Source organism: Pongo pygmaeus, chromosome 8 (assembly GCF_028885625.2).
Source record: "Pongo pygmaeus isolate AG05252 chromosome 8, NHGRI_mPonPyg2-v2.0_pri, whole genome shotgun sequence".
Lineage (NCBI taxonomy): Eukaryota > Metazoa > Chordata > Mammalia > Primates > Hominidae > Pongo > Pongo pygmaeus.
In genome coordinates, this window is record NC_072381.2 from 74,758,494 (window position 1) to 74,902,672 (window position 144,179).

At 39.8% G+C, this 144,179-nt stretch overlaps 2 protein-coding genes, 2 non-coding genes and 2 pseudogenes across 5 annotated transcripts; 1 reads left to right on the top strand and 5 right to left on the bottom strand.

Annotated features, from left to right (window-relative positions):
• The first annotated feature begins 4,759 nt into the window (after positions 1-4,759).
• Positions 4,760-48,410, top strand: DNAJC12 (DnaJ heat shock protein family (Hsp40) member C12). 2 transcript variants are annotated; one of them, XM_063670569.1, is made up of 6 exons: positions 4,774-5,015; positions 13,188-13,250; positions 19,347-19,425; positions 30,807-30,946; positions 39,311-39,515; positions 47,865-48,397. In XM_063670569.1, the coding sequence occupies exons 1-6, from the start codon at positions 4,938-4,940 to the stop codon at positions 47,957-47,959; spliced, it is 660 nt and encodes a 219-aa protein (XP_063526639.1). In that variant the 5' UTR covers positions 4,774-4,937; the 3' UTR covers positions 47,960-48,397. The 2 variants fall into 2 exon arrangements, with proteins under 2 accessions (XP_054291665.1, XP_063526639.1); XM_054435690.2 differs by lacking the exon at positions 13,188-13,250 and having other exon boundaries at positions 4,760-5,015; positions 47,865-48,410.
• Positions 8,855-9,179, bottom strand: LOC129006225 (mitochondrial import inner membrane translocase subunit TIM14-like; annotated as a pseudogene).
• LOC129006972 (U6 spliceosomal RNA) lies at positions 36,471-36,577 on the bottom strand. The gene has a single exon (XR_008492158.1). It is a non-coding gene; the product is annotated as a U6 spliceosomal RNA (small nuclear RNA).
• Positions 48,411-67,221: 18,811 nt separating the features above from the next.
• On the bottom strand, positions 67,222-68,900 carry LOC129006149 (keratin, type II cytoskeletal 8-like). The gene is given in 3 exon segments (XM_054435523.1): positions 67,222-68,241; positions 68,243-68,414; positions 68,416-68,900. Coding segments are annotated over 3 exon segments (1,452 nt in total). The 5' UTR covers positions 68,874-68,900; the 3' UTR covers positions 67,222-67,419.
• Positions 68,901-80,468: 11,568 nt separating this feature from the next.
• Positions 80,469-80,550, bottom strand: TRNAS-UGA (transfer RNA serine (anticodon UGA)). The gene has a single exon. It is a non-coding gene; the product is annotated as a tRNA-Ser (tRNA).
• Positions 80,551-96,241: 15,691 nt separating this feature from the next.
• LOC129006043 (aldo-keto reductase family 1 member B10-like) lies at positions 96,242-97,214 on the bottom strand (annotated as a pseudogene).
• Positions 97,215-144,179: the final 46,965 nt, after the last annotated feature.

A 144,179-nucleotide genomic window follows, 5' to 3' on the forward strand; every position in this document is an offset into this window, starting at 1 on the left:
CAAGACCAGCCTGGCCAAGATGGTGAAATCCCATCTCTACTAAAAAATACAAAAAATTAGCCAGGTGTGGTGGCAGGCGCCTGTAATCCCAGCTACTCAGGAGGCTGAGGCAGAGAATTGCTTGAACCCAGGAGGCAGAGGTTGCAGTGAGCTGACATTGTGCCATTGCACTCCAGCATGGGCGACAGAGTGAGACTCCATCTCAAAAAAGAAAAGAAAAGAAAAGAAAAGAAATACCTGGGACTGGGTAATTTATAAAGAAAAGAGATTTAATTGGCTTATGGTTCTGCGGGCTGCACAGGGAACATAACACAGGCATCTGCTTCTGGGGATACCTCAGGAAGCTTCCAATCACAGCAGAAGGTGAAGGGGGAGCAGGCATCTCCTATGGTGGGAGCAGGAGCAAGAGAGAGAGAGAGCGAAGTGATACACACTTTTAAATAGCCAGATCTCAGAGAAGTCACTCACTTTTGTGAGGAAAGCATCAAGAGGATGATGCTCAACCATTCATGAGAAATCCAATACCATGATCTGATCACTTCCCACCAGGCCTTACCTCCAATACTGAGGATTACAATTCAACATGAGATTCAGGCAGGGACACTTTCCAAACTGTATTAAAGTTCCAACCTCCCATTTCCCCTCTGCACTGCCCTAGTAGAGGCTTTTGGTGAGGGCTCTGTCCCTGTGGTAGGCTTCTGCTAGGGTACCCAGGCTTTCTTATATATTCTCTGAAATCTAGGAGGAAGCTGCCAAACCTCCTTCACTCTTGCATTCTGAACACCTGCAGGCTTAACACCACATGGAAGCCACCAAGGCTTACAGCTTGCACCCTTCAGAGCTGTGGGCTGAGCTGTACCTGGGCCCCTTTGAGCTGAGGCTGGGGCTGAAGTGGCTGGATGCAGGAAGCAGCCTCCCATGGTGGTACGGGGAAGCAGGACCCTGAGCCTGGCCACCTAAATCATTCTTTTCTCCTGGGCCTCTAGGCCTGTGATGAGAAGGGCTGCCTCTTAGATCTCTGAAATGCCTTTGAGGTTTTTTTCTCATTGTCTTGGCTATCAGCACCTGGCTCCCTTTCATTTATGCAAATCTCTTTAGAAAGTGGTTGCTCTGCTGCAGTCTGCTTAGATTCTGGCCCTGAAAATGGGTTTTTGTTTTCTACCACATGGCTAGGTTGCAAATTTTCCAAACTTTTACATTCTGCTTTCCCTTTACATATAAGTTCCAACTTTAAGTCATTTCTTTGCTTCTGCATCTGAGGATAGGCTGTTAGAAGCAGCCAGGTCACTTCTTGAACACTTTGCTGCCTAGAAATTTCTTCTGCCAGATACCCTAAGTCATCAAAGTTCAAACTTCCACAGATTCCTAGGGCATGAATACCATATAGCTATGTTCCTTAGTAAGGCATAACAAGGGTGACCTTTATTCCGGTTCTCAATAAGTTCCTCATTTCCATCTGAGACCTCATTAGCCTGGACTTCACTGTCCATATCACCGTCAGCATTTTGGTCACAACCATTTAACCAGTCTCACAGGAGTTCCAAACTTTCCCTCATCTTCCTGTCTTCTTGTGAGCCCTCCAAAGTCTTCCAGCCTCTGCCCATTACCCAGTTTCAAAGCTGCTCCCACTTTGTCAGGTGTCTTTATACCAAGGCCCCACTCTTTGGTACCAATTTTTTGTGTTAGGCCATTCTTGCATTGCTACGAAGGAATACCTGAGACTTGGCAATTTATACTGAAAAGAGGTTTAATTGGCTCACAGTTCTGCAGAATGTGGAAGCACGGAGCCAGCATCTGTTCAGCTTCTGGGGAGGCTTCAGGGAGCTTTTACTTATGGCAGAAGGTGAAGTGGGAGCAGGCACGTTACATGGTGAGAACAGGAGTAACAGAGCCAGGGGGAAGATACCACACACTTTAAAAACTTTTAAGCCAGGTGCAGTGGCTCACCCCTGTAATCCCAGCACTTTGGGAGGCCATGGCAGGTGGATCACCTGAGGTCTGGAGTTCGAGACCAGCCTGACCAACATGGAGAAACCCCATCTCTACTAAAAATACAAAATTAGTCGGGCATGGTGGCACATGCCTGTAATCCCAGCTACTCGGGAGGCTGAGGCAGGAGAATAACTTGAACCCCGGAGGCGGAGGTTGCGATGAGCCAAGATCACACCATTGCACTTCAGCGTGGGCAACAAGAGTGAAACTCTGTCTCAAAAAAAACAAATTATATTATTAATATAAAAATAGGGACAGAGTCTCACTATGTTGCCGAGGCTGGTTTTGAACTCCTGGGCTCAAACAATCCTCCTGCCTTGGTCTCTCAAAGTGCTGTGATTACAGGCGTGAGCGACTGCACCTGGCCAATACCACACTTTTTTGTTTGTTTGTTTTAGACAAGGTCTTGCTCTGTCACCCAGGCTGGAGTGCAGAGGCGCGATCTCAGCTCATTGCAGCCTTGACCTCCTGGGTTCAAGCAATTCTTGTGCCTCAGCCTCCCAAGTAGCTGAAATTACAGGCATGTGCCACCACACCCGGCTAACTTTTTTGTATTTTCAGTAGAGATGAAGTTTTGCCATGTTGGCCAGCCTGGTCTTAAACTCCTGGTCTCAAGTGATCTGCCTGCTTCGGCCTCCCAAAGTTCTGGGATTACAGGTGTGAGCCACCATGCCCAGCCCTAACATTCCATTTGTTTAGTCATCCGTTGATGGACACTTGCATTGCCTCCACTTTTTGGCTATTATGACTAACGCCTTGATGAACATGAGTATATAAATATCTTTTCAAATTCCTGCTTTCAATTCTTTTGTGTATTTACCCAGAAGTGGAATTGTGGGGTCACATGGTAGTTCTATGTTTAATTTTTTGAGGAACCACCATACTGCTTTCCACCATGGCAACTTCACATCATTAAAAGGCCATTTATCAGTGTTTTAGATCAAGATATTGTGATATGCAAATATAACTTTAAATACCTTAAAGGATGTAGTGAAACTTCTAAAACAAAATTAATTGTACTTTAAAATTCTTTTTTTTTTTTTTTTTTTTTGAGATGGAGCCTCGCTCTGTCACCCAGGCTGGAGTCCAGTGGCACGATCTCGGCTCACTGCAACCTCCGCCTCCCAGATTCAAGCAATCCTCCTGCCTCAGCCTCCTGAGTAGCTGGGACTACAGGTGTGTGCCACCACGCCCGGCTAATTTTTGTATTTTTAGTAGAGACAGGATTTCATCATGTTGGTCAGGCTGGTCTCGAACCCCCGACCTCGTGATCCGCCCTCCTCAGTCTCCCAAAGTGCTGGGATTATGGCATGAGCCACTGTGCCTGGCCTTAAAATTCTATATAGAACTTTTAGCAAGACAGTATGTACAATGAAGGATTGGTAAAAATGGTGCTTCAGTGCTTTTTCTTGCTTCTCTTCAGATATAAACCTTTAAAAAGATATAGGTGGGCTAAAAGAAAAACTATTTTTTCCCCTCAGGTGGGGGAATTTAAAGTGTTAAGGGCCAGGCATGTTGGCTCACATCTGTAATCTCAGCACTTTGGGAGGCCAAAGTGGGAGGATCACTTGAGTCCAGGGGTTTAAGACCAATCTGGGCAATATGGCAAGACCCTGACTCTCTGAAAAATGAAACAAAAAAAGTGTTAAGGCAGTCAAAGTGTTGTGTCCCTGACCATTCACCTTGTTCTCTAAATCCCAGAACTGAACTGTGTTTCTTAGGGCCAAAATGAACTGAAACATAAATTGCCTGGACCCACCTCAGACCAGAGACACTCCTGAGTCTGGAGAAGCAACCCAGGAGAAATAGCACAGCCATCTGACTCGAGTTATCATCGGTTCTTCTCATTGTCCTATTTTATTTTCTCTAAAGCACAAATCACTGTTTTTTTTTTTATTTTTTGAGATGGAGTCTTGCTCTGTAGCCCAGTCTGGAGTGCAGTGGCACCATCTCGGCTCACTGCAGCCTCTGCCTCCCAGGTCCAAGTGATTCTTCTGCCTCAGCCTCCCAAGTAGCTGGACTACAGGTGTGGGCCACCATGCCCGGCCTACAAATCACTATTTTAAATGATTGTGGTTTTTTTTTGCATGTTTTTCAGCTGTCTTCCTCCATCAGAACGTAAGCTCCATAAAAATCAAGACTGTGTTATTGGCTGGGCGCCGTGGCTTATGCCTGTAATCCCAGCACGTTGGGAGGCCGAAGCAGGCAGATCGCTTTGAGCTCACAGGTTTGAGACCAGGCTGGGCAACATGGGAAAACCCTCTTCTCTTAAAACATAACAAAACAAAAACCAAAAATTAGCCGGACATGGTGCTATGTGCCTGTGGTCCCAGCTACTCGGGAGGCTGAGGTGGGAGGATCGTTTGAGCCAGGGAGATGGAGGTTGCAGTGAGCTGAGACTGCACCACTGCACTCCAGCCTGGGTGACAGAGTGAGACCTTGTCTGAAAATAAACAAATAAATAAAATTAAGTATTTTAAACACTCAGAAAAGCTCCCATTATCCTTATTAACACATCCTAAGATTTTACCACATTGCTTCAAATTTTTTTTCTTTTTTTTTTTTAAAGGATAAAGACAAAAATATATAGGAGATGGAGAGGTGGCTAATGTGGCAAGTTTCTGAAAATAGACAGTCTTTATTAACTCATAAGACAAATGGTTCACATGCATCTCTTATATAAACTCAAACTACAGATCCCAGGCAGCACTGCAATAATAGACACGTGGACTGTTCTTTTCTTCTCTGTAAACAGCCAATGAGAGGCAGAGTTTACAAAGGTCTAGGATGACATCTGGTGTATTGACTGTGGCCAGTCTTAAAGCTAGTTTTTGCTGTTTGGAACGTGCTGCTCTAATTCAGATTTAAAGAGTTTTTTCCTGTTAATTTGAAGCTCACTGTTCCTCTTGTTTCCGAGGGAAGAAGGACTGATTTAAGTCATCTAAATGGATGCAATACTGAATTACAGGTCAGAAGATACTGAAGATTACTACACATTACTGGGATGTGATGAACTATCTTCGGTAAGACAGTGGATAATGTTTTTATCACAACAGTATTCTTTTTCACAATAGTATTTCAAGTTTTTATTTAAGGTTTTAACTTTGAATTTTTAGTCACATTGCCTACAAACCTAACCTTGTGTTGTTTTAAAGCACTTTTGGCTCAGAGAAAGTTAAGAATTTAAATGTATGTTGGGTTTTTACTTGAATAGTGTCCTATGGGAATTTTGTGGAAGCTTCTGATTAAATATGTATATTCCGGCACATGGCCATATGCTCTGTTTCACAATATAGTATATTAAAAATAAATATTTGAAATTTTATTGTAATTTCTGATGGCAGTGTTTCACAGTATATATAAGCTATACCTTTATTATGGTGACTCATAATTGAGTTGAAATGAAATTTCTTATAAAATTAGGGATTTTAATATATTTTATTAAAATGTGTACTCCTATGTGAGCAGTCAAAATATAAACAAAGAAGCATCCTTTTATGTTAATATTTCAAATTGTGTGACAGAAATTACTTCTTGAAAGGGTGGCTTCTGAAACAAAACATGTGAAAACTCTGTAGCTGTTCACTGGATCTGTAAGAAAACAAAAATTTTAAAGTGCCCAATAAACAATTATAAAGGTTGTAGAGGTTTTTTAAATTATGGAAAAATCATTTATAATTCTCTCTCCCAAGGATAACACTATTAATATTTTGGCATATTAATCTCCAGTATTCTTTCTATGTATATTCTTTAAAGACATGTTTGGGAGGATATTATATGTACTTGTTGATTCCTGCTTTTTACCCATTCGTGTTATAACAAGGAATTTTCCATGCTATTAAACTTTCCTTGTACACTTTTTAGTGGTTGCAAAATATTTTATTTTACTGTGTTACCACAGTTGAATTATTCTTATTGTTAAATATTTTATTTCCAGTTTTTCAATATTTCAAATAATGTTGAGATTAATATAAAATATATTCATTATTAAATTATATATTATTAAATCATGTTATTAGGATATATTTATGTTTTATAATTAATATATTTTGTTTTATTTATTTTTATTAAAATCTAAGTAGTAAAATTAACATTTTAAAGCAAAATGTTTTTATATTTATTGTTGTTTCATAAAGGCAGTAGTTCATTAATAAAATATACTTAGTTTTGTTTTAAGAATAGAATGCATTATTGGACACAAAGGATTAAAATCTCTATTTTTGCCATGCTGAGGAAGTTATCTTAGACGCGTTGAAATTAAAAAAACTGCCCCACCCCCGGAATAGCTTATAATGGTCTTTTAGTTGCATATTTCTTCTCAAGAATGTGTTACTCTTGTTTATGTTGGTGGTGATTTGCTTACAGCAATTGAGAAAGCTTATTACCATCTTTACCATGTGTTATTCACAGTTGAAATTATACTATCATCAAACAATTTTTGAAGGAATAATTTAAAATCAAAGGAATATAATTTAACTTGATAAGGCTGACAATTTGGATTTAAAAAAATACATGGCAGCTTATACAGTTAGGGTTATTATATCTCCATAATCTTGTGACCTATTTAGTCAGTTCTTTTTTTTTTTTTTTAAATTTTACTTTAAGTTCTGGGATCCATGTGCAGAATGTGCAGGTTTGTTACATAGGTACACATGTGCCAGGGTGGTTTGCTGCACCTATCAACCCGTCATCTAGGTTTTAAGCCCCGCATACATTAGGTATTTGTCCTAATGCTGTCCCTCCCCTTCTCCCCCACCCCCTGACAGACCCCAGTGTGTGATGTTCCCCTCCCTGTGTCCATGTGTTCTCATTGTTCATCTCCCAATGAGATGAGTGAGAACATGCGGTGTTTGGTTTTCTGTTCCTGTGTTAGTTTGCTGAGAATGCTGGTTTCCAGCTTCATCCATGTCCCTGCAAAGGACATGAACTCATTCTTTTTCATGGCTGCATAGTCAGTCTTTTGAAGTTATGCTGTTGTCTTTTCAGTCTACATAGAAGGAGGATTCATTTTGGACAGCCTCACAGAAAATAATCTCACTGTTAATGTGTAATGTTCAAAATATGGTTACCAGGTAGAGTCATACTTCCTTGTCTCAACATTCCTTTTACTGGATGTATTTTACTGGTCTGTCAATGGCATATCATATCTAGATAACAATTATTTATTTTTAATGAAATGTTTGTCATAATATTGTCACTTCTTTATATATATATATATATATATATATGTCATTTTTTCTCTGTTTTTTGTTTTTTTGAGATGGAGTCTTGCTCTGTTGCCAGGCTGGAGTGCAGTGGCGCAATCTCGGGTCACTGCAACCTCCGCCTCCCGGGTTCAAGTGATTCTCCTGCCTCAGCTTCCTGAGTAGCTGGGACTACAGGCACGTGCCACCATGCCTAGCTAATTTTTGTATTTTTAGTAGAGACAGGGTTTCACCGTGTTGGCCAAGATGGTCTTCATCTCTTGACCTCGTGATCTGCCCGCCTCAGCCTCCTAAAATGCTGGGATTACAGGTGTGAGCCACCGCACCCGGCTTTTCTCTTCTTTTTATAGGTATGCTTCTCATTTAAAAAATATTTTTATGACATTTTTGACTAATATGACATTTCCTTTACTTGATTTGTATTGGATAGATTGCCTTTACTTCAGGTATTCCTTCATTTGATGCTCTAAAATTAACCAGAACTCATCATGCCCGAAAGCATTTTAGCTGTTATAATTTCAAAACAATTTGATATTCTAATTTTACTTATCACAATTGAATTGAGACACCCACATAATACTTTTGCTTTGGTATATAGTTCTTACAATTTAAAGTTTGTGCTAGAAACTGATTAAAGTAAAATTATATGTTTTCTAATGGTTCTAGAGCAGTAATCCTGAAGCTTTTCCTTCTCAGAGAGTTTTTAAAATTATCTTTCAGAAATTGAAAATACAACCATGACAACAAGCAATGAGACTAATTTTCTAGTTTACATAATGACATATATAAATTATGGGAGGATTTCCATGTTATATAGAAAACAATATATTCCCCATTTCAAAACAATTTAACAAAGATTGATTCCAAGACAGTTAGCCTTTCTCCCTATATTGGATTTTTTAAAAAAATTTTTATTTCTTTGAGATGAAGTCTTACTGTGTCGCCCAGGCTGGAGTGCAGTGGCAGGATCTCAGCTCACTGCAGCCTCTGCCTCCTGGGTTCAAGTGATTCTCCTGCTTCAGCCTCCTGAGTAGCAGTGATTATAGGTGCATGCCACCATGCCCAGCTAATTTTTGTATTTTTGTACAGACGAGCTTTCACCATGTTGTCCAGGCTGGCCTTGAACTCCTGACCTCAAGTGATCCGCTGCCTTGGCCTCCCAAAGTGTTGGAATTACAGGCGTGAGCCACCGCGCCCAGCCTCTATGCCTCAGTTTTCTAACCTGTAAATGGGAGTAAATAGTACCCACCTCACAGAGTTGTGGGGATTAAATAATACATGATATATAAAGCACTTTGAACAGTGCCTGGTGCAGAGCGCTAAGTTGTTGTGGTTGTGGTTGTGGCTGTTGTTTTGGCCCCCACAGTGTTATGTTGCACTTGGAACTTAGTACACTTATCCTATCCTTGAGTTTGCATTATTTTTAAGATGTTTTATTTTGCTATAATTTTTGACTTACAGAAAAGTTGTAAAAATAGTACAACAGAGTTCCTATATACCCTTAACCCAGCTTCCCTTTATGTTAACATCATACCTAATGAAAGTATAATGATCAAAATCAGAAATTAAAAAATTGTAGCTCTGAGACATTTTATTATAAAAACTTGGTACTCATATACATAAACTAAAATGAACTTAAAATTCATCATACATTTACTTCATTTTTTAGCTTGACCTTCTAGTAAATCTCTAGCTTCACTGATTTTGGCTGCTATGATTTAAGAGTATAATTTATCAATGAGCATCTCTTATTTTCCCTTTATTGGCAGTAGGGCTTACCCCTAGCATTAATGCTGCTTCTTGTTTTGTCATTTTGGGTTCCAACTCACCTCAGTAACAGCCACCACTGAAGGCAGATTTTGATAGACTTTGAAAAACTTGCTTTACTTGAGGCTCCATGTGCTCCCTGGCTTGCAAAACATAATGCCCTGCAAATCCTGCAGCAGCAATGGTCAGTCCAACTGCTACCATTGTACTGGCCATGGCTCTATCTGGGCTCCCCTGCCTCTACCGAGAGCATGGATCATCCCAGCCCAGAGGTCACGGCTAACAACTGCACACTTTTACCAGAGAGTGACGCAGCCACCGACTGCAAGCACAAACCACCAAAAAATCAGAAAATTAACATTGCTACAGTTAACCCTACCATGGTCCAGCAAACATTTTTTTTGTAAAGGACCAGATAGAGTCAGGACTAGAATGAGGCAAGTGTAGGATGTGTAGGATGCAAAATTTAAGGAGGCACTAACATTTAGGGTTGTGCACATACAGAAATTTGAGAGAGACAGAGAGAGAGAGAAAGAGAGAGAGAGAGGGAGAGAGAGAGAGGATATTTCCTTAAACCTAGGTGTCCTGCTTGCCTCACCTAGTGCTGATCCTGAGATAGCAAATATTTTAGGCTTTGCAGGCCTTACAGTCTCTGTCCTAACTACTCAGCTCTGCCATTGGAGAAAACAGCCATAGACAATACGTAAGTGAATGATCTTGGCTGTCTTCCGATAAAACTTTAATTAAAAAACAGGCAGCAGCAGGCCAGAGTCAGTCAATCCCTGATCTAAATTATGTCTTATCTAATTTCATCAGTTTTCCTACTAATGCCCTTTTTCTGTTCTAGGATCCAAGCCAGGATCCTTTATTACGCTTTGTCGTCATGTTCCCTTAGTGACCTCCAATCTGATGCTTTCTGCTACCTTCTTTGTCTTTCAGGACCTGGACACTTTGAAGAGTACTTGTTAGTTATTTTGTAGAATGTCCCTCAGTTTGACTTTGTTTGATATTTTCTCATGATTAGATTGAGGTTATGCATTTTTGGAAAGAACTCCTCAGAAGTGACGTTGTGCCTTTCTTAGTATTTCATGTGGGGGTGCATGATATGGATGTGCTTTCTTGACCTTGAGCACTTCGTTAAGGTGATGTCTGTCAGGTATCTTCTGCTGGGTTTTTCCATGGTAGGGTTGTTATTTTTCCTTTTGTAATTAACAAATATCTTGGGGAAGATACTTTGAGACTGTACTGTTTCTTCTCAAACTTTTACTCACTAAGTTTAGCATCCTTCGGTGGATCTTGCCTGTAACAGTTACTACTATGGTGTTTGCCTAATGGTGACTTTCTTTTTCTCATTAATTTTACATTTATTAGTATTCTACAGTAAGGAAATTCTTCGGTAAGGAAAAACTATCCCTTCTCACATTTATTTGTTTATTTGGCTTAGTTTTATCACTGTCAATTAATAGTTATTGTATTTTAAGTGTTATAACCCACATATTACCATTATTTATTTTGTGTCTCAAATTGTTTCTATGCCTCATGTCTTAATTAATTGTCATTTGATTAGAGTGATGTAGGAGGATCTCTCATTTATTTCAGGGATATTGCTAATATCTGGAATTTTGTGGGAAAAATCTAGTTTTAAACCGAGTGAATTAAAATAATAGATATCAATTAAATCAGTATTAAAATGAATCTTCTTTTCTTTCTTTTCTTTTTTTTTTTTTTTTTGAGATGGAATTTCACTCTTGTTGCCCAGGCTGGAGTGCAATGACGCAATCTGGGCTCACTGCAACCTTCGCCTCCTGGGTTCAAGCAATTCTCCTGCCTCAGCCTCCCGAGTAGCTGGGATTACAGGCATGCACCACCACACCCAGCTAATTTTTTGTATTTAGTAGAGATGGGGTTTCACCATGTTGGTCAGGCCAGTCTCAGACTCCTGACCTCAGGTGATCTGCCCATCTCGGCCTCTCAAAGTGTTGGGATTACAGGCGTAAGCCACTGCGCCCAGCCAAATTTCTTTTCTGCAGCACATTTTGCATCATATGAATTTCCATCACTGGAATCAATTCACTCTTAATGAATTAGCCATAATTTTCAGAAAGCTCCTATTACACTATAGTTATGTTACTTGAAGAACATCTGTCAGTCTATGATCAAATATTTATTGAACATTTCTTGTTGGGCCAGTACTAGAAGTAATATAGGGTGGGGAAAAACACAAAACAAAACAAAAAGGTGAGACGTGATGCTAGTGTTTAAAGAACCTGGTGTCCAATTGAGGAGCCAAAGCTAATACACAGGAAACAATTTGAGAACAATTAAGTATTGTGCTCTGTACTTTCTTTAAGTGCAGCAGAAATTAAAGAAAGAATATCTGAATAGACTTCAGAAAGAGATGGGGCTTGAAATGGCCTTACTAGATGGCCATAATTTTAATGCACTGTGGGAGAGACAGGGCATTTGTATGGCTAGGAAATCTTGGAGAAGATTCATCCAAGTGGGAATTGGATTAGTCTCCATGGCACACTGGAGTATTTCCTTGCTTAGACAAAAATATTTTGCTAGCAGAATATGGAAAAGATAAGTTTCTAAGTTTAAAATTTAAGTTCTAAAATTAATATGTGTTCAATAAGGAAATGTGGAATACAAAGAAAGCACAAATAAAAATGTTAACCTACATGTTTAACATTTTGGAGTATGACTTATACATGTTAATTATCTGTGCATATATGCTATATCTGTATATGTATATAAATAAGTAAATGCGTATGTGTATATGTATGTACGTATGTGTGTATTTTTGAGACGGATTCTCGCCCCGTGGCCCAGGCTGGAGTGCAATGGTGCGATCTCAGCTCACTGCAACCTCTGCCTCCCAGGTTCAAGTGATTCTCCTGCCTCAGCCTCCCAAGTAGCTGGGGCTACAGGCACGTGCTACCACGCCCGGCTAATTTTTTGTATCTTTAGTAGAGATGAGGTTTCACCATGTTGGTCAGCCTGGTCTCAAATTCCTGACCTCGTGATCCGCCCACCTTGGCCTCCCAAAGTGCTGGGATTACAGGCATGAGCCAACACACCTGGCCTATGTGTATGTATTTATATGTGTATTTTTGTATGTATTTGGAGTCAGACTGCATGGGTTCAGTTCCTAGATGTGTTACTTATTAGCTGTGTGACCTTGGGAGAATTCCTTAATTTTTCTATGTCTTGATTTCCTAATCTGCAAAATGAGAATAATGATAGTATTAACCTCATACTGTTGTGGGAATTAAATGAAACACTCTATGTAAAGTGCTTAGAAAAGTGCCTGGCACATATTAAGTATCAAAAAATTTATTTATTTATTTATTTTTTGAGACGGAGTCTTGCTCTGTCGCCCAGGCTGGAGTGCAGTGGCGGGATCTCGGCTCACTGCAAGCTCTGCCTCCCAGGTTCACGCCATTCTCCTGCCTCAGCCTCCTGAGTAGCTGGGACTACAGGCTCCCGCCACCACGCCCAGCTAATTTTTTATATTTTTAGTAGAGACGGGGTTTCACTGTGTTAGCCAGGATGGTCTCGATCTTCTGACCTCGTGATCCGCCCGCCTCAGCCTCCCAAAGTGCTGGGATTACAGGCGTGAGCCACTGCGCCCGGCCTATTTATTTATTTTTTCAGACGGAGTCTTGCTCTGTCACTCAGGCTGGAGTGCAATGGCGCGATCTCAGCTCACTGCAACCTCCTCCTCCCAGGATCAAGTGATTCTTGTGTCTCAGCCTCCCAAGTAGCTGGGATTACAGGCCATGCCAGGCTAATTTTTTTATTTTTAGTAGAGACAGGATTTTGCCATTTGGCAATTGGCCAGGCTGGTCTTGAACTCCTGACCTTAGTTGATCTGCCTGCCTCAGCATCCCAAAGTGCTGGGATTACAGGTGTGAGCCACTGCACCCAGGTCAATAAATTTAAAATGATAATAATTATCTTATTATATACATATATATGTTACATAATCCCTTTTGAGATAAGACATGGATTTAAATTGCACATAATACTTACATATTATTATATGCAGTATAACATAATATATTGCACATAATATCTTACCTTTTCTCATAGAAATATTTAAATTTTCTCAGATTGTTAAAAATCTTTTATGACAAGATAACTTTTTAAATGACTAAAGTATTCTAACCTACAGTTACATTATAATCAACTGTAACAAACATCCTATTATTGGACATATAGGTTGTAAGAATTAAAGAAAGAGGAGAGAAACACGAAGGGCGGCTCGACAGTCAACAGGGACAGGTTTGTTTATTTATTTATTTTTTTATTTTTTATTTTTTTGAGATGGAGTCTCACTCTGTCGCCCAGGCTGGAGTGCAGTGGCGCAATCTCGGCTCACTGCAAGCTCCGCCTCCCAGATTCACCCCATTCTCCTTCCTCAGCCTTCGCAGTAGCTGGGACTACAGGCGCCCGCCACCACGCCCGGCTAATTTTTTTGTATTTTTAGTGGAGACAGGGTTTCACTGTTTTAGCCAGGATGGTCTCGATCTCCTGACCTCGTGATCCAGCCGCCTTGGTCTCCCCAAGTGCTGGGATTACAGGCGTGAGCCACCGCGCCCAGCCTGACAGGTTTATTTTGAATAAACCTGAGAGGGGCGGCTGGCTGAGTTAGGTTAGAGACACACTCTTGTACAGACTAACAGTTTTTAAGGCTTCAGGGTGGGAGAGTTTATCAGAGGCTTGGACTGCTTCTCTGTCTCTTTGTTGTGCTTATCTGGGAGGGAGAGTTGTGTGTCTGTTCCCATCCATCTTTCTGCAGCTGCAGGCATACCCCGCCCCACCCCCCACCGAGTCTGCTTTTTGCTTCCCTATCTTGGTACACCTGAAGGGAAAGGAATGTGCTTATTAAGGCTCACTGTTTTACTGGGGCCCATTGTATGAGGGTGAAGTTTGGCAGTTACTCCAGACACTTTCCCCCCACCTCCCTCTGCTACCGAGCTGTCTTATTTGTGTTTTACTTCTGCTCTTTCTGGCTGCTTGTAATTGGAAGAGTAGTGATTTCCTTGAAATGCATGAGGCTAGAAAGGGAGCTGGAATTTAAAGTGGCGGTGTCTGTCCGAGTTGATGGTGCTCTTACTCTATCATAGGTTTTTGTTTAAAATTTATATTTTATTCTTGGACCTTCTTACAGCTATTCTTTTCTTACCTCTGATTATCTCCTTAGACAAATTCCTAGAATTGGAATTGTTGAATCAAAGGCTAGGAAATAAATTAAAGGCTCTTCATATATATGTGTGTATATATATAGAGAGAGATAGAAAACAGAACATTTAACACTTTAAAATTTAAAAACAAGTCTAGTTCTCAGTTTTATTTGTTATATAAGCAGGTTATGGTGACTGATGGTTAAAGACAGCACCCAGGAAGAGGAAACACATAGTTAATTACAGTTCCTAACAGGATGTCATCTTTTCCTATTATTCGAAGGTGTTCTCAGAAGTTTAACAAATAATAGTTATTAGTCTGGGTTTTATACATATGCCTATCTAATACAGCCTGATTTTGACTGTAAAAGTGAAGACATTCCTTATGAGAGTTGACTAAGGATGACATGGAGCTGATCTACATATGGAGAGATATCGATACACACATATATCTGTATATATAGAGATAGATACACACACATATATATACACACACATACAAACATAAATGTCTCAATTTTTTTCAAGAAAGTCTATACTTATTTACATCCTCACCAGCAGAGCATGAATGTTCATTTCTTCGCACTCTCAGTAACACTGGTCATTACCATCCTTTGGATATTTTGATTTATTTGATTACGAGTAGAGTTGAACATTTTTTGTGTGTTTACAGGACAACAGGGTAGGTAGTTTTGCAGACTACTGGACTTGGGTCAGGAAGGCAGGATTTAGTGGACCTTGACATGGAGGGTGTCAGCTCCAATGGACTGCACTTGGCAGTGGGCACATGGAGTAGGGAGGCCAGAAGATAAATACAATGCGTTCAAGATAAACTAACCCACTTTACCAGTTTACATAGAGCCAGCTCTATGGAAGCTTTGTAATAAACTTTATGATAGTAAAGCTAAAGATACAGACTTTCTTAATTTTTAAAATGTGAAATTGGTAAAACCTAGAAAATATAAAGAAGAAAATAACAATCACGCATGTAAACAAACTGAGAATCAACCATTTTGACACATTTGCTTCTGTGTACTAAATACCAGTACATTTTTTTTTTTTTTTAGATGGAATTTCACTCTTGTTGCCCAGTCTGGAGTGCAATGGTGTGATCTCGGCTCACTGCAACCTCTGCCTCCTGGGTTCAAGCAATTCTCCAGCCTCAGCCTCCTGAGTAGCTGAGATTACAGGCGCCTATCACTACACCTGGCTAATTTTTGTATTATAGTAGAGACGGGGTTTCACCATGTTGGTCAGGCTGGTCTCTTAACTCCTGACCTCAGATGATCCACCTACCTTGGCCTCCCAAAGTGCTGGGATTACAGGCTTGAGCCACTGTGCCCAGCCCAGATTTTTTTTTTTTTTTTTTTGAGACAGAGCCCTGCTCTGTCACCCAGGCTAGAGTGCAGTGTCAAAATCTTGGCCCACTGCAACCTCCACCTCCTGGGCTCAAGGGATTCTCCTGCCTCAGCCTCCTGAGTAACTGGGATTACAGGCTCGTGCCACCATGCACAGCTAATTTTTGTATTTTTAGTAGAGACAGGGTTTCACCATGTTGGCCAGGCTGGTCTTGAACTCCTGACCTCAAGTGATCCACCCACCTCAGCCTCCCAAAGTTCAGGGATTACAGGCATGAGCCACCGTGCCCAGCCCAGAATGTTTTCTAGTGGGATAGGAATTAAAAATAAAACAACAGCAACGATAAAACCCCAAAACTTTCTACCTTTGATATATAGGTATAATTTTATCTATTTATTTAAAAGCCCTAAGATATATATATCATTATATATTACATATTATAATGATATATATAATGATATATAAGATATATATATCATTATATATTACATATTATAATGATATATATAAGATATATATATCATTATATATTACATATTATATGATATATATAATGATATATATAAGATATATATGAGATATATAAGATATATATGAGATATATATGATATATATGCATATATATAAGCATCTTATATATATATACGCATATATATATATGCATTAAAAGTGCATCTTTAGGCCAGGCATGGTGACTCATGCCCATAATCTCAGCACTTTGGGAGGCCAAGGCAGGCGGATTCCTTGGGCCCAGGAGTTCAAGACCAGCCTGGACAAGATAGCAAAACCTCATCTCTACAAAACATACAAAATTAGCTGGGTGTGGTTGCCTGTGTCTGTCGTCCTAGCTTTTTGGGAGGCTGACATGGGAGGATTGCTTGAGCCCAGGAGGTGCAGGTTGCAGTGAACCGAGGTGGCACCACTGCACTCCAGCCTGGGTGACAGAGCAAGAAGCTGACTCAAAAAAAAAAAAAAGGTATGTCTTCAAGGATATAACCTGTTCTCTTGGGTATATTCCTTGGATGAGGAATAAAAGGATTTTCACTTTTTTACTTTTTTTCTGTAGTGATAGAACGTTTTTCAAAGAGAGTTTGTAAGTATTTATAAATGACTTACTAATTTAAAAATGCTTACTACTACACTGTATAGAATATTTAATACTTTAAAATTTAAAAACAAGTCTAATTCTCAGTTTTATTTGTTGTATCAGTAGGTTATGGTGACTGATGGTTAAAGACAGCACCCAGGAAGAGGAAACACATAGTTAATTACAGTTCCTAACAGGAAGTCATCTTTTCCTATTATTCGAAGGTGTTCTCAGAAGTTTAACAAAGAAAATAATAGAGTTATTAGTCTGAGTTTTATACAAATGCGTATCTAATACAGTCTGACTTTGATTGTAAAAGTGAAGACATTCCTTATGAGAGTTGACTAAGGATGACACGGAACTGATAAAAATATGTTTCTACCATGAATCTTATGACAGAATTCACCTGAGTTGCTTGAGATTTAATTTCTCAAACAAGAGCTAATTTATTTTCATTAATTAGTAGTTAGTAAATATGGAACCCCATGAGAATTTCCTAAGCCTGATGAATTTGGCCATAGGGCATGGTGACACATGCCTGTAATCTCAGCTCCTTGGGAGGCTGAAGCAAGGGGATTGCTTGAGCCCAGGAATTCTGGGCTGTAGTGCTGTGCCGACGGGGTGTCCACACTAAGTTCAGCATCAATATGGTGACCTCCGGGGGGTGGGAGACCACCAGGTTGCCTAAGGAGGGGTGAACCTGCCCAGGTTGGAAATGGAGCAGGTCAAAACACCTGTGTTGATCAGTAGTGGGATCGTGCCTGTGGCTAGCCACTGCACTCCAGCCTGGGCAACATAGCAAGACTGTCTCTGAAAGAAAAAAAAAAAAAAAGAAAGAAAGAAAAACAAAGTTTGACTGCTAAGTTAACAAAAAACTCAGCTCTTTTTAGTAAATAGCTGAATGACTTTGGACAGGTTACTTAACCACTTATATTTAATAATAGCCACTATTATTGAGTTCTTATTATGATCAGGTTTTGTGTTAGGTGCTCTACTTATATTATTCATCTGATGTAAAGATGAGTAAACCTAGACACATGGATGTTATGTAATTTGCCTAAAGCCTTGTGGCAGAACTGGGATTTCAAACCAAGCCGTCTTCCCAGGTGCAGTGGCTCACACCTATAATTCCAGCACTTTGGGAGGCGGGTGGATCACCTGAGGTCAGGAGTTCGAGACCAGCCTGGCCAACATGGTGAAACCCCCATCTCTACTAAAAATACAAAAATTAGCCAGGTGTGGTGATGGGCACCTGTAATCCCAGCTACTTGGGAGGCTGAGGCAGGAGAATCACTTGAAGCCAGGAGATGGAGGTTGCAGTGAGCCGAGATCACGCCACTGCACTCCAGACTGGGTGACAGAGTAAGACTCTGTCTCAAAAATAAAAATAAATAAATAAATAAAATAAATAAAATAAAACCAAGCAGTCAGATTCTAGAGCCACATAACCACTATTGTTTCCCGCTGCTGTCATCGCAATTACAATTAATAAAGCCAAGTCTTAATAATTCATGATAATAGGGATTAGATGGGTAAGTGAAATCAAATCAAATCATTGATGCTTCTCACATCTCATTTTAGTTTGGGCTAGAGTTTCTGTTTTCCCAATCAAAATCTCTAATGAAGCTCCTACTTGGTAACACAATTATCACGTTTGAATTATGTTCTTTTTCATTTAATTTTGAAATTCTTAATATAAAAGAAAAAGACCAAAAGACAGGAAGAAGGAGCTTTATAATAGATAATTTATAAATTATAACTTATAATTCAGAGACAGTTATCCTTGAGTAATGGTGGCTAAGCATCTTTGAAGAATTTGGATATTTTATATATTCCTAGGGGAAACCTACCTGATCATTTTGGGTATTTAAATTTTTTTTTTTTAAGACAGACTCTGCTTTGTCACCCAGGCTGGAGTGCAGTGGTGTGATCTTGGCTCACTGCAACCTCTGCCTCCCAGGTTCAAGTGATTCTCCTGCCTCAGCCTCAAGAGTAGCTGGGATTACAGGCGCCTGCCACCATGTCTGGCTAATTTTTGTATTTTTGGTAGAGACGGGGTTTCACCATGTTGGCTAGGCTGGCCTCGAACTCCTGACCTTGTGATCTGCCCGCCTCAACCTCCCAAAGTGCTAGGATTACAGGCGTAAGCCACCATGTCTGGACTGGATATTTAAATATTTTGAGCTCATAGGTATCTTGGGCCATCATTTAAATTAAGTAGTTAAATTGTCATCACAATGACTATTTCAATAGGAGCGTTTATTGGATGCTTTCTGAATTTTATTATTGAGGAAATTATTTCTTAGAGGAAAAAGTCAAAATAGAAATATAAGGATCAAAAAAAGTTGGGTTGATCATGGCTGTTTTGGGGGGGGGATTGATGCCCCAACTTCTTCCTTCCTTCATGCCATTTAAGTTTGACTTTTTTTTTTTTTTTTTTTGAGATAGGGTCTTGCTGTGTTACCCAGGCAGGAGTGCAGTGGTGCCATCATAGCTCACTGTAGCCTTGAACTCCTGGGCTTAAGGGGTCCTCCTGCCTCAGCCTTCCAAGTAACTGGGACTACTGACATGTGTCACCATGCCCAGCTAATTATTTTATATTTTGTAGAGACTGGGTCTCGCGTTGTTGTCCAGGCTGGTCTTATTCCTGGCGATCCGCTTGCCTCAGCCTCCCAAAGTGTTGAGATTATAGGCGTGAGCCACTGCGCCTGGCATACTCTTTATTTTAAACACTGATTTTTGTTTCAGGTTGAACAAATCCTGGCAGAATTTAAAGTCAGAGCTCTGGAATGTCACCCAGACAAGCATCCTGAAAACCCCAAAGCTGGTAAGAATTTAATAAAGGCTATTTCTCAAGAAAATGAGTAGTATATAGAACCAAAAGCCAGTGAATAGTAACTTAATTTTCTCAATTTTCTCTTGTCTATTATGCTCAACCGTATTCTTTCTTTGCACTATTGGATGATAGAAAGGGAGAGGGCTGTGCAGGATCTTTTCTAATAGTCATTTAAGATCTATTTTTCTTTCTGCTATACTGTGTTGCTTTGTGGTTTAAAATTCTTCTAGTTCATGCTTTATTTCACCAAGCTATTGAGTGTTAACATAACTTAAGTATATTTGTAACCAGGTAGTTGTCTTTTTTTTTTTTGAGACAGCGTCTCTGTCGCCCAGGCTGGAGTGCAGTGGTGCGATCATGTCTCACTGCAACCTCTGGCTCCTGGGCTCAAGCGATTCTCCTGCCTCAGCCTCCCGAGTAGCTGGGACTACAGGCGTGCACCACCATGCCCAGCTAATTTTTTTTTTTTTTTTGTATTTTTTTAGTAGACAGGGTTTCACTATGTTGGGCAGGCTGGTTTCGAACTCCTGACCTCCAAGTGATCCGCCCGCCTTGGCCTCCCAGTGCTGGGATTATAGGCGTGTGCCCGGCTAGGCGGTTGTCTTCATGAGAAACTTGTGATTTCTTCATTATCGGGGACCTGAATATATCCATATATTCATACTTTTGTTTCTTTCCTTCACTATCACTTAAGTATGCTTATGCCTATCCAAGCTTGGGAAAAATATGAACAAACCAATAATCCTTCTGCAACCTGTCTCTCTTCTCTACTTTGCTGCCTCTCTTCTTCTCCTCAGACCCAGACTTCCTGAAAAGGAAGTCCACAGTTGATGTCTCTATTTCCCTTCTCGCTATTTTTCCATTTGTTCCACTCTGACTTCCCTAGTTTCTCAGAAATAGACCAAGGACTACCTGAGTATCAAATCTAGTGGTTACCTTTTGGTGCTTATCTCCCCTGAACTTGCATCAAAATCTGGCCCTGTTGACCATACCTTCCTCCTTGAAACAAAGTATTTTTCTCTTAGCTGTCAGGATACTGTGCACTCATGGTTCTCCTCCAGCCTCTTTGGGCTGCTTTCTCTCAGTCTCCTTTGTGACTCCTCTGTTGCCCCAAGGTTCCCTCCTAAGCTCTCTTCTGAGCCCACTCCGTATTTTCTCCTGAAGCCTTGTCCAGGTCTGTAGCTTAAATCACCAGCTCTTTTGATGGCTCCCAAATCTATCCTTAACCTAGTTCTCACTCCCCATCTTAAGACTGTAGTTTTGACTGCTTCTGGGAAATTTCCATTTGGAAACATTTCAAAGTCACCCTGTCAAAAATTAGACTCATTATTTTCCTATCACTCCCTCTGAAATCTTGCTTATTTTTCTGTGTTCTTCCATCTCTATGAAGGACACCACCATCCATTCAGTTGGTGTCATAGAAGCCTTGTCTCCTTCCTCTCCCTCATGTCCATATCTGGGAAATTGCCAAACACTGTTGATTTACCTTTCCCGTCTCTCTCCACTCTGTCCTCCTCGCTTCATGCTGGGTGCCATTGCGGTAAGTAAGCCCCCATCATTTCATGCCTGGATTGCTACAGCATTCTTTAAGTGCTTCTCATTGCAGATTTTTCTTTTTAATTGTGGAAAAAAATATACAAAAAGGAATAAAGAATACTCTAACAGATGCCCACGTATGTTCCACCCAGCTTAAAACTTTACCAGTGCAGTTGAAATCTCTTGTGTTTTCCTGCTCTGATTTTATCCTCAGGGTAGATAATATTATATCTTAATTTTTTTTTTTTTTGAGATGGAGTTTTGCTCTTATTGCCCAGGCTGGAGTGCAATGGCACGATATTGGCTCACTGCAACCTCTGCCTCCTGGGTTCAAGCCATTCTCCTGCCTCAGCCTCCCAAGTAGCTGGGATTATAGGCGTGTGCCACCACGCCCAGTTAATTTCGTATTTTTCATAGAGACAGGGTTTCTCCATGTTGGCCAGTCTGGTCTCAAACTCCCGTCCTCAGGTGATCTGCCCGCCTTGGCCTCCCAAAGTGCTGGGATTACAGGTGTGAGTCACTGTGCCTGGCCTTATATCTTAAATTTGATGGTTATGTTTACTATATGTGTATAGCATGTGTGTATAAGTGCTTTTTCTATAAGGATAATATCATACTAAGACCTATCTATAATTCCACATTGCACAAATCCAAACTCTTCTTTATTTAGAAAATGTTTTCCTTGGCCGGGTGCGGTGGCTCATGCCTGTAATTCCAGCACTTTGGGAGGCCTAGGTGGGTGGATCACCTGAGGTCGGGAGTTCGAGACCAGCCTGACCAACATGGAGAAACCTGTCTCTACTAAAAATACAAAGTGAGCCAGGCCTAGTGGTGCATGCCTGTAATCCCAGCTACTCGGGAGGCTGAGGCAGGAGAATTGCTTGAACCTAGGAGGCGGAGGTTGTGGTGAGCAGAGGTTGCGCCATTGCACTCTAGCCTGGGCAACAAGAGCAAAACTCCATCTCAAAAAAAAAAAAAAAAAAGAAAAAAGAAAATGTTTTCCTTGTCTTAAGGTTCTTTGTTAATTTTCTCTAGAAATCATTGATTCCTTTGATTTGCAAAAACAGATCATTTTTCTATATGTGGGATCATCTTTTGTTAGATATTTAACTATTGCTTCTGCTCATTTGATTTTTTTTCCCTTTTTATTAACTTGTTTAAGGTATCATGAGCAAATAATAAGTGTCAGCTTGATAAATTTCTGCATATGTATAACCAGGTCAACCACTGCCCAGACAGATGTGGAACGTCTTCAGCACCCTAGAAATCCCTTTTCCCTTCCTGTTCAAAGTCAGCACCCTCTCTCATGTTTTGATTTCTATCACCATTGACTAGTTTTGCAGTTTTGGATTTCATATAGATGGAATCACACAGTATGTACTCTTTTGTGTGTAGCTTCTTTCGCTTTGCATTATGTCTGTGATGTACTGTGCAGTAGTTCATCCTTTGTCATTGTTGAGCCTTTAGGCACAAATCCCTTCATGCTGTGTACCTTAATTCTCCATCCCCTTTTGCTCTCCTTCACCATGCCTAGAATTTCGTGTTTCAGCCACTCAGAACTACATTAGTTCCTTCATGTGCCCTGCTCTTTCTACACTCCAGCCCTCTATGCTTGATGTTCTCTGCCTGGAACACTCCGTGGCTCACACATGTCCCTGACTACTTGGTCAGGTTGTGCTTCTGTGTCAGGTCTCAGCTGACCATCAGTTGGGAAGTCCCATGTGTCCCACCTAACAAGAGCACCCTGTACGTCAGGCAGCAGAATGTGTGTCACACTGTCTCCTTATTGCATGTTTGCTTATTGGTCATTCTGGAAGCTCAGTAAGGCAGACGCCCTGCTTGTCTTGTTCACAGTCATATGCCCCTAGCATGGCACTTACTGAAGAGGACGCCTATTCTGCACAATTTCTTGAATAAGTGAATGCATAAACATTTCTTTCTGTTTCTTTTGTGTGTGTGTGTGTGACAGTCTCACTCTGTTGCCCAGGCTGGAGGGCCGTGGCACGATCTCAGCTCACTACAACCTCTGCTTCCCAGGTTCAAACAATTCTCGTGCCTCAGCCTCCTGAGAAGCTGGGATTACAGGCATGCGCCATCACACTTGGCTAATTTTTGTATTTTTGGTGCAAAAGGGGTCTCACCATGTTTGCCAGGCTGGTCTTGATCTCCTGACCTCAGGTGATTCGCCTGCCTCGGCCTCCCAAAGGGCTGGGATTACAGGCATGAGCCACCGAGCCTGGCCCGAACATTTCTTTTTCTTTTCTTTTTTTTTTTTTTGAGACGGCTTCTCGCTCTGTCACCCAGTCTGGAGTACAGTGGCGCTATCTTGGCTCACTGCAAGCTCCGTCTCCCAGGTTCACGCCATTCTCCTGCCTCAGCCTCCCGAGTAGCTGGGACTACAGGTGCCCACCACCGCGCCCAGCTAATTTTTTGTATTTTTAGTAGAGACGGGGTTTCACCCTGTTAGCTGGGATGGTCTCAATCTCCTGACCTCGTGATCTGCCCGCCTCGGTCTCCCAAAGTCCTGGGATTACAGGCGTGAGCCACCATGCCTGGCCCCTGGCCCAAACATTTCTTTAGGGTTCATATTAACTACCTGTCTGAACTGGAGTTAATATTAAGATAGGTGTCCTAGCATAAAATTATAAAAATTTAGGTCAGGCTCGGTGGCTCACGCCTGTAATCCCAGCACTTTGGGAGGCCGAGGTGGGTGGTTCACCTGAGGTCAGGAATTTGAGACCAGCCTGACCAACATGGTGAAACTCCGTCTTTACTAAAAATACAAAATTAGCCGGGCGTGGTGGCACATGCCTGTAATCCCAGCTACTTGGGAGGCTGAGGCAGGAGAATTGCTTGAACCTGGGAGCAGATGTTGCAGTGAGCCGAGATCGCGCCACTTCACTCCAGCCTGGACAACAAGAGTGAAATTGTGTCTCAAAAAAAAAAAAAATTATAAAATTTGATAAACACTTAAAAACCACCACCACCCCAGGTTATTCTTTAACTGGGTTCTTTTCAGTGAAGCATGACTGTGAGTTGTTTCTCTGTCCCTGACAAACAATTTTTATTCAGGATACATGATGAATCACTGTGTAATTATTGCCATTTCTAGTTGCCATAGTGATGGGGGTTTTCATGTATGGGCTGCCTCAAGGCGTCTTGTTCAGAGAAACACTGGACTGTGTAAATATTGTTTAAAATGAAAACGTACACAGACATCAATATCTAGTCAGGCATGCATTTGATATATGATTCAACCTTTGGGTAGAGGTTGTTTTTTAATCTATTTAAGCATCTGTTTACTCAGTTTTCATTAATACAACTTTCTGAACGTTTACATGGATCTTTACATACTTGGATGATTAAGGTTACTGATGAAAATATTTCAAATATATGTATGAGACAGGATCTCGCTCTGTCTTCCAGGCTGGAGTGCAGTGGTGCGATCTTGGTTCACTGCAGGCCTCAACCTCCCAGGCTCAAGCAGTTCTCCCACCTCAGCCTCCCAAGTAGCTGGGACCACACATGTGCACCACCACACCTGAGTAATTTTTTTGTATTTTTAGTACAGACGGGGTTTTGCCATGTTGCCCAGGCTGGTCTCAAACTCCTGGACTCAAGTAGTCTGCCTTCCTTGGCCTCCCAAAGTGCTGGGATTACAGGAATAAGCTGCTGTGCCTGGCCAGACTATTTCAAAATCTCTTTTTTTATTTTTTATTTTTTTGGGGGGATGGAGTCTTGCTTTATCGCCCAAACTGGAGTGCAGTGGCACAATCTCAGCTCACTGCAACTTCTGTCTCCTGGGTTTAAGTGATTCTCTTGCCTCAGTCTCCTGAGTAGCCGGAACTATAAGCGTGTGCCACCACGCCCAGCTGATTTTTTTATTTTTAGTGGAAATGGGGTTTTACCATGTTGGCCAGGATGATCTCAAACCCCTGACCTCCAGTGATCCACCTGCCTCGGCCTCCCAAAGTGCTGGGATTACAGGAGTGAGCTACTGCACCCAACCTCAAAATATGTTTAAAAATTCACTTGGATACTGAAGTTTAGCTTGACAGAAATCCAGAATATAATGGACAGATTTTGAAATGTATCTAATTAAGGTGAAAAGCTAGACAGTAGAGAAACTTTGGGTAGGATAAATTAAACTCATATCTATACCTTTTTCATCCACTAAATATAGTCTCAACTGTTGCCATTGAAATTACTGATGTGATAGCATGATGGAGTAGTGGATATAAACACAGGCTTGTTTGTCTGGATTGCTCCCATTCCACTTACAGTCTAGTTGATCTTGGGCAATCTCTCCGAGCCTCAGCATTCTTGTAGGTAAAACAGGTAGACTAGTAGTATATTACTTCATGCATCTGCTGTGAAGATTAAATGAGGAGTCCTGCATGTGGAAAGTGCTTAATGGATGCTGGCAATTTTAATTCAGTGGATTGTCTTTCCTTGTTTTTATGTAGCAGCCCAAGGTAAACATTTAACATGATGGGATAGTTTTCTCTTTTTATAAGAAATGATTAGATCATTCTTTTATTCCCTGAAAAAAAAAAAAAAGTAAATCTAAGACTACCAGAAATCCCTTCCCCTCTCCAGATGTGGGTGCTGCAGACAGAACTGACTCTGCTATAGAAATAGTGTCACTGAGCCCCAGAGCTCCTGGCTGGTGCTCATGCCAGTGCTTTGTGTGGGTGACAGTAACTGTTTCAGATTAACGCTTTATTAACTTCTCCATGGCCATGAAGAAAGTAGACTTAAGGCTGGTGTGATGGCTCACACCTGTAATTCCAGCACTTTGGGAGGCCGAGGTGGGCAGATCACATGAGGTCAGGAGTTTGAGACAAGCCTGGCCAACGTGGTGAAACCTCGTCTCTACTAAAAGTACAAAAAATTAGCTGAGTGTGGTGGCGGGTGCCTGTAATCCCAGCTACTGTGGAGGCTGAGGCAGGAGAATCACTTGAACCCAGGAGGCGGTGGTTGCAGTGAGCTGAGATCGTGTCACGGTGCTCCAGCCTGGGCTATAGAGAGAGACTCTGTCTCAAAAAAAAAAAAAAAGAAAGTAAACTTCAGACTAAATTAAGAACCTGTGGAACGGTATTTTTGTTACTGATGTGCAAACTTCAAGGACATTTGGATATTAGAAGAAGGGGAGCAATTTGTCCTTTGTTAACTAACATCTTTTAATGTCTCAATTTTTTTTTACTTTACAGTCTTTACTGTTTTTCCCCATATAATAAAAATAACATAATTAATAAATAATGTTGGAAGAAAAAGTCTGCTTTCATCTTTCCCTGAGAACCACTATTAACAGTTGGTATATTTTCTTCCAGATTTTTTCAAAGCATATTTTGACATCATATTATTATTTCTTAAGTAATTGTAAATGGCATACATTTAAAATGTGACTGTTGTAGTACAAATTCTATTGTGAAATATGAATTTAAAATAACCTCTATATTTTGAAGATAGACCCAGGAGTTAAATCAGAATGTCTTGCAAGACTTCCAGCATCATTTGCTCCTATAAGCTTACAAAATGAGATCTCTCTTCCCAGAACTGGCAAGTGTTTACCTTGTGTGACTCATTTGATTAGTTGCTACATTAATGGAAAAATATAAACCCAAACTCACTTTTGTTAAATGTGGTGAAGTGGATGGAACAAGAGAAAGGTCGCATTATAGGAAAGTTAAGGTTTCTTTTTTCTTTCTGCTTATCAACTGTTGTTGAGGGACTTACATCAGAATAATTCTAAGCAGCTTCTTTCATTCTGGGAATTCTAGAAAGTGAAGCCAACAATGATGTGAAAAGAGAAGGTGACTCACAGATAAATACATAAATCTTTACGAGCAGCACACGAGTAGCAATTGGCATGTGCATCCTTGGTGGTAATTTAATAAACTTTTTATCCCCGTTGGAAAAAGTGACGTCTCATTTATACAATGGGACATTTACATTGTCCTCAGCAGCAGGAAGGATTGCTCTCACTGGACCAAGCTGCTATGGCAAGATACTTTTATTTGTTCATTTGTTTTCCTGTAGCTTTCAATAGCCCTATCTTTTTTTTTTTTTTTTTTTTTTTTTTGAGACGAAGTATTGTTCTTGTTGCCCAGGCTGGAGTGCAATGGCGTGATCACGGCTCACCGAAACCTCCACCTCCTGGGTTCAAGCGATTCTCCTGCCTCAGCCTCCCAAGTAGCTGGGATTACAGGCATGCACCACCACGCCCAGCTAATTTTGTATTTGTAATAGAGATGGAGTTTCTCCATGTTGGTCGGGCTGGTCTCAAACTCCTGACCTCAGGTGATCCGCCCGCCTTGGCCTCCCAAAGTGCTGGAATTACAGGCTGAGCCACCATGCCCGGCCTCATTTAGCATATTTTCAAGACTCATTCATATTGTAGCACATATCAACATTTCATTCCTTTTTATGGCTGGATGATAATTCTTTTATGTGGATATACCACATTTTGTTTATCAATTCACAGTTGATGGACATTTGTGTTATTTTCACTTTTGACTACTATGAATAATGCTGCTATCATATACACGTTTTTGTGTGGACATATGTTTTCAATTCTCATGGATATATACCTAGGATTATAATAGTTGGGTCATATGGTAACTCTGCTTAATATTTTTGAAGAACAGCCAAACTACTTTTCAAAGTGGCTGTATACCACTTTACATTCCCACCTGTCATGTGTGACAGCTCCAATTTTTTCACATTCTAGACAATTATTATCCTTTAATTTTAGCCATCCTAGTAGGTATAAAGTGGTATCTCACTATGGTTTTGATTTGTATTTCCTTGAGGACTAATACTGTTCAGAATCTTTTCAGGTGCTTATTGGCTATTTGTATATCTTCTCTGGAGAAATGTTCATTCAAGCCCTTTGTCCATTTTGCATTTGGGTTATTTGTCTTATTATTGAGTTGTAAATGTTCTCTATAAATTCTAGATATAAGTACCTTATCAGATATATTATTTGCAAATATTTTTTCCCACTTCATGGCTTGTCATTTCACTTTCTTCATGGTATTCTTTGAGGCACAAAAGTTTTAATTTTGATGTAGTCCAATTTATCTATTTCTTCTTTTGTTGCTTGTGCTTTTGGTGTCATATCTAAGGAGCTCTTGCCTAAGCTGAGGTCACAAAGATTTATTCCTATGTTTTTTTTTCTCAGTTTTTTATGGTTTTAACTCTTACATTTGGATCTGTGATCCATTTGAGTCAATATTTGTTTATAGCTTAAGGTAGAAATCTAAATTCATGCTTTTTATATATTGATATTCAGTTGTCCTAGCACCATTTGTTGGAAAGACTATTTTTTTCTTCATTAAATTGTCTTGGCACTCTTGTTGAAATCAATTGACTGTAAATGTAAGGGTTTGTTTCTGGATTCTCAATTCTATTCCATTTATAAGTATGTCTATCCTTATATTAGTACCACACTGTTTTCACTACTGTAGCTTCATAGTATAAGTTTTGAAATTCAGAAGTGTGAATTCTCCAACTTTGCTCTTATTTTTTTCAAGATTTTTTTTTTTTTTTTTTTTTTTTTTGTGTGTGTGTGACAATTCTGGGTCCCTTGTACTTGCAAACAGATTTTAGGACTAGATCATCAATTTCTGCAAAAAAGGCAACTGGGATTTTGATAGAGATTATGTTGAATCTGCAGATCAGTTTGGGGGGTATTATCATTTTAGCAATAGTAAATCTTTATGAACATGGGATGTCTTTTCATTTATTTAGATCTTCTTTAGCTTCTTTTGACAATATTGTGTAGTTCCTTCTTTTGTTCAGTTTTTAAAAAATGTTATATTCTTCTTGAAGCTTTTTTTTTTTTTTCTTTTGAGACAGAGTCTCGCTCTGTTACCCAGGCAGGAGTGTAATGGCATGGTCTCAGCTCACTGCAACCTCTGCCTCCCAGGTTCAAGTGATTCTCCTGCCTCAGCCTCCTGAGTAGCTGGGATTACAGGCGCCTGCCACCACGCCCAACTAATTTTTTTTTTTTTTTTTTTTTTTTTGTATTTTTAGTAGAGACAGGGTTTCACCATGTTGGCCAGACTGGTCTCGAACTTCTGACCTCGTGATCCACCCGCTTCAGACTCCCAAAGTGCTGGGATTACAGACATGAGCCACCGGGTCCGTCTCTTGATGCTCTTATAAATGGAATTTTCTTAATTTCACTTTCAGATTGTTCATTGCTAATGTGTAGAGACACTACTGATATTTGTATATTGATTTTTTATTTTTTGGAGTCGCTCTGTCATCTAGGCTGGAGTGCAGTGGTGTGATCTCGGCTCACTGCAACCTCCACCTCCCGAATTAATGCGATTCTCCTGCCTCAGCCTCCCGAATAGCTGGGATTACAGGCGCCCGCCGCCATGCCCAGCTAATTGTCTTCTTGCTGTGTTTTCACATGGGGGAAACAGTGAGCAAGTTGTCTGGGTTTCTTTTATTAGGGCACTGATTCCATTCGTGAGGGTTCCACCCTCATGACCTAATCATATCTCAAAAGCCCCATCTCCTAATACTATCATTTTGGGAGTTAGGAATTCAACATATGAATTTTTGTTTGTTTTGAGACGGAGTCTTGCTCTGTCGGACAGGCTGGAGTGCAGCGGTGCCAACTCGGCTCACTATAATCTCTGCCTCACGGGTTCCAACAATTCTCCTGCCTCAGGCTCCTGAGTAGCTGGGATTACAGGCGTGCACCACTGTGCCTGGCTTTTTTGTTTGTTTGTTTGTTTTTAGGATGGAGTCTCGCTCTGTCGCCCAGGCTGGAGTCCAGTGGCACAATCTCGGCTCACTGCAACCTCCGCCTCCCAGGTTCAAGCAGTTCTCTGCCTCAGCCTCCTGAGTAGCTGGGAATACAGGCGCCTGCCACCACCCCCAGCTATTTTTTTTTTTTTTTTTGTATTTTTAGCAGAGATGGGGTTTCACCATCTTGGCCAGGCTGGGTCTTGAATTCCTGACCTCGTGATCCACCCACCTCGGCCTCCCGAAGTGCTGGGATTACAGGCGGGAGCCACTGCACCCGGCCTGTATATAAATCTTGTATTCTGCTCTGCAGAAAGTTTTTACTTCACTGAGGAGCAGAAGAGATTTTGGAGGTGTTTATAACAGAGCCATAAAAGGTTTCTATTATATGCCATCTGGTCAAGTAGATTAGTGACAAGCTACCATTTGTCCCAGCATCTACCATGTTATTTATTATACTTAAAGCCTCTCGTTTCTCTTACGACAAGAAGCAGACCAGCATCCTTAACATGACATCTCAGGCCCTGGTTTATTGAGCTATTGTCTGTCTACTCTACAGCCCCATCCCTCATCGTTCTTCCTCTAGCCTTGTGTCCTCCAGCCACACTGGCAATTCCTACTTCCTCTAAGTCACCGTGCTCCTTCCTGCTTTATATTCTTCAGTTTTACCGTCCCTCTTGCCTAATTACTGCCCTGTCTCACACCCAGCACTAAAAAAGGTAGTTTTCTTCCTATAAGGTGGAATAGCATTTTTTCAATGTTTACAAATGTTTCTTTCCCCTGCTAATAATGTCTATTATTCACATCTGTGTCATCAGCACCGGGAGTAGCCTCTGGCACATGACTGAGGCACAATACAGAGAGTGGATAAACTGTGCCAAGCACTTTACATCCATGATCTTGCTTGTCCTTATGATACCCTTTACAAAAGCTTAATGAGGTAAATTGGCCCAAGGTCACATAGCTATTAAGTGGCAGAGTCATGGTTCTAGTAAGATCAGTTGGATAGTTTTGGAGTTTAAAATATCCCCTCCAAGAGAGAAGTGCTCATTTCTTGATTTGTTTTCCAGTGGAGACTTTTCAGAAACTGCAGAAGGCAAAGGAGATTCTGACCAATGAAGAGAGTCGAGCCCGCTATGACCACTGGCGAAGGAGCCAGATGTCGATGCCATTCCAGCAGTGGGAAGCTTTGAATGATTCAGTGAAGACGGTGGGTTTCTCGCTGGGGATGACGTGAATTTGTGAAGCTCAGGATGCCCATGGATTAGACTCATGTAGTAGCTTAAAGAATCATTAGGCGATAGGAGGGAGAAAACCAAGAAGTTAGCAGAGTCTGGATATAATTCAGTGTCCATAAATCCCATGAAGAGAAGCTCACCAGAATAGAGGCAATGAATTTGTGCCAGAAGAGCCTGTGACTACATTTTTTTCAATCTCTTTGGCTGTTTGTTTCAGTATACAGACTCCCTGTTATTGCTTACTATTTTATGAGCTCTAATAAATGTGCTTTTCAAGTTGCTCATGAATTGCTGAGTTTTAACCATTGTAAATTCACATGCTCCATCTTTTTAGTTTATGTCAGCTTGCTCTCTTTTCAAGGCTTAGAATTTTCATTAAAAAGGCAGGATCTGATTAGTCAAAGAAAGCCATGAATTATTCCTATTAAACATTCTGGTGAAAGAATTGTTAGACTTTAAAAACATTGTGTTATCTTTCTTCATGTCATTAAAAGGCATAAATATCAAAATATTCACTATAATTACTGTCATATTTTTATTTTGTTCAACATTGACCTTTATGTATTATAGACAAAATGTAATTTTAAAGATTTAGGCATTATTTATTACCTAGATTCTCTCCATTAGAACACTTTTCTATGACATGGGACTTATAATACAGAAATTACCTCATAGGTAAGTTTTCAGGGACAGTTGTTAGAACTAGTGTATAAAATGATTCACATCTCTTAAATTGTAGCCCTTCAGGGTTACATTTAGATTTCTTTCTTCATAGTTTTTATTTTAGAAGACTTGAGCAAATTGTTGATAAAAGACCCATAATATTGAAGGGCGCTTTTGAAATAATAGGGAAGAGAAAGGAAAAACTTCCAAAGTATATGATTAAAGCCACTCTACATAAAGTGTAAGCTGTTTTCTTCATTGCATTTTGGAAAGAAGTGTGCATTCATGTGGATTTGTTTAAGATGGGCTAATTATTTATGAGAGACTAACCATATAATTATTGTATAAATGCATAAAATTACTAGAGGGAATCTTTAAAAAAATTGTGACTTTATGTATTGAAAAATAAGATTTTTGTCATTTTCATTGTGTAAATTCAAAATTCCTTTTTGACACTAGCTAAATACTGTTCTACCAATTCTGCATAAGCATATTTCCCAGTCTCCTAAGTGTGACACACTGTAACTGCAACTGGATTAGTGACTCTTGCTATTCTAACACTTTCTGATTTATAGTTCATTTTTCTGGGCGATCCACTCAACTGTGTCACTTATGTTTTAATAGCTAATATCCAGTTAGCTGTGAAGTTTCCAAAAACTCTTCTCCAAATCCTCACTTGGATTTATATTGCCAACGTCTTTCCATTAAATGCTAATTTCCTGTCTCCAAACACATCATTTCTGCTTTGGATGTAGCTTAACTGTGAACTGTTCAAGGTTTTACAATAATTACATTTTAGATCTTACTGGCAGCATCATTTGTCTTGTCAGCAAAGTTGAAATAGTATGCTGGGCTATATTTAGCTTCGAATTTATTTTTATTAGTGGTACAAAAATGATGAGAGGCATATCTCTCTGCTTCAAATCAGCAGTGATTTTTTTTCTCATATAGTCTTCTTCGTTGGGGCTAAACCTTATTGTTTCTGATATCCTTCTATTTCTCTTCCACAGTGGACTTTGAATCCTATATACCAAGTATTACCTGTTCTATACCTCATTTGATAGACGTTCTGTAACTTTCCTTTCATTCCTTTTTGTTCTTTTATTTATTTATTTATGTATTTATTTTTGAGATGGAGTCTCACTCTGTCGCCAGGCTGGAGTGCAGTGGCACGATATCGACTCACTGTAACCTCCGCCTCCTGGGTTCAGGCGATTCTCCTGCCTCAGACTCCTGGGTAGCTGGGACTACAGGCACATACCACCCGCCCAGCCAATTTTTTTGTATTTGTAGTAGAGACGGGGTTTCACCATGTTGGCCAGGATAGTCTCCTTCTGCTGACCTCATGATCTACCTGCCTCAGCCTCTCAAAATGCTGGGATTACAGATGTGAGCCACCGCGCCCAGCCTCCTTTCTGTTCTATGCCTTACAGTAACTTTTGCATATGACAGCCTCACTTCTCTCTATAACATTTTAATTGTCGCCTTGTCTTTTTGCGTATTTCATCTGTTCATCATTTTGCATTCGCTACTCTAGAGAAATTAATAACAATTATCATGCCTAGTATTGTTCACCTAAGAGATCATTGTCTATCGTTTTGTAGATAAATGTCGACATTAGGGTGTTTGCGTCAGATATTCAGTAGTGTCTCCCCTTATCCCCAGTTTTGTTTTCCTCGGTTTTAGTTACCTACAATCAACCCCAGTGCAAAAATAGGTGAGTACAGTACAATAAAATATTTTGAGAGAGGGTGTGAGGGCACATTCACATAACTTTTATTACATCTATTGTTATAATTATCCTAGCTTATTATTGGTTATTGTTATTAATCTTTTACTGTGCCTAATATGTAGCTGTGGCCATGCGGGCATAGTAGGAAGCTTTCCTGATAGGTAGTCTGTGGCCAATTGAACCCACCCCAAAGACACCTTGCCCAGCTGGGAACCCAGAAACAATCAGCAGACAAATAGGCCAACACAGGGCTGACCCAACAAGCCCTCCCAGAGGCAATCAATTTGTCAAATGATCAATTCACCAAAAATATGTTTCTATTAACTCTTTATAAAATTTGTAGCAATTGAAGTGGCATGAGATAATTTTAACAGCTTATGAGAACTATGTCTGCATGGCCACAGTTATAAATTAGGCGCAGTAAGAGATTAATAACAATAACTAATAATGAACTAGAACAATTATAACAACATGTGTAATGAAAGTTATGTGAATGTGCTCTTACACTCTCCCAAAATATTGTACTATACTCACCTAGTTTTGGACTGGGATTGAACTATAAACTTTATCATAGGTGTGTATATATCAGAAAAAGCATAGTATATGTAGGGTTTGGTACTACCCAAGTTTCAGGCATCCACAGGGGGTCATGGAATACCCCTTGAGGATAAGGGCAGACTATCATATTATATGTGCCATTCTGACAATAAAATGATTATAGCTTTATGATTTCAATTTCAGTAACGTGTATCTAAAACGCATGCCCAGCACATTGATAGTTTTTTTTTTTTTTTTTTTTTTTTGAGATGGAGTTTTGCTCTTGTTGCCCAGGCTGGAGTGCAATGGCGCGATCTCAGCTCACTGCAACCTCCGCCTCCCGGGTTCAAGCAATTCTCCTGCCTCAGCCTCCCAAGTAGCTGGGACTACAGGCATGCGCCACCATGCCTGGCTAATTTTGTATTTTTAGTAGAGACGGGGTTTCTCCATGTTGGTCAGCCTGGTCTTGAACTCCCGACTTCAGGTGATCTGCCCCCCTCGGCCTCCCAAAGTGCTGGGATTACAGGCATGAGCCATTGCGCCTGGCTAGATTGTTAAATCTCATAAATTCCCTTTCCTTCACACCATCAACCCTGTGTTTCTGCTTTTTATTTAAACAGTATAATCCCTCTGGAATGGAAAAGCATTGTTTGGGAGCATTATTAGTCCCTATACCCACAAGGCAGGACAAATCACAGTGTACTTTTGTGGCATCACACACAGGATCATATCTTGGGAGTTTCCTTTAGGAGAATTCCTCAAATGAGCCACAGCCTCAGGGGTGCCATATTTTTTTAAATTAAAAACTTTAAAAAATTTTCAATAGCTTTTGGGGTACAAATGGTGATATGGTTTGGATTTGTGTCCTGCCCAAATCTCATGTTGAATTGGATGAGGGTCCTGATGGGAGGTGATTGGTTCATGGGGGCGGATTTCCCCCTTGCTTTTCTCATAATAGTGAGTTCTCATGAGATCTGATGGTTTAAAAGTGTGTGGCAGTTCTCCCTTCTCTCTCTTTCCTGCCACCATGCGAAGAAGGCCCTTTCTTCCCCTTCACCTTCTGCCATGATTGTAAGTTTCCTGAGGCCCCCCAGTCATGCTTTCTGTTAAGCCTGAGGAACTGTGAGTCAATTAAACCTCTTTTCGTCATAAATTATGCAGTCTCTGGTAGTTCTTTACAGCAGTGTGAAACGGACTAATACAAGTGGTTTTTAGTCAAATGGATGAATTGTATGGTGGTGAAGTCTGAAATTTTAGTGCACCCATCACCTGAGTAGTATACATTGTACCCATTATGTAGTTTTTTATCCTTCACTCTCCCTCCCAGCCTCCCACTTTCTGAGTCTCCAAAGTCCATTATATTATACCACTCTGTATGCTTTTGTGTACCCATAGCTTAGCTCCCATTTATAATGGAGAACATACAATATTTGGTTTTCCATTCCTAAGTTACTTCACTTAGAACAATGGCCTCCAGCTCCATCTAAGTTGCTGCAAAAGATATTATTTTGCTCTTTTTTAGGGCTGAGTAATATTCCATGGTGTATATATACACCACATTTCTATCATCCAGGAGTGATGCAACTGAACTGGTATTTTTTCCCCACACTAAGTCTGTCACTTTACTACCTACATATTTATTTCTCTTTTTGTTTTCTAGAAGTTCCTCCTGATAGTTTAATTGGTAAAAATATTTTAAGACCTCACCCAGGTCAATGAATATGTTGGCAATTTAAATTTAGACATGTAGTATTGGTTTGAAAAAAAAGGTCTGGAGTGAGGATTCAGTAATCCAGGCCTTTGGGATCCTGGGATAACCTGAAGAGTTATCCCAGGATTCCAAAGAATCTCAGGGAAATGTATCTTTGTCATGCTAAATGGTTTTACCCAAAGAGACCCAGGGTATGGATGGCTCTCCCTCTAGCACCAAAATATATGGCAGCATGGATGTAGGATGCCTATGGGAAAAAGAAGCCACAGCAAAGGCACAGTCAAAATGAATGGCTAAAAAAAATTCTCATAAGCCATTAAAACTATCTCATGCCACTTCAATTGCTATAAATTTTATAAAGAGTTAATAGAAACACATTTTTGGTGAATTGATCATCTGACAAATTGATTGCCTCTGGGAGGGCTTTTTGGGTCAGCACAGTGTAGGCCTATTTGTCTGCTGATTGTTTCTGGGTTCCCAGCTGCACAAGGTGTCTTTGGGGTGAGTTCAATTGGCCATAGACTACCTATCAGGAACGCTTCCTACACTATGCCCACATGGCCACAGTTTCACCAGCCAGATGGGAAACAGTGTGCAATTCAACACCTTCTGCTGGTTCAAAAGGCAATCTGTCTTAATTGGATGTTATCCAAAATCAGGTCAGAAATCACCCTGGAAAGTAAAGAATTCACTCATGGTGATCGCTGATCCAGGATAATAATAACCAGTCAATTTTGTATAGCTTCAGCTGATCTATGGCTCATCTGAGTCCATGGATTTAAAAAAATGTTGTGCCAATGTTTACTGGAAAGTAAACAAAATTTTTTATTTCCCTGTGTGTGTGTGTGTGTGTGTTTTAATGGAATGCTTCATGAACGTGCCTTTTATCTTTGCACAGGGACCATGATAATCTTCTTTGTATCATTCCAATTTTGGTGTATGTGCTGCTGAGGCGAGCACTATTTCCTTGTATTGACCAAGGTCTAGAATGTAAGAAAACAACTTCCTAGAGAAAAAAAACCAACTCATTCAAGAAAGCTGGTAAATAAGTTAATTGTGAAGGCAGAATAACAACATAGCAATTTCACGAACTGTTAAGATTAGTGGCCTTTGCACCTAGGCTTGCTGTCTGTTTAGCGTTAGTTCCTTCCATGCATATATAGATTTTCTGTCTTCTGCGTTTTATTATCTTGCTGTACAGACTCTCCCCTTTCTAGTCTCTCTCTTAGTCTGTATCAGTTGCTGTCATTTGATATCTTTTATTGATACTGATTCTACTGAAATGAGTAGCTGCATAATAGACTAGTTCGCTTGATGTTAAATGTTGTTCTGTGCAACTAATACCCTTGTGGAGTTGAGAAATATGCTTGTGAACACAGAAATGAGTGATTTGCAGACTATCTAACTGTGTCCCACCAAACCAGGCTGCTTAGCATCACTCTGATGTTAGTCCTTTGATTGAACTACAAAGCATGAGAAGCACTTGTATCTAAGGTTAGATACAGTTTGGGTATTTCTTCTGTATATTTCTTTAATGAGAATCAGCAGATGTGGGAGTCTGATAACATATTTTATTCCGATTGATTCACAAAGGAGATGGATAAGACTACTATTTCAGAACATCTTTTCACTGAGGACCTTTAAAGCATTTACTGTGGATTAGACATTAATCCTAACCTATCTAAGACAGACCACAGGTACTTTGATTTCAAGAGAGAAGTACTGAGGCACGGAGATCAATACATCATGTACAGGCCACCTTGCTGGCTTGTGAAGCTCACAGTTTACATTTTCAGCTCTCTGGGCCCTGAATTCTTGAATGTCTTATTCCTTGTTTTTCACAAACCTTCCTAATATCCTTTTCCCTCTGCAGAGGAAGTCACTGGCAGCCTCTTTTATTTTGTGCATATGCAAAAAACAAACCAAAACAACAAACCTAAACCAACCAAACAAAAGTCAATTTTTTTTTAATACCAGCTAAGGCATTGCCTCTTTTAAAAATTAACATTTTTATTTTGAAATAAAATCTACAGAGAAATCGGTAATACTTGTATTTATAATTTAGCAAATGGTTTTGAAGTGTTTAACTCTGCAACTATTCCCTTCCCACACATATTGTTGGCACCAGAAATCTCCCTCCTTATATGTTTTTGCATCGAAACTTCATCTAATTTTTAAAGTAGAATATTTTCTTTTTTTTTTGAGACAGAGTCTCGCTCTGTCACCCAGGCTGGAGTGCAGTGGTGCGATACCAGCTCACTGCAACCTCTGCCTCCCGGATTCAAGTGATTCTCGTGCCTCAGCCTCCTGGGTAGCTGGGATTACAGGCACACACTGCCTTGCCCAACTAATTTTTGTTTTTTTAAGTAGAGATGAGGTTTCACCATGTTGGCCAGGCTGGTTTGGAACTCCTGACTTTGTGATCCATCCACCTCGGCCTCCCAAAGTGCTGGGATTACAGGTGTGAGCCACTGCGCCCAGCCTAAAATACAATGTTTTCTAATTGTATATATATATATAATCTTCTCATAGAAAATTTGGGAAATACAAAAACAAAAGATGTAATTCTGTTACACAGGCATAACTACAGTTACATTTTGGTGCCTTTCCTTCCCATTTCTTTTTCTTTTTCTTTCTTTCTTTTTTTTTTTTTTTTGAGACCGAGTCTTGCTCTCTGTTGCCCAGGCTGGAGTGCAATGGTGCGATCTCGGCTCACTGCAACCTCCGCCTCCTGGGTTCAAGCAATTTTCCTGCCTCAGCCTCCTGAGTAGCTGGGATTACAGGTGTGCACCACCACGCCCAGCTAATTTTTGTATTTTTAGTAGAGGCGTGGTTTCACCATTTTGGCCAAGGATGGTCTCGAACTCCTTGCCTCAAGTGATCCACCCACTTTGGCTTCCCAAAGTGCTGGGATTACAAGCACGAGCCACTGTGTCCAGCCTCTTTTCTTTTTCTTGTTAGGGTGAGAGCTGATTACATTTATTGGTGGCAATGACTGCTTTATGGGGTGGTTCTTGGATTTTGGGGTTGATTAGCCTGTGGACTGGTTATATTTGGAGAAGAGGATTCAGGATGACACTTCTTTGTAGTTGGGAAGAGATAGGTTGAAGGTGGGAATAAATGACTTCTTTGATTTGATTAGGGCAGAGAGCTAGAATATTTATAATTTTAGGGTGTTAAAGGCTATGTTTCCCTCTAGTCTTGAGTTGTGGTAATAGAGGTAGTGTGTCACTGTTTCTTAGTACTTCAGGAATAGCTTCCTACAATATCCCGATGAGGTTTTAAGAAATAGTTATGTATTATTTTGGTTGATGATAGGGCTAATGATTCCACTTGAAATATTCTTGATACAGCAAACTCAAAAGCGCTCTTTTTCACTGTATTCATTTGTTAGTTCGTCCATCCATCCCTCCATTCATTCATCCATCTGTCCAATTTTTAGATCTAATAGGAAATACATATACAGAACAGAAAATGAAAAAGGTACAAAAGGGTATATGGTGAAAAGTAACTATTAATAGTTGGATTAATTAATATCTGGATTAACTTATGAGTATCTTGTTAATAGTCAAGTCTAACATGCTGTTAATTAGCACTACAGTAGTAGGTCAGGCGTTACCACATATCAGACTTTAAATATAGAAAATCATATAATATCAATTTAATTTTTATCTCTGCTTTACATTAATTTAGTCAATGCACTGGGCTGTCAGAGGTAAAAAAGACCTGATGCTGGAAGAATCTGACAAGACTCATACCACCAAGATTGAAAATGAGGAATGGAATGAGCAAAGAGAAAGAAAGAAAGAGGAGCTGGCTTCAACCACAGAGAAAATGGAGACGAAAGAACCCAAGCCCCTAGAGAAGTCAGTCTCCCCGCAAAATTCAGATTCTTCAAGTAAGTCATGTTATATAACTGCAGAATGGAGAAGGTCTGAAATTAAAGAGCTTTGTTTATATTGCATTTATTCTTAACTTTTTCAATCTGCACAGCAGTGCCAAGTTTAAAGATTGGTTTAGCATCTTAAAAGACACTTAGCATTGACACCGAAACTAGAAGGTATTCCTCAGAAGGGAAACCTTGAGACAATTCTCAGTGTCTTTGGCTTTACTGAAATAATGCTAGTTAACATTGATTGAATGTTTACTATGTGCAGGAACACTCTTTATATATATTAGTTTACATTTATTATCTCATTTAATATTAATTTTATATGTATTAACTTATTCTCACTACAAGCTCGTGAGGCTGATATCAACATTATTCTCATTTTATAGATGAGAAAACCAAAGGCCAGGAGGTTGAGTAATTTGCTTAAAGCCATACAGCTTGTATGGGAAGGGAAAGGGGTCTGAACCAAGGCAGGTTGGCTTCAGAGTCAGTGTTCCAAGGCATTGCCCTATCCTATGATAATGCCTTATTGAATTTAATTAATTAATTTTTTTTTTTTGAGATGGAGTCTCACTCTGTTGTCTAGGCTGGAGTGCCGTGGCATAATCTCAGCTCATTGCAACCTCTGCCTCCGGGGTTCAAGCGATTCTTGTGCCTCAGACTCCCCAGTAGCTGGGACTACAGGCACCGGCCACGATGCCTGGCTAAGTTTTGTATTTTTAGTAGAGATGGGGTTTCATCATGTTGGCCAGGCTGGTCTCGAACTCCTGACCTCAGGTGATCCTCCTGCCTGGGCCTCCCAAAGTGCTGGGATTACAGGTGTGAGCCACCACGCCCGGCCCAATAATGCCTTATCTGTAAATCGCTCTGTAGACATTCTGAATCATTTATAAATCCACTGAAGCAGAGTATTATAGTTTACCTCCTGGCTACCAAGCTACACTACCTGAGTTCACATCCTAGCTCTACTACTTATTATCTGTATTACTTGGCAAAGTTACTTAACTTCTCTAGACCTCAGTTTCTGCATCTATAAAATAGGGATTATAATAGTACTTGCTCATCTAGGTGCATTGCTGTGCACCTGTAGTCCTAGCTACTCAAGAGGCTGAGGCAGGAGGCTGGCTTAAGCCCAGGAATTCAAAGCTGCTGTGTGCGATGATCACTCCTGTGATTAGGTGCTTGCATTCCATCCTGGGTGACATAATGAGACTCCATCTCTTAAATAAAAAATAGTACCTTCTTATAGGGTTACCATGAGGATTAAATGGGGAGATACATACAAAATGCTTAGCACAGCGGTTCACATCTAGGAAGCCCTAGGTAAATGTTAGCTGTTTGTATAATTTGTCTATCTGACTATCTATCTAGCCATCCAACTAGTTTGGATGTGTTATATATACACACATTGTATACACACATTGTAACTGTCCTTCAAATTATTACGTGTTGATTCTCAGGGTTGTGATGTAGCACCCTATTAGAATTTAGCCTTTAAGCAGAACGTTCCTGAACACCCTAGAACACTTGTATTCAAAAGAAGATAGTTAGATGGCTTGTGGTGGATTATAGTCTTTTGAGAAATAGTCACTTCAAATCTGTCTTTGGGGAGAACTTTTACCTGTTCTCTTCTTGCTGGGAATGAAGATTCATAGAGTTTGATTCAGATGTCTCTGTTGGTTACCCAAGAGATGGCTGTGGAGTCTGCACATTGATTGCATCACCCAGTAACTGGAAATGGTTATAATTTAACAAACTGATCAAAGGAGAAGCCCGAAATGTAGAAAAACAGTGTTTTAAGCAAACACAGGAGTACAATCACTCCCCTACATGTAAAGACGATGAATGTTCAGTTTTGTGTGTCTTGAACCCCTGGGGGTTCCCCGAGTCTTTCTGTTTCTGTCAGATTCAGACCAAGTCTGTGCACACCAGAATTAGGTGTAGTGTGGGTGGGAGATACTTCAGAGACTCAGGCATGATGCTGAGGCCTCTTGAACCCCTCTCATAGGATTCTATGAAATTTTCCTTCTTTTTTAAAAAACAGTCATTTAGATACTGAATAAAAACAAAAGTAGTATAGACTTGCTGTTAAAAAATTCAAAGAATCATATATAGCCAGGTTGCCAACCTTCTCTGCTGCTATTTCTTGAAGTAACCAAGGCTGACACTCAGGTGTGTTTCCTTCCACTATTCTCTATGCTAACACAGGTGTGTATATGTGCACTTGTGAGAGCTTTAAAAGTAAAGAATGGGGTTATACTGTACACATTTCTCTGTGTTACCCAGTGGTTAAGAATGTGGGCTCAGCTTTTCACTGATGAGTTATATGACCTTGGGCAAGCTAGTTAACCCCTCTGCATCTATGTCTTCTTAGTTATATAATGGTCAAAATATTAGTGTCTACCTCATAAGATTTTTTTTTTTTTTTGAGGAGTAAATAACATAATTGTCTGGCTGCAGTGGCTCACACCTGTAATCCTAGCAATTAGGGTGGGTGAGGTGGGCGGACTGCTTGAGGCCGGGAGTTTGAGACCAGCCTGGGCAACATGGTGAAACCATCTCTAAAAAAAATATGAAAATTAGCCAGGAGTGGTGGTGTGTGCCTGTAATCCCAGTTACTTGAGTCCGGGTGTGTGTGGGGGGATGTTGAGGCAGCAGTGAGCTGCGATTGCACCACTGTACTCCAGCCTGGGTGACAGAATGAGATCCTGTCACAGACACACGCACACATACACACACACAATAACTTAATATATGTAAAATATTTAGACCAGTACCAGGCACATCGTAAACACTTTTTTATTGTTAACTTTTATTATTAGGGGACTTCTCTCTAAATCCTTACATTCAGAATGAATTCCTGCTTTTTAACAGCTGATAACATTCCATAGTGTAGCTATATATTATGTCAAAGTCAAACAAAAATATAGATTCGAATCTCTATGTAAAACATTTTACTTGGGAAAATATATAAAAACTACATTGCAATTCAAGGCATACACACAGATGGGATGGTCTTTGGTGTGTCTGAAGAACAAATAAAATGTTGGGGGTTTTATTAGAAAGAGAAATGTTACATATTGTTATGAAAGAAAACTCTGGCACTAGCAAAGTTTTTGGGAGCTAGTAAACTCTAATTGGTGAGTGACGGCAATAGGAAAAACTAGCCTTAGAGGCAAGGCAGGTCATTTCGGCAGCTGGCTTGTGATAGAATTCTTGGGCAGGCATTTGTGTCCTGAGTGCTTTTCTTTTCCTCTCCCTGGTTCTCGGCTCTAATTTACTTGGGTAATAACAGATAATGCCAATTCATATAATCAATTTTCACATATAATTTACTCAGAACAAATTGTGATGCCAGTTTTGATGTCTTCATATTGTGATATGTATGCTATTGTTTAAGAATGAAGTGGAGCCAGCTGCAGTGGCTTGGGCCTGTACTTCTAGAACTTTGGGAGGCTGAGGTGGGAGGATTGCTTGAGTCCAGGAGTTCGAGACCAGCTTGAGCAACATAGCAAGAGCCCTGTCTCTACCAAATTAAAAAACCATTAGCTAGGTATGGTGGTGTGTGCCTGTAGTCCCAGCTACTTGGGAGGCTGAGGCAGGAGGATTGCTTGAGCCCGGGAGTTTGAAGCTGCAGTGAGCTATGATCCTGCCACTGCATTCCAGCCTGGGTGACAGAGAAAGACCCTGTGTCTCCCTGTGTCAAAGAAAAAAAAAAAAAAAAAAGGAATGAAGTGGAGGGGATGGGAATCATTGTTCTTTTTTTTTTTTTTTTTTTTGAAACAGAGTTTCACTCTTGCTGCCCAGGCTGGAGTGCAGTGGCACTGTCTCAGCTCACTGCAACCTCCACCTCCTGGGTTCAAGCGATTCTCCTGCCTCAGCCTCCCAAGTAGCTGGGATTACAGGCACCCACCACCACACCTGGCTAATTTTCATGTTTTTAGTAGAGATGGGATTTCACCATGTTGCCCAGGCTGGTTTAGAACTCCTGACCTCAGGCGATCTGCCCACTTTGGCCTCCCAAAGTGCTAAGATTACAGGCATGAGCCACTGCACCCAACTGGGAATCATTGTTCTAAAAAGCTGTTGTTGGAGAATTATGAAATTCTGCCACAGGTTGCATTTACAAGTATTTTCTTTATGATGTTTAAAAGATTATTGGCTTTTCTGACTAGTGCCTTAAAGCTAGAGTTGGATATATCAAAGTGCTGTTGCATGATTATTTATGATTTCATTTTACTGCAATGTAAATTTTTATAATGTCAGCATTTAAGGAATATTATTCCCGTCAACTTTACCAAGCCCTGAGTGGCTTCTTACATATTACTTTTCAGTATATTTGCTAATTTCCTCAAGCAGTAGTAGATATTCACTTTGGAATTTGCCTTTTTGATGTCTCTTCTGTGATGAGCAGCCACCAAATAGCCCCCATCACATTCTAATTCTTTATTGCAAACAGTAAAATATGAAGCACCGCATCTGAAAACCACTGGGCGAGAAAATCTCATTTTTACTTTCTTTCTGCTTAAATATGCAATAAATATGCATTCTGATAAATACAGTTCTAGAATAAAATAGTTTTGTGTAACATCTTGGAGTAAAAAAGAGAAAGACATTTTTTCTTTTTTTTTTTTGAGATGGAGTCTTGCTTTGTTGCCCAGGCTGGAGTGCAGTGGCACCATCTCGGCTCACTGCAACCTCTGCCTCCCGGATCAAGCTATTGTCCTGCCTCAGCCTCCCGAGTAGCTGGGATTACAGGCATCTGCCACCATGCCCGGCTAATTTTTTGTGTTTTTAGTAGAGATGGAGTTTCACCATGTTGGCCAGGCTGGTCTGGAACTCCTGACCTCGTGATCTGCCTACCTTGGCCCCCCAAAGCACTGGGATTACAGGCATGAGCCGCCGCTTCCCACCAAGAAAAATTTAAATATATGCAGTGATTTTGGTGTGCTGCCATGTCCCTGGGCACTACCTTCCTAGGCATTGCCAACCCTGTGGCTCCAGCCACAAATACTGTGACTCTGCCAGAGGGCTTGCTCTGGCAATGGAGCCTACTTGGCAGCAAATCAGCAGTCAGTAAGTGTCAGGGAGTAAATGCCCTTTGGATGACAATAATGAGTGGGAGTGGGAAGCTAAATTCCCCAGGTCCTTCACCCCTCACATGAGATAACTCTAAGAAGTTTTATATTGTCTCCCAGGGTTCCCCAGTGGGATCATTTGCGGTTACCCATGGCGATAACTTGTTTGATAATGTACCTTTTATAGCTTTGGTTCTCATTCTGCTGAGGTGCCACCTGGGATCACCTCCTAAATTAGCCACTTTGTTTCAAATTCTTTTTTTTTTTTTTGAAACAGAGTCTCACTCTGTCACCCAGGCTGGAGTGCAGTGGTCCAATCACGACTCACTGCAGCCTCGACCTCCTAGGCTCAGATGATCCTCCCACCTCTGCCCCCAAATAGCTGGGACTACAGGCGTGCATTATAGAGATGGGGTTTCGCCATGTTGCCCAGGCTGGTCTCAAACTCCTGTGGTCAAGTGATCCATTGGCCTCAGCCTCCCAAAGTGCTGGGATTATAGGTGTGGGCCACTGTGCTCAACCTGTTTCAAGTTCCTGTCTGCATGTCTATTTCTACGGGAACCCAAACTAGAAACCACATTTTTTTTTTTTTTTTTTTTTTTTGACAGTCTGGCTCTGTTGCCCAGGCTGGAGTGCAGTGGCGTGATCCTGGCTCACTACAACCTCCGCCCCCTGGGTTCAAGCGATTCTTCTGCCTCAGCCTCCTGAGTAGCTGGGATTACAGGCGCGTGCTACCACGCCCAGCTAATTTTTGTATTTTTAGTAGAGATGGGGTTTCACCATGTTTGTCAGGCTGGTCTCAAATTCCCAACCTCGTGATCCGCCCGCCTCAGCCTCCCAACGTGCTGGGATCACAGGCGTGAGCCACTGCACCCGGCCAGAAACTACATCTTTTTAAACAAAAATGACACTTACTTACTACATAAAATGTGAGAAAATATGATCAAGCAAAAGGAAGAACATATAACTCACAATTTTATCATTTAGAGAAATATGTATTATCGATATTTTGGTATATTTTCATTTGTGTTAGTATATCTAAAAGGATCACACCATACATATTTTGTGAGTAAGTTTTAATTATATGAACAATTATAGCAATCAGAAACAATTTCCTTTTTGCTTTTTCCCCAAATGAAAATTCTTCAGATTTGTCTTCTCCAATAATTCTTTAAAAAGTGTCAGTGTAATCTGTTTTTCTGAGACAACCATTGTTAACTATTCTGTATATGCTTTTTCTGACTACATATTTATATACTATATTAAAATATCAATGGAAGTGTATTTTATATATTATTCTGTAACCTGCTTTTTCATTAGCAATATTATTAACATAAAAAGACAAAAAGCATAGATGTTTATTGCAGAAAAATAAGAAAGTACAGATAAACAAAAAGCGTATAAAAAATGTAAATTGGCCGGGCACGGTGGCTGACACCTGTAATCCCAGCACTTTGGGAGGCTGAGGCGGGCGGATCACCTGAGGTCAGGAATTTGAGACCAGCCTGACCAACACGGAGAAACCCCGACTCTACTAAAAATACAAAAATTAGCCGGCTGTGGTGGCTCATGCCTGTAATCCCAGCACTCGGGAGGCTGAGGCAGGAGAATCACCTGAATCCGGGAGGCGGAGGCTGTGGTGAGCTGAGATCGCGCCATTGCACTCCAGCCTGGGCAACAAGAGCGAAACTCCGTTTCAGAAAAGAAGAAGAAGAAAAGAAAAAAGGAAAATCACATCTATTGTAACAATCCAGGGATAAATACTATTAATTTTGGTGTACCTTTTCTTTTCTGTTTGTTTTTTGAGAGAGTCTCACTCTATTACCCAGGCTTGAGTGCAGTGTCACCCTCTCGGCACACTGCAACCTCTGCCTCTGGGGCTCAAGTAATCCTCTTGTCTTAGTCTCCTGAGTAGCTGGGACCACGGGCACATGCCACCACGCCCCCCTAATTTTTTGTATTTTTTTGTAGAGACGGGGTTTTGCCATGTTGCCCATGCTGGTCTCGAACTCCTGAGCTCAAGAGAGGCACCTGCCTCGGCCTCCCAAAGTGCTAGGATTACAGGCGTGAGCCACCATGCCTGGCCTTCTTTTTTTAGACTTAAAAAAATTTCACATAAATATTCATGTAAATAATGAGCTTAGGAATGAGATCATACTACATAAACAGTTTTGTTAACTGTCACTTAGCAATATGCTGTGAGCATTTTTCTATGATGGTAAATATTAAAATATTGTTAATGACGATATCAAAACCTTTTAACCAGCTTTCATTAGCTAAAGTTTAGAATGTTTCTTGGTTTGCAAAAAAAATTTATAAATGGTATCATTATAAACATCCTTACAGTTAAATTGTTGGGTGCATCCATTATTATTTCCTTAGGATACATTTCAAGAAGTAAAATTATTGGGTCAAAGGTTTATACTTTTTTTTTTTTTTTTTTTTTTTTGAGACAGAATCTCGTTCTGTCGCCCAGGCCTGAGTGCAGTGGCGCTATCTCGGCTCACTGCAACCTCCGCATGCCGGGTTTACGCCATTCTGCTGCCTCAGCCTCCCGAGTAGCTGGGACTACAGGTGCCCGCCACCACGCCTAGCTAATTTTTTGTATTTTTAGTAGAGACGGGGTTTCACCATGTTAGCCAGGATGGTCTTGATCTCCTGACCTCGTGATTTGCCCGCCTTGGCCTCCTAAAGTGCTGGGATTACAGGTGTGAGTCACCGCACCTGGCAAAGGTTTATACATTTTAACGAGTTTGATAAATATTGCCAAATTGCCGGCCAGAGGAGTTTTGCCAATTTATACTTCTAGTAGGGAAGGGAAATTACCTTCTTTTCCTCTGGTTTTCAACAATGTTGTTTATTATAACTAAAAAAAATCTTATTACCATGGAATTCAATTATAGTACTTGTATTTCAAGTGATCCTTTTGCCATTGACTTTTAACTTTTGAAAGGTTTTTGAAAACTGTGAAATTTGTTTCGAATTTCTTTGCATATGAATTGTCAAAATCCCCACCACCGGAGGCATCTATGTATTTCCTCTTATTAAGTATTTAAGCATGTGAGGTCTTACCATCCATATAAATTGTAATTCCTGTTCATAAGAATTCCAGTCTGTTTAAGTTAATCCATTTCTCTAAGATGTTAATAATTCATACCAAAGTCTTACCCTTACATTGTACCTGTTGCAGTGAAATATTACCCCCAAGCTGTTTTACTATAACAAGATTGACTTTTCCTACTTCTGATTTTAAATATTTACTTTCTTTTCTTTAAAGGTTTTTCAGATGTGAATCATTGGCACCTTCGTTTCCGCTGGTCCAAGGATGCTCCCTCAGAACTCCTGAGGAAGTTCAGAAACTATGAAATATGAAATATCTGCTTCAAAAATGAGGAAGAGCAAGACTGTCCCCTATGCTGCCAAAATGCAGTCTTTGTTTATGTCTTAAAAATGTCATGTTTATGTCATGTCTGTGAATTGCTGAGTACTAATTGATTCCTCCATCCTTGAATCAGTTCTCATAATGCTTTTTAAATGAGAAAAATTCAGAAGACGAATTTCTTCCAATATTTGAATAAATTAAAGCTTTTAGATACAGAGTAGATTGTATTATATGCTTTTTCCTATTAATACTACTTATAGAAATCCATTAAAAAATCAATCTCTGTACAGCGTATTTAAATATTTCATTGACATACTGTGATCTCTATTAGTGATGGATGTATAAAAAATGTTTTCTTACCCTTGACTTACAATGAAATGTGAAATTACTTGTCTGAACCCTGTGGAGAGAAATAAATAATTTTCCCAAAGTTCATAAATGAATTTATAATTCAATTTTTTTCAAGGTCTTGCTCTGTCACCCAGGCTATACAGTGGCATAATCATAGCTCAATACAACCTCAAACTCCTGTGCTCAAATTATCCTCCTACCTCAGCCTACCTAGTAGCTGGGACTAGAGGCACATGCCACCATGTTTGGCCAATTTTTTATTTTCTGTAGAGTTGAGGTCTTGCTATGTTGCCCAGGCTAGTCTTGTACTCCTGGCCTCAAGTGATCCTCCCATCTTGGCCTCCCAAAGTGCTCAGAATACAGGCATGAGACACCATGCCCGGCCTTGATGGTATTTTAAAAATAATTTGAATAGATATTTCTAACCTAATTTTAAAAGTTATGATTTATTTGAGGAAAAAAATATATATGTATATATATTTTTTTGAGATGGAGTCTCACTCTGTCACCCAGGCTGGAATGCAGTAGCATGATCTCGGCTCACTGCAACCTCTGTCCCCTGGGTTCAAGTGATTCTCCTGCCTCAGCCTCCCAAGTAGCTGGGATTACAGATGCCTGCCACCACACCCGGCTAATTTTTGTATTTTTAGTAGAGACAGGGCTTCACCATCCTGGCCAGGCTGGTCTTGAACTCCTGACATTGTGATCCATTCGCCTCGGCCTCCCAAAGTGCTGGGATTACAGGTGTGAGCCACTGCGCCCAGCTGGAAATTATGTTTTTACAAGATTTCTTGTGTTATATAAGCAAGTGGTAATTTTTTTTTTTGAGATGGAGTCTCGCTATGTCTCCCAGGCTGGAGTTCAGTGTCATGATCTCAGTTCACTGCAACCTCCGCCTCCCACATTCAAGCGATCCTCCCGCCTCAGCCTCCTGAGTAGCTAGGATTACAAGAGTGTGCCACCACACCCAGCTATTTTTTAAATATTTTTAGTAGAGATGCAGTTTCACCAGTGGTCAGCCAGTTGACCAGTCTGGTATCAAACTCCTGACCTCAAGTGATCTGCCCACCTTAGCCTCCCAAAGTGCTGGGATCACAGGCATGAGCCACTGTGCCTGGCCGCAAATGATAAATTTATAAATTACATTCTAACTATCAAAATGAACCTGTTAGGTAATAGAACTTCTTTAGGTTGGAATTACTGATGAAAATATGTAGTCTATATTTACTTTTTAGCTTGCAAACAAGTGAATGAAAAATAAAGAAAAAAAGATTTTAGAGTAGAGGTTCCTTAGTCAGTGACAGAGTTTTCACTGGGCTACAGCACACTGAGAAAGATAAGAGTATAGTAAGTGCTGTGGTCTGAATGTTTATGTTCCTCCCAAATTCACATGTTGAAATCCTAACACCCAAGGTGATGGTATTAGGAGGTGATGCCTTTGGGAGGTGATTATGTCATGCGGGCTCACCCTCATGAATGGGATTAGTGCTCTTATGAAAGAGGATTGAGAGAGAGAGACCCCTTGCATTCCTTCCACCATGTGGGGACACAGCAGGAAGTCACCATCTGTAAGCCAGAAAGTGGGGTCTCACCAGATAATGAATCTGCCCTGATCTTGGACTTCCCGGTCTCCAGAAATGTGAGAAACAAAATATTGTTGTTTATAAGCTACCCAGTTTATGGTATTTTGTTAAGTAGCCCAGTGGACTAAGACAACAACTTTGTTTTCCATTTTTTTCCCACTCCCCTCCCCCACAGGCAGTGTCCTTTAAAAAGCTAAATTTATTCAGTATAAAGGGCTGTCTGTTATTTAGATGTCATGTCCTTCCAACCATTGTAGCTTATTTATTTATTTATTTATTTATTATTTTTTTTTTTGAGACGGAGTCTCTCTCTGTTGCCCAGGCCGGAGTACAGTGGCACAATCTCGGCTCACTGCAACCTCCACCTCCAGGGTTCAAGCAATTCTCCCTGGCTCAGCCTCCTGAGTAGCTAGGATTGCAGGTGCCCGCTACCACGACTGGCTAATTTTTGTATTTTTAGTAGTCACTCAAGGTTTTACCATGTTGACCAGTCTGGTCTCAAACTCCCGATCTCAGGTGATCCACCTGCCTCGGCCTCTCAAAGTGCTGGGATTACAGGCGTGAGCCACCACCCCCGGCCACCTGTTTTTTTTTTTTTTAACTTAAGTTTTTGTAAATTATTTTATTTCTTCCATGGTGATTTAGAAGGACTATCTTCAAACCAGCACAAATATTTCATAAATAATATCTGGCTATTTTGTAACCAATTGAGTAATTTGTTGCACAATAAGCCACCTCACATCTTTCAGCAAGAAATACATTAAATTTGAATAGTAAAGACGTTACACAATGAATTAGGACACGATTAAAATTTGCTTTAAATATTTCTTCGGGGGAAGGGACACCACACTTCTACTCAATGAAGAGGAACATTTTTACAGTTCAGAGGTCTTTTATTATTTTTTACACCTATTATGCCATGAATTCATAGGGAATAGGTTTCCAGCAGCTCAGGCGCCTTCCCATTGGTTCCCACAAAGTGCACTTCTCTGGGTGGAGCAGGCTGGCACTTCAGTTGAACCCAGGTACCTTTCTCATTGGCTTCCTTCTTTTTCTGACCATTTTCTTTCATGCGTTTCAGGAAGCTATCTCGGCTCTTAGAGTGTTTAATGTGCTCAATACGTACATTAATTCTCCTGGCAAGAATCTTGCCCTTAACTCATGTGTTTATAACAATGCCAACAGCGTGCAGTAACACTGTATAGTCTTCCGGTTTTGCCCTGGTAACACTTGTGGGGCATTCCTTTTTGAACAGTACCCATTCCCTTATGTCTACAATGTCACTTTTCTAATAGATTCACATATACGGGGTCAAAAGAACAAGTCCATGTTTTCTAAAAGGCCTAGAGAACATCTATGGGTGCTTCTCCTCTTTCCCTTTGTGTTTGTTATTTTGGCGAATTACTGGAAGAGAGCGGTTCCCGCCAAAAGCCAACAATTGCCTGTTATAATGCCTGCCTCACCCATGTAGGCATCCAAATAAATACCATATTGAACAAGTGAATTTTTGAATCTAAGAATCAGGGTTTTATTTATTTTTTTCTCTTTCCCACACTGTCTGATTTATAACACTGATGACTTTTAATGACTTGTCAAAGGCAAAAACACTTCACTCCCACGTTCCACTCTATTTTTGTTACAGACTCATTTCCCAATTGTCGACAAGATTGAGCACCAGCTCTTGTTTACTTTTCTTTCCCATAATGCCTGAAGCCTCCAACATGAAAAAGAGACGTTGCTCCACTTTAAGGGAGGTTTATGGTGGGGCAGGCTTGTACTAAGCACTTTATATACCTGATGCCATTTAACTTAGTAGCAGACCTTTTAAACTAAAACACTTAAAAATACTCCCCTGAACTCAAAGTATAAAAAGCGAGGGGACTGTGTTGTGATAATGCAGTTTTTTGAATGGAAAGTAAGGAAAACACGATGTTTCTTCAATAATTCAGTTCAGTTCCCCGGTGTGTCCAGCACAACTATAACTGGGTGTACATATATAGAATAGCGCACTTTCAATGCCGCTTATTTTTGCACTGTGGCTCAACTTCATGCCATAGCAAACTCATTATGAAAAGATATTTTTACTTAATGATTATTAACCTCTAAGATCAGCAGCTCTAAATGAAGATATTTTCTCTTATATTTGATACTGACTGAATGAGACACATACTTCTTGAGAATACTATGTGATAAATATACTAGCATTTGTGTAGGATACACACACACACATATATATATCATACACAATATACATATTTTGTAGAGATGGGGTCTTGCTGTATTGCCCAGGCTGGTCTCCAACTCCTGACCTCAAGTGATCCTCCTGCCTTGGCTTCCCAAAGTGCTGGGATTTTAGGTGTGAGCCACAACACCTGGCCTCTGTAGCATATAAAAAGGCTTATGTCATGTTTATGCCCTCAAGGAGCTGATATTCCAGTGAAGTAAGACAGGTGTGTGAATATCTGTCAGTTTAAAAGGAGTGTATTGAATTAGTTTAAATACGTAATGTGCTTAGAACATGAGGAGTAAGCACTATGTGTATTAGTTCCCATTCTTACTGCATTAGTGTGTGTTGAGGCACTATTTCTTACATATCTTTCCTTAGATATCCCATGCATTTACACACATATATGTGTTTCTGTTCTTTACACAAATGGTAGCATAGTATATCCACTGCTGAATAACTCCCATTTACTCAGTTAATATATCTTGGGAGTTTTTTCATTTTAGTGTGTGAATGCTACTTTATTGTTTTTACCTGCTACGTAGCATTCCATTGTGTGGATGAACCATACTTTTTTCTTTTCTTTTCTTTTTTTTTTTTTTTTTTTGTTTGAGACAGAGCTTCGCTCTTGTCGCCCAGGCTGGAGTGCAATGGCGCCATCTCGGCTTACTGCAACCTTTGCCTCCCGGTTTCGAGCGATTCTCCTGCCTTAGCCTCCTAGGTAGCCAGGATTACAGGTGCCCACCACCATGCCCAGCTAAGTTTTGGAACCACACTCTTTTTTTTTAACTTGTCCTCTATTGATGCTTTTTCAAGCTATTTACAATTTTTTTGCAATCACAAATAGCACTGTAATGAACAGCTTTGTAAAAAGTATTTCTTCTATGTAAAGTATACCTGTAGGATAAATGCCCAGCACTGGAATTTCTGGATTAAAGAGTATGTATGTGCATTTAGAATTTGATTACCATGTTCTCAGGAAAGCAATAGGTGCAATTTGACAGGTTTCAGAGATCTTAGGGCCACTGGATTAAACAACCCAGGAAACAATGCTTATTCACTGAGATTCTTGCCTTTAGATTTTTTTTCACTCTAGACTGGACTTTGTTGAGTGGCTCAGCCTGAGGCACTGTGCTTATGGAATAATTTACCCAGCATCTTTCCTAGCCCCTAATACCAGGGACTGCCCAAGATATAAAGCAATAATAAAACCAGAGTACACATTTCTTCTGGCACCTTCCACAGAGAGAGAGGAGAACAGGTTTTTTTTTTTTTTTTTCAGTGCTGTGGCTACTTGCCTTCTGGGTATCCTGAAATGTTGAAATACAATTCTAGAACATTTTTGTTCTTTTAAGTAAAGGGCAATTCAACAGAGCAATGCTGGGAAACCTAGGCAGAATTCACAATTTCCAATGAATACAAATAATTTTCAGTACCTGGACATATTCCCAGCCTGACAAAAATATGCTCCTTGGTGAGCAAATTAGAAATACAGAAAAGACTTTGCAGATATTCCATATATCACAGAGCTGGATAAGGAGAAGATAAGGTTGTTTTCATGCTTATGAATTTTCATATCCTTTCGCTGCCCAGATCTGATGGTGGTTACAAGATCAATCACAGCAGCAAGCGTTGATGACTAATATAGTTATTGAGAGGAGTCTTTAATTTCCTGGAGGCAAACACCATTACTTGCCACTTCTACACCACAGACGGGAGTTGCCAGGACTACTGGGGAGTCAGTGATGGAAGAAATTATAAAACTGATGCAATTACTGAGAAAATGATGAAATGTCTCACAATGAAAGGCTTCAATTCCCTTCAATTTCAGGTTCTGTGATATGCATCAGTGTGGCCTTGTCCACAGTATTATTACTTCTCAGCTGTCTGTGGCAACTCACCCTCACTGTGGGAGAATACTTTGCATCAGGCAGTTCATTCTTACCCTTTCTCCTCCCACCTGGCCTCTTTTGTTTCTTCCAACATTTTTGCCTTGATTATTTCTTAAGTTATTTGTGGAATTTAAGAGAGGTTTGTGAAGAAGTGCATCTTTCTCTGGTTCTAAACTACTGTGGGACTTAGGGCAAATTACTTGCGCTCCCTGATACAGTTTCTTCTACCTGTGGCTAGATAAAAGGATCTCCCCTTTGTAGAACACAGGATCTTGGCCAAGGACTAGCCCCAAAGTTGGCCAGTTCAGGACCTTGGGTGGGAGCCAGGACACTGTGGGAACTGGCAAGGAATTTGTAGGCCAAAAGTGGAAGTCAAGGATTGTCAGGGACATGGAAGGCAGAGAAAGAGGATGTGTTTTCTCCATCATTCCTTTCTAATAACTCGTCCTTTCTTACTAGTCTTTTAAGTAAAAGGACAGAGACAGAAAGGGAAAGATTACACTTAATTAGGTACATCTATATACAACAGCCCCAAACACCTCAATTATCTTTTCACATTCAGCTGAGTTTGATGCCATTCTAGACAGCATCCCACCTTTAAAGACAAGGGTGAAATTTCTATAGTAAATACTTTCCAGTTCATTAGAGCTGGAAATGAGGCTCTAAACCAGGTCTAATAATAATACCAACAGTAACTACTACCTTTAATATTAATAATTTCCAAAGCATTTCCTGATATAACTTGCTCGAATCTCACAACTAATCTCATTTCAATGTAGCTTTTGTTACATTTTAAAAACCACAATAGAATGGAAAACATTTTTTTTTTTCTTAAACCACTGGTTCTCAACCTTGGATCCAATGGGGAATATGAAAACCCTGGTTCTCACCAGCGACATTGTGAAGTATATATTTGGTCTTTGTTTCTATTTACAGTCATAGGGCTCTTAAAACCCTTGGAATCTCTGGAATGATGTGTCTTTTGTATGCTAATGAGATGACTGGTGGCAGGATGCAGCTTGGTCACTGGAAAGACCATGGCATGATTAGAAGGTTGGAACTTTCAGCCTTACCCCCCAGGAGAAGAGAGAAGGGCTGAAGGTTGAGTTGATCACCAATGGCCAATGATGTAATCAATGATGCCTACCTAATGAATCCTGCATAAAAACACAAAAGGACAGGGCTTGGGGAGGGGCTTCTGGGTAGCTGAACACATGGAAGTTCTTGAAGGGTGGTGCCTGGAGAGAACACAGAAGCTCCACGCCCCTTCCCACATAGCTTGCCCTATGCATCTCTTCCACCTGGCTGTTCACCTTGGGAAAGAAAAGAAAGAAACTTTTTTTGAGATGGAGTCTTGCTCTGTCCCCAGGCTGGAGTGCAGTGGCGCGATCTCGGCTCATTGCAACCTCCATCTACCGGGTTCAAGCAATTCTCCTGCTGGGATTACAGGCATGCACCACCATGCTCAGCTAATTTTTGTATTTTTAGTAGAGACAGGGTTTCACCATGTTGGCCAGGATGGTCTTGATCACCTGACCTTGTGATCCACCTGCCTTGGCCTCCCAAAGTGCTGGGATTACAGGCGTGAGCCACTGCACCTGGCTGAAAAATAAACTCTTTATATTAATTTTGCCTCAGTCTTTTTTTAGGTCGACAACCTGTATTCTTTGTAATATCATATATAATAAATGAGTAAATGTAAGTAAAGGATTTCTCTGATTTCTCTGAGCCACTCTAGCAAATTAATGAAACCCAAGGAGGGGGATGGTGGCAACCCTGATTTACAGTCAGTCGGTCAGAACCATAGGACAAAACCTGGGGCTTGCAATTGGTATCTGAAGTCGGGGAGAATCTTGTGGGACTGAGTCCTCACTCTATGGGATCTCATGCTATCTCCAGGTAGACAGTGTCACAATTAAATTGAATTTGAGGACACCTTGCTGGAGAATCTGCTGGATAATTGACTAGTTGGTGGTGGGGAGAAATCCCCACAGATTTTAGTTACCAGAGGTGAAGCATTCTGCATAATAGAGGAGGGTAGGCAAAACGCTTTGGTTTTCCCAGTATCTCAATACCACTCCACTCCACCAACCCCAGATTTCATGTTTCTGGGTAGGAATTTTACAACTCTCAGGTAATTCTAACGTGCCACTAAGGTTGAGGATCATGGTGGCTTAAACGATACAAGCTGTAGGTGAAATGGTTAATGTCTTGGTGGCTCTCCCTCTTCCGTGTCACCTGTTATTTTTAGGAGTCGCCATGACCCGAGGTGCACTCCGCTTGAGCTCCCAAACGGGTCTATGACCTACGGCGGCCCCTGTCTCTGCCCTAATTCTCTGATCCTCATCTCCATCTTGGAGCGCCCCCTGCTGCTGAGTACCTGCTGGTGGAAGAAAGGCGGCCTCCTCTCCTGGCAGCTTCCTTCTGGCCAGACTTCTCTTGAACAGTTTCTCAGGGTCTGGAACTCACCCTTTAACCATGCGGCCACAGATCCTGACTGTCGGGCCTGGTAGGAAGCACAGTCCTAGCTTTCTCTGACCATCTCCCTCCTCTCTCATCTTGTTCCCATGCAAATACCTTTCCTCCCCAAGCTTCAAAAAAGAAACACCTAGGCCAATAAAGGACAAAAGATTCCACAGTGTGTGCGTGTAAAGGGAGAGTGATGTGTCTCCACTAGTAGCAGCTAGCTAAAAATACTGTTTTAGAAATTCCAATAGTGTTCAAACAAGGTGGGACAGAAAATGTTAGAAATTGAAGCTGTCAATCATTTGACGTGAAGGTTGTTCATCAAACAATACTTAAAGAGAAATAGCTGTGTAGTGTTAGGCAAGTCCCTTCTCTGAATGTTTCCTCCCTTGTAAAATGAGGAAATATAAAATTAAACTAGGAAAATTGTGAATCAAAATCAGACTGACTGATTTAAAAAGTTATTTTCAGGTCTAAATTCAAGGACTCAGGGAGTTTCTTTATCACAGCAGGGCCGCTACTGGCAAAACACACATTGTTCATGGTGTAAAGTGTGTTGGTGAAGAGGGTAGCTCTGGGGATGGCACTTAGGAGCAGTGTGACATTAGGCAAGTTCATTAACCTCCCTGTGCCTCAGTTTCCTTATCTGTAAATCTGTAAAATGGAGATGGCAACTACCTTTGTGTAGGACACAAAATATTAGCTGTTAATAGTAGTGTTATAGTTTTTTTTTTTTTCCCTTAAAGATGGAGTCTTGCTCTGTCACCCAGGCTGGAGTGCAGTGGCACCATCTTGGCTCACTGCAACCTCCGCCTCCCAGGTTCGAGTGATTCTTCTGCCTCAGCCTCCTGAGTAACTGGGATTACAGGTGTGCAGCACCATGCCCAACTAGTTTTTTTTTTTTTTTTGAGACGGAATTTCGCTCTTTTTGCCCAGGCTGAAGTGCAATGGCATGATCTCGGCTCACTGCAATCTCTGCCTCCCGGATTCAAGGGATTCTTTTGCCTCAGCCTCCTGTGTAGCTGGGATTACAGGCGTGCACCACCATGCCTGGATATTTTTGTATTTTCAGTCGAGACGGGGTTTCACGATGTTGGCTAGGCTGGTCTCAAATTCCTGACCTCAGGTGATCCACCCACCTCGGCCTCCCAAAGTGCTGGGATTACAGGTGTGAGCCGCTGTGGCCTGCTAGTAGTGCTAGTAATTTGAATGTGATGTCCTCCCCAAAATTCATGTGGAAATTTAGTTTCCATTGTGGTGATATTTGGAGGTGAAGCCTTTCGGGAAGTGATTAAGTTGTTATAGAGCAAGCAATGGGCTTGCTGCCCAACACCCGTAGAAGCCAATACTGTGGTACTGGCTTTTGAGAAAAGAAAGGCCTTATTGTAAGTCAACTGGTAAGGAGATTGGAGGCAATGCTAAAATCTGTCTCTCCAACCTGGGAGCTGGGGCAGATTTTATAGGCAGAGGGTAATAAGGCATGATCTGATTAGATCTTGCCATGAGATGATGCTGGGAGGTGTGATCTGACTGGATCATGCCATGGGGTGAGGCCAGGGCTTGATCTGATTGGATCATGGATCATGCCATGATGTGCTTGCTTCTTAATTCAGTTCTGGTTCCTTGGTCCGAGCACTTAGGTTCCACCTGTGGTTGCATGCTTGGTTCATCTGAGCGTGATGAGGTTATTTAACTTGCAACCTGGGGGTCCATGGGAATTGAAAAGCAACTCACCATTTTATCACACAAAGTAGAACCTAATTGGGTTGGTTCTGTGGTTAAGAGTCCTTAAGGCTCTACCCTCATGTATGTATGAATGCCCTTATAAAAGGGGCTTCAGAGAGAGTTTGCCTTCTTGCTCTCCCCTTCCTTCAGCCATGCGAGGACACAGTGTTCCTCCCACCTAAGGATGCAGCAACAAGGCACCATCTTGGAAGCAGAGACTGGGCCCCCACCAAACACCAAACCTATGGTGGTGGACTTCCCAGCCTCCAGAACTGTAAGAAATAAATTTCTGTTATTTGTAGACCGCCCAGTCTGTGGTATTTTGTTATAATGGCACAAATGGACCAACGCAAGTAGCAACTGGGAAAGAAAATTAGAGAGTCACTAAAACTATTTTTTTCATCACTTTCCCATTTTCTAGAATAGTGCTCCAGCATCACCCAGAAGCTTGTAACAAATGTGAGTTTTTGGACCCCACCCCAGACCCACTGAATCAGAATCTGTGAGGTCTAAGGCCCAGGAATTTTTTTTTTTTTTTTTTTTTTTTTTTGAGGTGGAGTCTTGCCCTGCTGCCCAGGCTGGAGTGCAATGACACGATCTTCGGCTCACTGCAACCTCTGCCTCCCAGGTTCAAGCCATTCTCCTGCCTCAGCCTCCCAAGTAGCTGGGATTACAGGTGCCCGCCACCATGCCCGGCTAATTTTTGTATTTTTAGTAGGGAAGGGGTTTCACCATATTGGCCAGGCTGGTCTCTTGGCCAGGTTGGTCTTGAACTCCTGACCTTGTGATCTGCCTGCCTTGGCCTCCCAAAATGTTGGGATTACAGGTGTGAGCCACCATGCCCGGCCAGAATTTATTTTAACAGCCTCTCCAGGGGATGCTTTTGCATGCTAAAGTTTTAGCAGAACTGTTTTAGAATCTTGCTCCTCAAAATGTGGTCCAAAGCTCAGCATCATAAGCATTTGAATTTATTAGACTTGCAGAATCTTGGGCCCCACTTTGGATCTGCTAAACTGTAATCTGTGTTTTAGCAAGATCCCCCAGTGTTTCCATGCTCAATAAACCTTGAGAAGCATTGCCCTAGAAATGTATCTCTAATATGATAGCCAATAAGCATACATGGCTATGAAAATTAAAATTAATTAAAATTAAATAAAATTCAACATATAGTTCCTTATTCACACTAGCCACATTTCGAGTACTCATGGAGCTAGTGGTTCCCATATTGCACAGTACAGATTATAGAACATTCCCATCATCTCAGTAACTTCTATAGGACAGTGCAGCTTTACAATAATCATTACCATTATCTTTTATAACCATAGGGCATCTGGGAGGAGCAGATTGCCTGAGACAAAGTTGACAAGCTAATGTTTATAAAGCTAGGCGGGTAAAGTAAATGAGTGAAGTAGGCCAATTATGAGAGAACCAGGAGCACAAACACAATAAGTGGCCAATGATACTCAACCCACATGCTGGGGCTACAGTAGGAAGTGGCGGGGACTGTGGTAACCTAGAAAAAGCATGTTTTGATCCAGCCAGTAGTTATTAGGGAGGAGGCTAGGCCCAGGATAGGCTGGGCTAGGCAGTTCTATTTTTGTTTGAGAAGCTAGAAATTTGGATTTTTATGATTCTTAAATTTTGATCACTAAATTAAAAATTAAAAAATGATGTACTGAGGCCAGGTGTGGTGACTCACACTTGTAATCACTTTGGGAGGCCAAGGAGGGAGGATTGCTTGAGCCCAGGAGTTCAATACCAGCCTGGGCAACATAGTGAGACCCTCTCTCTATAAAACACACACACAAAAAATTAGCCAGGCATGGTGGTGCATGACTGTAGTCTCAGCTGAGGTGGGAGGATCACTTGAACCCAGAGGTTGAGGCTGCAGTGAGCTGTGATCGCAACACTGTATTCTGGTGTAGGGGACAGAGGGAGACTCTGTCTAAAAAAAAAAAAAAAAAAAAAGCTATACACTATACACTGTACGGTCCAAGGAAACATTCCTGAAGGCCTAATTTCATTTTGGTGTTGCAACCTGGAGATCACACTGGCCTGTTCTGCCTTGTGATAAAAGAAATACTTCAGCCAGATTAAGTTTAAAGGAGTTTAATTGAGCAATGAATGATTCATGAATTGGGCAGACCCCAGAATCATAGCAGATTCACAGAGACTCCAGTGCAGCCACGTGGTGGGAGAAAATTTATAGACAAAAAAAGGGAAATGATGTACAGAAATTAGAAGTGAGGTACAGAACAGGTGGATTGGTTGCAGCTCCACATTTGCCTTATTTGAACACAGTTTGAACACTCAGCAGTCTATGAGTGGCTGAAGTATGGCTACTGGGATTGGCCAACATTCAACCACTGTTACAGGTACATACTACTAAGTTAGGTTTTCAATTTTGTCCGCCTATTAAGCTAGGTTACGGTTTGTCCACAAGGACTCAAATATACAAGTACGGAATCCTTCTCAGGCCATGTTTAGTTTGCTTTAATACTTGCCAAGTTCAGCTGTTTGTCTTGTTTATATCTTCCTTTCCTAACTCCTTTTCTTCTTTCTCCTCTTGTTTTGATCTTGCCTTTGCTTTCCCTTCCCTTTTCTTCTTCTCTTCCTCCTCTTCTAATTTTCTTTCATTCAGTAAGCATTTATCGAATGTGCCAGGCACTGCAGTAGGGACTCAGGGTAAAAAGATGAACCAATATTGCCCCTTCCCTCAAAGAGCCCATAGTTTAATGGGGGCTCGGACATGCATGTAGATAATGACAGGGCAATTTGAGAAGTGGTATAGTAGAAACATGTTCAAAGCCTTATAGAGTGGTAGATAAAGGAGCAAGCCAACTTTGTGGGGGAGGAGTCAGAGAGGTCTTCATGGAGGTATGGATATCTGCACTGGCTTTTGAAGAATGCATAGGAGTTCTCCAGGATGAAGAGCTAGGATGACAGGCAAGAGGGTATTTTTAGTGGAAGGAACAGTGTGGAGGCTTCACAGCACTTAGTGTGTTTGGAAAGTGAAAGTTTCTAGGTGGCTGATGTGTAGGGCATGTACAGTTGCACACGAGACTTCCTTGTTCTTAAAAGTCTGCCAGCTAGCCTCTCCCCACTGCTGTTTAAGCCACCTCACTGCCTTTCTGCAGGCTCCTTTCACCATGGCCTTGAGGCTCCTGGATCCACCATCTTCCTCTTGGCTCCTCTCTTCACCTTACCTCTGCTGTCTCTCTTTTTCACTCCTTCCCTCCCACTAAGATTTCCCTCCATCCACTTTAAATTCTTATCATTCAGAGCAGTTCAGAAATCCTCAAACCCCCACTCCCACAGTCAATTTCAGTGAGTGAAGTCATCTAATGTTCGACTCCACCAGAGGGAGAAAAAAGATGCTGAGATTGTTAGCCCACCTCCTAGGAAGATGGTTTAAATATCATTGACTCTGAGGACCTTATTTGAATACTGATTCAAACTGTTATAGTACCAAGATAATTTATGAGACAATGCAAATCTGAATACTGACTGGATATTATTGATCAACACTTTAAGGTGTAATAACGTTATTGTGGTTATGTTAAAACAGAGTCTTTATCTTTGGAGATAGATCAGATGTTTACAGGTGAAAGGATATAAGGTCTGAGGTTTGCTTCAGAATAATACAGGAGAGGAGGGGGAGTGGATGGGGGTACAGATGAAATGAGATTGGTAGAGAATTGATGATTGTTGAACCTGAGAGATGGATACTTAAAGGTTCATCATACTAGACTCTACTTCTAAATATGTTTGCATATGTGTTATGCTTGAAATACTCCATGTTATTGAATTATGTTCCCCTAAAAGGTAGGTTGGAATTCTAGTCCCCTCACTTCTGAATGTGACCTGATTTGGAAATGGAGTCTTTGCAGATGTAATCAAGTGAAGATGAGGTCATTAGTGTGTGCTCTAACCCAGTATAACTGATATCCTTAGAGGAAAACCCCATGTGAAGACAGAGACACACAGGAGAAGGCCATCTGATGACAGAGGCATAGACTGGAGCGATGGAACTGCAAGCCAAGGAATGTCAAAGATTGATGGCTACCACCAGAAGCTGTGACGCAGTAAGGAAGGACTCTCCCTTTGAAGGAGCATGCCAACTCCTTGAATTCTGGGCTCCAGAACTGAGACAATAAATTTCTTTTAGTTTAGGTCAGGCACAGTGGCTCACGCCTGTAATCCTAGAACTTTGGGAGGCCAAGACAGGTGGATTGTCTGAGCTCAGGAGTTCAAGACCAGCCTGGGCAACATGGTGAAACCACGCCTCTACAAAAAATACAAAAAGTAGCTGGGAGTGGTGACGTGCACCTGTAGTCCCAGCTACTAGGGATGTTGAAGTGGGAGGATTGCTTGAGCTTGGGAGGTCAAGGATGCAGAGAGCCGAGATTGCACCACTGCACTCCAGCCTGGGTGACAGAGCGAGACCCTGTCTCAAAAAAATGAATAAATAAAAAAATTTCTTTTGGTTTAAATTACTTAGTTTGTGGTTCTTTGTTATGGTAGCTCTAGGAAACTAATACACTCTATCATAAAAAATAAAAAAAAAGATTACTTTCCTCCCTTAAATTCTTTTTCTTCTTCTTTTCTCTGCTTCTTCTAAATAATCTAAATACCTTCATTATGTGTCCACTTTGGGTATGATTCTCTGTTACTTTTTTTTTTTTTGAGACAGGGTCATAGCTCTGTTGCTCAGGCTGGAGTGCAGTGGTGCAATCATAGTTCTCTGCTGCCTCAACCTCCTGGATTCACTCAATCCTCCTGCCTCAGCCTCCCAAGTAGTGGGGGCCACAGGCATGCAACACCACGCCCAGCTAATTTTTGTATTTTTTAAAAAAATAGAGATAGGGTCTAATTATGTTACCCAGGCTGGTCTTGAACTCCTGGGTTCAATAATCCTTCTGACTTGGCCTCCCAAAGTGCTGGTATTATAGGCATGAGCCACGAAACCCAGCCTGCTCTGTTACTTTGAATAAGGAGGATGACACGGAACTGAAAATCCAAAAGTGAGAGGTTGAGGGGGAGATAAGGAAAGAGGGATTCCTAGAAAACTAGACAAAGGCATAAACAAGAACCTTCAACTCTACACAGCCTCACCAGGCCTCTTGCATGTCCTGAATAAGCCATGCTCCTTTGAGCCACTGTTAGTTTCTCTGGGGGTCGTGAGACCTGGTTTTTGGTCCTAGCACTGCCATTTTCTAACTCAGAGATGGTGGACAAGCTGTTACATACAGAAGACTTGTTTTCTCCTCAGGAAAGTGAGGGAGATAAGTTATATGAGGAAGCCTTCTTTACTTCTCTTACACTGGCTCGGGGGCTCCTTCAGCCAGCACCTGCTCTAGCGTGCATCACACTGTCTTGTCCTCGGCTATCATCTGTGGCTATGGCAAGCCTGGGAGCTCTCCGAGGTAGGAAGTATATTGTTCACCACAGGATCTCCTCTCTGAGCACCTGGCCTTGTAACGCAGCAGATGCTTAATGAAAGTAGCCAACATAACCACATTGTATTTATGGTAAATCTATACAAACATTTGGTAAAAATTCTCTTTCAGAGAACTAGAGAAGAAGTCATACATCTGTGTGTATCTGTTTTAACTCTTTACTGTGGGCTCTGCTAGGGACTGTCCTTCCACATTCCTATTTGGAGATCATTCTCGGAGACATCCCCCTCCTCACTCCCAGCACCAGGGCTTCCACCCTAACTGTGCTATGGCGTTGGTTATACATTTGCTGCGATGCCCAGAACTGTGCTGAGGACAACGAAAGTGCTTGTCCAGGTTAGACTTTGTGCTTTTTAGTGCTGAGGGTTAAACTTTACACCTGGTTTCAGAGAGGAAACAAGAAAGTGACACAGTACAATGGGTGTTTAACAAGAACTTGGAAGAAGGATTTTTCTTTGCTCAAGGGAAGACATCAGCACTCTAGATATGCATGTACAGTTGAAGCCCTGGAGAAAAATGAGCCTGGGAAGCACTTCAAACAAAATGCATGCTGGTTTCTGCAAAGCATGGAATGAAATTTTTCCTTAGGAGTGATTCCATTTGAGAAAAAAGAATTTCAGGATGCAAAGTTACCGTATGATAAATGTATAATCTGGTATTATAGTGATTTTAGCAGAGTGTACATCAAGATTTTAGCATTTGGGCAAACTTTTCTTACAAAAAGCCCGGCCCTTTGGGAGGCCGAGGCAGGTGGATCACTTGAGCCCAGGAGTTCAACACCAGCTTGGGCAACATGACGAAACTTCATCTCTACAAAAAATACAAAAATTAGCCAGGCGTGGTGGCACGCGCCTGTAGTCCCAGCTACTCAGGAGGTTGAGATGCAGTGAGCTATGATTGCGCGACTGCACTCCAGCCTGGGCAACAGAGCAAGACCCTGTCTCAAAAAAGTAAAATAAAATAAAAAATAAAAAACCCCAGCCATCTCTTTACAAGGTGATTTCTAAGATCTAAGCTTCTCTGCTTAGAATTTTTTTATTCCACTTTCAAAGCTTCCCAAAGTAGGTTCTACCTAGATGAAAAGTTGATAGAGGACATTATAAGGAAGTGTAAAGGTTTCTCCCCCCCACAAAATATTTACATGATCTCCAGAAAAAAATCTTCACGTCTGTAAACTCTGGTCACGTTTCTTTAGAAGGCCACAAGATGGCAGCATTGGGCCAATAGTAGCAGAAGACTCCACCTAGAAAGCATTTCCAAGTAGCTGTGATGGTGCAAAAAGACTCCAGATCTGGTTGTTTTTATAACTCTACGGTGTGGTCTGCTATTATTGTTGTCCACTGCAGACATTTCATGAATAAAACCTAGCGGGGCTTGAAGAAATCTTAAACAATCTAGCAATTCTGCAATTGCCCAGGCCAGTGCTGTCAGTGCAGAAGAGAAATACTTTTGTTCCCAAAAGGAACATGTGTGTGCCAAGAATCTGAAACTTTTTGCTATCTGAAAGCATTGTGGACAGAAGTAAGATTGATGTGGAAGCTTAGATGAACATTTTAGGATGTTATGAAATAGGTGATACAACACTGAAAATATGTTAAATATCACTAAATGATGTTATAATGAATTGTCACTAGATGGTGGCCTTCAACAAGGTAGGGATATGTCTGTTTTGTTGACCACCATATCCTTAGCATACAAAAATGTTGCCACAGTCTGGGCGTGGTGGTTCATGTCTGCAATCCCAGCACTTTGGGTAGCTGAGGTGGGAGGACTGCTTGAGCCCAGGAGCTCAAGACCAGGCTAGGCAACAAAGTGAGACCCTCCACCTCTACAAATAATTAAAATATCAGCCAGACATGGTTGCATGCCTGTATTCCCAGCTACTCAGGAGGCTGAGGTGGGAGGATCACTTGGGTCCAGGAGGTTGAGGTTGCATTGAGCCGTGATCACGCCACTGCGCTCAGCCTGAGCAACAGAGTGAGACAGTGCAGTGGCATGATCATGGCTCACGGCAGCCTCAGCCTCAACCTCCCGAGTTCAAGCCATCCTCCCCATTCAGCCTCCCTAGTAGCTGGGACTACAGATGTGCACCACTGCACTCTAACCTGGGTGACAAAGTGAGACCCTGTCTCAAAAAAAAAAAAAAAAAAGAAACGTTGCTATACACTGATTACCTTTTCTACCACCAAATCATGATCTTATAGTTTCTTCCACAATGATACTTTTGGAGAATGGGCTGAGAAGGAGCTGTTGCTGGGCTATATTCCCCTTCTCCCTCCTCCCAGCCTCATTTCCCCTGCCACCTCGAATATTCTCAATGTGTTAAGGTGCTGGATTATGGATGATTATTTTCTCTATTTCCCAAGTTTTTTGTAAGTCAGAGTCCCAGCTATCTCCTGTTCATCTTTCCAGACCCACTCGGTGTCCTGTTCTCAGACACAGAGGCTGAGCAGTTGCATTTGGCCAACAGGGAGGCCTAACTGGGGAGCAGAAGAAGGGAGATGAGTAAGGTGGTGTATTACCACCCAGCTCCCTCCCAGAAGGATCACCTTGCCCTGGTTGTGTCCTCTTTAGCAATGCAATTTAGGAGTATATATTTATTCTGCCTCAGGGGCAGCCCTTGCCTCAGAACTTTCTCCTTCAGGAATCTGGTGGCTGCCCTCTCCCTTCTTAGGGGTGATGGCAGCTCAGTGTCCCTTGTGGTTTCTTTATACTCTCCCTATGCCTTTGTAGTCTTTTTATTAAATCTGAATAGAATTGTTCTAAATTGACTGTACTTTCTGTTTCCTGCTGAGACCCTGACTCATATAAGAAATCTGATACCTTTATCTTTTAAAAAATGTAGACAGCATCCACCAGAACCTGTGACATTGCAGCCTGAAGAGTCATGACAAGAAAATGTTACAGCTTTGTGGTAGATTTTGGCCGGAAAGATGAAAACCTCCATATTTCCCCAGTAGCCAAACATTACCCCCACTGAGAAATCCTCAAATGTAGTAGTAATAATAATAGTAAAAAAGAGCAACTAAAAAACTGAGATGTGAAGATACAGCCTAGCCGGTAACAGGTTGGATGTTTTATAGAGACAATCTTGAGAAAAATGGTTTGAGTGTTATTTTTTTTTTTTTTTAATTTTTATTTTTATTTATTTATTTTTTTTATTATTATTATTTTTTTCTTTTATTATTATTATTATTATTATACTTTAGGTTTTATGGTACATGTGCGCAATGTGCAGGTAAGTTACATATGTATACATGTGCCATGCTGGTGCGCTGCACCCACCAACTCGTCATCTAGCATTAGGTATATCTCCCAATGCTATCCCTCCCCCCTCCCCCCACCCCACAACAGTCCCCACAGTGTGATGTTCCCCTTCCTGTGTCCATGTGTTCTCATTGTTCAATTCCCACCTATGAGTGAGAATATGCGGTGTTTGGTTTTTTGTTCTTGCGATAGTTTACTGAGAATGATGATTTCCAATTATTTTTATTTTTTTTTGGGGGGGCAGAGCTAGCTGAGGTTTTATTTTGGACCAAAAAAAAAAAAAAAAAAAAGCAATTGAATTGTTTTGTAGCTGGAGGCATGGGCAAGGGGGGTCCCCAGGTAGTAAACTCCCCGGGTTGGCTGAGGGCTAGGGCTGAGCCTCAGGTGGGTCTCCTGTTCCCAGGGCTACCCTGCATAGCGGCCTCCCTCCCAGGCTCTGGGGCAGCCCAGGAGGGGTAGGCTGGGAGGGGCTGCCGCAGCTGTTCACTTGGGCAGGACGTCGGAGGACTCCGACACCAGCTTCCCATCACGTGTCTCGATCTTCTTCACAACCACGGCCCTGGAGAAGCTGGTGCGGCTGAAGGAGCTGGAGCCCGCGCCAGAGCCAAAGCTGGAGCCCAGGCCGTAGCTGAGGCCGGGGCTTGTGAGGCCCCCATAGGCCGAGCTTAGACCACCTGCATAGCCGCTGGTGGTCTTCGTATGAATACTCATGTTCTGCATCCCACACTCCAGCCGGCTCTCCTCGCCCTCCAGCAGCTTCCTGTAGGTGGCAATCTCGATGTCCAGAGCCAGCTTGACGTTCATCAGCTCCTGGTACTCACGCAGCTGCCGCGCCATGTCCTGCTTGGCCGGCTGCAGGGCGGCCTCCAGCCCGGACAACTTGGCGTTAGCATCCTTAATTGCCAGCTCTCCACGCTGCTTGGCATCTGCAATGGCGGCCTCCAGGGAAGCCCTCTGGAGTTTGAGGCCCTCAATCTCAGCCTGGAGCCGGCTGATGTTCCGGTTCATCTCGGAGATCTCAGTCTTTGTGCGCCGCAGGTCATCCCCGTGCTTCCCAGCCAGGCTCTGCAGCTCCTCATACTTGATCTGGTACATGCTCTCAGCCTCAGCCTGGCTGCGGTTGGCAATCTCCTCGTACTGTGCCTTGACCTCAGCAATGATGCTGTCCATGTCCAGGGAGCGGCTGTTGTCCATGGACAGCACCACAGATGTGTCCGAGATCTGGGACTGCAGCTCCCGGATCTCCTCTTCATACAGCTGCCTGAGGAAGTTGATCTCGTCAGTCAGCCCTTCCAGGCAAGACTTCATTCAGCTCTACCTTGCTCATGTAAGCTTCATCCACATCCTTCTTAATGAGGACAAATTCATTATCCATCTCTGTACGCTTATTGATCTCATCCTCATACTTGTTCTTGAAGTCCTCCACCAGCCCCTGCATGTTGCCAAGCTCCGCCTCCAGCTTCAGCTTCTCCTGGCCCAGTCACCAGCTGCCACCTAAGGTTGTTGATGTAGCTCTCGAACATGTTGTCCATGTTGCTCCGAGCTGTCTTCTGCTGCTGCAGGAGGCTCCACTTGGTCTCCAGCATCTTGTTCTGCTGCTCCAGGAACCGTACCTTGTCTATGAAGGAGGCAAACTTGTTGTTGAGGGTCTTGATCTGCTCCTTCTCCTGGGTGCGCACGGCCTGGATGTTGGGGTCCACCTCCAGGACAAGGGGGCTCAGCAGGCTCTGGTTGACCGTGACTGCGGTGATGCCTCCCATGCCGCTGGCCCCACCATAGCCGCCGCCCAGGCCACCCCGCAAGCTGCTGCTGCCCACTCGGGAGAAGCTCGAGGAGCTGATGCGGGCACCGGGCCCACTCGTGTAGGAGTGGCTGCTGAAGGCCCGGGGGCCAGAGGTGGACACCCTGTAGGACTTCTGGGTCACCCTGATGGACATGGTGGAGGCAGGCGGGCCGAACCAGGCGGAGATCCTAGAAGGAGCGGAGAAGCTGTTTCTTGGTCTGAGTGTTATTTTTTAAAAAGAAGTTTTAAAAGCGGTGGGGGAAAAAAACCCAAAGAATAATTCAGAAAGACATACTACTTGAAGGTATTGCTGATATATTAATACGTGCTAGAAATAAGTGGCTCAGGAGGCATCAATATGCCTCAGCCCTGGTCATTTTTCAAGCCTGGATGAACGTAAACCAAAATGAAATAGTCACAAGTAGATTTGAATGATATATTGGCTAATTTTTGTGGCAAAAGCAGGAATAGGAGAAGCAGTAGGTAACAGCATCTCTGAGCCTTTTTGACTGCATTTTAGAAATAAATTGGTTTCCAGAATGAATGTACCTTCAAGTCGGTCTTGCAGAGGAGTTGGGATTGTGTCATGATATACATGTGGGTATTGAAAAAAATTCATAGAGTTATACATCTCACCCCTGAAAGGTTCTGCAAGCAGAAGCAGGAACTGAGAGTGGGTGTCATGGATCTCCCATCCATCTCTTGCTTTATAAATGACCCTTGCTACTCTGCAGGGAAGGCTCCAGACCTACTTTCTCTGTAACTCCAGTCATTTATCTGTCCCTCTTATGAGCCAGAGGCATGTGTTACACCCAGAAGGTGTTTGAGTTAGCAGAGGCTATGGTCACAGAAATTATGACTGGAGCATCTTGAATTGTTAATAAAAAATTCCAGGAAGTCCAGTCATTTCTGGGGAGCTTATGGAGCTAAGGAGAAGGGAGAGGAGACAGAAATAGTAAAGAAAGGAACAGTTTCTAAGAATTGACTCATTTGAGAAGTCATAAGGTAAAGGAATACTTTTCCTTCTGGCTCTTCCTTTTCCCTGGAAATGGAATAGACTGAGGTGGGAGTGAGTGTGCTTCCTTTTTCTAGGGTATTTGTGTAGGCTGTGCTTCTAGGACTGCTGGACTGCAGTGATTTCTTGTGCCCAGTTCCTGATACCTGAACAAAGGGCTGACCCCTTCTCACTCTGGATGACTTGGGTTAAGATTCCTGCTTTAGAAAATCTCACATATACAAGAGTTTTTTTTTTGTTTTGTTTTGTTTTTTTTAGGAAGCATTTGTTTTTGGGAAATCAAAAGATTAGAAACAACTTTAATGGTCTTCAATAGGGATTTGGTTAAATAAATAATGATCTATTTATTCTGAGGCAGTGAGCTCTACCTGCAGCTGGCATTTGAGTTAGCAGAGGCCACTTTTAATGAGCAAACTCTTCATACAGAAAGATAGTATATACCTTTAAATAACAAAAGCAGGGTTCAGAACATTTTGAATAATATGCTAACATTTGTGTACAATATGTATATGTTCTTGTATGTGCATAAAGAATACATTGAAATAAAAAGTGAGAAACTGATAACTGATGGCCTTTGGGAAGGGGACCTCGGTGGCAGGAGGACAGGGGTGAGAGGGAGCCACTGTGATTTTTGAACCATGAGAATATATTACCTTTTCAATAAGCAAATTAATATTATTTAATAACAAAAATCACTGCTTTGTCTTGCCATGAAATAAGATTCTTGGTGTTTTAATTCTTGACTGTTTTTCTAGTATACCTAGATTTCTGGAGTATTTCTTTTTCTTTTTTAATTTTTTTGAGACACAGGCTCACTCCATCGCCCAGGCTGGAGAAGAGTGGCGTGATCTTGGCTCACTGCAGCCGCTGCCCCCCCCGGGGTTCAAGTGATTCTCCTGCCTCAGCCTCCCAAGTAGCTGGGACTACAGGTGCCCGCCACCATGCCCAGCTAATTTTTGTATTTTTAGTAGAGATGGGGTTTCACCACGTTGGCCAGACTGGTCTCAAACTCCTGACCTCAAGCCACCCGCCTGCCTCAGCCTCCCAAAGTGCTGGGTTTACAGGCATGAGCTACCATGGCCGGCCTTGGAGTGTTTGTTGAAAATGAGACTGAACATAAATTAGTTATTGCTTATATATATTTAAATTTATTTATGTGTATGTTCTTAAGTCTATGTGTGTGCATGTGTGTGGAGTGTGTGTGTGTGTGTGTGTGCATGTTGAGGAGTGTGTATGTTCCAGGAAACCATTAAGGACTGGAGAAGTTTCTAGCCAAGGATGTCAATGTGTGAAAGGACCAGAAATTGCTATTCTGTTCTGTAGGAGTGTGTAAGGCAGCCTAACTGGTCTTATGGAGTCATGCTGGGCAGTAGTATGAGACAAAGTTGAAAAGATGTTAGGGCCAAATTATGAAAGGCCTTGTGAATGAAACTGGGAAGCTTGGCCTTTACTCTGCCAGCCATCTACTGGACGTCTGTGGGCAGGAGAGAGAGGTGGTCAGAACGGTGTCTAGAAAGAGGCCATGGTGGTTGGGCGTGGTGGCTCATGCCTATAATCCTAGCACTTTGGGAGGCCGAGACAGGCAGATCACCTGAGTTCAGGAGTTCGAGACCAGCCTGGCCAACATGGTGAAGACCTGTCTCTACTAAAAATACAAAATTAGCCGGGTGTGGTGGTGCATGCCTGTAATCCCAGCTACTTGGGAGGCTGAGGCAGGAGAATGGCTCGAACCTGGGAGGCAGAGTTTGCGTCACTGCGCTCCAGCCTGGGCACCAAGTGCAAAACTCCTTCTCATAAAAAAAAAAAAAAAAAAAGAAAGATGCTATGGTATTGGTGACTAAACAGTCTTACCCAGTCCAGGGATGCCAGGAGAGAAGGCTCCTCCAAGTCTTTCCTTTCAAGGATAAAATATCTCACATTCAGGGGTCATTGACACATATCATGCAGTTGATATATATTTTTAAAAAAGTGTTCAGAGCTGAACCTGGAATGATGAATGTTATACAGGCTGGGGAATTATATTGTAAAACCAATCATGAGCTATAATAGGCACCAAAAAAAAAAAAAAAAGGCCTAGATCAGAGAGAATGTCAGAGCAGCTGCTGTTAGCCTCTCAGAGACGGCCTCATGCAGTCCCAAACACATCCTCAGCTAGAGTCAACTCTGGGCAGCTTTGTACATCAACTCCCAGGGAACTTGTTCCTCCCTTTATCCAGCTCAGAGAGACAAAAGAGCAAAGAACATTCTACTCCTTCAATAACATGAGTCAAATGGCCTTTTTTTATCCCTGTCCAGTGGCTCCCTTGAGTTGGTTGCAGATACCTCTATGAGGGACCCATTCTGGCGAAAGGGGAAGAGAATACCAGCATGTGATCTCATCTTCACTTCCTCATCTGTAAACTAGCTGTGGTCTGTTTTGGATGTTAAATGAATGAACACTCATCACAGTGCCTAACCTGTGGTTAGAACTTAGAAAATGGCAGTGACTGCCGACAATGCCATGAGGTAGAAGTAATTATTATTACCACTTAGTGAATAAGGAAATTAAGGCTCAGAGAGGTTATGCAAACTTCCCAAAGTTACATAGCAAGAAAGGGAAGGAACCTATATTTGATGCTTGGTTGCTCTAACTTCAAAGCCTCTGTTTTTCCTATTCCTTCAAATTCTTCCTATTCCTTCAAATTATTTCACAAATAAACTTGCAAACCTGTTTTCAGGTTACATCTTAACATGCTCAAGGGCTGAAAAGCTTTGTTTACAACAGCAGATACAGTACTAACTACAGAGAAAGGAGAAACTAGGTAAGCATTTCCAGGACCTGCACCCCATCCGCTGGCAAGTGGAGCAGACAATCACAGTGTACAGGAGAGGATTCTGGAAGGATTTGGGCCATTCTGATGTATTGAGATAAAATGATCTTAAAAAACATTCATGTCCTTTCTTGGTATCTTTGTGTTAATGGAAATCATGAGATTTCTTGGATGTGTATAAACCAGGAAGAACTAGTGAAATGTTAACCAGCCTCTTGACAGTGTCCCACTTAATGATATCTTCACAGTGATAACTTGGGAAGAACTTTTTTATTATAGTGAGGAGAGTCCTCTAGAGCAGAAATAAACTATAGCCACAGCCCAAATCCACCCCACTGTTTTTGTAAATAAAGTTTTATTGGAACACAGTCACACTCATTTGTTTACAGATTATCTATGGCTGCTTTTGTGATACACAGGCAGAGTTCAGTAGTTGCAACAGAAACCATATGGCCTGCAACACCTAAAATATTTACTGGCTGACCTGTAGAAAAAGTTGCTAACTAACCCCTGCACTAGAGGTGGGTACCAAAGTTAAGTGCAGCATTTCTGTGCTCCAACATCCTAAGCACAGGTTATTTCAAAACACTAGCATTCTGTCTCCAGTGATGTATGTGTCTTTACATCTGGAAGACAAGTAGCTTTCAGAGGGACACTGTGTATATTCATCTCTTGGAATGACTTGTGGTGTCAGATAAAATGTGTCTAAAGTTCGTGTGTTGAACAATTTTTTTTTTGAGACTGAGTCTTGCTCTGTTGCCCAGGCTGGAGTGCAGTGGCACAATCTTGGCTCACTACAACCTCCACTGCCCGGGTTTAAGAGATTCTCTGGCTTCAGCCTCCGAGTAGCTGGGATTATAGGCATGCGTCACCACGCCCAGATAGTTTTTGTGTTTTTAGTAGAGACGGGGTTTCACCGTGTTGGCCAGGCTGGTCTCAAACTCCTGACCTCAAGTGATCTGCCTGTCTTGGCCTCCCAAACTGCTGGGATTACAGGTGGGACCCATCGTGCCTGGCCTGAACAAATGTTTTGATAATTGTGTCTCAAATGAATATGTTTGGGAGGGAAATATATTCCCCAAGAGTCTTTGTAGACCTTTGTTATGTAGGAGGTTTTATTACAGTAAAAATTAAAAGAACAAAGGGGGCTCTGAGATCCCTGGGGTGGGGACCAGGAGATTTATGAGTCCAGCAGACAGGAGCTGTGCCCTACTTCAGCCCCTGAGTGAGAAGCTTGTCAGCCCTAGTCTCTTCTCCACCCCGACCTCAAGCAGCAGAAAGCATCACAAGCATAAAGCCCACAGGCCACATCCTCTGTCACTGGATTCTTCTAAACAGTCTGAGATATGAATGGAGAACTGGCCTTGCTCATGCATGCCTCCCTTGGCAGCCCAGCACCAGACAAAGCAGCTGAGGTAAGACTAAGTCCATCACAACCACTCTCTGGGCTGTGAGAGCCTGTCTCAGGACCTAGGATCCGAGGCGAGGGAAGGGAATGGATATTTTAAGAGCATGTGTGTGGGATGGTGGGAAGGAAACAGAAATAATTCATTTCCTGGGGCTTCTAGTCTATGAGCTTGGGTGAGCTTGACTGACCAACTTCATGCAGATTGGGAAAGAAACTAGTCATTGGAACAAGAGCTGAAAGCTCTATGTTTTCTTCATCAGTGCTTCAGACAGAACAGGATATCTGTTTTACCTGAAAATTCCAGTGTCAGAGCCTCTATCTGTTTCACCCCTGCAGGAGCTAAGACTTAGGTATTATTATTAGCTGTTTGCACTCTAGTATGTAGAAAGAACCTGAGACCAGATGTTTTTGGGGACATGGGGATACTGGGAAACAAGACTCCAGAAATGGGCATTCCCTCCAGAGGGGACTTGAAATGCAAGCTTTACACAGGTTGTAGGCCAGCCCTATCTCTCACTTCCTTTTTCTACTGCCTCACTACACAACAATGCCTCCATTAACAAAACCTCTGAGGATGAAACTCCTTTACAATGAACATGTTGAGTTAAAACAGAACAACAGCTTCATAAATCACGCTAAACAGTGCTGCAATATATCAAATGGTTAAGCTGCAATATATCAAATGGTTAAGCTGCAATATATCAAATGGTTAAGCTGCAATATTCCTGCAGATCTATGCAGTCATGGCACAAATCTCTTCAGGCACAGTTTTGATTCATCCCCAAAGTTGCAGGAAAACAGAGTTTACCCTCTGTTCCCCACCCCTTCAGGTGTTCTGAGATCTCTTGCTTTCTGATCCTCACAATCACAAAATGCACTCAACAATATTACTTATTGAAGGCTCATTAAATAGCAGATAAGGGGATTTTGTGGTTTTACACACACGTGTGCACACACACACAGAGACATTAAGCAAATATTTCACACTAAAATATCACAAAGCATGATGTGAAGAAAAAGAGTAAAATGGTATGAAATTACATAAGAAGGAGGACTGATCAGTTTGATGGGGAGGGAGACATTGGAACATGTACAGAATTCCTAAGGTGGGAAAGAGTTTGGTCTCTTCAAGGAACTAAAAGAAAAGAAAGTACATTTGGCTAGAGAATGACGGGGAAAGGCCCAGTAATTATGCCATGCAGGATCATGGAGAGCTATGGGGTCATGCTAGCGATTCTAGTCTTTATTGTAAAAGCACACGGAAATCCCCAGAAGAGTTCTCAGGAGGAAGGTTATAAGACCAAATGTGCATTTTAAAAGAAAAATTTATTTTATGGAGAACAGATTGGAGGGGAGGAAGAGTGGATTGGAGGAGATAATTAAGAGGCCAAGAAGTAGTTGAGATGAGAGGTAGTGTTGATTTGGACTGGGTGGTGGTAGTAAATATGGAACAAAGTGGATTCTCAGCATATTTAGGAGCAAACTCAATGGTACTTGGGTTGAATAGGAAATGGGTTAAGGAATAGGGAAATATCAGGATCATTCCAAGTGGGTGTGTCCTGCTCCATGGCTGGAAATGCCACAAACTGGAATGGATTTGGGACCTGGATTTAGAAGGGAAGGATAACTGTAAATTTAGCATTCCTACAGATTAACTGATTACAATTTGCAAAAAATTCACTTCAGTCTATTTATGTTTAAAACCTTTGAACACTGATGAGAAAGTTGCAGGATTTAATTTCTACTAAAGGAAGTAGGTAGAAAAACATTTGGGAGAAGGGGACCTTGATATTATACTTATAACTTCCTCTGCCTTTGAAGAGGGGTCTGATTGCCAGGCATGTTGAGGCACAGCAACAAGGCTGAATTGCTGTGTAACATAAAAGAATCAAAAAGGTGGGGTCCTGAGAGAAAATCCTCAAGACAGTGCATCATGTGAGGTTGGGTCAGAAAAAGTTGGCTTGAGGGGATGCACAGGAGGGTTGGTAGAGGATGAGAGAACTCTGGAGAAGAGAAACGTGGAAAGAGGAGTTGAAATGGTTTCCTCTGAGAAGAGGAGTGCACTGCAGAACCTCTTCCACATCCACTCCCACCCCTTCCATGGATTTTTCTTTGCTCACCATGGAGACAGCTAAACCTTGAGTTGCATGGAGGCCAGTTGGAAAGTGAACATTCTCAAGGAGACAAAGGTAGGGGTGACCCATGGAGGCAGAGGTCTGTATGTACTTGCCTCCTGGTTCTGTCTGCCCTTTCAGTGCTAGAAGACAAAGAATGGGAAGAAAAGGTAAGGAAAAAATATGGAAAGGGAAGGAAGGGTACATAGGCTGTTGTCCTCTGCCCTCTTTTATATTAAAACGATTCTAGGTGATACTCAATATTACAATAAATTATACTAAGGCAAAGATTAGTGACCTTCAAAAGGGGAACAGCATGTTAAGCCCCTCCTTTCTCTCCCACTTTTTTTGGGCATTCCAGGGGTGAAGTATGGACGTGTGCTGACATATATTCATTCATTTCTTCATCAAAAATTTGAGTCCCTTTTCTGTGGTATGTAGGGGCACAAAAATGAGAGCTATGATCCCTTTACACATTCTCAGGGAGTTTACCATTTAGTTTTAAGAAAGGCAAACAGGCAGAAATAGTGCAATGTGAGCCTTGCTGTAATAGGAAATGGGAGAATTAAAGGGGTTTCCGGAGGCTGAGCACTGTAGCTCAGGCCTGTAATCCCAGCACTTTGGGAGGCTGAGATGGGAGGATCCCTTGAGCCAGGAATTTGAGACCAGCCTGGGCAACATAGTGAGACCCTGTCTCTACAAAAATAAAAATAAAAAAAAATTAGCTAGGCATGGGGTGTGCACCTGCAGTCCAAACTATTCAGGAGGATGAGGTGGGAGGACCAATTAAGTCCGAGAGGCTGAGGCTGCAGTGAGGTGTGACTGCCACTGCACTCCAGTCTGGGTGACCAGAGCAAGGCCCTGTCTCAGAAAAAAAAAAAAAAAGAAATAAAAATAAAAATAAAAAAATATATAAAAAATAGGGTGGCTTTATTTATTTATTTATTTATTTGGAGATGGAGTCTTGCTCTGTCCCCGGGGCTGGAGTGCAATGGCACAATCTGGGCTCACTGCAACCTCCACCTCCTGGGTTCAAGTGATTTTCCTACCTCAGCCTCCCGAGTGGCTGGCACTACAGGCGTGCACCACCACGCCCAGCTAATTTTTGTATTTTTAGTACAGACAGGTTTTGCCATGTTTGCCAGGCTTGTCTTGAACTCCTGACCTCAGTTGATCCGCCCACCTCGGCCTCCCAAAGTGCTGGGATTACAGGTGTGAGCCACTGCATCCTGCCTAAGGGGTGGCTTCTGAATCAGCCTGGGGATTTTGCAGGAATGCTTTCCCTAACAAGTGGGACTTGAAAGAATATGAGTTTTCTTAGCAGACAATGATGGGGTGACAGGGGGTTATATCTATAACTTTTGGAAGCCAAAAAAAATTTTTTTTTGAATGGGGCTGATTTAAGCAGAAACTTATAGGAACTTACTGGAAAGATACCGAATAGTTTGTAGAATTGCCAAGAAGGCTGCAAAATCACTTTTGGAAAGTAGAACAGGAGTAAGTTAGGGTAGGCAGAGTCCAAGATCACAGCAGAATGACGCTACAAAATTAGTCTCGTGCAGACCCTACTGTTCTGTTGCTGAACAGCTGTAAACTCCAGTTGCAGCTCTGGCCCTGGCAATCCCTGTGAGTGCCATTGTTGCCTCTGCCCACTGCAAGGGCGGATTTCTATCCTACCTGCTTTTTGTATTATTAATAATAGCTCTTGATTGAAAGTTGGGGATGGGCACATCTGATTGGCTGAGCCTAGGTCACATGCTGCCTCCTCAGCGGCAAGGGAGGCTGAGACAGCAAGTATGTGACTTTTTCAGTTTACATGCTGGGAGTGGGGCTGGGAGTGGATTACAGCCTCACACCTAGGTTCACAAGGAAAGCAAGTCCTCTAAATAAGAAGGGATTTCAAATGCTAGGTAGCCCTCTTCCTCTAGTGAGGGGACAAGGGTGAAGATATTCCAGGTAGTTGCATGTGAACATGTTAAAAAGGCCCAAAGGTATGAGCCAGCATGCAGCACTGGGAGGTCTTCCAATAACTCCAAAGGAGAAGGAGAAGGGTGGGAAGGCCAGAAAGGAAGGCAGGGGACTTGTCTTGAAAGTCCAATGTCTATAAGCTTTGACTTTCCTGTTATAGGACTGTGGTAGACGTAACTGATTTTCACTTAGTACCATCTAATTTTCTTCCTTCCCAATTTCAATTTGGGGAGCAATATACCCAGCTAAACTTCCTCAAGATTCCTTCTAGCTAATGATAGCCATGATACATAGTTTGGGTAAATGAGATATAAAAGAGCGTTCTTGTCTCTCCCCTTCTTGGCTGAATGCATGTGTAAGGTCTCCCCTTCTTGGCTGAATGCATAGTTTGGGTAAATGAGATATAAAAGAGCGTTCTTGTCTCTCCCCTTCTTGGCTGAATGCATGTGTAAGGTCTGAAGGTATAGCAACCATATTGGGACTATGAGATGAAAAGCTGTATATGCATATTAAAAATGGCAGAGCAGAAAGATGGAAAGAGGCCTGTTTCCTGTTCCATCTGAGAATTTCCTATTCCCAGATTTCTTTGTTCTTTCTTTTTTAAAAAATGGTGACAAGTGACTATTTATTTGAAAAAATTTCTTGAAACAATAAGATATGATTTCACAAGAAAAAAGAGTTGTCAAATGAAGCTACCTTTACAGCTTGGAGAGTACCATTTAGAAATAAAATTGATCATTAATTTGCCTTTTTGATGGAATGTTTTAATCTATAATTTTGGATTTTGGATTTCTCTTCTTCTTGGATTAACTTTTTTTTTGAGATGGAGTTTCACTCTTGTTGCCCAGGCTGGAGTGCAGTGGCACGATCTCGGCTCACGGCAACCTCCGCCTCCCGGTTCAAGTGATTCCTCTGCCTCAGCCTCCTGAGTAGCTGGGATTGCAGGTCCTTGCCCCCATGCCCAGCTAATTTTTGTATTTTTAGCAGAGATGGGGTTTTCACCATGGGGCCAGGCTGGTCTCGAACTCCTGACCTCAGGTGATCCACCCGCCTTGGCCTCCCAAAGTGCTGGGATTACAGGCATGAGCCACTGCACCTGGCCAGTATTGACATTTTACTATAGTGTCAAGTATTTTTTTAAATTTTTAAATGGAAACAAATAAGTTATACACTATTTCATTCTCTTGGACACAGGCACGGTATTAATCTCCCAGGTTTTTTGAGACAAATCCCTATGAGTTTAAGCCACTAGAATTGGATTTTCTGTTATTTGCAGCTGAATGTTTTCCTGACTGATAAAGGAAAGGTGACCAGTTAGGAAACTAATGCAGCTGCTTGTAAGTGACTTAAATGGGGGCAGAAAGGGTGGGGATTGGGCAGAGAGGATGGATTGAAAATGTAAATGTGGTGAGTGTGTGTGTTCAGCCAAATCTCAAAGAGGATGGGGCTGTGTGGGTGGAATCCACTTAGATACCACAGAAAACTATCCCTAGCCTTGAGGTATCAGGTGTGTCCATAAGAGCACCTGGGAAGCATGGGGTGGGAGAGATATGGTGAAAGTGGGTTAAAGGTAGCAGACAGGGGATGTGTAGGGTCCCAAAGACTAACCTCACAATTTTCTTATTTAAAACATAATACTGGGTCCATGTAGAAATTTTAGAAAACCCAGTTAAGGAAAAAATTATTTAAGAAAATAAAAATCTTCCCAAATCACACCACCCAGGGATAATAATCCCTGCTAACATTTTGGTGTATTTCTTTCCAGCCTCCATTCATTCTCCATCTCTCTCTCTCCCATTCTTCCCACATAGATGGGTATATACATGAATTGCTTAACAAAATATGATCATAATATGATACGCTGTTTTTTGATCTGTCCTACTTTTTGCATTTGGCAATGCATTGGGAAGGCCCTCACACATCATTAACATCATTTTAATGCTTACATACATAGTGTTCCATTATGTGGATGTATCTAAGATGCTTTATAAGTAGAACTTTAAAATTGCTTTTATTATTTCCCATTTCATATCACTTTTGGATGTGGTCTGGAAACCGTTGGAAGTGATTCTGGGATGGAAGGGAAGGTGGCATAGCTTTGTTCTTAGTTTTAGTGAGCTGATAGCTTGCTCAGGCTGTGATAGCCCGAAAACTTGCGTCAATATTTATATTCATTTTATTTCTATTTTGCCACCTTGCTTTTCTCATGGAGCACGAAGAGTTACCTTGCCTTTTAGGACAGTGGAAGGATTTTCCTCTTGGTGTAAACAGTGCATGTTTGCAGCACTGATATTTACTGGCTTTTCTACGGCGTATAAAACCACTCCGTAGGCGCGCCATTCAGCTGACAGGCATTGAAAATACAGAGAAGAGTAAAAGTTTTCATTTGAAGGTGTCTATTAAAAAAATAGAAAAAAAAGTAAGCACCCGCTTCCGCAGCGAGCAGGGTTCGAACCTGCGCGGGGAGACCCCATTGGATTTCAAGTCCAACGCCTTAACCACTCGGCCATCGCTGCCACGAGGACATATAAGAGGCGGAGACACTTTAGTGTAACAACCACTGCGCTCATGCCAGGCCCGCGAGAGGGCGGAGAGCGCACCCTCCGAGCTCCGCTCCGTGCGAAGCGGCGGGGCTGAGGGCTCAGGGTGCGGCAACTGCAGGGTAGACGCGAAGAAATAATAGAAACCACCCTAAATAAAGGTACATTCAGAACTTAGAAACTCTTCCCTTCGCTGTGCTCCGAAAATCGCAACCTTGCCTGGCTTCTGGTCGCTGACCTCGTTTTCGCCCTCCCGCTTCTTTATTAGGTCTATGAGAGGGCCGTGAAACAAAAAGATCTGTTCTGTTACGTGCTGCGGGCCCGCGCTCCCGAAAATCTGGCATTTCTGCGAGAGAAGCGTCTTCTGCGGCGTTTCCCGCCAAGAATGGGGGCGTCGCCTTCAGAACACTTTCTTCTGCCCATTGAGGCAGGAACTGTGAGGTGTCGGGAGTCGGGATGCTGCCTGTGGGCTCGTCCCTCCCACCCCCCACCCCCTCGGGCTTCTGCCCCAGCAGCCGTCTCCAATTTTTTAAATCCCCAGTGATCCCTTCATTGCCGAGCTCAACTGGGAGACGTCCGGCTGCAAGTGTGCTCTCTGCTCTCAGGAGAGGGGTGGCCGCGGACGTGGTCTGAGAACCAAGTTCTGCGCATTAGTCTGCATTCAATACCTTTAAATGCCATTAATGCCTTCTGGTGTGCTGTGTGGCTTCTGCCCTAGGTGCTTTACCTGCGTTATTTCGTTAAAGCCCTGAGAACCGAGGTCTGTGCGGTCTTCGCTCACCTCAGGGCACTGACGCCTGGGGTTGTGCCGTGGGTGGGCGCGGCTGATTCCAAAGCGCATGCGCAGCCCTTATCACGTGGCGCCACAGAAGCGCCAAGTTCTGTTGATGGGCAATTTGAGAAAAGTAACAGAAGGCCTTTTACTAGTTTAAGTTTCTAGGAGTGTTCAAGGAAACCCCACTGCCCTTCTCATAATGGTACATTTCATAATAAGGCAGGAAGGCAACTCGACCTTTGGAAGCCTCTATGTTGTGACTCCACTTGATAAGGTGTGTAACTTTTCTTGATACCTTCCATACCATTTCTGGAAACCAAATTATGGTGCTGAGTGTCTACACCCATTTAATTGTGGAAGACAGCAGAATATTTGAGACTTGTAAGGATAAATTTTGTCTGAGATTGTTCTTTCAGGAATTTTATTTTTTTTTATTTTGGCAGAGCTACAGGAGGGATCCCATTTTCTCTATGAATACTGCATGGGAACAAATTCCCAACATTGCCAGGCATGAATTTTATCGTAAACACAAAATTCACTTGCACTTTTTTCAATAGATATTGTCCAAGAACTACATTTTTGTTTTTTAAATCTTGTCCTTAGATTGTACCTATGTAGCAGGACTAGCTGCAGACAAAACTCCTTAGACACCGAGTTAAAGAAGGAAGGGCTTTATTTGGCTGGGAGCATAGGCAAGACTTATGTCTGAAAAACCGAGCTCCCCGAGTGTGCAATTCCTGTCCCACTTAAGGGCTTACAACTCTAAGGGGGTCTGCATGAGAGGGTCGTGATCAATTGGGCAAGCAGGGGGTACGTGACTGGGGGCTGCATGCACTGGTAATTAGAATGGAAGAGAATAGGACTGTGCTTTTCTATGCAATGTCCCTAATCTATAGATAACATAACTGATTAGGTCAGGGGTCGCTCTTTGACTACCAGGGCCAGGGTGTGGCACCAGGCTGTCTGCCTGTGGATTTCATTTCTGCCTTTTAGTTTTTACTTCTTCTTTCTTTGGAGGCAGAAATTGGGCATAAGACAATATGAGAGGTGGTCTCCTCCCTTACCTATGCCCTGAGATAACTTAGAATTTAACCTTACCTAATTTTACTTGTTGTATTTTGATCTTGAAGCCCTTTTTATCTTTCCTTCTGTGCAGTTGAATGATGATAATGTTTACTGAAAGCTCCTTTTCTTCTGTAACCTTCCCTTCCCCTTTAAAGAATCCTCTTCACTCGCTTAAAAGCTTGACAGTAATGGGAATTGATTATGGTTAACATTGCTCAATCAAAGTTTTTACTTTGAGAGGGCTTTTTTTTTTTTTTTTTTTTTTTGGGAGGGGAAAGCAAGACTATGGGGAAAAGAATCGATTATAAAGTTATTGTGTATTTTGTGAGAATAGTTGTGATTAAAATGTCTTTGCAACATTTCCAGGGAAATACCTATATTTAACATTTAACTTTTAGCTTGTTTGAGTTAATGTAGGCTTTTAAAACAGTGAAATAATCTTTTTTTTTTTTTTTTGCTGATTTATCATAGTGCTAGAATGAGCCGAAAGATCAAAATTGTTGATTTCCACCCCCCCAAAAGTGTGAATTTCCAAATCCAAATGAGTTCTTTTGGCTCCAACCTTAGGTCTTTAGCATTGTCATTTAATGCAGTGGGCGGCAAGTTAGGAATACAGAAGTAAAATTCATATGTTCCTAATTCATGACGATAATATCATAAAACATTGTTTTGCAACCGTATGCAAATTTCAGTTGGTAAAGGTCCAGTGGTGATCCTGATGATCTCCTCCCTGCCACTCCCTGTTTCTGTTCTTTTTTTTTTTTTTTTTTTTTTTTTTGACGGAGTCTTGCTCTGTCGCCCAGGCTAGAGTGCAGTGGTGCGATCTTGGCTCACTGCAAGCTCTGCCTCGTGGGTTCGTGCTATTCTCCTGTCTCAGCCTCCCGAGTAGCTGGGACTACAGGCACCTGCCACCACGCCTGGCTAATTTTTTGTGTTTTTAGTAGAGATGGGGTTTCACTGTGTTAGCCAGGATAGTCTCAATCTCCTGACCTCGTGATCTGCCCACCTCGGCCTCCCAAAGTGCTGGGATCACAGGCATGAACCACAGTGCCTGGCCTGTGTTTCTGTTCTTTTATGTGGCAGTTTCAATTAAGCCAATTTGGGTGTGGAAGGCAAATATGTTTTGGCTTTCTCAGAAAACCTTTCTTGGTGCCATGTTCAGAGGCAGACAGAATACTGGGAGGAACAGGGCATGTGATTGGGAGCAGTATGGCATTTATTTGTTCTTTTATAGCAAATCAGAAATTTATTTTAAATTCTTTTGATGGTTTGGGGAGCATTTTATAAAATCATAGAAGTTTAATGCTGGAAGAACCACTAAAGTTCGTTCAATCTCTTCATCTACAGGCAGGAAACTGTGGCCCATAAATAGCTTGCCTAAGTTCACATAGCTAATTACAGTCATGCACCTCATAATGACATTTGGGTCAATGGTGGACCACATATATAGCAGCAGTCCCATAAAACTTTAATACTGTATTTTCACTGTATCTTTTCTATGTTTAGATAGATATGTTTATATACACAAACACTATTGTGTTACAGTTGCCTACTGAATATGCTGTACAGGTTTGTAGTCTAGGAGCAATAGGCTACACCAGTGGTCGCCAACCTTTTTGGCACCAGAGACCGGTTTTGTGGAAGATAATTTTCCACGGGATGGTTTTGGGATGATTTAAGTGCATTACACTTATTGTGCACTTAATTTCTGTTATTATTACATTGTAATATATAATGAAATACACAGCTCACCATAATGTAGAATCAGTGGGAGCCCTGAGCTTGTTTTCCTGCAACTAGACGGTCCCATTTGGGGGTGATGGGAGGCAGTAACAGATCATCAGGCATTAGATTCTCATGAGGAATACACAACCTACATCACAGTAGGTTGTGCACTTTACAGTAGGGTTCATGCTCCTATGAGAATCTAATGCTGATCTGACAGGAGGTGGCGCTCAGGCGGTAATGTGAGCAATGGGGAATGGCTGTAAATACAGATGAAGCTTCACTCTATCACCCGCTCACCTCCTGCTGTGTGGCCCAGTTCCTAACAGGCCACGGACCGGTACCAGTTGGGGACCCCATGGGCTGTATTATATAGACTAAGTGTGTGGTAGTCCATACCATCTAGGTTAGTGTAAGTACACGCTATAATGTTTGCACAATGATGAAATCATCTAAGGATGGATTTTTCAGAACATATAATTAAGCGACACATGAGTGTATTGGCAGACGGGGTATAACTTGTAATATTAGCTTAGTGTTCTCACTCATTTTGTTGCCCTCATGTATTATTTGTTAGTCTCTGGCACAATGGCATATAAATTGAGATGGGCAGATGGCAGTAGACAATGCCTCCAGTAGGCAAGAGTCATGAGTTGAATGTTGAAGGCATATGAGATGTCAGATCATGAATGTGTTGTGATGGGTAATTTTTTTTTTAATTAATTAATTTTTTATTTTTATTTTTTTTCTTTTTATTATTATTATTATTATTATTATTATTATACTTTAGGCTCTATGGTACATGTGCGCAATGTGCAGGTAAGTTACATATGTATACATGTGCCATGCTGGTGCGCTGCACCCACCAACTCGTCATCTAGCATTAGGTATATCTCCCAATGCTATCCCTCCCCCCTCCCCCCACCCCACAACAGTCCCCAAAGTGTGATGTTCCCCTTCCTGTGTCCATGTGTTCTCATTGTTCAACTCCCACCTATGAGTGAGAATATGCGGTGTTTGGTTTTTTGTTCTTGCGATAGTTTACTGAGAATGATGATTTCCAATTTCATCCATGTCCCTACAAAGGACGTGAACTCATCATTTTTTATGGCTGCATAGTATTCCATGGTGTATATGTGCCACATTTTCTGGTTCAATATACGCAAATCAATAAATGTAATCCAGCATATAAACAGAACCAAAGTCAAAAACCACATGATTATCTCAATAGATGCAGAAAAGGCCTTTGACAAAATTCAACAACCCTTCATGCTAAAAACTCTCAATAAATTAGGTATTGATGGGTCGTATCTCAAAATAATAAGAGCTATTTATGACAAACCCACAGCCAATATCATACTGAATGGGCAAAAACTGGAAGCATTCCCTTTGAAAACTGGCACAAGACAGGGATGCCCTCTCTCACCACTTCTATTCAACATAGTGTTGGAAGTTCTGGCCAGGGCAATTAGGCAAGAGAAGGAAATCAAGGGTATTCAATTAGGAAAAGAGGAAGTCAAATTGTCCCTGTTTGCAGATGACATGATAGTATATCTAGAAAACCCCATTGTCTCAGCCCAAAATCTCCTTAAGCTGATAGGCAACTTCAGCAAAGTCTCAGGATACAAAATCAATGTACAAAAATCACAAGCATTCTTATACGTCAATAACGGACAAACAGAGAGCCAAATCATGAGTGAACTCCCATTCACAATTGCTTCAAAGAGAATAAAATACCTAGGAATCCAACTTACAAGGGATGTGAAGGACCTCTTCAAGGAGAACTACAAACCACTGCTCAAGGAAATAAAAGAGGATACAAACAAATGGAAGAACATTCCATGCTCATGGGTAGGAAGAATCAATATCATGAAAATGGCCATCCTTCCCAAGGTAATTTACAGATTCAATGCCATCCCCATCAAGTTACCAATGACTTTCTTCACAGAATTGGAAAAAACTACTTTAAAGTTCATATGGAACCAAAAAAGGGCCCGCATCGCCAAGTCAATCCTAAGCCAAAAGAACAAAGCTGGAGGCATCACACTACCTGACTTCAAACTATACTACAAGGCTACAGTAACCAAAACAGCATGGTACTGGTACCAAAACAGAGATATAGATCAATGGAACAGAACAGAGCTGTCAGAAATAATGCCACATATCTACAACTATCTGATCTTTGACAAACCTGACAAAAACAAGAAATGGGGAAAGGATTCCCTATTTAATAAATGGTGCTGGGAAAACTGGCTAGCCATATGTAGAAAGCTGAAACTGGATCCCTTCCTTACACCTTATACAAAAATCAATTCAAGATGGATTAAAGACTTAAATGTTAGACCTAAAACCATAAAAACCCTAGAAGAAAACCTAGGCAATACCATTCAGGACATAGGCATGGGCAAGGACTTCATGTCTAAAACACCAAAAGCAATGGCAGCAAAAGCCAAAATTGACAAATGGGATCTCATTAAACTAAAGAGCTTCTGCACAGCAAAGGAAACTACCATCAGAGTGAACAGGCAACCTACAAAATGGGAGAAAATTTTCGCAACCTACTCATCTGATAAAGGGCTAATATCCAGAATCTACAATGAACTCCAACAAATTTACAAGAAAAAAACAAACAACCCTATCAAAAAGTGGGCGAAGGACATGAACAGACACTTCTCAAAAGAAGACATTTATGCAGCCAAAAAACACATGAAAAAATGCTCACCATCACTGGCCATCAGAGAAATGCAAATCAAAACCACAATGAGATACCATCTCACACCAGTTAGAATGGCAATCATTCAAAAGTCAGGAAACAACAGGTGCTGGAGAGGATGTGGAGAAATAGGAACACTTTTACACTGTTGGTGGGACTGTAAACTAGTTCAACCCTTGTGGAAGTCAGTGTGGCGATTCCTCAGGGATCTAGAACTAGAAATTCCATTTGACCCAGCCATCCCATTACTGGGTATATACCCAAAGGACTATAAATCATGCTGCTATAAAGACACATGCACACGTATGTTTATTGCGGCATTATTCACAATAGCAAAGACTTGGAACCAACCCAAATGTGCAACAATGATAGACTGGATTAAGAAAATGTGATGGGTAATTTTTGTTCTTTATTCCAATATTCCAATATATATCCTCCCAACTGATACTGACACCTTAATTGTACTTAAGGGGCACCACCCCTCTGCCATTGGATGAAACCTTACTTTGTCTGTCAGTCAAGGTATCCCACCCTCCTCTGGCCAAGGAGTGGGCACGTGACTTGTATTCATTTTCTATTGCTGCATAAGAAAGAACCATAAACTTAGTGGCTTAAAACGACACAAATTTATTACCTCATAGTTTATGTAGGTGAGGAGTGTGGTTATGTGTTGACTGGGTTCTTTGCTTAGGGTCTCATCAGGTCTCAAGGTGGTGACTGGGGCTGCAATCTCATCTGAGGTTTGGGGTCCTCTTCTAAGATAACTAGTTGTTGGCAGAATTCAGCTCCTATGGTTGTAAGACTTGCTGGTTGTCAGTAGAGGGGCATTTTCAGTTTCTATAGGCTACCCACTTTTTTCCTTGCTGTGTGGCTGTTTCCACAACATGGTAGTTTGCTTCTTCAAGGTCAGCATGATAATTCCTCTGTAGTCTGCTACAATGGAGTTTTATATAATAGAATGCAATTATGAAAGTGATTATTCTATTATATTCACAAGTCCTACCCAAGTGAAGGGGATTATTTAGGAAGTGTAACAGCAGAAGTGGGAATCTTGGGGACATCTTAGATTTTTGCCTACCACACAATTCAGGCTAGGCCAATCAGACCCCAAATGCTTTTTCTTTCTTTTACACAATTGTATTATGAAAATTTCACACTAAACACGTAGTAACCAACAAGAGGTGATCAAAGTATGGTAATTTTAACTTAGCTGCCTTGCGTGCTTTTGCACTTCACCCAAAAGGAATAGGTTTGACAACAACTGCAGAGTTTTAGAGGCTTTGCCACTATTTAGGATTTCTTTTCTGTAATTTTATATGAATTGGAGAATAACTCTAGGTATGTGTTTTGGATACCATATGTGAGAGGACTTAGTACAAATTGGACAAAGAAAATTATGAAGTTATTGGCAATAAAACCTTCATTAAGATTTAGTCAGTAAATTAAAGGTATCGTGAAAAGTGATGGAAAAATTATCAAGGAATTGCTGCATTGCAAATGACCGTACTTTTAAAGCTTCAGCAATTAATTGTGGGTTGGATTTTAGTCACTGTGGTACTTATACATAAATGTTTGAAGAAGATTGAAGATATATCCTAGTTAGCACTAGGGCAGCTTACTTACAGGATTTTCCTACCTAAGCAGTCTCTTAATGCCATGGCCAATTAAGAAGTAAGAAGAAGAATCAAGAAGGATGGGGTCTTCTTTTCTTAAATGTTTGATGCCAATGTAATATTCAACCTCAAATTCTCAAAAAAGTAGTTTTCTTTGACTTTGTAATAGCAGAGATCTGGACTTACCAAAGACATCTTAATCTATTTTTTTTAAACCAAATCAGATGTCAAAGGGCAGAATAAGCTTATTAAGAATGAAATCTTATACCCAGTTATTTATAGAATTGAATTGATTCCCTATAAAACTCTATAGACAAGCTCTATATATGAGGTTGATGTAGTGGGGTTTTTATAAAGGCAACTGAAATGGACAATTTTAAGGATTACATTAAAATACAGCTATGATCAAGGTATTGGGATTATAATTGGGGCACAACTAGATCCGCAGACCACCCATCTTATAACTTTAAGGAATTATAATTATGGCACCATTTTATTTCTTTACAAGATACTGTCATCCCTTTTACTAATTCTTATTTTTTGGGGGGGCTATTAAATTATATAGGAAAACCAAGTCTTTTTCCTTGACTGTATTAGTCAGGGTTCTCTAGAGAAATAGAGTCGCTAAGATATATGTGTGTGTATATATATGTGTGTGTGTGTGTGTGTGTGTGTGTGTGTATACATATACACGAGGAGATTTACTATAGGAATTGCTTTATGTGGTTAAGGAGGCTGAGAAGTCTCAAGATCTGCCATCCGCAAGCTGGAGAACCAGAAAAACTGGTGGTATAGTTCAGTTCGGGTCTGAAAGCTCAAAAACCAAGAATGCTGATGTCTAGGGGCAGGAAAAGATGGATGTCTCAGCTCAGTAAGAGAGAGAAAAAATTTTCCCTTCCTCTGCCTTTTTGTTCTGTTTAGGCCCTCAGTGGATTGGATGCTGCCTGCCTGCATTGGTGAGGGTGGTCTTCTTTACTCAGTCTACTGATGCGGATGTTTATCTCTTCTGGAGATACCCTCACAAACACACCCATAGATAACATTTTACCAGATATCTGGACATCTGTATTAAGCAGGGTTCTCTAGAGGGACAGAACTAATAGGATAGATGTATATATTAAAGGGAGTTTATTAAGGAGAATTGACTCACATGATCAGAAGGTAAAGTCCCACGATAGGCTGTTTGCAGGTTGAGGAGCAAGGAAGCCAGTGGTGGATCACTCTGAGTCCCAAAACCTCAAAAGTAGGGAAGCTGACAGTGTAACAGCCTTCAGTCTGTGGCCAAAGGCCCGAGAGCCCCTGGCAAACCACTGGTGTAAGTCTAAGAGTCCAAAAGCTGAAGAACTTTGAGTCTGATGTTCGAGGGCAGGAAGCATCCAACACTGGAGAAAGATGAAGGTCGGAACACTCAGCAAGTCTGCTCTTTCCAACTTCTGCCTGCTTTATTCTAGCCACATTGGCAGCTGATTAGATGGTGCCCACCCAGAGTGAGGGTGGGTCTGCCTCCCCCAGTCCACTGACTCAAATGTTTGCCTCCTTTGACATCACCCTCACAGACACACCCAGGAACAATACTTTGCATCCTTCAATCCAATCAAGTTGACACTCAGTATTAACCATCACAGCATCTGTTAGCCCAGTCAAGTTGATAAGTAAAATTAACCACCACATTGAACTTAGAGAGCTCATCTATGCCCATGCCTTTAAATACACAGAGATATTTGCTAAATATTTATTGTTTAAAGCTGCTATGTTTAGGGATAGTTTGTCATACAGCAATAGATAACTAAGGCATTCAGTTTTTCCCCCTAGAACTAGATACCTTTGCTCTCTTCCATGTTTCTGTCAGATGTTTTCTGTTTACCCAGCAGGCTGGAAAACACTCTTGATTCAAAATGCCTAGCACAGTGCTTAATATGTAGTAGGTACTTAATATATGATAATTATCTTTTTTTGTTGTGAAAACAATATGATGTTAATAAAAAGTTTGATGTTAATAAAAATAGAAAAAACCTCACCCCACCTAAGTCTTTTAAAAACTGTGCTTTTAGTCCTTTCCCCTACACTTATATATATATTTTTACATAGCTGTAACTGTGTACATGGTAATTTTTCTACTTTTGTTATATTGAGGTAAAATTCACCATTTTAACCATTCAAGTGTATGATTTCAGTGGTTTCCATTACATCCATAATATTGTGTTACTGTCACTACTGTATATTCCAGAGCATTTTCATCAGCCGAAGAGGAAAACCTGAACTCATTAAGTAACCACTCTTCACTCCCCACTTTCCTCAGCCCCTGCAATCACTAATCTGCTTTCTGTCTCTATATTCTGTTTGCCTATTACATTTTATGTAAATAGAATTATACAATATGTGGCTTTTTGTGTCCATTTTTTTCTCTTAGCACGTTTGCAAGGTTTATCCATGTTACAGCATGTATTGCTACTTCGTTTATTTTTTAGTGTTTTGAAAATATTGTTACTTGCGTTTTAAAAAATTATTTATTTTTATTGATGCATAATAGATGTACATTGTTTTGAGGTACATATGATCATTTAATACATGATTTGTAAATATTAAATTGGTGTAGTTAGGATATCCATCACCTTAAATATTTGTCTTTTTTATACTAGAAATATTTGAATTATTCTCTTCTAGCTTTTTTGAAATGTACAATAGACTACTGTAGACTATAGACACCCTACTGATCTATCTAAAAACTAGGTCTTATTTCTTCTATTAAACTATTGAATAGGTGTAAATATGTACCCGTTAATCAACTTCTTTTCATCTCCCTGTTTCCCCCACCCTACCCGGCCTCTGGTAACCACCAGTCTACTCTCTATCTTCATAAGATCCACTGTTTTACCTCCCGCATATGAGTGAGAACATGCAATATCTGTCTTTCTGTGCTTGGCTTATTTCACCTAAGATAATGAACTTCAGTTCCATACATGTTGCTGCAAATGACAGGATTTCATTCTTTTTTATGGCTGGATAATATTTATACCACTTTTTCTTTATCCATTCTTCCATTGATGAGCATTTAGATCAATTCCATATTTTGGCTGTCGTGAATAGTGCTTTGATAAACATGGGAGTGCATATATCTTTTTGGGATATTGATTTTCTTTCTTTTCTTTCTTTCTTTTCTTTTCTTTTTGAGACAGAGACTCACTTTTGTCACCCAGGCTGGAGTGCAATGGTGCGATCTCGGCTCATTGCAACCTCGCTTCCCTGGTTCAAGTGATTCTCCTGACTCAGCCTCATGAGTAACTGCGGTCACACCGTATGCCACCACACCTGGCTAATTTTTGTATTTTTAGTAGAGATGGGGTTTTACCATGTTGGCCAGGCTGGTCTCAAACTCCTGACCTCAAATGATCCATCTGCCTCAGCCTCCCAAAGTGCTGGGATTACAGGCATGAGCCACCATGCCCTGCGGATTTTCTTTCTTTCGGATATATACCCAGTAGTGGAATTGCTGGATCATATGGTAGTTCTATTTTTAGTCTTTTGAGGAACCTCCATACCGTTTTCCATGGTGGCTGTACTAATTTACATTCTTGCCGATCGCGTATAATGGTTTCCCTTTCTTTACATCCTTGCCAGCATCAGTTGTTGCTTGTCTTTTTTATAAGAACCATTTAAACTGGGGTGAGATGATATCTCGTTGTAGTTTTGATGTGCATTTCTTTGACGGTTAGTGATATTGAGCATTTTTTCATATACCCATTGCTATTTGTATATCATCATCTTTTTTTTTTTTTTTTTTTTTAAAGATAAGGTCTCACCCTGTCACCCAGGCTGGAGTGCAGTGGAGTGATCATAGGTCACTGCAGCCTTGAACTCTTGGGCTCAAGTGATCCTCTCGCCTCAGCTTCCTAAGTAGCTAGGACTATTACAGGCATGGGTAAATTTTTAATTTTTTTGTTTTGTAGAGATAGGGTCTCACTATATTTTCCAGGCTGGTCTCAAACTTCTGTCCTCAGTTGATCCTCCCACGTCAGCCTCCCTAAGTGCTGAGATTACAGGCTTGTGACACCATGTCCAGCCATGTATGTATTCTTTTGAGAAATGTCTGTTCAGCTCTTTTGCCCATTTTCTGATCAGATTATTGTCATTTTTTTCTCCATTGAGTTGTTTGAGCTCCTTATATACTCTGGTTATTAATCGTTTGTCAGATGGGTAGTTTGCAGATCTTTTCCCCCGTTCTGTGGGTTGTTTTGCACTTTGTTGATTGTTTCCTCTGCTGTACAGAAGACTTTTATCCTGATAAAATCCCAGTTGTCTATTTTTGCTTTGGCTGCCTGTGCTTTTGAGGTCTTACACAGAAAATCTTGCCCAGACCAATGTCCTGGAGCATTTCCCCAATGTTTTCTTCTGTTAATACTAGTTTCGTAGTTTCAGGTCTTAGTCTTAAGTCTTTTGTCCATTTTGATTTGATTTTTGTGTATGGTGAGAGATGGGGTCTAGTTTTGTTCCTTCTTTTTTTAAATTTTATTTTATTTTAAGTTCTGAGATACATTTGCATGATGTGCAGGTTTGTTACATAGGTAAACGTGTGCCATGGTGGTTTGCTGTACCTATCAACCCATCACCTAGGTATTAAGCCCCACATGCATTAGCTGTTTATCCTGATGCTCTCCCTCCCAACGCCCCCCCAATAGGCTCCAGTGTGTGTTGTTTCCCTCCCTGTGTCCATGTGTTCTCATTATTCAGCTCCCACTTGTACATGCGGTGTTTGGTTTTCTGTTCCTGTGTTAGTTTGCTGAAAATAATGGCTTCTAGCTCCATCCATGTCCCTGCAAAGGTCACGATCTTGTTCCATTTTATGGCTGCAGAGCATTCCATGGTGTATATGTACCACATTTTCTTTATCCAGTCCATCAGTGATGGACAGTTGGGTTGATTCCATGTCTTTGCTATTGTGAATAGTGCTGCAATAAACATATGTGTGCATGTATCTTTATAACAGAATGATTTAAGTTCCTTTGGGTATATACCCAGTAATGGGATTGCTGAGTTAAATGGTATTTCTGGTTCTAGATACCTGAGGAATCACCACACTGTCTTCCACAATTGTTGAACTAATTTACATTCTCACCAACAGTGTAAAAGCATTCCTTTTTCTCCACAACCTTGCCAGCATCTGTTGTTTCTTGACTTTATAATAATTGCCATTCTAACTTATCAGATGGTGTCTCATTGTGGTTTTGATTTGCATTTCTCTAATGATCAGTAATGTTGAGCTTTTTTTCATAAGTTTCTTGGCCACGTAAATGTCTTCTTTTGAGAAGTGTCTGTTCATGTCCTTTGCCCACTTTTTTGATGGGGTTTTTCATTGTTTTCTTGTAAATTTGTTTAAGTTTCTTGTAGATTCTGGATATTAGACCTTTGTCAGAGGGATAGATTGCAAACATTTTGTCCGATTCCATAGGTTGTCTGTTCACTGTGATGATAGTTTCTTTTGCTGTGCAGAAGCTCTTTCATTTAATTAGGTCCTATTTGTCAATTTTTGCTTTTGTTGCAATTGCTTTTGATGTTTTGTCATGAAATCTTTGTTTATGTCCTGAATGGTATTGCCTAGATTTTTTTCTAGGGTTTTTATAGTTTTTGGTTTTACATTTAAGTCTTTAATCCATCTTTAGTTAATTTTTGTATGAATTATAAAGAAAGGGTCCAGTTTCAATTTTCTGCGTGTGGCTAGCCAGTTTTCCCAGCACCATTTATTAAATAGGGAATCCTTTCCCCATTGCTTGTTTTTATCAGGTTTGTTAAATGTCAGATGATTGTAGATGTGTGGCCTTATTTCTGAGATCTCTATTCTGTTCCATTGGTCTATGTGTCTGTTTTGGTACCAGTTCCATGCTGTTTTGGTTACTATTGCCTTGCAGTATAGTTTGAAGTTGGGTAACATGATGCCTCCAGCTTTGTTCTTTTTGCTTAGGATTGTCTTGGCTATATGGGGTCTTTTTTGGTTCCGTAAGAATTTTAAAGGAGTTTTTTCTAATTTTGTGAAAAACGGCAATGGTAGTTTAATGGGAATAGCATTGAATCTATAAATTACTTTGGGTAGTATGGCCATTTTCACGATATTGATTCTCTCTATCCATGACCGTGGAATGTTTTTCCATTTGTTTGTGTCCTCTCTTATTTCGTTGAGCACTGGTTTGTAGTTCTCCTTGAAGAGGTCCTTCACATCCCTTTTAAGCTGTATTCCTAAGTATTTTATTTGTAGCAGTTGTGAGTGGGAGTTCATTCATGATTTGGCTGTCTGTTTGTCTATTGTTGGTGTATAGGAATGCTTGTGATTTTTGCACATTGATTTTGTATCCTGAGACTTTGCTGAAGCTGCTTATCAGCTTAAGGAGCTTTTGGGCTGAGACAATGGGATTTTCTAAATATAGGATTATGTTGTCTGCAGAGACAGTTTAACTTCCTCTCTTCCTATTTGAATACCTTTTATTTCCTTCTCTTGCCTATTTGAATACCTTTTATTTCCTTCTCTTGCCTGATTGCCCTGGCCAGAACTTACACACTATGTTGAATAGGAGTGGTGAGAAAGAGAGAGGGCATCCTTGTTTTGTGCCAGGTTTCAAGGGGAATGCTTCCAGCTTTTGCCCGTTTAGTATGATATTGACTGTGGGTTTGTCAGAAATGGCTCTTAATATTTTGAGGTGTGTTCCATCAATTCCTAGTTTATTGAGAGTTGTTAACATGAAGGATGTTAAATTTTATCAATGGCCTTTTCTGCATCTGTTGAGATAATTGCGTGGCTTTTGTCTTTAGTTCTGTTTATGTGATGAATTACATTTATTGATTTGTGTATGTTGAACCAGCCTTGAATCCCAGGGATAAAGCTGACTTGATCATGGTGGATAACCTCTTTGATGTGCTGCTGGATTTGGTTTGCCAGTATTTTATTGAGGACTTTTGCATCAGTGTTCATCAGGGATATTGGCCTGAGGTTTTCTTTTTTTGTTGTATCTGTGCCAGGTTTTGGTATCAGGATGATGCTGGCCTCATAAAATGAGTTAGAGAAAAGTCCCTTCTTTTCAGTTGTTTGGAATAATTTCAGAAGGAATAGTACCTGCTCCTCTTTGAACCTCTTGTCGAATTTGGCTGTAAATCTATCTGGTCCTGAGCTTTTTTTTTTTTTTTGGTTGGTAGCTATTTATTACTGCCTCAATTTCAGAACTTGTTATTGGTCTATTCAGGGATTCGAATTCTTCTTGGTTTAGTCTTGAGATGGTGTATGTGTCCAGGAATTTATCAATTTCTTCTAGATTTTCTAGTTTATTTGCATAGAGGTGTTTATAGTATTCTCTGATGGTTGGTTGTATTTCTGTGGGGTCATTGGTGATATCTCCTTCATCATTTTTTATTGTGTCTATTTGATTCTTCTCCTTTTTCTTCATTAGTCTAGCTAGCGGTCTATCTATTTTTTTTTATGATCATTATTTTTTATTATTTATCTTTACATTCTCAGTGTTGGCAGAGTTTCTTGTGCTTGACAAACATTTGTTCAGATCAGATAAGTGGAAAAAACTGTCATTTGCTTATTCAAGCCATGCTTTTCTGTGATATTCTGATCCTAGTTGAACATACAGAAATAAATGTCTAAAACAGCACCTTGATTCTGGCCTACAACAGGATGAAGTTCACTGTGATCTCAGATAAGCTTGGCTAAAATAGGACTTGAGTGGAGATGTCACACTTCAGCGAAGAAAGAGAATCCCCTGTGTAATCTCACCAGGAGATTCAACTTCAATATTCTGCACTGAAGGGATAGTCCTCCGAATGAGAGGATTGCAACATGTTGCAGGCCCTCCAGTTTCTGTTGAAGCTGAGTATGGTTGCCATCTCCTCATCATTCAATTTAAAGTCAAAGACCTGAATGTTCTCAACAATGCATGCTGGTGTCACAGACTTGGGGATCACAATCACATTCCTCTGGATATGGAAACAGATCAGAACGTGGGCTGTGGTTTTTTGTGATTTGCAGCAATCTCCTTAATCTTGGGATCCTCCAGCAGGGAAGGGTCCTCTGGCTTGGCCCAAGGTCTATCCGGAGAGCCTAGGGGGCTGTAGGCCATAATGGTGATGCCTTTGGGGTGGCAGTACTGGATCAGTTTCTCCTGCATGAGGTATGGGTGACACTCAACCTGGTTAGTCACTGGTTTATATTTCAGTCCAGGTTTGTTCAAGAGCCTCTCTATCTGGAAGTGGTTGAAAGTGGAGACCCCAAGGGCTTTCACCAGCCCCTCGTCCACCAGCTCCTCCATGGCCTCCCGGGCATCCAAGAACATTGCTTTTCCACCGATCATGTTACCTTTATCATCTTTGGGGAAAAAGTCATCCCCAGACTTGTATCCCTGTGCCAGTGAATAAGATAGATGTCCAGATAACTCAGCTTCAGATCCTTGAGGGTCTTCTCAAAGGCTTTCCTCACAAGGGGTCTCTCAAAGAAAGTGGGCCACAACTTGTTGATGATGAAGAGGTCCTCCCGCTTTACAGCCTTCTCTTGGATCTTCTCTTGGATGGCTTCCCCCACCTCATGTTCATTCTGATAGACATAGGCACAGTCAATGTGGCGATATCTTGCATCAATGGCCACCTTCACCACTTCTTTCACTTTGCTGAGAGGAGACTTCCAAGTGCCCAGGCCCACAATGGGCATCTTGGCTTTGGTACTGAGCTCCACAAAGATGGCCATGGTTGGTGCAGAAATGATTCTGAGTGAGCACTAGAAGTCTCACGTCCTGCCGTGTCCAGAGTTGGTTCCTTCCTGTGGGTTCTTGGTCTCACTGACTTCAAGAATGAAGCCACGGACCTTCGTGGTGAGTGTTACAGCTCTTAAAGATGGTGTGTCTGGAGTTTATTCCTTCAGATATGTCCAGAGTTTCTTCCTGCTGGTGGGTTCATAGTCTCGCTGACTTCAAGATGAGGCTGCGGACCTTCACGGCGAGTGTTACAGCTCTTAAAAGGTGGTGCAGACTGAAAGAGTGAGCAGCAGCAAGATTTATTGTGAAGAGTGAAAGAACAAAGCTTCCACAGCGTGGAAGGGGACCCGAGTGGGTTGCCTGCGGTCTATCTATTATATTAATTTTTTTCAAAAAACCAGCTCCTGGATTCATTGGTTTTTTTGAAGGGTTTTTTATGTCTCTGTCTCCTTCAGTTCCACTCTGATCTTAGTTATTTCTTGTCTTTTGCTAGCTTTTGGATTTGTTTGCTCCTGCCTCTCTTTATCTTTTAGTTGTGATGTTAGGGTGTCAATTCAAGATCTTTCTTGCTTTCTGATGTGGGCATTTAGTGCTATAAATTTCCCTTTTAACACTGCTTTAGCTGCATCCCAGAAATTCTGGTACATTGTCTCTTTTTTTCTCATTGGTTTCAAAGAACTTCTTGATTTCTCAATTTCATTATTTACCTAGGAGTCACTCAGGAGCAGGTTGTTCAATTTCCATGTAGTTGTGTGGTTTTGAGTCACTTTCTTAATCTTGAGTTCTAATTTAATTGCACTATGGTCTGAGAGACTGTTTGTTATGATTTCAGTTCTTTTGCATTTGCTGAGGAGTGTTTTACTTCCAATTATGTGATCAATTTTAGAGTATGTGCCATGTGGCACTGAGAAGAATGTATATTCTGTTTTCTTTGGATGGAGAATTCTGTAGATATCCATCAGGTCCACTTGATCCAGAGCTGAGTTCAAGTTTTGAATATCCTTGTTAATATTCTGTCTCGATGATCTGTGTAATATTGATGGTGGGGTGTTAAAGTCTCCCACTATTATTGTGTGGTAGTCTTAGTCTCCTTGTAAGTCTCCAGGAACTTGTTTTATGAATCTGGGTGTTTCTGTATAGGGTGCATATATATTTAGATTGTTAGTTCTTCTCGTTGAATTAATCCCTTTACCATTATGTACTGCCCTTGTCTTTTTTGATCTTTGTTGGTTTAAAGTCTGTTTTGTCAGAAAGTAGGATTGCAACCCCTGCTTTTGTTTCTTTTTCCATTTGCTTGTTAAATATTCCTCCATCCCTTCATTTTGAGCCTATGTGTGTCTTTGCACATGAGATGGGTCTCTTGAAGACAGCACACCAATTCATCTTGACTCTATTCAATTTGCCAGTCTGTGTGTTTTAACTGGGGCATTTAGCCTATTTACATTTAAGGTTAAATTGTTATGTGTGAATTTGATCATGTAATAATGATGCTAGCTGCTTATTTTGCAGACTACTTGATAGCAGTTTCTTCAAAGTGTCATTGGTTTTTGCACTTCAGTGTGTTTTTGCAGTGGCTGGTACTGGTTTTTCCTTTCCATATTTAGCACTTTTTTCAGGAGCTCTTGTAAGGTAGGCCTGGCAGTGACAAATCCCCTCAACATTTGCTTGTTTGAAAAATATTTTATTTCTCCTTTGCTTAGAAACTTAGCTTGGCTGGATATGAAATTCTGGGTTGGAAATTCTTTTCTTTAAGAATGTTGAATATTGGCCTACATTCTCTACTGGCTTGTAGGGTTTCTGCTGAGAGGTCTGCTGTTAGTCTGATGGGATTCCTTTTGTAGGTGACCTGGCCTTTTTCTCTGGCTGCCCTTAACATTTTTTCCTTCATTTTGACCTTGGAGAATCTGATGGTTATGTTTCTTGGGGTGATCTTCTCATGGAGTATCTTGCTGGGGTTCTCTGTATTTCCTAAATTTGAATGTTGGCCTGTTTTGCTAGGTTGGAGAAGTTCTCCTGGATGATATCCTGAAGTGTGTTTTCCAACTTGGTTCCATTCTTTCTGTCTCTTTCAGGTACTCCAATAAATCATAGGTTCGATCTTTTTATGTAGTCCCATAGTTCTCAGAGGTTTTATTTGTTCCTTTTCATTCTTTTTTCCATAATCTTGTCTTCCTGCTCTGTTTCAGCAAGATAGTCTTCAAGCTCTGATATTCTTTCTTCTGCTTCATTGATTCAGCTATCGATACTTGTATCACAAAGTTCTCGTGCTATGTTTTTCAGCTCCGTCAGGTCATATTGTTCCTCTCTAAACTGGTTATTCTAGTTAACAGCTCCTGTAACCATTTATCATGGTTCTTAGCTTCTTTGCATTAGGTTAGAACATGCTCCTTTGGTTCAGTGAAGTTTGTTATTACCCACCTTCTGAAGCCTACTTCTGTCAATTCATCTATCTCAGCCTCTGCCCAGTTCTGTGCCCTTTCTGGAGAGGTGTTGTGATCATTTGGAGGAGAAGAGGCACTCTGGCTTTTAAGTTTTCAGCGTTTTTTCGTTGATTCTTTCTCATCTTCATGAGTTGTCTAGTTTCCATCTTTGAGGCTGCTGACCTTTGGATGGGTTTTTGTGAAGACCTTTTTGTTGATGCTGTTGTTGCTTTTTGTTTGTTTGTTTTTCTTTTAACAGGCCCCTCTTCTGTAGGGCTTCTGTGGTTTGCTGGGGTTTCACTTCAGGCGCTATTCACCTGGGTCCCTCTCGCACCTGGAGATGTTACCTAAGGAGGCTGGAGAACAGCAAAGATGGGAGCCTGCTCCTTTCTCTGGGATCCGTGTCCTAAAGGGGCACTGACCTGATGCCAAGAGGAATGCTCCTGTATAAGGTGTCTGGCGACCCCTCTTGGGGGGCATGGGATCCAGGACCCAGTTAATAAAGCACGCTGGGTGCCCCTTGGTGGAGGGGGTGTGCTGCACTGGGGGGAAACCCACTCGTCTGGTCTGCTCAGATTCCTCAGAGCTAGCAGAAAGAAAGATGAAGTCTGCTGGTCCGTGGAGACCATGGCCACCCCACCCGCTAGGGGCTCAGGCCCAGGGAGATCACAGTTCTGTCCCTAAGCCCCTGGCTAGAGTTGCTGAAGTTCCTGCAGGGAGGTCCTGCCCAGTGAGGAGGGATGTGTCAGAGTCTGGCCTAAAGAGGCAATCTGGCTGTGGTCTGCCACAGGCGGTGTGCTGCGCTGTGGGGAATACCTCTTGGGTCCAAGCCATCCAGTTTCCCCAGCACCAGCAGGGGAAAAATGGCGGTCTGCAGCTGCAGTGATAGCTGCTGCCCTTCTCCCACCTCCCCCCGCCCCTGCCGCTTCCCCGGGGTTTAGTCATTTTAGGTAGCTGCATAATGGCTGCTGTCTCTTCCCCGTGGAGCTCAGTTGTCTTAGGCAGACTCCAGCTGATTGGCTATTGAGAATCTGCACAGCTCTGTGGTTGGGACCCAAGGCCCTGGTGGTGGCCTAGGCTTATGCGTGGGATCTCCTGATCTGCAGGTTGGACAGTTCCATGGAAAAAGCGTGGTTTCCCAGGCTGGGTAGAATGACTGCTCACCGCCTCCCTTGGCTGCAGGTGGGGGCTCCCTTTGTCCCATGTGGCTCTCAGGTGGGCTGAGGCACCACTCTGCTTTTCTTTGCTCTCCATGGGTCACACCAAACACCTAGTCAGTCCTGATGATAGAACATGGATACCTTGGTTAATGATGCAGGATTCGCATGCTGTTTTGGTTCTTCTTGGTGGGAGCCTCCCATTGTAGCTGTTTCTAGTTAGCCATCTCAGCTCCGCCCCACTCCCTCAGTTTCATTCTTGTGCATATAGTTATCCCTTTGTCCCAACATCATTTATTGAAGAGACTGTCCTTTCCCCACTGTATGTTCTTAGTACCTTTGTTGAAGATGAGCTGGCTGTAAATGCATAAACTTATATGTGGGTTCTATATTCTGTTCCATTGGTCTGTGTCCCTGTTTATGCTAGGACCATGCTGATTTTGTTACTATAGCTTTGTAGTAAATTTTGAAGTCAGGAAGTGGGATGCTTCCAGCTTTGTTGTTTTTCCTCAGGACGTCTTTGGCTATTTGGGGGCTTTTGTGTTTCCACGTAAATTTTTGAATTGTTTTTTCTATTTCTGTGAAGAATGTCATTGGTATTTTGATAGGGGTTGTATTGAATCTGTAAATTGCTTGGTGCAGTATTGTCATTTTAATGATATTATTTCTTCCAATCCATGAACATGGAATATCTTTCTATTTTTTTGTGTCCTCTTCAATTTCCTTCATCACTGTCTTATGGTTTTCTTTGTATGACTCTTTCACTTCCTTGGTTCAATTGATTTCTAGGTATTTTATATTCTTTGTAGATATTATAAATGGGGTTGGTTTCTTAATTTCTTTTTCAGATTTTTTGCTTTTGATATATATAAAGTTACTGATTTTTGTATGTTGATTCAGTACTCTGAAGCTTTACTGAATTTATTTATCAGTTCTAACAGTTTTTTTCATGGAGTCTTTAGGTTTTTTTAAAGTATAAAATTATGTCATCTGTGATTAAGGATAATTGGCTTCTTCCTTCCTGGTTTGGATGCCCTTTATTTCTTTGTTTTGCCTAATTGCTCTAGCCAGGACTTCCGGGACTATGTTGAATAAAAGTGGTGAAAGTGGGCATCCTTGTCTTGTTCCACATCTTAGAGGATTGAGACTTTTTTCCTGTTCAGTAGAGTATTAGCTGTGGGTTTGTCAAGCATGGCCTTCATTATTTTGAGATATGCTCCTTCTAGATCCAGTTGCATGAGGGGTTTTTTTTTTTATCATAAAGGGATGTTCAGTTTTATTGAATGCTTTTTTCTATGTCTTGAGATTATCATGTTTTTTTAAAATTATTATTATTATACTTTAAGTTTTAGGGTACATGTGCACAATGTGCAGGTTAGTTACATATGTATACATGTGCCATGCTGGTGTGCTGCACCCATTAACTCGCCATTTAGCATTAGGTATATCTCCAAATTCTATCCTCCCCCCTCCCCCCACCCCACAACAGTCCCCAGAGTGTGATCTTCCCCTTCCTGTGTCCATGTGTTCTCATTGTTCAATTCCCATCTATGAGTGAGAACATGCAGTGTTTGGTTTTTTGTCCTTGTGATAGTTTACTGAGAATGATGATTTCCAATTTCATCCATGTCCCTACAAAGGACATGAACTCATCATTTTTTATGGCTGCATAGTATTCCATGGTGTATATGTGCCACATTTTCTTAATTTTTGCTCTTCATTCTGTTAATGTGGTATATCATGTTGATTGCATTTGTTGAACCATCCTTGCGTCCCTGGGATAAATCCCACTTGATCATGGTGAATTATCTTTTTAATGTGTTGTTAAATTTGTTAATATTTTGTTGAGGATTTTTACATCTAGGTTTGTCAGTGATATTGATCTATAGTTTTCTTTTCTGTATGTGCCCTTGTTTGGTTTTGGTATCAGGGTAATGCTAGCCTCATAGAATGAGTTTGGAAGTATGCCCTCCTTTCCAGTTTTTTTTTTTTTTTTTTTTTTAAAGAGTTTGAGTATAATTGGTAATTGTTCTTTAAATGGTTGGTAGAATACAGCAGTGAAGCTATTGGGTCCTGGGCTTTTCTTTGATGGGAAGCTTCTTACTACAGCTTTGATATCATTACTCATTATTGCTTTACTGAAGTTTTTCTATTTCTTCATGGTTCAATCTTTGTAGGTTGTATCTGTCCAGGAATTTATTCATTTCTTGTAGGGTTTCCAATTTGTTGGCATATAGTTGTTCATAATTGTCTTTAATTATTCTTTGTATTTCTGTAGTCTCAGGTGTTATGTCTCTTTTTTTCATTTCTGATTTTATTTGGATCTCCTCACTTTTAAAAAAAAATTTAGCTTTTATTTTAAGTTCAGAGGTACATGTGCACATTTGTTACATAGGTAAACTTGTATCATGGTAGTTTGTTGTACAGATTATTTCATCACCCAGGTATTAAGCCTAATACCCATTATTTTTCCTGATCGTCTCCCTCCCAAACTCCACCTCTCGGTAGACCCTAGTGTATATTGTTTTCCTCTGTGTGTCCATGTGTTCTCATTGTTTAACTCACACTTATAAGTGAAAACATGCAGTATTTGGTTTTCTGTTCCTGTCTTAGTTTGCTAAGGATTATGGCCTCCAGCTCCATCCATGTTCCTGCAAAGGACATATTTCATTTCTTTTTTCTGGTGGCATAGTATTCCATAGTGTGTATATATCACATTTTCTTTTTTTCTTTTCTTTTCTTTCTTTCTTTCTTTTTCTTTTTTTTTTTTTTTTGAGATGGAGTCCCACTCTGTCACCCAGACTGGAGTGCAGTGGCATGATCTTGGCTTACTGCAACTTCCAGCTCCCGGGTTAGAGGGATTCTCTTGCCTCAGCCTCACGAGTAGCTGGGATTACAGGTGCCCACCACCACGCCTGGCTAATTTTTTTTGTATTTTCAGTAGAGACGGGATTTTTGACATGTTCGCTAGGCTGGTCTCGAACTCCTGACCTCGTGATCTGCCCACCTCAGCCTCCCAAAGTGCTGGGATTACAGGTGTGAGCCACTGCACCTGGCCTTCACATTTTCTTTATCTGTTCTACCACTGTTGGGCATTTAGGTGGATTCCATGTCTTTGCTGTTGTGAATAGTGCTGCGATGAACATATGCGTGCATGTGTCTTTATAATAGAATGATTTATATTCCTTTGGGTATATATCCAGTAATGGGATTGCTGGGTCAAATGGTATTTCTGTTTTTCAGTCTTTGAGGAATTGCCACACTGTCTTCCACAATGGTTGAAGTGATTTACACTCCCAGCAAGAGTGTATAAGTGCTCCTTTTTCTCTGCAACCTTGCAGCACCCATTATTTTTTGACTTTTTAATAATAGCCATTCTGACTGGTATCTGGATGGTATTCTGGATAATATCTCATTGTGGTTTTGATTTGAATTTCTCTAATGATCAGTGATGCCGAGCCTTTTTCATATGATTGTGGGCCACAAGTATGTCTTCTTTTGAAGTGTTCATGTCCTTTGCCCAAATTTTAGTGGGGTTGTTTTTTTCTTGTAAATTTAAGTTCCTTATAGATGCTATCTATTAGACCTTTCTCAGTTGCATAGTTTGGAAAAAAATTCTCCCATTCTGTAGGTTGTCTATTCACTCTGTTGGTAGTTTTATTTGCTGTGCAGAAGCTCTTAGTTTAATTAGATCCCATTTTTCAAGTCTTGCTTTTGTTGCAATTGCTTTTGGTGTCTTCATCACGAAATCTTTGCCCATTCCTATGTCCAGAGTGGTATTGCCTAGGTTGTCTTCCAGGGTTTTTATAGTTTTTGGTTTTACATTTAAGTCTTTAATTCTTCTTGGGTTAATCTTTGTAAATGGTCTAAGGAAGGGGTCCAGTTTCAATCTTCTGCATATGGCTAGTGAGTTACCCCAGCACCATTTATTGAATAGGAATCCTTTCCCCATTGCTTGCTTTTGTCAGGTTTATTGAAAATCAGGTGGTTGTAGGTGTGCAGCTTTATTTCTGTGTTCTCTATTCTGTTCCATTGGTCTGTGTATCTGTTTTTGTTCCAGTACCATGCTGTTTTGGTTACTGTAGCCCTGTAGTATAGTTTGAAGTCAGGTAGTGTGATGCCTCCAGCTTTGTTGTTTTTGCTCAGGATTGTCTCGGCTATTCAGGCTCTTTTGGGGCTCCATGAGTTTTAAAACAGTTTTTTTCTAGTTGTGTGAAGAACTAGAAAAATGGTCATTTAATAGGAATAGCATTGAATTTATGAATTGCTTTGGGCAGTATAGTTATTTGAACAATATTGTTTCTTCCTATCCATGAGCATGAAATATTTTTTCATTTGTTTGTGTCATCTCCGATTTCTCTGAGCAGTGTTTTCTAGTTCTCCTTGTAGAGATCTTTCACTTTCCTGTTTAGTTGTATTCCTATGTATTTTATTTTTTGTGTGGCAATTGTGAATGGAATTGCATTCCTGATTTGGCTCTCAGCTTGACTGTTATTGGTGTATAGGAATGTTAGTCATTTTTGCACATTGATTTTGTGTCCTGAGACTTTGCTGAAGTTACTTATCAGCTTAAAAAGCTTTTGGGCTGAGACTATGGGGTTTCTTAGATATAAGATCATGTCATCTGCAGACAGATAGTTTGACTTCCTCTCTTCTTATTAGGATGCTTCTTTCTCTTGCCTGATTGTCCTGTCCAGGACTTGCCATACTATGTTGAATAGGAGTGGTGAGAGAGGGCTTCCTTGTCTTTTGCTGGTTTTCAAGGGGAATGCTTTCAGCTTTTGCCCATTGAGTTTGATATTGGCTGTGGGTTTGTCATAGATGGCTCTTATTATTTTGAGGTATGTTCCTTCAATACATAGTTTATTGAGTTTTTAACATGAAGAAGTGTTGAATTTTGTCAAAAGCCTTTTCTGCATCTAGTGAGATAATTGTGTGGTTTTTGTCTTTAGTTCTATTTATGTGATGAATCACATTTATTGATTGGTGTATGTTGAACCAAACTTGCATCCCGGGGATAAAGCCTACTTGTTCATGGTGGATAAGTTTTTTGATGTGCTGCTGGATTCAGTTTGCTAGTATTTTGTTGAGTATTTTTGCATCAATGTTCATCAAGGATATCGGCCTGAAGTTTCCTTTTTTTTTTGTTGTGTCTCTGCCGGGTTTTGGTGTCAGGATGATGCTGGCCTCATAAAATGAGTTAGGGAGGAGTCCCTCTTCCTCAGTTTTTTGGAATAGTTTTAGCAGGAATGGTACCAGCTCTTCTATGTACATCTGGTAGAATTCAGCTGAGAATCTGTCTGGTCCTGAGTATTTTTTTTTTTTGGTTGGTAGGCTGTTTATTACTGATTCAATTTCAGAACTTGTTATTGGTCTGTTTAGGGATTCAATTTTTTTTCTGGTTCAGTCTTGGGAGGGTGTATGTGTCCAGGGATTTATCCATTTCTTCTAGATCTTCTAGTTTATGTGCATAGAGGTGTTCATAATATTCTCTGAGGATTGTTTGTGTTTCTATGGGGTCATTGGTAAGATCCTCCTTGTTGTTTCTGATTGTGTTTTTTTTGAATCTTCTCTCTTTTCTTCATTACTCTAGCTAGCAGTCTATTTTATTTTTTTTTGAAAACCACCTCCTGGATTCATTGATCTTTTGAATGATTTTTCCTTTCTTAGTCTCCTTCAGTTCAGCTCCGATTTTGGTTATTTCTTGTCTTCTAGTAGCTTTGGGATTTGTTTGCTCTTAGTTCTCTAGTTCTCTCAGTTGTGACGTTAGGTTGTTAACTTGAGATCTTTCTAACTTTTTGATGTGGGCATTTAGTGCTATAAATTTCACCTTTAACAATGCCTTAGCTGTGTCCCAGAGATTCTGGTATGTTGTATCTTTGTTCTCATTAATTTCAAGGAACTTCTTGATTTCTGCCTTATTTTCATTATTTACCCGAAAGTCATTCAGGAGCAGGTTATTCAATTTACATGTAACTGTGTGGGTTTGAATGAATTTCTTAGTCTTGATTTCTAACTTGATTGCACCGTGGTCCAAGAGATTGTTATGATTTTAGTGCTTTTGCATTTGCTGAGGAGCATTTTACATCTGATTATGTGATTGATTTTAGAGTATGTTCCATGTGGCAATGAGAAGAATGTATATTCTGTTGCTTTTGGATGGAGACTTCTGTAGATATCTATCAGGTCTATTTGATCCAGTGCAGAGTTCAGGTCCTGAATATCATTGTTAATTTTCTGTCCCAATGATCTGTCTAATATTGTCAGTGGAATACTAAAGTCTCCCACTATCATTGTGTGGAAGTATGTTTCTTTGATGGTCTCTAGGAACCTGCTTTATTAATCTGAGCCCTCCTGTGTTGGGTGCATATAATTCAGGATGGTTATGTCTTGTTGAATTGAACCCTTTACCATTTTGTAATGCCCTTCTTTGTCTTTTTTGATGTTTGTTGGCTTACAGTCTGTTTTGTCAGAAATTAGGATTGCAACCCCTACTTTTTTCTGTTTTCCATTTGTTTGGTAGATTTTTCTCCCTCTCTTTATTTATTTATTTTATTATATTTTATTTTTATTTTATTTTATTATACTTTAGTTCTAGGGTACATGTGTACCATGTGCAGGTTTGTTACATAGATATACATGTGCCATGTTGGGCTGCACCCATTAACTCATCATTTACATTAGGTATTTCTCCTGTTACTATCCCTCCCCCCACCCCCCACCCCATGACAGGCCCTGGGGTATGATGTTCCCCGCCCTGTGTCCAAGTGTTCTCATTGTTCAATTCCCACCTATGAGTGAGAACATGCAGTGTTTGGTTTTCTGTCCTTGTGATAGTTTGCTCAGAATGATGGTTTCCAGCTGCATCCATGTCCCTGCAAAGGACATGAACTCATCCTTTTTTATGGCGGCATAGTATTCCATGGTGTATATATGCCACATTTTCTTAATCCAGTCTATCACTGATAGACATTTGGGTTGGTTCCAAGTCTTTGCTATTGTGAATAGTGCCACAATAAACATACGTGTGCATGTGTCTTTATAGTAGCATGATTTATAATCCTTTGGGTATATGCCCAGTAATGGGATCACTGGATCAAATGGTATTTCTACTTCTAGATCCCTGAGGAATTGCCACACTGTCTTCCACAATGGTTGAACTAGTTTACACTCCTACCAACAGTGTAAAAGTGTTCCTATTTCTCCACATCCTCCCCAGTATCTGTTGTTTCCTGACTTTTTAATGATTGCCATTCTAACTGGTGTGAGATGGTATCTCATTGTGGTTTTGATTTGCATTTTTCTAATGACCAGTGATGATGAGTATTTTTTCATGTGTCTGTTGGCTGCATAAATGTCTTCTTTAGAGAAGTGTCTGTTCATATCCTTTGCCCACTTTTTGATGGGGTTGTTTGTTTTTTTCTTGTAAATTTGTATAAGTTTATTGTAGATTCTGGATATTAGCTCTTTGTCAGATGAGTAGATTGCAAAAATTTTCTCCCATTCTTTAGGTTGCCTTTTCACTCTGATGGTAGTTTCTTTTGCTGTGCAGAAGCTCTTTAGTTTAATTAGATCCCATTTGTCAATTTTGGCTTTTGTTGCAATTGCTTTTGGTGTTTTAGACATGAAATCCTTGCCCATGCCTATGTCCTGAATGGTATTGCCTAGGTTTTCTTCTAGGGTTTTTATGGTGTTAGGTCTAATGTTTAAGTCTTTAATCCATCTTGAGTTAATTTTTGTATAAGGTGTAAGGGAGGGATCCAGTTTCAGCTTTCTACATATGGCTAGCCAGTTTTCCCAGCACCATTTATTAAATAGGGAATCATTTCCCCATTTCTTGTTTTTGTCAAGTTTGTCAAAGATCAGATGGTTGTAGATATGTGGCATTATTTCTGAGGGCTCTGTTCTGTTACATTGGTCTATGTCTCTGTTTTGTTATGAGTACCATGCTGTTTTGGTTAATGTAGTCTTGTAGTATGGTTTGAAGTCAGGTAGCATGATGCCTCCAGCTTTGTTCTTTTGGCTTAGGATTGACTTGGCAATGCGGGCTCTTTTTTGCTTCCATATGAACTTTAAAGTAGTTTTTCCCAATTCTGTGAAGAAAGTCATTGGTAGCTTGATGGGGATGGCATTGAATCTATAAATTACCTTAAGCAGTATGGCCATTTTCACAATATTGATTCTTCCTACCCATGAGCATGGAATGTTCTTCCATTTGTTTGTATCCTCTTTTATTTCATTGAGCGGTGGTTTGTAGTTCTCCTTGAAGAGGTATTTCACGTCCATTGTAAGTTGGATTCCTAGGTATTTTATTCTCTTTGAAGCAATTGTGAATGGGAGTTCACTCATGATTTGGCTCTCTGTTTGTCTGTTATTGGTGTATAAGAATGCTTGTGATTTTTGTACATTGATTATGTATCCTGAGACTTTGCTGAAGTTGCCTATCAGCTTAAGGAGGTTTTGGGCTGAGACGATGAGGTTTTCTAGATATACAATCATGTCATCTGCAAACAGGGACAATTTGACTTTCTCTTTTCCTAATTGAATACCCTTTATTTCCTTCTCCTGCCTGATTGCCCTGGCCAGAACTTCCAACACTATGTTGAATAGGAGTGGTGAGAGAGGGCATCCCTGTCTTGTGCCAGTTTTCAAAGGGAATGCTTCCAGTTTTTGCCCATTCAGTATGATATTGGCTGTGGGTTTGTCATAAATACCTCTTGTTATTTTGAGATATGTCCCATGAATACCTAATTTATTGAGAGTTTTTAGCATGGAGGTTGTTGAATTTTGTCAAAGGCCTTTTCTGCATTTATTGAGATAATCATATGGTTTTTGTCGTTGGTTCTGTTTATATGCTGGATTATGTTTATTGATTTGCATATGTTGAACCAGCCTTGCATCCCAGGGATGAAGCCCACTTGATGATGGTGGATAAGCTTTTTGATGTGCTGCTGGATTCAGTTTGCCAGTATTTTATTGAGGATTTTTGTATTGATGTTCATCAGGGATATTTGTCTAAAATTCTCTTTTTTTGTTGTGTCCCTGCCAGGCTTTGGTATCAGGATGATGCTGGCCTCATAAAATAAGTTAGGGAGGATTCCCTCTTTTTCTGTTGATTGGAATAGTTTCAGAAGGAATGGTACCAGCTTCTCCTTGTACCTCTGGTAGAATTTGGCTGTGTTTGGTTGGTAAGCTAATAATTATTGCCTCAATTTCAGAGCCTGTTATTGGTCTATTCAGAGATTCAACTTCTTCCTGGTTTAGTCTTGGGTGGGTGTATATGTCGAGGAATTTATTCATTCTAGATTTTCTAGTTTATTTGCATAGAGGTGTTTATAGTATTCTCTGATGGTAGTTTGTATTTCTGTGGGATCGATGGTGATATCCCCTTTATCATTTTTTATTCGTCTATTTGATTCTTCTCTCTTTTCTTCTTTATTAGTCTTGCTAGTGGTCTATCAATTTTGTTGATCTTTTCAAAAAACCAGCTCCTGGATTCATTGATTCTTTGAAGGGTTTTTTGTGTCTCTATTTCCTTCAGTTCTGCTCTGATCTTAGTTATTTCTTGCCTTCTGCTGGCTTTTGAATGTGTTTGCTTTTGCTTCTCTAGTTCTTTTAATTCTGATGCTAGGGTGTCAATTTTAGATATTTCCTCCTTTCTCCTGTGGGCATTTAGTGCTATAAATTTCCCTCTACACACTGCTTTGAATGTGTCCCAGAGATTCTGGTATGTTGTGTCTTTGTTCTCGTTGGTTTCAAAGAACACCTTTATTTCTGCCTTCATTTCATTATGTACCCAGTAGTCGTTCAGGAGCAGGTTGTTCAGTTTCCATGTAGTTGAGCGGTTTTGAGTGAGTTTCTTAATCCTGAGTTCTAGTTTGATTGCACTGTGGTCTGAGAGACAGTTTGTTATAATTTCTGTTCTTTTACATTTGCTGAGGAGTGCTTTACTTCCAAGTATGTGTTCAATTTTGGAATAAGTGTGGTGTGGTGCTGAGAAGAATGTATATTCTGTTGATTTGGGGTGGAGAGTTCTGTAGATGTCTATTAGGTCTGCTTGGTGCAGAGCTGAGTTCAATTCCTGCATATCCTTGTTAACTTTCTGTCTCATTGATCTGTCTAATGTTGACAGTGGGGTGTTAAAGTCTCCCATTATTATTGTGTGGAAATCTAAGTCTCTTTCTAGGTCTCTAAGGACTTGCTTTATGATTCTGGGTGCTCCTGTATTGGGTGCATATATATTTAGGATAGTTAGATCTTCTTGTTGAATTGATCCCTTTACCGTAATGTAATGGCCTTCTTTGTCTTTTTTGACCTTTGTTGGTTTAAAGTCTGTTTTATCAGAGACTAGGATTGCAACACCTGCCTTTTTTGTTTTCCATTTGCTTGGTAGATCTTCCTCCATCCCTTTATTTTGAGCCTATGTGTCTCTGCACGTGAAATGGGTTTCCTGAATACAGCACACTGATGGGTCTTGACTCTTTATCCAGTTTGCCAGTCTGTGTCTTTTAATTGGAGCATTTAGTCCATTTACATTTAAAGTTAATATTGTTATGTGTGAATTTGATCCTGTCATTATGATGTTAGATGGTTATTTTGCTCATTAGTTGATGCAATTTCTTCCTAGCCTCGATGGTCTTTACAATTTGGCATGTTTTTGCAGTGGCTGGTACCGGTTGTTCCTTTGCATGTGTAGTGGTTTCTTCAGGAGCTCTTTTAGGGCAGGCCTGTTGGTGACAAAATCTTTCAGCATTTGCTTGTCTGTAAAGTATTTTATTTCTCCTTCACTTATGAAGCTTAGTTTGGCTAGATATGAAATTCTGGGTTGAAAATTCTTTTGTTTAAGAATGTTGAATATTGGCCCCCACTCTCTTCTGGCTTGTAGAGTTTCTGCCAAGAGATGAGCTGTTAGTCTGATGGGCTTCCCTTTGTGGGTAATCCAACCTTTCTCTCTGGCAGCCTTTAACATTTTTTCCTTCATTTCAACTTTGGTGACTCTGACAGCTATGTGTCTTGGAGTTGTTCTTCTTGATGAGTATCTTTGTGGCATTCTCTGTATTTCCTGAATTTGAATGTTGGCCTGCCTTGCTAGATTGGGGAAGTTCTCCTGTATAATATCCTGCAGAGTGTTTTCTAACTTGATTCCATTCTGCCCGTCACTTTCAGATACACCAATCAGATGTAGATTTGGTCTTTTCACATAGTCCCATATTTCTTGGAGGCTTTGTTCATTTCTTTTTATTCTTTTTTCTCTAAACTTCTCTTCTCGCTTCATTTCATTCATTTGATCTTCCATCACTGATACCCTTTCTTCCAGTTGATCGAATTGGCTACTGAGGCTTGTGCATTCGTCACGTAGTTCTTGTGCCTTGGTTTTCAGCTCCATCGGGTCCTTTAAGGACTTCTCTGCATTGGTCATTCTAGTTAGCCATTCGTCTAATTTTTTTTTCAAGGTTTTTAACTTCTTTGTCATGGGTTCCAACTTCCTCCTTTAGCTTGGAGTAGTTTGATCATCTGAAGCCTTCTCCTCTCAACTCATCAAAGTCATTCTCCACCCAGCTTTGTTCCATTGCTGGTGAGGAGCTATGTTTGTTTGGAGGAGGAGAGGCACTCTGATTCTTAGAGTTTCCAGTTTTTCTGCTCTCTTTTTTCCCCATCTTTGTGGTTTTATCTACCTTTCGTCTTTGATGATGGTGACGTATAGATGGGGTTTTGGTGTGGATGTCCTTTTTGTTGATGTTGCTATTCTTTTCTGTTTGTTAGTTTTCCTTCTAACAGTCAGGTCCCTCAGCTGCAGGTCTGTTGGAGTTTGCTGGAGGTCCACTCCAGTCCCTGTTTGCCTGGGTATCACCAGCAGAGGCTGCAGAACAGCAAATATTGCAGAACAGTAAATATTGCTGCCTGATCCTTCCTCTGGAAACTTTGTCCCAGAGGGACACCCGCCTGTATGAGGTGTCTGTTGGCCCCTCCTGGTGTTGTGTTGTTTTCTGTTTGCTTTCTTTTAACAGTCAGGTCACTCTTCTGTTGGGCTGCTGTGGTTTGCTGGGGGTCCACTCCAGACCCTAGTTGCCTCGGTTTTCTTCATACCTGGAAGTATCACCAGTGAAGGCTGTGAAACAACAAAGATAGCAGCGTGCTCCTTCTTCTGGAAGCTCTGTCCCAGTGGGGGTACTGACATGTTGCTGTTCCTAATGTGCCTGTAGGAGGTGTCTTTGTAGCAGCATGATTTATACTCCTTTCGGTATATACCCAGTAATGGGATGGCTGGGTAAATGGTATTTCTAGTTCTAGATCCTTGAGTAATCACCACACTGTCTTCCACAATGGTTGAACTAGTTTACAGTTACACCAACAGTGTAAAAGTGTTCCTATTTCTCCACATCCTCTCCAGCACCTGTTGTTTCCTGCCTTATTAATGATCGCCATTCTAACTGGTGTGAGATGGTATCTCATTGTGGTTTTGATTTGCATTTCTCTGATGGCCAGTGATGATGAGCATTTTTTGATGTGCCTGTTAGCTGCATAAATGTCTTCTTTAGAGAAGTGTCTGTTCATATCCTTTGCCCACTTTTTGATGGGGTTGCCAAAAAACTAATTTTTAATTTGGTTGATCCTTTGCATTTTTTTGTCTCAGTTTCTTTTATTTCTGGTCTGATCTTTATTGTTTCTTTCCTTCTAGTAATTTTGGGTTTGGTTTTTTCCTGCTTTTCTAGTTCCTTGGGGTGCATTGTTATGTTGTTTATTTGAAGTCCTTCTATTTTTTTGATATAGGTGTTTATGGCTATAAACTTCTCCCTTAGTACTGCTTTTCCTCTATTGTGTAGATTTTGGTATGTTGTATTTTCATTTTCATTTATTTCAAGACATTTTAAAATTTCTTTCTTAATTTATTCATTGATCCGTTGGTCATTCAGGAGCATGTAATTTAATTTCCATGTGCTTGTGAAGTTTCCAATGTTTCTTTTGTTATTGTGGTTTTATTTCTAGTTTTATTCCATTGTGCTTTAAAAAGGTACTTGAAATTATCCGGGTGTGGTGGTGTGTGCCTGTAATCCCAGCTACTCAGGAGGCTGAGGCAGCAGAATCACGTGAACCCTGGAGGTGGAGGTTGCAGTGAACTGAGATCACGCCATTGCACTCCAGGCTGGGTGATAGTGTGAGACTCTGTCCCCCCTCCAAAAAAAATTAAAATTAAAAGGTACTTGATATGATTTCTTCTTTTTTGGATTTGTTCAGACTTGTTTTGTGGCCTGATATATGGTCTTTTCTGTAGGATGTCCTGTGTGCTGGTGAAAAGAATGTGTATTCTGTAGCAGTTGGTGAAATATTCTGTAAATGTCAGGCCTCTTAAATCTAGTGTGTAGTTTAAATCTAATGATTCTTTGTTCTTTTAAAAAATGTGGGCCGGATGTGGTGGCTCACGCCTGTAATCCTGGCACTTTGGGAGGCCGAGGTGGGCAGATCACGAGGTCAGGAGATCGAGACCATCCTGGCTAACACGGTGAAACCCCATCTCTACTAAAAAGTACAAAAATTAGCCAGGCGTGATGGTGAGCAGCTGTAGTCCCAGCTACTTGGGAGGCTGAGGCAGGAGAATGGCATGAAACTGGGAGGCGGAGATTTCAGTGAGCCGAGATCGTGCCACTGCACTCCAGCTTGGGTGACAGAGAGAGACTCCGTCTCAAAAAAAAAAAAAAAAAAAAAATTGTGGTAAAATATGCATAACATAAAATTTACCATTTAACTACTTGTTACTGAACTATTCAGGAACATTAAATACATTTACAATGTTTTGTAACCATCACCACTACCCATTTCCAGAACTTTTTAATCATCCCAAACAGAAACTCTGTAGCAAGTAAATGGTAACCCCACTTTCCTTCCTGCCCCTAGTTTCTGGTAACTTCTACTTTCTGTCTCTGTAGGTCTCTCATATAAGTGGAATTATACAATACTTATCCTTTTGTGTCAGGCTTATTTCACTTAGCATAATGTTCTCAAGGTTTGTCCATGTATCAGAATTTAATTCTTTTTTTGGCTGAATAATATTTCATTGTATGTATATACCACATTTTGTTTATCCATTCATTTGATAATGGACACTTGGGTTGCTTCTAGCTTTTGGCTGTTGTAAATAATGCTACTATGAACATTGGTGTGCAAGTATCACCTAACTTTTTTATGGCTGAATAATAATTCAATGCATGAGTATACACATTTTGTTTATCCATTAATCATTGGATTATTTCTACCTTTTGTCTATTATGACTACTGTTGCTGTGAACATTTATGTATAAATCTTTGAACATCTGTTTTCAGGTATTCTCTTGGGTGTATACCTAGAAGTAGAATTGCTGGGTTGTATGATAATTCTATGTTTAACTTTTTGAAGAACTACCAAACTGTTTTCCATAGCAATGGCACTGCACTATTTTACAATTCCTCAAGCAATATATGAGGGTTTCGATTTCTACGTATCCTAGTCAACACTTTCTTTCTTTTTTTAAAAACATAACCATCTTAGTAGATGTGGTGTGGTATCTCATTGTGGTTTTGATTTGCATTTGCCTAATGACTAATGATGTTGAACTCTTTTTATGTGCTTATTGGCCATTAGTATATTTCCTTGGGACAAATGATCATTCAAGTCCTTTACCCATTTTTGATCTGAGTTTTTTGTTTTTTGTTGTTGATTAATATAACTTATATCCGTTCTGTCATCATGGTTATTATTTTAATGACTGCATAATTGTCCATTGAGTTGATCTATTATATTTTATTTCCTGATTGTTTTATCTCTTATTCTTTCTACTTCAACACCCACTCCAAGCTCCAGATTCTTATTTCATCATCTTCCTATTTTGCACATGTACTCCTTCCCAGACTTGAGATATGTTAATGTGCCATTTCTCAAAGGATGCTCTATAGAACACTTACATTAAGATCACCTAAGAGAGCCTGTGTGTGTGTGTGTGTGTGTGTGTGTTTACTTGCTGGAAGGGTGGACATGTTAAAAGTTTACATTTCCAACCTTGCTCTAGACCTATTGTGTCACAGTGTCGAGGACATTGTGTACCTTTAGAAACAGTGATACATGTTACTTGAAGAAACACTACATACCTTTAAAAAACTGTTTTGTAAAATTTACTTTATCTTAAAGACATTTCCATATTGATATATGTATGTATAATTAGCTATATCATCATTTTAATGTCCGTGTATGTATCATAGGTTTTATTTAAAAAAAAACCCATGTTATAGGACATTTAGATTATTTATAATTCTCCATGGTTATAAACCATATTGCTTGCTTCCTGTAAATCCTTTAAAGACTTGTCTGATTATTTCCCTGGGACAAGCCCTTAGATATATTATTTTTGGTCAAAGTATGTACTTTTAAAAGGATTTTAGTGCCAAATTGCCCTCCAGAAATGTTTTCCCAGGTCATATTCATACCAGGAATTATCCTAGTATCTGCTTCTCTAGAGCTTTCACTTCATTATGTGTACACTTTTATCATTCTTTCAAATCTTGGTCAATAAGCAGGAGATAGTATCTTCTTATTTTGACTAATGATTTAACTCATGTTAATTATTTCTATACAATAGGTACAATCTTTCATATTATTCTCTTCTGCTAGATTATTCCTTTCCCCAGGATCATATATATCTTTGAGTCTTATATTTATTTTTATTCACCCTACTGGAGCCTTGCCTGGTAGTCACTGAATAAATTTTTATGTATATGGCTTGAATTCTCAAAAATAGTAGATTCTTCAACTCTGAACTCCAGATTCAGAACATATAATTGTTGATTTTTTAGTCTTATCTGCACACTATTTCTGACCACAGTCAGGAGCTTTATCTTCACAGAGTTCTTGGCTTTATATTTAAAAAGTTAAATTGAATTAATTAAAATGTAGGGTTAATATTTGAACAGAAGTTATGGTAATTTTGTTGACTGGCCAGGAAAAGAGAAAAGAGGAAGGCTATTTAATAAGGTCTTATGTCTATAAGTGGGTATTACATAGTAGATAGAAGGAACTTAAACTCTACCTATAAAAATTTAGGCTAGATATAATTTTAAAAATCCAGTGTGGTTGTTATGAGGCTTTAAAATAAATTCCCTGGTGGAAAATTTAAGTATTTTGTGAAAATTTGTCTCCCTCTAAAGGGCTCAAGTGAACCTTTTCATGGAAAGGGAAACTATAAATTTCTGAAGGATAGGAACTGTGGCTTCTTTTGCTATTTTTTAATCTCTTAAAGCCCCAGCCAAATTTAGGGTCTGACTGCCAGGTAGCTGCCCAGAATGTACCCTTACAAGAGTTATTAAAGCATGAGTGGCAATGTAATAGGGTGGATTAAGTTGTGTGTTCTAGAATACCTGGCAGGAAGAGAGGTAAATATGGTAGGAAGGAGTGACACTTGTAGTGGAGTGAGTATTTGTCGAAAAGGTAAGTGACATTTCCAAGGGAACATGCTCCAGTAATGAAAGATGTTGCTAAACTGTTTTCTAAGGATGGTGAATCCAGCTAAGTGGTGAGTACAATTTAGGGCCAGAAGTGATTTGCTTTAAGCAATAGGATAGCCTGCATACCACCAGCAGTCCTTTTTTGTGGCTGTTCTCCCAGCAGAGACCAGCCTCCTTCCTAAATCTTGAATAAAGGTCCCTTGGTGGAAGATGGGTATGATCTATGGATGTAGAGTAGGTTGAGGAACCCAGAATTCCATTTTAGATGTCTTATGTCTGAAATACCTTTGACACATTCAAATAGATTTGTCATGATCTGACTTTGGAACCCTTTGGGGAAAACCGAACCTTATGAACTGGAAGAATAGTAGCAACTTTTCAAAGAAAATTTATGTGGGTCATTTCATTTTTTAATCTCAGCTTTTCTAAAACTTAGCTTTAAATATTAATTTTTAATTTAAAATTTAAATGTTTAGGTGTGTAATAAAGTACTTGGTTAACTCATTATAATCCTTCCACATAATTTGATTTTGACCATGTACTTATTTGACATAGATAAAACATTTACATTTTTCGTTATATAGTGGGGTGTTGGAATGTGCAGCTGCTACTATTCACATCTGTGTGAATTTTCCCCATAAACGCTGTTACATACCTTGGTGTGTTTGCTCTGTATTTTGGAGCTTGGCTTCTTTGCTCAATTCTACACTTTTAACGGAGTCTTGAGAGAGAGAAAGTTTGTATGTGTGTGTGTGTGTGTGTGTGTGAGTGAGAGAAAGAGGGAGAAGGCTGCGTTCAATTTGCCATCTTTAACCTAATTTTAAATATTTTCTTAGGTTTTATTACACAGTGTTGATACTCAGTTTTTTTATAGGCTTACATGGACAAATGAAAAAATAATGAGAAACTAATGTTGTGAGAGAAATAGTAAGTTAGAAGACATTTTATCTAATTTCATACTCTATTAGAAGAATATCTTGATTTTAAAACTGCTGCCCATTTTTGTGTTGTTGGCTCATTATTCAACTAAATATGTAGTGAGATTTAAGGCCATTCTATTACCGATGAGCTCTGAAATGAAGGGTTATGTTTTTGTCCTAAAACAGAATGCATTTTTAATTAGAAAGTTATGTCAAGAATCAGAACTGCATAGACCACGAGTGGCTTCTCAACTTGGGTGAAATTAGTAACAGGTTTTTACTTATCAAGAAGATAAAGTCAACAATGGTTGTAAACATTATGATTTTTGAGATTTTTATGATACTTTTTTCATAAGACTATGTCCTATTCAGATGCCCAAATAAGATTTTAACTGAATACATATCTATATATGCATAAACATGTTTTAATTTAAGCACAATTTAAATTGTTTTATATACCATAGTACTCGTTTGATCTGAAAAATACAAGTTCACACACTAAAAGGCCCAACCTCACCATTATGCAATATATCCACATAACCAAACTGCACTTGTGCCCCTTAAATTTATACAAATAAAAAAACTCAAGTTCGACAATTGATAACAAGTCTTATTATTTATCAATTAAACTTAAAAAAACAAAAAAGATGGGCCAGGCACGATGGCTCACGCCTGTAATCTCAGCACTTTGGGAGGCCGAGGTGGGTGGATCATAAGGTTAGGTGTTCGAGACCAGCCTGGTCAACATAGTGAAACCCCGTCTCTACTAAAACTACAAAAACAAAAACAAAAACAAAAAGAAACAAAAAAAAAATTAGCCGGGCTTGGTGGCGGGGACCTGTAAACCCAGCTACTAAAAAAACAAAACAAAACAAAACAAAACAACAACAACAAAAAGTAGTGATGTGAACAATTGTTTAAAAGCAAAATATCTTTTTTTTTTTATTTGAGACGGAGTCTCGCTCGTCGCCCAGGCGGGAGTGCAGTGGTGCAATCTCGGCTCACTGCAAGCTCCACCTCCCGGATTCACGCCATTTTCTTGCCTCAGCCTCCCGAGTAGCCGGGACTACAGGCGCCCGCCACCACGCCCAGCTAACTTTTTGTATTTTTAGTAGAGACGGGGTTTCACCGTATTAGCCAGGATGGTCTCGATCTCCTGACCTCATGATCCATCTACCTCGGCCTCCCAAAGTGCTGGGATTACAGGTGTGAGCCACTGCGCCCGGCCTAAAAGCAAAATATCTTAAGACTTTTTTTTTTGTTTTTGGAGACGGAGTCTTGCTCTATCACCCAGGCTGGAGTGCAGTGGTGCGATCTCGGCTCACTGCAACCTTCGCTTCCCAGGTTCAAGCGATTCTGCTGCCTCAGCCCCTGGCTAATTTTTGTATTTTTAGTAGAGACAGGGTTTCACCCTATTTTCCAGGCTGGTCACGAGCTCCTGACCTCAGGTGATCCTTCTGCCTCAGTCTCCCAAAGTGCTGGGATTAGAGGTGTGAGCCACCACATCCGGCTATCATAAGACTTAATGAAAAAACAGCATTTCCTACACCATGCTTTCCAACTTCATGTCTCATTCTGGATATAATAACCACCTTTAACTCTTAATTGCTTATTCTGGTATTTACTTCTATTTTTCTAAATAATATTTTTATACAACTATTTCTTGAGTTTTTAGTTTCAGATTTTATCTCTTGACTTTCTACTATGAAATGTAAGCTGTCAGCTTTTTAATACATTGTTCCTTTCCCATATCTTTTAAGGTATGCGATAATATTTGGTTAAATCAATATTCAATGTTTATATTATTAAATATTATGACTGTGTATGTATTTTTCACAGCCAAGCCACATATTGTGCTATAATTAAATTTCCTTTCTACTAGAACTTCTGTTTTTCCCAGGGATTAGTGATTATACTGTTCCCTTTTGTCTGCTTAGTTTTCTATTTGATTATCACTAATTCATCACCAAATTGTCTGAAAGAATTATAAATCTCTCATTATATTTAAACATCAGATTGTCTGTTAAGTTTTTCTTCCTCTCTCCCTCCTTTATCTTTTTCTTTCTCCCTCTCTCTCTTCCTTTCTTTTATTCATTTAGATATCCCTTCTTAGAGCCTCTATCCTTCTGCTCCAATCTTAAGCCTACTGCTCACCTGTCATCCTGGGATCTCCCTTCAGTTCTCTTCCGTAATGTCTTCTATTCTTTCTTGGAACATGTCTTCCTCTTTCATGGTTTACTCTCTTAGTTTAGAGAAGCGTGTACCCCAGCATCTTCCTCAGAAAGGGCACAGGAGAGGCAAAAATTATTTTTAAACTTTGCACATCTGAAAATGTCTTTATTCTTGGATGTGTTTGATAGTGTGACTGGCTAAAAAAATGGTAGGGTTAACAAAAATTTCACCACAAATCTTAACATTCTTAAAAAAAAAATGCCCAAGGAAGGTCCAATGAGGGCAGAATTTTGTATTTATTTGGAAAGATGCAAGCCATCTGAATCTGATCTAGTTAAAAGTAATCTGTTTACCTCTCTGCTTTTTAGCTTGAGTATGTGTAAAGTTTTACTTAGAAATTTCTAAGATTTTCCTTAGACTCTAAAAGAACATGTATGAAGTTAGACTGAGACTGTCCCTCCACAAGAGAAGTGAGTGTAAATGAAGATCCTGGTGGGTGGGGAACACCAAATGAAATACTTTTCTAGGATTAGCATTAAGGATTATTTATTTTTTGGTTTATACATAAGAACTCTAACATTTTCCTCTTACATTTTTTTTCTTTTGTACAGTGTTAGGAGCAAGAATCTCAAAATGACTTGAAAGTTTTGAAAGTTGTGAAAGTTTTCTTGCCATTTTTTGTTTTTATTTTTACATATTTTAAAAAATTGAGGTGAAATGGATATAATGATTAACCATAAAATTAATTATTTTGAAGTGGACATTTCAGCGACATTTAGTACATTTATAACTTTGTACAACTACCTCCTCTATCTAGTTCTAAAACGTTTTAATCACTGTAAATTGTGAAAACTTGATACTGATTCTTTTCATAGAACATAAACTTTTATCTTTGCTTCAAAATTTGGTCTTTATATATTAGTAACTCTGGAAATCACCAATTTATTATATTCTGACCGTGCAATTCCTTAAAAATGAACAACTTTGTAGATAGTTTATACTTTTCTTATCAGAAAATCACAAAAGTGTATTAATGTCCTTCCTGCCTATTGTGTTCTTTGAATTTAGCAATATAGAAATTAAATTAGGACAATTTTTGTATTAAAAATTAGATTAACATTGACTTTATTGTTTTTCTTTTGGGATGTTTAGAAATGTAATGCTACAGAACTTTGAAAATGCAGGCTAGAGAGTAGGAAAAATCTCATCAAGAAATGGTTCATTTAACAAATAAGTTAATAGATCTGTAAATGTTTCTTTCTTTCAGCAGCTCATTATGCTGCCATTTGTCACATGCCATTGGATGATTATCATTGTCATTCTATGTTGGAGATTCTCCTATGAACAGGCTTAAAGTGGGTGGAATTACATGGAGAATAATTCTGGTACCTTTTAGGGGACAGTAAGAAAAGGGAATAGGAAAAGGGCCAGAGTCTGCTTTTAAACATTTTAAGGTATTTTTTCCCTTCAAAACTCTTCTTAACATTTAATTTTTAAATATTTAAAAAATTAAAACTCTAATTTAAAAAATTAGACTGCCTTCAAATTCCTGCTTTACTTACTAACAGTTTTTCATTTACTTGGTAACTGAGATTTAGAAGTTAATACGGAAGCTTTAAAGGAGGTATCATTTCCTCTAGAAAACCAACTCTTGGCAGCTTTGGTTAGCTGTAGTCAGTAGTGAAGCCAGATTTGTTGTCCTATTCTATTAATCAAATATACAAATGGCCTATTTTTCATTTTTGTTTCAGTGTGTAAGTAAGTACCACATAGCAGTCAGTCAGACCTAACAAATCTAGCTAACTATGGAGCTTCATAAATTAACACACAGCTGTGATTATTAATAATTACAGATAATATATTAATTAGAAGATAATAAAACAATGAAAAATTAATTACATATGTTAATGAAATGTAGGTATACAAATACATGCATATACATAATAATTAAGTGTAATTATTTAGACCAGTGGTCCTCACAGGGTGGTTCCCAGACCAGCAGCATTGGCATCACCTGGAATCTCTTGAACCTGGAGGTGGAGGTTGCAGTGAGCCGAGATTGTGCTATTGCACTCCACCTGGGCAACAGAGTGAGACTCCATCTCAAAAAAGAAAAAAATATGTATATATCTATACTATATATACACATATACATATATACATACATATGTATATATACATATGTATACATACATATAGTATATATTATATGTATGTATATAACCTCCACCTCCCAGGTTCAAGCGATTCTCCTGCCTCAGTGTCCCAACTAGCTGGGATTACAGGTACCCGCCGGCATGCCCGGCTAACTTTTGTATTTTTGTGGAGATGGGGTTTCACCATGTTGGCCAGGCTGCTCTTCAACTCCTGACCTCAGGTGATCCTCCTGCCTTGGCCTCCCAAAGTGCTGGGATTACAGGTGTGAGCCACTGGGACCAGACTATATTGTTAGAAACTCTAAAGTATATTATATATACATATATGTGTTATATATACACATATATGTATATATATGTATATTACGTATTATGTATTATATAGAATATGTATGATATATATCATACATATTCTATATAATACATAATACGTAATATACATATAATTATATATAATTATAATTATATATATCATATGTAATATATGATATATAATACTAATATACATATATACATATATTATATTTAATATATACATATATTATATATTATATATACATATATTATATATGTATTATATGTCACCTATTATATATTCTACATAATATATTATACATAACATATTATGTAATATATAATATATTATACATAACATTATGTAATATATAATATATTATACATAATATAATATGTAATACATAATGTATTATACATAATATAATATGTAATACATAATATATTATACATAATATAATATGTAATACATAATATATTATACATAATATAATATGTAATACATAATATATTATACATAATATATGATATATAATATATGATATGTAATATATGATATATAATATATGTAATATATGATATATATGATATGTAATATATGATATATAATATATTATATGTAATATAATATATAATATATATAATACATATCTGTATATATGTATTCTATAATATATATAATACATATCTGTATATATGTATTCTATATTATATATAATACATATCTGTATATATGTATTCTATATTATATATAATTATATAATATGATAAGTAAGCTGTGACTTCCTCAACAGTGACTGGAGTTTTATATATATTATATATCATATATATTATATGATGTATTATATAATTATATATTATTATATTATATATGATATATAACATCTATAATATAATATAATAACATATCATATATATGAATATATCATATATCATATTTGCATATATAATATATAATATATGATACATGATATATATCATATATTATGCTACATATTATATATTATGTTACATATGATCTATTATATAATATATTACATAATATATGATATGTTATGTATGATATGTTATGTATGATATATTCTATTTAATATAATATAATACATAAACATATAATATCTCATATAACATATATGATATATAGAAAATTCTAGTCACTTGAAGTTACAGCTTATATATAATATAATATATGTATATATAATATTATATATAAAATTTATATAATAATATATATAATATAATATATAATATATAATATATAAAATATAATATATAATATAATATAATAATATAATAATATATAATAATATAATAATATAATCATATAATAATATGTATAATATAATACATAAGGTGTACCTTCCTCAACAGTGACTAGAATTTTATATATATTATATATGATATATTATATATTTATATATTATTGTATATTATATATAATATAGGATATATTATATATTCATATATTATTGTATATTATATATCATATACATATATGTATATATGTATATTTCATATTATATAGTATATTATATATAACATATATGTTATATATAATTCTATGACATATATTCTATAATATATATAATAATTATATTATATATTATATAATATTATATGTTATATATAATATTATATAAAATACATATAATATAATATTATATGTTATATAATATTATATTATATAATTATTATATTATATAATTATAATATTATATAATTATTATATTATATAATTATAATATTATATAATTATTATATTATATAATTATAATATTATATAATTATTATATTATATAATTATATTCTGTATATATGAATGTATTATTATGTTATACATAATATATAATTATTATGTCATATATAATATAATTATTATAGAATATAATAATTATATATAATATAATATAAGATATATTTTTTATATAATATATTATATATAACATATAATTATTATATAATATATTATATATAACATATAATTATTATATAATATATAATATAATTATTATATAATATAATTATATAAGATATAATATAATTATTATATAATGTAATTATTATATAAGATATAATATAATTATTATATAATATAATTATTATATAAGATATAATATAATTATTATATAAGATATAATATAATTATTATATATATTATAGAATATATGTTATAAAATTATATATAATATATATGTTATATATAATAATATAATATATAATATGAAATATACATATATACGTTTATGTATATTATATATAATATACAATAATATATAAATATATAATATATCATATATAATATATCATATACAATAATATATAAATATATAATATATCATATATTATATATAAAATTCTAGTCACTGTTGAGGAAGGTACACCTTATGTATCATATTATATAATTATAATATATATAATATGTAATATACATATATACATATAGGTATATATACATGTTTACATATATCATATATCATATACAATATGGTATATAATATATATTATATATAATACCCTACATCATTATAATTATTATATATATTATTATATTATATATTATATATGATACATAGATATCATATAATATACGATATATAATATATCGTATATTATATATTAATATATTATACATGTTATATTTTATGATATATGATATATGATATGATGTATGATATATGATATATAATATATTATATATTATAATATATAAGATAATTCCATTTATAAATATATGGATTTACACATATTGTATATAATATAATATAAAATAATATGATATATTATATATGTATTATATATTACATATAGTATATATTATGTTACATATATTATATATTATATATACATATATACTAAAAATCATATAATTATATTATATATAGATCATATGTAATAGATATAACATTGCATTTATAAATATATGGATTTACATATATTATTATATAAAATATAATATAAAATAATATAATATATATGTTATATGTATTATATATTACATATAGTATATATTATGTATATTATGTGTATGTTATATATACATATATACTAAAAATCATTATATAATTATGTATTATATATATGATATATAATATATATATAACGTTCTAGTCACTGTTGCGGAACGTACACCTTACGTATTTACAATAAGACTTAAAAAAATCAAGATTTTGGCGAATAAGGGGTGCCATGGGGCAGGGTGTAATCTTCTTAAGCCTTTTGCCTTTTCTAGAACCAACCTCTAACATTTAGAACATAGGTTTTGGCATAAGCTCTTCTCCTTAGGCCGTCCCCCTGACTCTCATCTCTTTTTCTCTCTATCCCTATCTCTTTATTTTTTCCCTCCCTTGGTTATCTTCGCTCTGTTAAGATAATAATTATGACTGTTTTTATTCTGGATTTTGGTAGGGGACTCTGATGTGTGACAAATGATAACACTGGGAGAAATAAAAGTGTCTTGTTCTTAGATCATATTAGACAGGCAGATCTTACTATATAAAAGTAAAATAAGGCCGGGCGCAGTGGCTCACCCCTTTAATCCCAGCAGTTTGGGAGGCCAAGGTGGGCGAATCACGAGGTCAGGAGATCAAGACCATCCTGGCTAACATGTGAAACCCTGTCTCTACTAAAAAATACAAAAAAATTAGCTGGGTGTGGTGGTGGGTGCCTGTAGTCCCAGCTACTTGGGAGGCTGAGGCAGGAGAATGGCCTGAACCTGGGAGGTGGAGCTTGCGGTGAGCCGAGATCAGGCCACTGCACGCCAGCCTGGGCAACAGAGCGAGGAGACTGCTGTCTCAAAAAAAAAAAAAAAAAGGTAAATTAATAAATTAATACTATATATAAGTGGATGGATGTATAGTAAATGACTCATGCAGAACTACGAATCCATTGTCTTGTCAAATAGTGTATACCCTGAGAAAGTAAAAAGTTGATAATAAATTGTAGTGGGAGAATAAATAGATATAATTTTATAAATTATAAAATTTTTAACAAGAATATTTTTGTGTAATAAAATGTAATAAGAATTTGTGTAATAGGAATTAAGGTTTAAGGTTTTGGTATATGAAATTCTTACCTGAGCACTGGCAAATTGTTGTATAAATATGTATTTAGAAACTTTCCTAAGCCTCTAATTATTACAAATAGGCTTCCTGCACTTGGATAAGGACTGATCCTACAGTAAAGGCAGCAAATTTATGCCACAGCACCAGGAATAGCTTTGGATTTAGTGATTCGGGCCATAAAACTTGGAAAATGTACCAGGTACTTCTGAAAAATAGCATTATGTGAAGAGGAAAGCTGAAAACTGGAACGCTGGCTGAAATTCTGTATAAGAGCTGGCAATTGTTTATCAGCTCCTTGCCCCCGTTGGTTGTGGGTTAATCTTGGGCACTAACTCCTCTGAACTTCTGTGGATATGCACATGTGGGCTCCCTGTATCATCTGTGGCTTTGGAGAAGCCAGTGTTCTATGGAACACTTGGGGTGGGGAAACCCGAAATTGTAGTGCTTGCCATTTCTGTGGTGTAAATACTGTCACCTGGCTGTTTTCAAATTATCTGCATGATGTAACTGAATGCGAAATTGGGAATTGATGTTCACAATAAGCTCTTCTACCTGTACCTCATCTAATCCACACTAGAGAGATACCGTATACCAGGGATTATCACCAAAAATAGACCCTCATTTCCATCTAGCTTGTGAGTGATCCAGTTCAACAGTATCATCCTAAGGATCTGTTTTCTAGGCCCACTCCTGGTATAAACAGTCTTAGCTTGGATTCTCCTTAAAAGCAAGAGCCGGAGAAAACAACTCTAGGTAGTTCATCTGGGTGGTAACACCAGGGAGCAGGGGTGAGGGACTGGGCAGAAGAAAATGTGGAAAGAATAATGTAGGATAAGCTTGCATTATCAGGGTCACTGCTGAGCCCAGCTGGGGCATGATGCTACTCAGAACTTTTTGAGAATTGTGTTGAATGTCTCTTAGAGTTCTCTACCTAAAGGTCTACTGGAAGGAGCAATTATTTGCCAGCTCCTTGTCCCCATTGGTTGTGGGTTAATCTTGGGCACTAACTCCTCTGAACTTCGATGGATATGCATATACTTAGTGGGCTCCCTGTGTCATTTCTGGCTTTGGAGAAGCCCCATAGCATACAGAGAAAGATGTGGGGTATGACACTGACCACATGAGAGAATTGTGGTCTGCTAAGAACTATCCTTCACAGTCGTGACTGGAATCAGAAGTGAGGCTAAGCAGGTGTGGGCAGGGCATCAGAAGCATCTGATACATACAGAGGATACTTTATGTTTTGAAAGTGGACCAAAAAGCATTTATTCACAATGAAGCTACTATTTAGGATCATGAGTCTTGTGGGATTAAATTGTTTATCAAAGAACTGAAAGAGGCCGGGCATGGTGGCTCATGCGTGTAATCCCAGTGCTTTGGGAGGCTGAGGCAGGCAGATTGCTTGAGCTCAGGAGTTTGAAACCAGCCTATGCAATGTGGTGAAACCCCAAAGTCTCTACTAAAAATACAAAAACTAGCTAGATGTGGTGGCTTGTGCCTGTAGTTCCACTACTTGGGAGGCTGAGATGGGAGGATCACTTGGACCCAAGAGATCCAGCCTGCAGTGAGCCACGATTGCATCACTGCACTCCAGCCTCGGCAACAGAATGAGACCCTGTCTCAAAAAGAAAAAAAAAAAAAAAGAGCCGAAAGATATAATTGTTATTCTCCATTTTACATCCTCTTCCTCAAGTAAAACTCTGTGTTATAGAGTGTTTCTTTATCATAAGAAATTCATAGAAGGGATTTTAATCTATTTCATCAACATTTAAAATATTTGAGCCAATATGTTCACTTATTTAATGAATATTTAATATTGGAAATTTGAAAATATAAGCTTAATTTATGAAACCATGCAGTCATTTAAAAGATCTTTTGTAGGTGTTCTATAAGGGATAAGAGTTGATATAAAACACTTTTTGTGAGGTATAGGCATTAATTACTGCTTTTAAATTTCTTTCAGATAACACTTCTGGAGGCGTTAGTGCTTCTGATACATAATTATATATCTTTGCTGTGATTTGTTTCCACTTTGTAAAGGAAGAGAGAAAATATCAATATAGTCCCAAGCTACTCTCTTATTAAACCTCTTCAGCCTTGACAGTTTTTTTTGGGATATCATCTTTATATTGTTTTCTCTCTTTGAGATTGGTAGCTGTGAATTCTTTGTATATTTGATTGCCTTTAGATATCTGTTAAAATGCAAGGAGAGCAAGGAGGATAGCAAAAACTTCATGACATACGATTCATGCTTTGCCTCAGCTTCTGTAGAAAAAGGGGAACAAAAACTAGAGCTGGCCTAGTACTACTGAAGCAATTCTCTCCTAACCCCTTTGATCTGTCACTCACCTTCCCTATCAGCCTTTCTCTGAACTATTCCCAAACTAATAGTCGGAGATCCTGTGAAATTCTGCTAGATGTAATCCCCAATGCTGAATTCTAAAAATTTGGTTCTTTGTGTTTGCACTAGTATCTGAGATAAAATACTGATTTTGTGTATGAACAAGGGGAACCATTGAGATTGTTAAAAGTTTTAACTTACCATGGCTGGCAAGATGACTGAATAGGAACTGCTCCGGTCTGCAGCTCCCAGCGAGACCAACATAGAAGGCGGGTGATTTCTGCATTTCCAACTGAACCTCCGCTGGTGATACCCAGGCAAGCAGAGTCTGGAGTGGACCTCCAGCAAAATCCAGCAGACCTGCAGCAGAGGGTCCTGACTGTTAGAAGGAAAACTAACAAACAGAAAGGAATAGCATCAACATCAACAAAAAGGACATCCACACAAAAACCCCATCTGAAGGTCACCAGCATCAAAGGCCGAAGGTAGATAAATCCATGAAGATGAGGAAAAACCAGCAGAAAAAGGCTGAAAATTCCAAAAACCAGAAGGCCTCTTCTCCTCCAAAGGATCGCAACTCCTCGCCAGCAAAAGAACAAAACTTGATGGAGAATGAGTTTCACGAATTGATAGAAGTAGGCTTCAGAAGGTGGGTAATAGCAAACTCCTCCAAGCTAAAGGAGCATGTTCTAACCCAATGCAAGGAAGCTAAGAACCTTGAAAAAAGGTTAGAGGAATTGCTAACTAGAATAAACAGTTTAGAGAAGAACGTAAATGACCTGATGGAGCTGAAAAACACAGCACGAGAACGTTTTGAAGCATACATAAGTATCAATAGCCAAATCGATCAAGTGGAAGAAAGGATATCAGAGATTGAAGATCAACTTAATGAAATAAAGCGTGAAGACAAGATTAGAGAAAAAAAAATGAAAAGGAATGAACAAAGCCTCCAGAAATATGGGACTATGTGAAAAGACCAAACCTAAGTTTGATTGGTGTACCTGAAAGTGATGGAGAGAATGGAACCGAGTTGGAAAACACTCTTCAGGATATTATCCAGAAGAACTTCCCTAGCCTAGCAAGACAGACCAACATTCAAATTCAGGAAATACAGAGAACACCACAAAGATGCTCCTTGAGAAGAGCAACCCTAAGACACATAATACACAGTCATCAGATTTACCAAGGTTGAAATGAAAGAAAAAAAATTAAGGGCAGCCTGAGAGAAAGATTGGGTTACCCACAAAGGGAAGCTCATCAGACTAACAGTAGATCTCTCTGCACAAACCCTTCAAGCCAGAAGAGTGGGGGCCAATATTCAACATTTTTTTTTTTGAGACGGAGTCTCGCTCTGTGACCCAGGCTGGATTGCAGTGGCATGATCTCGGCTCACTGCAACCTCCGCCTCCCAGGTTCAAGCATTTCTCCTGCCTCAGCCTCCCATGTAGCTGGGACTACAGGTGCTGGCCACCACGCACGGCTGATTTTTGTATTTTTAGTAGAGACAGGGTTTCACCATGTTGGTCAGGCTGGTCTCGATCTCCCGACCTCAGGTGATCTGCCCGCTTCAGCCTCTCAAAGTGCTGGGATTACAGGTGTGAGCCACCATGCCTGGCTAACATTCTTAAAGAAAATAATTTTCAACTCAGAATTTCATATCTAGCCAACCTAAGCTCCATAAGCGAAGGAGAAATAAAATCCTTTACAGACAAGCAAAGGCTGAGAGATTTTGTCACCACCAGGGCTGCCTAACAAGAGCTCCTGAAGGAAGCACTAAATATGGAAAGGAACAACTGATACCAGCCACTGTAGAAACATACCAAATAGTAAAGGCCATTGACATTATGAAGAAACTGCATCAGTAACAGGCAAAATAACCAGCTAGCATCATAATGACAGGATCAAATTCACACATAACAATATTAACCTTAAATGTAAATGGGCTAAATGCCTCAATTAACTGGCAATTGGACTCAATAGACTCAATAGCCTCATAGACTGGCAAATTGGATAAAGAGTCAAGACCCATCAGTGTGAATACACCTGAATACATTCAGGAGACCCATTTCACGTGCAAAGACACACATAGGCTCAAAATAAAGGGATGGAGGAATATTTACCAGCAATTGGACCAAAAAAAAAAAAAAAAAAAGCGGGGGTTGCAATCCTAGTCTCTGATAAAACAGACTTTAAACCAATAAAGATACAAAAAAGACAAAGAAGGGCATTACATAATGGTGAAGGGATCAATGCAACAAGAAGAGTTAACTATTCCAAATGTATATGCAAGCAATACAGGAGCACCTAGATTCATAAAGCAAGTTCTTAGAGACCTACAAAGAGACTTAGATTTCCACACAATAATACTGTGAGACTCTAACACCCCACTGTCAGTATTACACAGATCAACGAGACAGAAAATTAACAAGGATATTCAGGACTTGAACTCAGCTCTGGACCAAGTGGACCTAATAGACATCTACAGAACTCTCCACCCCAAATCAACAGAATATACATTCTTCTCAGCACCACATAACACTTATTCTAAAGTTGACCACAAAATTGGAAGTAAAGCACTCCTCAGCAAATGCAAAAGAATGGAAATCATAACAAACAGTCTCTCAGACCACATTGCAATCAAATTAGAACTCAGGATTAAGAAACTCAGTCAAAACCGCACAACTACATGGAAACTGAACAACCTGCTCCTGAATGACTACTGGGTAAATAACAAAATTAAGGCAGAAATAAATAAGTTCTTTGAAACCAATGAGAACAAAGACACAAAGTACCAGAATCTCTGGGACACAACAAAAGCAGTGGTTAGAGGGAAATTTATAGCACTAAAGGCCCACAAGAGAAAGTGGGAAAGACCTAAAATTGACACCCTAACATCACAATTAAAAGAACTAGAGAAGCAAGAGCAAACAAATTCAAAAGCTAGCAGAAGACAAGAAATAACTTAAGATCAGAGCAGAACTGAAGGAGATAGAGACACAAAAAACCCTTCAAAAAATCAATGAATCCAGGAACTGTTTTTTTTTTGAAAAGATTAACAAAATAGACCACTAGCCAGACTAATAAAGAAGAACAAAGAGAAGAATGAAATAGAAAAAATAAAAAATGATAAAGGGGTTATCACCACTGATCCCACAGAAATACAAACTACCATCAGAGAATACTATAAACACCTCTATGCAAATAAACTAGAAAATCTAGAAGAAATGGATAAATTCCTGGACACATACACCCTCCCAAGACAAAACCAGGAAGAAGTTGAATCCCTGAATAGACCAATAACAAGTTCTGAAATTGAGGCAGTAATTAATAGCCTACTAACCAAAAAAAGCCCAGGACCAGATGTATTCACAGCCGAATTCTACCAGAGGTACAAAGAGGAGCTGGTACCATTCCTTCTGAAACTATTCCAAACAATAGACAAACAGGGACTCCTCCCTAACTCATTTTATGAGGCCAGCATCATCCTGATACCTAAACCTGGCAGAGATACAACAAAAAAAGAAAATTTCAGGCCAATATCCCTGATGAACATCGATGTGAAAATCCTCAATAAAATGCAAACCAAATCCAGCAGCACATCAAAAACTTATCCACCACAATCAAGTGGGCTTCATCCCTGGGATGCAAGGCTTGTTCAACATATGCAAATCAATAAATGTAATCCATCCCATAAACAGAACCAACTACAAAAACCACATCATTATCTCAACAGATGCAGAAAAGGCCTTCGATAAAATTCAACACCCCTTCATGCTAAAAACCTTCAGTAAACTAGGTATTGATGGAATGTATCTCAAAATAGTAAGAGATATTTATGATAAACCCACAGTCAGTATCATTCTGAATGGGCAAAAGCTGGAAGCATTTCCTTTGAAAACCAGCACAAGACAAGAATGCCCTCTCTCACCACTATTCAACATAGTATTGGGTGTTCTGACCAGGGCAATCAGGCAAGAGAAGAAATAAATTGTATTCACATAGGAAAAGAGGAAGTCAAATTGTGTCTGTTTGCAGATGACATGATTGAATATTTAGAAAACCCCATTGTCTCAGTCCCAAATCTCCTTAAGCTGATAAGCAACTTCAGCAAAGTCTCAGGATGCAAAATTAATGTGCAAAAATCACAAGCATTTCTATACACCAATAATAGACAGAAAGCCAAATCATGAGTGAACTCCCTTTTACAATTGCTACAAATTGAATAAAATACCTAGGAATACAACTTACAAGGGATGTGTGAGGACCTCTTCAAGGAGAACTATAAACCATTGCTCAAGGAAATAAAAGAGGACACAAACAAATGGAAAAACATTCCATGCTCGTGGGTTGGAAGAATCAATATTGTGAAAGTGGCCATACTGCCCAAAGTAATTTATAGATTTAATGCTATCCCCATCAAGCTACCATTGACTTTCTTCATAGAATTAGAAAAAACTACTTTAAATTTCATATGGAACCAAAAAAGAGCCTGTATAGCCTAGACAATCCTAAGCAAAAAGAACAAAGCTGGAGGCATCACGCTACCTGACTTCAAACTATACCACAAGGCTACAGTAACCAAAGCAACATGGTACTGATACCAAAACAGATATATAGACCAATGGAACAGAACAGAGGCCTCAGAAATAATGCCACAAATCTACAACCATCTGATCGTTGACAAACCTGACAAAAACAAGCAATGGGGAAAGGATTCCCTATTTAATAAATGGTGTTGGGAAAACTGGCTAGCTACATGCAGAAAACTGAAACTGGACCTCGTTCTTACACCTTATACAAAAACTAACTCAAGATGGATTAAAGGCTTAAATATAAAATCTAAAACCATAAAAACCCTAGAAAAAAACCTAGGCAATACCATTCAGGACATAGGCATGAGCAAAGTCTTCATGACTAAAACTCCAAAAGCAACGGCAACAGAAGCCAAAATAGACAAATGAGATCTAATTAAACCAAAGAGCTTCTGCATAGCAAAAGAAACTATCTTCAGAGGGAACAGGCAACCTACAGAATAGGAGAACATTTTTGCAATCTATCCATCTGGCAAAGGGCTAATATCCAGAATCTACAAGGAATTTAAAGAAATTTACAAGAAAAAAACAAACAACCCCAACAAAAAGTGGGCAAAGGATATGAACAGACACTTCTCAAAAGAAGACATTTATTGGCCAACAAACATGAAAAAAGCTCATCATCACTGGTTGTTAGAGAAATACAAATCAAAACCATGGTGAGATACTGTCTCATGCCAGTTAGACTGGCGATCATTAAAAAATCAGGAAACAACAGATGCTGGAGTGGATGTGGAGAAATAGGAATGCTTTTACACTGTTGGTGGGAGTGTAAATTAGTTCAACCATTGTGGAAGACAGTGTGGCAATTCCTCAAGGATCTAGAACCAGAAATACCATTTGACCCAGCAATCCTATTACTGGGTATATACCTAAAGGATTATAAATCATTCTACTATAAAGACACATGCACACATATGTTTATTGCAGCGCTATTCACAATAGCAAAGACTTGGAACTAACCCAAATGCCCATCAATGATAGATGGATAAAGAAAATGTGGCACATACACACCATGGAATACTATGCAGCCATAAAAAAGGATGGGTTCATGTTTTTTGCAGGGACATGGATGAAGCTGGAAACCATCGTTGTCAGCAAACTAACACAGGAACAGAAAACCAAACACTGCATGTTCTCACTCATAAGTAGGAGTTGAACAATGAGAATACACAGACACAGGGAGGGGAACATCACACACTGGGGCCTGTTGAGGGGTGGGGGCTAGGGGAGGGAGAGCATTAGGAGAAATACCTAATGTAGATAATGGGTTGGTGGGTGCAGCAAACCACCATGGCACGTATATACCTATGTAACAAACCCACATGTTCTGCACATGTATCCTAGAACTTAAAGTATTAAAAAAAGTTGTAACTTATTTAAATTCATTATCAACAATCATAATTAGAAAGGATCATGGTCTAGTTTTTCCTTATTTTTGAATCAGTGGTATTAGGCCCTTTTTAGGGATAGCTGAAAATCTCTGATATTTATTTGCTGTTGCATAACTTCTGAGACATAAATTCTTGGTTTACTCATGATAATTGTTAATATACCTATATTTGATAACATGAATTGATTTTAATAATGAAACCTTAAACTCTTATTTTTGTATTAGTAAAAAGAGTAGCATTCCCAAACAAGGATCATTCATATCCAGAGTACCTTATAGTAAAGGTCCTGCTTATCCAGCTGATTAGCTTCAGTCAATTAAGTTACCCACTCTTAAGGTTATATGAAAAGTGATCTTACAACTCAGAACATTGTAAGCATTTGCATGTATTATTTGAAAAGAACTAAATCTGCATTTTTAAAAAATACCTGCCTGAAACTTTTTTACCTGTGTAGATACTAATGTTTGCAATATACAGCCCAGCCAGTCCCACTTCCCAGGCAGATTGGTCTTTCAGATGGAACCTGTAATTTTAGTCCCATATCTGGTGGGGCTAAAATGTCCTTTGAATCACAGCCCCTGTTCTAATTCTCAATGTTTATTCAATCTATGTAACTAGGCTTCTGCCAGTGCACTTGGCTAGGGCTCTAACTCCTTGTCTAATTCTTGCCAGTTTCCACATGAACCACCTGAAATAGGGAATCATCACACCGTAACATAGAGTAACAGTTCAAAGAAGGGATTCCTGCTACAGTGTCCTACTAGATAGATGGTTCTCGGACATTGTAACTGTTCCTAATTAAATAAAAGTTTCTATGTCCTTTTATGTGCCAAGCCATTTTGATTAGCTGCTTTCAAGGTCTCCTGGGGGGTTCAGCCCTATCATTTGGTCAGTTCTCCTCATTTGGTCAGTTCTCCTAGTCTTATTCTTGCATGGCTGCTAATTATTACTTGATCCCTTCTTGTTCTTGCACTGTTCATTGCTAAAATTGAGGTGGAGCTTGTGTAAAATGCAATATGAACTGTATACCATTATCCAAGTCATTAACATGATTAAAAATAGCTACCATTTATTGAAAACTATGTATAACTCAAATGTCTGAGATTCAACATCTGGTTTCTAAAATAAGGTTATATATTCTTTTAAATATGTGAATTCCAATAGCTTAAGTTTCTACTGTCCAAGTGCCAGAAATTAGCCCTTTAAAGTGTTTCTTGGCTATTTCTGAGTCATCCCAAGAGCTCTCTCAATTGTGCTCAGGAAGAGGACTGTATTAGTCTGCTTTCATGCTGCTGATCAAGACATACCAGAAACTGGGCAATTTACAAAAGAAAGAGGTTTATTGTACTTCCAGCTCCATATGGCTGGGGAGGCCTCACCATCATGGTGGAAGGTGAAAGACATGTCTCACATGGTGGCAGATAAGAGAAGAGAACTTGTGCAGGGAAACTCTCCTTTTTAAAACCATCATATCTCATGAGACTTATTCGCTGAGAATAGCATGGGAAAGACCTGTCCCCATGATTCAGTTACCTCTCACCGAATCCCTCCCACAATATGTGGGAATTCAAGATGAGATTTGGGTGGGGAAACAGTCAAACCATATTATTTCACCCCTGGCCCCTCTCAAATCTCAGGTCCTCACATTTCAAAGCCAGTCATGTCTTCTCAACAGTCCCCCGAAGTCTTAACTCATTTCAGCATTAACTCAAAAGTCCACAGTCAAAAGTCTCATCTGAGATAAGGCAAGTCCCTTCTACCTATGAGCCTGTAAAATCAAAAGCAAGTTAGTTACTCCCTAGCTACGATGGGGGTACAGGCATTGGGTAAATACAGCCATTCCAAATGGGAGAAATTGGCCAAAACAAAGGGGCTACAGGCCCCACACAAGTCTGAATGCCAGTAAGGCAGTCAAATCTTAAAGCTCCAAAATGATCTCCTTTGACTCCATGTCTTGCATCCAGGTCACAGTGATGCAAGAGGTAGGTTCCCATAGTCTTGGGCAGCTCTGCCTCTGTGGCTTTGCAGGGTACAGCTTCCCTCCTGGCTTCTTTCATGGTCTGGCATTGAGTGTCTGTGGCTTTTCCAGGTGCATGGATGGTGCAAGCTGTTGGTGGATCTACCATTCTGGGGTCTGGAGGATGGTGGCCCTCTTCTCACAGCTTCACTATGCAGTGTCCCAGTAGGGACTCTGTGTGGGGGCTCCAGTCCCACATTTCCCTTCTTCACTGCCCTAGCAGAGGTTCTCCATGAGAGCCCTGCCCCTGCAGCAAACTTCTGCCTGGTGGACATTTAGGTATTTCCATACATCTTCTGAAATCTAGGCAGAGGTTCCCAAACCTCAATTCTTTTTTTTTTTTTAAATTTTACTTTAACTTCTGGGATACATGTGCAGAACATGAGGGTTTGTTACATAGGTATACATGTGCCATGGTGGTTTGCTGCACCTATCAACCCGTCATCTAGGTTTTAAGTCCCTCATGCGTTAGGTATTTGTCTTAATGCTCTCCATCCCCTTTCCTCCCATCCCCCGACAGGCACCAGCATGTGATGTTCCCTTCCGTATGTCCATTTATTTTCATTGTTCAACTCCCACTTATGAGTGAGAATATGCAGTTTGGTTTTCTGTTCCTGTGTTAGTTTGCTGACAACGATGGTTTCCAGCTTCATCCATGTCCCTGCAAAGGACATGAACTCATTCTTTTTTTATGGCTACATAGTATTCCATGGTGTATATGTGCCATATTTTCTTTATCCAGTCTATCATTGATGGGCATTTGGGTTGGTTCCAAGTCTTTGCTATTGTGAATAGCGCTGCAATAAACATATGTGTGCATGTGTCTTTATAGTAGAATGACTTATAATCCTTTGGGTATATACCCAGTAATGGGATTGCTGGGTCAAATGGTATTTCTGGTTCTAGATCCTTGAGGAATCACCACACTGTCTTCCACAATGGTTGAACTAATTTACACTCCCACCAACAGTGTAAAAGCATTCCTATTTCTCCACATGCTCTCCAGCATCTGTTGTTTCCTGACTTTTTAATGATGGCCACTCTAACTGGCATGAGATGTTATCTCATCGTGGTTTTGATTTGCATTTCTCTAACGACCAGCGATGATGAGTTTTTTTCATTTGTTTGTTTGCTGCATAAATATCTTCTTTTGAGAAGTGTCTGTTCATATCCTTCATCCACTTTTTGATGGAGTTGTTTTTTTCTTGTACATTTCTTTAAGTTCCTTGTAGATTCTGGATATTAGCTCTTTGTCAGATGGATAGATTGCAAAAATGTTCCCCTATTCTGTAGGTTGTCTGTTCCCTCTGAAGATAGTTTCTTTTGCTATGCAGAAGCTCTTTAGTTTAATTAGATCAATTTATCAATTTTGGCTTTTGTTCCAGTGGCTTTTGGTGTTTTAGTCATGAAGACTTTGCTCATGCCTATGTCCTGAATGGTATTGCCTAGGTTTTTTTCTAGGGTTTTTATGGTTTTAGGTTTTACAATTAAGTCTTTAATCCATCTTGAATTAGTTTTTGTATAAGGTGTAAGGACGAGGTCCAGTTTCAGTTTTCTGCATATGGCTAGCCAGTTTTCCCAACATCATTTATTAAATAGGGAATCGTTTCACCATTGCTTGTTTTTGTCAGGTCCCAAACCTCAATTCTTGACTTCTCTGCACTTGCAGGCTCAACACCAGGTGGAAGCTGCCAAGGCTTGGGACTTGCACCCTCTGAAGCCATGGCTGGAGCTCTATTTTGGCCCCTTTCAGCCACGGCTGGAGCAGCTGGGACACAAGGCACCATGTCCCTAGGCTGCACACAGCACGGGGACCCTGGGCCCAGCCCAGGAAACCATTCTTTCCTTCTAGGCCTCTGGGCCTGTGATGGGAGGGGCTGCCGTGGAGACCTCTGATATGCCTTGGAGACATATTCCCCATTGTCTTGGGGCTTAACACTTGGCTCATTATTTATGCAAATTTCTGCAGCCGGCTTGGATTTCTCCTCAGAAAATGGGGTTTTCTTTTCTATCATATTGTCAGGCTAAAATTTTCCAAGCTTTTGTGCTTTGCTTCCCTTTTAAAACTGAATGCCTTTAACAGTACCCAAGTCATATATTGAAAGCTTTGATGCTTAGAAATTTCTTCTGCCAGATACCCTAAATCATCTGTCTCAAGTTCAAAGTTCCACACATCTTTAGGGAAGGGGCAAAATGCCTCCAGTTTCTTTGCTAAAATGTAACAAGAGTCACCTTTTCTCCAGTTCCCATCTCCATCTGAGACCACCTCAGACTGGATTTCATTGTCCATATCATTATCATCATTTTGGTCAAAGTCATTCAACAAGTCTCTAGGGAGTTCCAAACTTTCCCTTATTTTTCTCTCTTCTTCTGAGCCCTCCAAACTGTTCCATCTTCTGCCTATTACCCAGTTCCAGTCGCTTCCACATTTTTGGGTATCTTTTCAGTAATGCTGCACTCTACTGGTACCAATTTACTGTATTAGTCCACTTTTACACTGCTGATAAAGACATACCCAATACTGGGTGATTTGCAAAAGAAAGAGGTTTATTGGACTTACAGTTCCATATGGCTGGGAGGCCTCACAATCATGGTGGAAGGTGAGGCATGTCTCACATGGTGGCAGACAAGAGAAAAGAACTTGTGCAGGGAAACTCCCCTTTTTAAAACCATCAGATCTCATTAGACTTATTAACTGTCATGAGAACAGCACTGGAAAGACCTGCCCCCATGATTCAATTACCTCCCACTGGGTCCCTCCCACAACACGTGGGAATTCAAGATGAGATTTGGGTGGGGACACAGCCAAACTATATCAAGGTCCACTATATTTTTCTGTTTTGGATGCCTTGCCCTGCTGCTTTGGATCCTGTTCTCCAGGTCACTATTCCATCCCAGCCAGGACACAGATTCTTTCCTTAATTTTCCATAGAATAGCATTTTAACTAGACTTTCCAGAAAAAGGCAAGATAAAGAAAAGACAATACAGATAATGGTTTACAACAGTAACTGTGGCTATACCCAGTACCCTTTGGTCCAAGTTCTGGGCCATTTTCAAGGTATCCTTGAAAAGTGTTCTTCTGAATTGTTTCTATCTACCACTGTTGTGGACATGCCACTGTGTGATACTCTCTAGTTTGTCTCTTCCATCTGGAGCCTAGGCCCCCAAAACTGTGGGGCTTCAGAGAGAAAAGGGACGTTCTCCCCTTTTTAGCTAAAATCCTGGGTTTCTAGCTCTCTTTCCTGTTACAGAGTTAACTTCTCCCTCAGAATAAGTAACAATGGGGATATCCATTCTCTCCAGGATTAATCTCATTCCTTCACTATAGGATATGGTCTGGTCCTGTGAGTACCACCCATCTCCTCTTATCGTCCAGGCAATTGCTATAGCTGTCTTTAATGCATTCCTAGAAATCTGAATTATTGTCTTAACATCATGTTTGGGACTTAAATAGTCCATTCCAGGTTGTGCTATGCCAGTCTGGATGGGGCTGTTTACAGAATTTATCTTCTTTCCTTCCTTTATCTCTCTCCCTTCCTACTTCCCCTCTGTCCCCCTCCTCTTCTTCCCTTTCTTCCTATCCTTTTTCATTTTAGTCTTGGGGCCTTTGTAAACATGCAGTGTTCTATAGCAATGCTTCTTCTCAAGTTTCTTTTCTTCCTTCCACTGCAGAGGCAGTTTTGGTTGTCACAGTAGTTGCGGGACACACCTGGCATTTAATTTGCTGGGGCCTGTTAAAAAGAAAACTATTAACAAGTGATATTTGTTAAAGCTTAATAAAGAAGAATTTATTTAGGACTATCACAGTATAGGGACCACTGCAATAGGTCTTGTGGTAGAGGAGAGAGATTGTGCTCAACTCTCAATACAGCATGGGCAAGTGAGAATTTATAGTGAGTGACCAGAGTGGGGTCACTGAAAATTGCCAGGAAGAAACATCAGGGGTAAGAGGGGTTCTGGGTAAACCAATCTAACTAGATTCTTGCTGAAGACAGGCCAAGGTGATCAGATATCACCTGGGGAATGGTGGTGGATGAGGAACCCAATCAAGGGAGATCAGATATGGAGCGGGAGGGTTGGGGGGAGGGGTGATTCTTGCTAAACTGACTTAGCAGGGCTGTTGATGAAAACTAGATTTTTCAAGGAAGTACATAAATGGGCCTAGATGAAGTTTCAGAAGGTCAACTACAGTTTTGTCAAGCAAGGAATCTTTGTCAGTCCAAAGAAACTTAGAGGGTTTACAGTGTGTGGAACTCTTCTCTACAATGAATTGTCCCCACATCCCATGCAACTTTCTAATTTCCCAGTGGACATTCATGTATGTTCTGCTTATAATTTTCTAAGCCTTGAACCTAACTCTGGTTTTACTTACAAACACGTAGTATTTTTTGGCACAGTTTTAATATATACTGAATTTCTAGGAATGCAACCATTTAGGTATATCAAAGGAAGATTGTTTTTATTTTGTTCTGTATTATATCAAGAGTTGTGCACTATTATAGAAAAATCATGTCACTACTGAAATGCTGCTTGTGGTATTTGAATTGACAATACAACAATGCATCCTTATCTATCTACATTTGTAGCTGCCACATTCATAGTGATTCTGTGCATAAGGGGAAGAGTGACTGTTTTCCAGTGCAAGTGTGCCTGATCATTTATATAATGAAATGCAAATATATAATTTATGTGAATACATACATATATATAAGATATATATAAAATATATTTTTAATGAGTTAGTATAGTCAGTATGTAGTTAGTAACTATAAATTTCATTTCAGGATATTAAAAAGGAACATTGGAAAATATTTGTTTTATAAAGATGGGTTCAAGGACTATGTAAATTCATACAGGAAAAATAAACTGTTCTCTTTAAGAAACAATAAAACTCTACAGAGACATAGCTCACTGAATTTCTCTGAGTGAAACAACTACAATTATTTCCTTCATGACATTTAGGTAAGACTTGCTTTACATTTGCACAAACAAAATCTACTGTCTTTGTTTTCTCAGAACAGAGACAGAACTTTTGAGATTAGAGTTGCAAAGACAGGACAATTTCTTTAACATTTTAAAAGCTGTATTATTTTTAAAATTAAGTGTGTTAATGCTTCAGAAGTGGTATAATACAGCCCTTTTCAAATAATTTGAAATAAGAAGGTTCAATGATAGTAAATGTTAATTTCATTCTGGGTGTTCTGTATCTCTGAAAATGATTGTGATTTTCAAAGCTGCAGAAGCAAGTTGTTTTTAGAACCATCAATACAAGATGGTCTGGTTTATGAATATATTCAAGGGATTGAGAGGATGATTAATTGATAAAAGAAATGTCACCTGAAAGGTGTGGGCTGGGAATTCTCATTAAAGAGTTGAGAAAGAAGTAACCAAGTAATCAATGAACTAAAGCAGACATGATTGACTGTAATTACTCTGCTTGTTAAGGTTATTGACTAACAGCAAGAGGGGCTGTCAAAACTGAAGCATGGTGCCTTGGGAAAATTAAATGAGAGAAATTAATGAGAAAAACATTCATTTTAGCCCTTCTATTATTACCAAGGCAACAAAGCTAATGTGTCACCTTCAGTAGTTTGTTCTGAAATAGTTAAAATGAGACTGAAAACATTAGCACTAAATTCACCCTGACTGGCATCTAAATGTGATATTTGGGTTTACACAAAGTGAAATACAGGTAGGGAGAGAAATTAGGTGGTAACTATAATACATAAAGACAACAAGCAAGGCATAACTCTAGTTTGTGTAAGGTAAGGTAGCATTAATAGTTGTAAAGATGGAGATAAGGCAATGGATTTGAAGGCTATTGGAGAAATAAAATTAATAGAATACCAATCTCTGATGAAGCTGACATCTTTCATTTCGTATCAAGGTGAATGTAACTTTCACCAGGAAATTTTCCTTGATTATCCCCTCCTCCTGGAGCTATCCCTACCTCCTTTTAATTCCTATAGCTATTGATGCTTACCTTGTATTATAGTTAATTTGCATATGCCATACAGTAATGGACACTGCCACTGCCCCTAGCTTTTATCCCAATGGTGAAGACAGAATAAGTAAACAAATAAAAAAAATGCAAGGTTGTGATAAGTGACTGGGAACAGTGAGATAAAAAATAGTAAGGAAAGACCTCTATGAGAAGGTGAAGGATTATATCAAAGATGAAAATGAGCCAGACGTGTAAATAGCTGGGAGCAAATGGTTACAGGCAAAGGAACAGCAAGTGCAATTGCCCTAGGGGAATATGGCTGGTTATTTTATAAATAGAGAGTATATCTGGAGTCAGTATATTAGAGGGGAGAGTGTTTTGAGTCGAGGGGAAAGAATGTTGTGAGTTGAGGTGAAAGAGGTTGACAACAGCCAGATCATGCAGGGCCTTGTAGATTTGGTAAAGAATTTGGATTTTCTGCTATGAGTAATAGGAAGCCTTTGGATAATTTTAAGCAGGAGAATAACATGAGCTGAACTTCTAAGTTCTGAAAAATCACTTAGAAGCTATGTAGAGAATGGCTACCAATGTTGGAATGGTCAGGGTAGGAGAGCTAGAGAAATGTGGACATGTTAAAGACAGATTTTGTAAGTAGGATCAGTGGGAATTCTGGATGGTAATGAGGGAAAAGAATGAATGAAGGATGACTCCTAGGCTTTGGCTTATGCAGTAATTGGGTGATGGTACCAATTATTGGGATATGAATGACAGAGAAAAATAGGTTTGAGAGACAAAATCAAGAACTTCTTTTTGGGACATATCAAGTTTGAAGTGTGTATTGTTTATTCAAATGGACAAGGCAGTTTGGATATATTGCTATGGGGGTCATGAGAGAGGTCTGGACTAGGATACAAAGTTGGGAACCATTAGCATATGGATGTGTAACTGGTTTGAGTGAACTAGCTTGTTTTCTTCTATCTGTATCTCCCTTTGCTCTGTTGCCTCTCCCTTTCCTATTCCTTAATGACACATCAGGTAGGTGC

What these genes read in the sequence shown, in the direction of transcription:
- DNAJC12 (XM_063670569.1), top strand. Translation starts at nt 4,938, where the DNA reads ATGGATGCAATACTGAATTACAGGTCAGAAGATACTGAAGATTACTAC. An exon ending in GATGTGATGAACTATCTTCG is followed by an intron (nt 5,016 to 13,187) that starts GTAAGACAGTGG and finishes TTGGACATATAG; the next exon opens with GTTGTAAGAATTAAAGAAAG. An exon ending in GCAAAATTCAGATTCTTCAA is followed by an intron (nt 39,516 to 47,864) that starts GTAAGTCATGTT and finishes TTTTCTTTAAAG; the next exon opens with GTTTTTCAGATGTGAATCAT.